General features: G+C 35.5%; 2 protein-coding genes across 7 annotated transcripts; both read left to right on the top strand.

Annotated features, from left to right (window-relative positions):
- The first annotated feature begins 7,488 nt into the window (after positions 1 to 7,488).
- LOC138694399 (uncharacterized) lies at positions 7,489 to 44,358 on the top strand. Of its 4 annotated transcripts, none has more exons than XM_069818091.1 (3): positions 7,489 to 7,608; positions 18,695 to 18,790; positions 30,547 to 44,358. In XM_069818091.1, exon 3 carries the CDS (start codon positions 30,691 to 30,693, stop codon positions 32,170 to 32,172), a length of 1,482 nt encoding a protein of 493 aa, XP_069674192.1. In that variant the 5' UTR covers positions 7,489 to 7,608; positions 18,695 to 18,790; positions 30,547 to 30,690; the 3' UTR covers positions 32,173 to 44,358. The 4 variants fall into 4 exon arrangements, with proteins under 4 accessions (XP_069674192.1, XP_069674194.1, XP_069674191.1 ...); XM_069818090.1 differs by lacking the exon at positions 7,489 to 7,608 and adding an exon at positions 7,987 to 8,099; XM_069818093.1 differs by lacking the exon at positions 18,695 to 18,790 and having other exon boundaries at positions 7,564 to 7,608.
- Positions 44,359 to 82,152: 37,794 nt separating this feature from the next.
- LOC138694397 (radial spoke head 10 homolog B-like) lies at positions 82,153 to 143,861 on the top strand. Of its 3 annotated transcripts, XM_069818086.1 has the most exons (9): positions 82,153 to 82,509; positions 103,180 to 103,276; positions 103,836 to 103,983; positions 105,374 to 105,547; positions 109,369 to 109,713; positions 122,984 to 124,178; positions 128,970 to 129,176; positions 130,698 to 131,134; positions 143,147 to 143,861. In XM_069818086.1, the coding sequence occupies exons 2-9, from the start codon at positions 103,251 to 103,253 to the stop codon at positions 143,360 to 143,362; spliced, it is 2,748 nt and encodes a 915-aa protein (XP_069674187.1). In that variant the 5' UTR covers positions 82,153 to 82,509; positions 103,180 to 103,250; the 3' UTR covers positions 143,363 to 143,861. The 3 variants fall into 3 exon arrangements, with proteins under 3 accessions (XP_069674187.1, XP_069674188.1, XP_069674189.1); XM_069818087.1 differs by lacking the exon at positions 82,153 to 82,509 and having other exon boundaries at positions 103,141 to 103,276; positions 130,935 to 131,134; XM_069818088.1 differs by lacking the exon at positions 82,153 to 82,509 and having other exon boundaries at positions 103,141 to 103,276; positions 122,984 to 123,161; positions 143,147 to 143,860.
- Positions 143,862 to 144,179: the final 318 nt, after the last annotated feature.

The raw sequence follows: 144,179 nt of genomic DNA, 5'->3' as shown, positions 1-144,179 counted from the left end.
ATAACAAAAACTAAACTAAAGAGCTAGTAATATGTTACAGAACGCGAAAGCGAAAGATCACCAGACCAAATGTTTTCAATACGTACAACACACAGGCAGGCAGGGAGGCAAGATTGAGGAACTGACCACCTGACAACCATAAACTGACTGACAGACTCTCGCTACTGAAGAGTGTGGTGGGTGGGGAGCAAGTTTCACCCCTAACTTCTCCAAGTTCTAGGGTCGGATTTACCAATCACTAACAGTACCAGATTTTGCTGCTGGAACTGACTTGACGTCATTCTAGCTAGTAAGAGAAGTCAGCGTTTGTTTGAAGAAAATTTACTGTTTTCTTAAAATATTTCAAGTTAAGAGAAACACATGTACAACATACAGTACAGCAGAAACTCTTTGTTATGTGATAGTAATATATAGGCGATACGATTACTTCTAAAATGCCGAACTTACGAAGAAGGTTATTGACGTTTATGTTTGTATAACCTTAAATGAAAAGCGAAGTGGCGTGTGCGGGCAAAGTGAATAGGGCAAAGTGGATAACTTATCTGCTTTGCCTTGCCACCTTTATTTGACTATATAAGTGTCAGCTGTATTTTTGCATGTATTTGTCTATTGTAATAAAGCGTGTTAGATCATTTTACATAGTGGAGGCTTTAAGTCACACTAATTAAATTATAAATCAGAAACACTGATCTTAATTTTTACTTAAAAAGGTCGTAATGTGTTTTCAGATGGTTTATTTTTCTAGAGGAAGACGGAGCAAGCCAAATGGTCTGAAGAAGCCATGAAGAAAGCACTTTAAGAAATAAAATCTTCCGATCAGTGGTTCTGCTATCTGGCCATACAACCATAATGTGTTTATAACATATATCAAATTATGATTAATTATTATTCAGTCAATATGGCTTAAGCATTGAATTACATATGAAAGAAAAACATATGAGAAAAAATTGATGTGTTACATCCTATTTAATCTTGATACAAACGTTTTCGCCCCTAATGGGGCATCTTCAAGTACAAATATAAGTATCATCTAAAATCAATTACAATACAAGCTTTACATTTGAAACTGCCTTGACTAGAATAACATATGACATAGTGAGAATATTATCTATACCACCATTAAATGTCTTGTCAAAATGTTAAAAACAAATTTAATTTAAAAAATGTGAATGTGCTTAGCTATACGAAGTAGATCCCCTTGTATGGTATCTCAAATGTATTGTGTTGTTGTCAATAAAATCATTACAAATACTAAAACTATACAAATTAAAATCTAATATTATCAAATGTGTCTCAATTCTGATGGTGGCTATGTTGAAAAATAGCTGAAACATTGCTGTAGGCCTATCTGTTGCCAATAAATGTTTTCCTGAAAGTGTGTGTTCTTTTTTTTTTAAATAGAGAAACTTACTTTCTGGATGCGCCTCTTACATACATGCATACATACAAACACATATATACGTAAGTGTTCTGCCCATGGATAGGTCTTCCACTGCAACCCAGCATTCTCTAATCTTTCCTATTTTCTACCTTTCTCTTAGTCTCCGCATATGATCCACATATCTTAATGTCGTCTATCATCTTCTTCTGCCCGAACTCTTCTCCCGTTCACCATTCCTTCCAATTCATCTTTCAGTAGGTAGTTTCTTCTCAGCCAGTGACCCAACCAATCTTTTTCACTTTCGGATCAGTTTCAGCATCATTCTTTCTTCACCCACTCTTTTCAACAGAACTTCATTTCTTATTCTGTCTGTTCACTTCACACCCTCCATTCTTTTCCATATCCATATTTCAAATGCTTCTAGTCGGCTCTATTTATTTCGTCGTAATGTCGATGTTTCTGCCCCATACAAGCCATACTCCACACAAAGCATTTCACTAGGCTCTTCCTTATTTTTTTTTTTTTTTCCAGAGGTTCGCAAAAATGTTCCTTTTTCTATTAAAAGCTTCCCTGGTCATTGCTATCCTCCTTTCGATTTCCTGGCTGCAGCTCATGTTACTGCTTATAGTACATCCCAAGTATTTGAAGCTGTTCACTTGCTCTACCGCTAAATTTAGAATTCGCAAGTTTTCCTTCTTTATTTTTCTTCCGACAACCATGGTCTTCGTCTTGTTTGCATTTATCTTTATCCCATACTGCTCACATCTGTCATTTAGCTCCAGTAGCATATCCCTTAGTATCGTTTCCTCTGCTAACAACACCATATCATCAGAAAATCTTATGCACTTTCTTCTTCTTCCTACTACTTTTACCCCTCCCATGTTCTGAAAACAATTCTTCACCAAATCCTCCAAGTAGATGTTGATCAGGGTAGATGATAAAGGACATCATTGTCATATTCCTCTCCCTATTTCACTTCCTTCAGACATTTCTTCTTCTATCCTGACTTTGACTCCTTGTTTCATATAGAGGTTACCGAACAGCCTCATGTCTTTCCAAGCCACACTTATTTGCTTCAGGATATCCATCAGTTTGTTCAAATCCACTCTGTGGAACGCCTTTTCTAGGTCCACAAAAATACTATATACACTCCTTTATTCTTCTCTAGGTCTCTTTCACCGATTGTTCGTACTAGTCCAGTTGCATTCTTCGTACCTTTTCTTTTTCTGAAGCCAAATTACTTTTCTTCCAACTGTTCTTTCATCTTCCGATATAAACGTCGATTCTGTATTCGCAGGACTATCTTCGCCGAACTAAATATATATAAATGATTATTGTGTAAGTATAATAATGACACAAGCATTTTTTATTGTACAAAATTAAACAGAAGTTAAAATTTGTTAAACATTGGATGACTGTGAAAATATTACTTTTCAAAAATGTTATGAGAATATTCATGAATATAATATTAATAAATATACCGTAATATAATAATAATAATAATAATAATGATAATAATAATAATAATAATAATAATAATAATAATAATACCGGTACATAAAATTTAAAATACCGATAATGTAAATAACTCCCACCTTGACAAAATCCTGCGTACACCACTGCTTACACCTAAAATAATGTTCACAAATTGAGCAAAATGGCAATGAAAATATGTGCAAAATATTAATTTAACTGATTTGCTACTTCGGTGGACTTTGTAAGAGTAGAGCCATTAATTTCAATAGCAAGGTTCAGATGATGTTTTCTTATGTTTACTTATTATTATTTGTCATGATATTCCGATTTCTGATTTGCTGCCTTGCAATAAGACGCCCTCCTCGCTTTGCTGGGCTTAGGCGATACCACTGTCTGTGTATGTTTAGTGCAAATAGCTCATCAGGTCCTTATTCTTGGTAATGAGCTTTGGGCAATCGGTAATGAGTTTTGGTAATGAATTATGTCAGTAAAAGTTCTAATAACCTCCCTAAGGATATAAAAATATCAAACTCAAAACATGAGATTATTTAGTGTCAAATTAAAGAAGTACCTAATTTCTCACGCCTTCTATTCTGTACGTGAATTTATGACATTCAACAACGGTTCATGAATATTTCTGTCGTGTATTAAGTATTGATACTAAGCCTTTGTGTTGTACTAGTGGACTATTATTTCTTCTGTATATATTTCAACTAGACTCTAACTATAATTGAGACTTTAGGTAGACCTAGGTTTCATCCATGTCTAATATCTTCCACAAATTGAATTTGAATCAGACTTGCAGTTTTAAAGGTGTTGACTGCAAACTGTCATGAGCATGCTGTTTGTCATCAAAATCTATTCATACATTCTAAAGTTTAGTTTCCAAGTTATTGAATATTTTGTATTTTTAGTCGCAAATTTAAAGTTTCCAAAAAAATTACAAAATTTTACTCTGCCCATTCAAACGTTTTTAGTAGATGATTAAACCTTATTTTTCATATCTGAATGTAGGTTCTCAGTTCTTGAATTGTAGTTCTTCTGAATTTAAAATTGCTTACAATTTTTTTTTTCAACATTTAAAAAATGTATAGCATATTAGTGGCCTTTAAGAAGGCTGCAATTTATCGCAAAATGGCAACTACGGTACACCTTGTTAATCACATTATTAGCTATTTACGTGCAAAATTTCATACTAATCAGATAAAAGGTACTTATTTATTCTGGAGCAATTTGAAGATTAAAAAATGTCGTTTTGAGAAAACTGCAGTTTTCTACTGCTGAGAGAATTTAAAAGGTCGGAGTTTTAGAAACGGCCGCAGGATCCCTTGAAAATGGCGGTTGATAAAAAAAAAACACTAAATATACCTTAAGAAGTACTTTAATGTAAAAAAAAATAATTTTCAATAATTATTTTTTCAAACGCAACCATAACTTTAAAGCAGGCCTAGGCAACTCAACCTAGTTGTGACGTATGTGCAGCGAGTGCGAGGCTCGTACAGCTAGCGACGTCTTCTGAGTGCACGTGTAGTGGTTGCAGTACGGTGTGGGGAATTCAGTTTAAAGGCTTTGCGAGTGTTCAGTCGTTGTAAGCTTCGAAGATAAACATATCTTTGTGATGGCTTCTAATCAATCGGTGCCTAGTTTCTTATCAGTATGGGAGAACGTTTCCTTTTTGTGTCGTGTGGTGAAAAGGCAAGGAAATACACTGAGTTAAAGTTTAATCTACAATGACACTATTTTTCGTGCCTCGCAAGTGAATATGGCAAATATCAGGGAAATGAACGTGATGAGATGATAACACAGTTAAAGGAGACTGCTGATCACCAAATTATTGAATATTCTGTTCGCTTGAGCTTCAAAATTACGATACTCTATGTATAGCGAAAAATCTAAGGTAATTCACTGATGGAGATTTTGCTAAAGCCGTTATTGTGATGGCTGCAGAGAAAAATGTTCAAATCTTCTAGAAGAATTTGAAAGTGTAACCTTGCTTCAAAGAAAATAATGAGAATTTAAAAAATCCAGAAAATCGTCGTAATAAAGTTCATCTGGTGTAAACTTATTGATGTTTAATGGTCACACTTTCTTGAAACAGGAAAACAATGTTTATTTTAATTTTGCAAAGAAAAATTTGTTTCAATATTGCTGTGAGTAATATCATGTACTCTAATATAGTATATACATGATTAGATTTACCTTAATAAAAGTGTTCTTCAGTTCATTTTTAAAAAGATAATTATTATAATTTAATCCTAATTAATTATTATTTATCCGTTACACAACTCCAAAGAGTTTCTTTACAATTAATGTTTCCAAGAAAAAGTAGAAATCTAAAATCCAATACAGTATTTAGTTTTATTCAGCTTTCAATTAATCCCTAACTTATCAACCAATTGGTTTCATATATGTAAATACTAGTATTAGGGATTCACATTACTTTAAATTTAATTTGATCAATATGAGAAACAATTATTATCACGAAAAAGGAGCGACCATCGCAAGCCTTCGCTGTGCCCCCGGCAAGCGAAACACGAGAGCAGCGGGCTTCAGAGCAGACTGAGATGACGTCACAGGGCATCGAGTTGACGACCACTGCGCCAGCGGAACTTCCCGAGTGCTCTCAGTAGTTTCGCTGCATTGGTTGAAGATGGACGTTCCTATTCCAGCTCCCGCCGAGTATGAAGTGCGGTCAGTGATAAAGTTTTTGAATGCACAGGGCATAGCGTCGATTGAAATTGATCGTCAGCTGCGCCAGGTCTATGGGCCTGACGTCATGAGCAAGCAGATGGTGCGTTGCTCCACAAGGTCGTCTGTGATGATGGTTGGCCTCCCACTGCACTCCTCGTCATGCACATTTTGGCGTCCTGCTGAAAATTGTCTACAGCAGCAACGCACCATCTGCTTGCTCATAGACTCGGCGCAACATATGGTTTGCTAGCTGTGGGACGAGTGGGAAAGTTACTTTATGGACGCGCCTCATATATGGCTCCTAACATGTGTGAAAAGGTATTCATACTTCCGCCTATGATATTCTTTGAGAAAGGATACATAATGATATGATATGATATGATATGATATGATATGATATGATATGATATGATATGTGATATGATATTTCTGCTTTTCGATCCATCATCCCCACCCTTTTCTATTAATATATTCATTTGCCAAGTATTTCCTGATTACTTCCTATTCTTCTGTTTTAAATAAACTGCTATATATTCTTCCCTATCCTATTCTATTCTCTCTCTCATACCTAGACTGTCTTCCTTCCATTTCTCGCTTTCTTATTAAATATTGCATATTCCCTTCCTTGATAATTTTTTTTTTCATTTATTTTATTCTCTATTCTCAAATCTACCTACTCTTAATCATTATTTTCCAGCTATTTTCTCCGAAATTATTTGTTTACATTTCCATTTTCTCTATTCTGCAACACATCACTTACTATTTCCCTACTATTCTAGCCTCTATTTATTTACGTATTTAACGTTCTCCCTTCACTTCACTCCTAAATTTCCTCTTTTATTACCTCTTTCCATAAATTTATTTCTATAATACTCCTACAGTTATAGTACCCCTGATATTACTCCCCACCCACAACACTGAAAAACATTAAATATCACATTTACTTGATTACACTTACAATTTCTCTCTCTTCCGCTTCACATTTCTTCAGGTATTCTTTCATTTTAATTTTCTTTTATTCATTTTTTATGTCTATCTTACTAAACTCTTACACTATCTTCTCCACTTAACACTTTCTTCTCTATTTCTATTCTGTCACTTTTGCCACCCGTGACTTTTTTGGACTCACTTCTTTCACTCTTCTTCCTCGCCAATTCCATCCTCCTCACTAGTCTGTCCTCCATTTCGCCATTTAATAACCTCTCCGAAGCCCTATCTATTCTGTCCTCACAATCACTAATATCTGGTAGTCGCTTCGTTCCTTTGCTCGTTCTTATCATGTCTTAAGAGAAAGGATACATTAAAAACTAATATTTTGAGCTAGCGAAAAAAAAGTAATTTAAAAGAACTTATCAATATAGCTAAACAATTCATCCAATCAGAATGAAATTCATGTGGCATATACAAGAGACACATATACTGTATTTGGAAAATTTTATCATTATTGGTTGAGTAGTTCCCAAGATAAAAATTTAAATTGCATCCTGTCAGTTTTGGTCACTTCAGTCTTGAAATTTCAAGTATTCTTACAAGCATTGAGAAAGAGAGTGAGAGAATGAATTCCTTACTCTGCAAATTTATTGATTTTTTATTATTGAACTTTACGCATTATACTTAATTTGACGTGATGATGATGATGATGATGATGATGATGATGATTATTATTATTATTATTATTATTATTATTATATAAACACCGATATTAGTTCTATGAGTTTTATATAAAATACAATACAATACATACATAAGTACACGATATATACGCTTTTTTAGTCAGAAGTTCTTATTGGTAGCGAATGCCGCCTCCGCACATTTGTCGTTTGCGTTCGCTCTAATAGCAAAGTTTCTCAGTTATTCACACTTTTAAATCGAGTTTTTACATTTTCATAATTAACTACTGTGAAGTATTAAAATAATATTGAAGAAATATTTAATTAACACATCGTAACTATTTATACAGTCAATTTATTACCAAAAATCTGCTCTGTTTTTATTAGTACTATTTCAAATTATGTTGGCATCACTAGCACTGCTAGAAGTCCGGATGTCACAGCTCTGCAGTAAGTGCGAGGGATTTTTTGCTCTCATGATTCTAGAGTTTTCAATGTGTATCGTTTAGAGTTCTTTATAAAACAATGTTATATCCTTCTTTATGTATCTTTGTAATCATTTCTAAAGGCTACGGTAGCAGAAAAGAACGTTGAATACTTTGTAAAAGGGATTTGGCAGTGCATTGTATCAGCATTTTATGTTACATTTATTTTTATAACGAATATTATACTCGTATAATATTTCTTTTAGTAACAGAACGAATTATAGTTGCTGTTAATAATGTTCTCAAACTAATAACGAAATACGAAAACGGAACATTTATTTACGAGGAACTATATGACACAATTGGCGTGAAGCCCAAATCTATAAATATTGTGAACTTGGCACAACTTCACAATTTCACAAGTTGAAAGCTTTTTTGTTACAATGATCAGTTCAGTGATTTTATTCATTTAAAATATAGAGGTGATAAGAGAAAATTCAATTCGTTAACAGACCTGTGAGTATAACTAGACATATGAAGTACATACACAAACTAGCTGAGTGTGAAAAATCTTCAACCAGCTATCACGGTTATTGGCGCAACAAAACAGATGTGAATGGATTCTGTTACAGAGTTCTCTGTTCAAAACTAAAATGTTGTGTTAACATTTTTGTCTATGACGTATTAAAATGTAGCCTAAAATAATTAATCTCAAATACTTAATACAGCCACACGATTAACATGTGTTTCTGAATTCAAGCCCACGCATTAAAACTCTACAGCGGAAATAACGTTGGCGCCTTCAACATCAGCTGAGCGGTTTCCGTTAGCGTCTTTGCTATCGGAAGTATTGAAGACCTCCTCGGAAAAAGACGTAACATCAATTTATTGAAATAGGTGGTTTATGTGGTAAAAATAATTTTGAAGCTTTCTATTTATAAAAATAAATTATTTTCAAGAGCTGAATAAACTTGTATCTTTGATTAGTCAAATGGTTGTGAAAGTAAATACAGGCTTAAAGAAATATTATGTCCCTGAAATTAGTTTCATTTCTCTTTAAACATAAATTACTGACTTGTTGGTTACATCTAATTCCGGGGAGGTCTTCTATTATGCCGTCAGAAAATTTTATGTCATTAAGTTCGGAGAGAATAATTCTGCTGAATCATTTGCGTTGGAGACAAGTTTAGGGCTTATTTTTCTAGTAGGGAACGAAGATCTAAATTATATCAGTGAGATACATTGTTGTTCTTATGCCACTTTTGACACAGAGCCGTATAATTATATAAATTATTTTCCGAGAGGGGGATCTGTGTTAACAAAATTAATTACATCGATCGTTATAAATTAGTGGTTACAATATTCAAGCTATTCAACTTAAACCTAGTTCTAGGACATACTTCATCGGGATTTTAATCGTCGTTTAAAGGCGGGAATTTCAGGGAAGAGATTCTCTTCACATTCTATATACTAAATTAACCGTAAGTAATGCCATTAATTTCAGGGGTTATTCTTTGAGATATTTCAAACAAAAAAATTGTAATACAATTTGCTGGTTTTCTTCCTTTTATATGAAACATTTAATTGCGTGTTTTGGAAAAGCCTTTGACTTAATTCCCAATATGCTCAGTCAATTTAAGAAAACATTTTGATAATAAATAATTAAATAATTTTAATTTTGTCCTTATTTGTTATCTCTTAAATTGACTGAGGATATTGAGAATTAAATCTATGGCTTCCCCAAAACACGCTATGAAACCAAAAACGAGCAAAACTGTATTAAACGTTTTGTTTGAAATATCTCAAAGAATAACCCCTTGAAATAATGATATTACTTACGGTTCACTATCACTCTGTAGGCCTATACGTCCTTGTTGTAACAATATTAAATTCAACATTTTTATAAACACTGTCTTTAAAAAAGTAGGCCTAAGTGTTTAAATATTATTTCTCTAATGTATTGGAATACAGAATGAGTCTATTTTGAAATACAGATACTTTACCACTCCTGCCTACAATTTCACCATTTCAATTTTATCGGTATCTCTATATTTCTTGGAACTCATATCGTACAGTGCAAGATAATTGGAAACATCATAATTAATTAAAGTTTCATAATTTATTTGTGAGGAATTGCTAAATACACGATGTTTTGCAGGCATATTATTTTATCGTCATTCTTTTGTGACCTAAATGAACGATGATCATCGCTGTCAATTTCAAGCCAAGTCAATCCACAGCGATGAGCGCCAACGTAAATTGCTGCAGACCGCGCTGAACGTTGTAAAGAAACCAGTTCCGTATATTTTTTACCTATAAAACTATAGAGCTAATCGAACGTCGTTGATTGCTCGGCGATGATCGCTATAACGGAACCATAGCTTTATGGGCACCAAAAAAGACAAGCGAAGGGTCTGAACAAATATATTAAACAGTGCCATGTATGAAGGAATTATTTTGCAGAAAAAAGTTTCTGTTGTCTACTATCACAGTTACAGAAGGTCTTTGTAGTTGCCGTCTACAGTGTCTTAAAATAAGCTACTTCTGTATTATATTTGTGTTGAAAAATATTTTTTTATTTAATAGTGAGAAAATAATATTACAGTAGTCAACAAATTGTAAGTTTTTTCGACAATTTTGATCAACATTTGTGATCAAAGGGTGATTTGATCCCCTGAATTCGGGAAAAGCATTTAAATTGCCCTATGGAGTCACAGTTCTGAGTTATCAATAGGTTCCTGAAATTTGGCTTAATTTGCGTAATTATGAAACACCGATGTCGATATGCAATTCATGTTGTACCAAAAATAGATTATTATTGAACATTTTGATTAACAGCTATAAAAATAAGTATGATCTTATATTTAATAACGCATGCAAGAAACTGTCAGTAAACAATAAATCTTTCATAATAAGTGTGTTTTTGTTGATTTTCTGTAATAGAACAAAAATGTAACGTTTCCCGGTAGAGAAACTTGCAGTGATCTCTCATCACGATCACATCCTAGCGTCGTTGGTAAAGTTTGTTGCTGTAATAATGACCTGACGAGAGCATTCTCCTTGTTCGTCGCTGAAAGAACCAAAATTTGTGGGAAAAAATTCGAAGTGTAGGCTAAGTGCAGAAAATGAAAGGACGTTTTATAGCACTACAAAAAATCGTTTATTAAATTCACAGAAAAACCTCGTTCTGCTGTGCAGTTAGTGACCGGTAGAGTAGGAAAGTCCTTAACACAATTTTAAAATTATGGAAAGTACTTTAAGGGCTGTTATGTCGAATGAATACAGTTCTGATATCGTTAATGTCTCTAGCTGAACCTACGAGTAGGCTTATATCTTGAAATTAGAGCACTCGTCCCCAAAATCACTGTTAATGTCTTCCGGATAGTACTGTGCTAATTTCAGCGCAGCTTAAATAATATCTTGGTTCGCCACATCAGATGATAGAAGAAGAGACAAAATTTCAAAGCGATTTGTCAGTACCTCATATGCTCTTCTCCATCTTTACAAGTTAACTATAAATGAATCAACTACTTTGAGAAACACATCAGTTCTGAATTTTATTCTTTCATCTAGAATGTCATCATTTCCTCGCTCTTTATCATGAAACATTGTATGTTTCCTGATCTGTGTGTAATTTGGCGTTTCAGATCCACAAATACTCAAAACAGATTTTCCATAGTATTCGAATTAATTCGTTTCTTCATTCAAAAACACTTCTAAAATTAGAAATTGCTTGGTAGTTGCTACGACACTGTCTTTTCTTGTGAACTGTTGTTGCGCTTATTGAGTTCTAAAAAAATCATTTAAGAAAACAGAAAGAAAAGCAATTTTAAAATTATGAAACTTGAGCACAAGATAGCTTGCAATCAAGTACCTGGTCTCTGGGGAAAATCTTCAGTTATGTCCTTTAAAACATTATAAATTTCCTTGGTTTTTCGTACTAAAGCTTTTGTGCTATCAAAAAACGATACAATAGTTTAGAGACTGTTATGACTCACGGAAAAAGGATTGGACCTGCAGTTTCTACAATCGCCGCTACAGACTGGCGGTTGAAAGTATGATTAAGTGTGCCGCTACGAGTAGATCAATTTTGTTTTAACGCCAATTGAAGCCATGACTTTCATAAGTGCACAAGTCCACTTTTTGGCACTATATAAATTACATATATCGTTGCGAGATGTGGTGGCGACCCATTACCAAATAAGAGTTGTAGAAATAAATATATCAAAATATCAAAATATATCGTTGCATTCGTCTCACTGAGCTCTATCGTATGACATTCAAAACAACACAAGTTTCGAGTTTTTTCACACGCTATTGAGTTGGTGAGTTTCATTCTAACACAAGTCCAGGAACTTTTGTTGTTATGGAAGTCAGACAAGCATCGTGCGCTTTGCGTAGCTGCGCATCATAATAGCACATGTTTCCCCGCGCCATGCCAAGTGCGATTGTTAGCAGTCGGCAGCTGATCAGTGTTTTGCGCGCCTTTAAGATTGATTTTGAGTTTAAAAGCTAATAATCCTGCGTCATCTTCAATAAAATTATAATTCAGAAATGAATGAAATGTCAGAGACAATCTGCCTGTGCCCAGGAAGAAATCTCGACCAAATTAGTGGAAGAGAAACGTTCACAAACAAAAAATCACGTGCGGCGAACGTGTGTTAAATTCTGTAGGAAATGAAATGCCCAGGCTGCAAGTAAGTCAATTATTTGTATTATTGTTATATTCGTTAATTAAATTATAGGTGATCGTATAAATCTGTAATGTTTCAAAAGCGTGCAACATACTTTAATGGTTCTTTACAAGTGTAGACGGAAATGCATGGCATCCTTTTCCGACCCATTTAAGAGAGAGGTTCTCAGAAAATTCAACGCTATGTCCACAAAAGACATCCAAGATATATACTTAGCTGGTTTGATATCTGTATCTGTTCCGCATAGACGTAGAAATAGGTTAGAGGTTTTAGTGAAGGAAGGAGGAAGTGAACATGGCCTCTCAGAAGTAATAGCTTTTAATTATATGCAAAACATTCCGTATCCCCATATTCCAATAACAGAAATGTTTTATGGGAGGCAGCTCTGGCTGTATATTTTTGGAATACATACATTCTCAACTGGTGAGTGTAGCATCTATCCCTACACTGAGTTGACCGCGAAAAAGGGTCTAAATAATGTGATATCTTTTCTACATCATTACATTGACAACATGGACATTAATGTGAGAAATCTGGATGTATATTCACTGATGCTTGTACAGCATAGAACAGAAATAACACATTAATCAAATACCTTAGTCATTTGACTGAACAGGGTAGATTTGACTAGGCCTACATTCGTCATGTTTACCGGACTAAAGGTCATTCTTATATTGCATGTCATATACACTGCTGAGGACTGGTTAAGCATAATAAAGAACCCATCCAAAAATACTGAAGTATGTGATGTTCAACAGCCCAGGATCAAGGATTATAAGATTGTGTTCAGCAAGATGAAGGAACCTATTACAGTGGCTAAAAAGCAAGAGAAGTGGAAGGTGACTACTTACAAGATTATTGAATACAGATCGAACTTCATTACTGTGAGCAAGAACTCTAGTGGTTTAATAACAGAGACATTCTTAATGAAAGGAAACACAAAGTTTGCTGAAACCATACTGAAGAAAGCATACGATAAAGAAATTCCTCTGTAATCTGCAAAAGCCAGGGACATTTCTACATATCTTGCTTCCGTTCTTCCTGAAAAACAATCTTATTTTCAAACACTGTGTGATAAATGTGGCAAAGAGCAGATTCCTAATTCTTACGAATCATGAAGTGAGGTATGGTATTCAGATTAAGATATCTACAGTGGCTCCCATTAATATTCGGTTTGACTGGCATGTAAGATTAAAATATATACACTAATTATTTTCAAAAAATTTAATGAAAATAAAAATGTGCACTATAATAAAAGCAAAAGTATACTCTCTGTTAAATCACATAGATTTACAACAAAATGAAAAAAAATCTCCTCTGTTAAATAAATAAAAATTATAAACATTATTACATTATTCTGATAGAACACAGTGCCTCATTAATATTCGGTTTGTTCAATTCAATATTTTGTTGAACACCCCTTTTGCCTCAAAACAGCCCTCAAACGCCTTGGCATGCTCCTGGATAACTTCGTAGTAAATTGGGGACTAATTTTCCTCCATTCTTCCGTTAATCTCCGTTTCAGTTCTGTCTTTGAAGTGATAGGAGTTTGTCTGATCTTGCGATTAAGTTCCTCCCATAAATTCTCAATCGGATTTAAATCCGGTGATTGTGCTGGGGTTCGGATTACCTTTGGACAGTTGTATAGAAGCCATAAACGCACTTTTTCAGCTGTGTGTTTAGGATCATTGTCCTGATAGTACTTGAAACTATCTTTAATCCCTAGACTCTCTGCACTTCGTTTTAAATTGTTTCTCATAATGTCCAAATACACATGCTGATCCATCCTTTTTTCTATAAAAACAAGTTCACCAACCCCACCTGCAGACATACAACCCCATACCATGACGTTGCCCCCACCATGTTTCACTGTTGGCAACAGATTCTTTTTTTCGAGTTCTTCATTTTTCTTACGCCACACGTACTGTTGTCCATCCGGCCCAAAGACGTTAAATTTACTTTCATCACCAAATATCACATCGTCCCACCAGTTTTCCTCTTTATGGACATGTTCCCTTGCGAACTGAAGCCGCCTTCTTTTATTTATTTCATTTATGTAAGGTTTTTTCCTACATACTCTCCCATTAAACCCCTTTTTCCTCAAAACTCTTCGAATTGTTTCGGCACCTACCTGCTTGCCAAACTCCTCACGAACACATGCTGCAAGTTTCGTTGCACTTAGTCGAGGATTTTCTTTTATTTTCTTCAGGATGGAGCGTTCTTCACGTTCAGTTAATTTTTTTGGCTGCCCTTTTTGTGGTATGGACTCGATTCTGCCTTCGTTTTTCTATCTTCTTACTATAACCCCAACCGTACTCTTACTCACACGTAATATTTTGGCTATTTCTGTGTATTTTAGCCCTTTTTCGTGATGATAGATCACAAGTTGTCGCTGGTCAAAAGTTGTGTTGTTTCCTTTGCGACCCATTTTACGACTTGTACTCCACCTCGCCTGAGCTGTGCACAACGTGTAGACAGAATGATTGCACGTTCGTGCTGAACCCTACAATACTGTCAGCAGAAAACGTGCCTTAGATTGGAAGAAAATAAATCAAAACCGAATATTAAAGAGGGTGAACTTTGATGTTATTTAGCGATTATTTGTTATTACATCGTAAATATTAAACTTTCGATGTAATTTTTTAACATTATGTACAAAGTGTTTAAATGTTCTATCTGCAACGAAATGCAGGTTCACTTCAACGCAGAACAAAACATCAATAGCAAAATACTATAAAATTAATCACGAACCGAATATTAAAGGGAGCCACTGTAAATGAGAGTAATATCTGTTTTTCATATTACATTACAAATAAAAAGTAGCTAAATATGAATATTTAAATACTTATATAGTCACAATCATGCCATGGTATGAAAGAAAAATTCTACAACCTCGAGCGGGATTCGAACCTGTGACTTCTTGTACTCCAGTCAGGTGCACTACCAACTGAGCTATCGAGTTCATCTCACGCCACAGCCTTGAAATTCTCCTCTCATACCGGCGACTCTGTTATAGAGTACTGTCCATAGCGTCTGATCTAGTCAGCACTGCTTATGGGTGGAAAGAAACATCGTAAATGTAAACTTCATCTTACGATGTTGGATGACGTATATACGTCCGTTGATGTGACATATTAATGAATATTTAAATACTTATATAGTCACAATCATGCCATGGTATGAAAGAGTGCCTGACCGGAGTACAGGAAGTCGCAGGTTCGAATCCCGCTGGAGGTTGTGGAATTTTTCTTTCATACCATGGCATGATTGTGACTATATAAGTATTTAAATATTCATTAATATGTCACATCAACGGACGTATATACGTCATCCAACATCGTAAGGTGAAGTTTACATTTACAATGTTTCTTTCCACCCATAAGCAGTGCTGACGCTATGGACAGTACTCTATAACAGAGTCGCCTGTATGAGAGGAGAATTTCAAGCGTTTGGCGTGAAACGAACTCGATGGCTCAGTTGGTAGAGCGCCTGACCGGAGTACACGAAGTCGCAGGTTCGAATCCCGTTTGAGGTTGTGGAATTTTTCTTTCATACCACGGCATGATATAAGTATTTAAATATTCATTAATATGTCACATCAACGGACGTATATACGTCATCCAACATCGTAAGATGAAGTTTACAGCTAAATATACACATTAAAAGAGTTGATTCCTCTACCCATTCGATACTGTAATCATTCCAATCTCTTGACATAGACTGAGTTTCATAACAACACAAATCCAACAAATTCATTAATAAAATTATAACAAATTACCAATAGTAAATTCATTTTTGAATAATTATAACAAGTATGATGAGCCAAAGTTTGTGTACTATAAAAATCAACACAATGGCACATCATTTTCAAAAGTTATGAAGTTTTTATTGATTTTCTCAAAACTTACTTGACTGGACTTGTGCACTTATGAAAGTCATGGCTTCAATTATATTATGAAATATTACTTTAAAATACTGCCTCAAAAATTCTTACGCTCCCTAAAATTTTACGCCCTGGACATTTGCCTAGTTATAGAATAGGACCTGAAGAGACCCAATTTTATGTGCAGAGATGGGAAGATTACCTTAGCACGGTCAATAAGTTGAACGATTTTCACATGTGTTTATATAAATAAAATTGTCCGTCCCATAATACTCGTACAAGACACAACAATATCTATAGATCAATCTTGCAAACGAAGAAGTAAGACAACTTCTTCTAAATCGCAGTAACAGTCAACTGATATTTCTTACATTTATGTTTGATATGGCCTTATTGTCAATATGTGCAACAAGAATAGATGGCATGTCGTCACCATTATGTAGATGTACAATTTTCAAACTAAATTTCGATGTATCGATAAAAAGACGCCAATCCTGTGGTTCATGATAGGCAGGGGCATACGCAAGGAGGAATTACCGGGTTTGAATCCCCCCTTGAACTTAAAAAAAAATACATATTGAAATCTGAGTATTTTTTAAATCCATAATCGTTTTCCCTTCTCTAATTTTTCACTGTCAAACCATATCAACAAAATCTACATCGACATAAGGCATAGTCCTCCTACTTCTCCTTCAATATATTCATCATGCCAGTTTCATTCTTTACCCTTGGTGAGTTCCATGTTCCATTATTGTGTTTAATAATTACATTTATTTCGATATATTTTATTGATTCCATGGATTTTCCTGTTATGTAAAATGCCTTACCTATCATATACAAATAACTGCTGACTAAATAATATGACAAGCCACATTTATAAATTGTCTGGTGCAAATCTCTTTCTATTGTCTGTCAACACTGTTTTGTATATTGCAAATGACCTTTCAACGGCACAAGTTGTCATGGGAGCAGGGCCGCCGAGAAGCGGGGGCAAAGGGGGCAAGTGCATATGGGCCCGTGAGCAGTCAGGGCCCGTCAGATTAAGTGAGTCTGATTACTTTTTATTATCACGAATAATTATTCACAGATACATACCAGTACTATAAAATTTTGAAAGAACATTTGTTACATGAATCTGACATATTAACCAACAATAGTAGAATTAATAAAAATTATCACTTCATTATGTAAATGTTTAACTTTTATATAGGCCTAATAGAATATCGGTTTCCCACGTTAACAATCATCGACACGACACTTGCGGGCTCCGGGATTTGCCTGAAATATGTTCCCGTCGCTTGTACCGAACACGTTCAATTGGCTTGTCCTCCAAACTACCAACCCCTGCCGGCTCACCACAATATGCTAGTGGACTCTCCCAAATCCAAGCCGGAGGATTACGTTTCCTTTTCAGCAGGGCCTACATAGTATGTTTCGTGACGAAACTTTCGTCTTTTCGTTATCGTTTTTCTAGTAAATTCTGCTCATTAGTGTTACCAGTGGACAATGGACAAGTAGAAGCATAAGTTGGGAGCTGAGAAGCGCAAGGAGAGACAGAAAAATTGGAAGATATTAAGAAAGGGAGTAGAACTTTGATTGAAGTTGGTGTGAAATTGAGCGACCTTGGAAAACTAAAAAATAGCAGACAATTTGTGTCATTGAATGTGTTGTTGGAAAACAAGAGCCTTTCCAAAAACAGTATTACAATATTTTCAAAACTCAAGAATGGAGAATGTATTCCCAGAGACTGGCTAGTGTGGAGTGAAACAAATCAGGAAAAATAGTGCTGTGACTGATTTGTTTCACTCCACACTAGCCAGTCCCTGGGAACACAATCTCCATTCTTGAGTTTTGAAAATAATACTGGAAAGACTCTTGTTCCGTCATTTAGAAGGTTATTAGGCAGGTTGGGGGTACTTTTTCGAACGCCACATTCAATGACACAATTTGTCTGCCACTTTTTAGTTTTCCAAGGCCGCATGTTACCTGTCATGACTCAGAGTTAGGAACTCGTGTGTGTAAATTTGTTTCACTTGCACATATTAACACATTAATACCAACTTCAAACAAAATGAAGGAAATAAAAATGTATTCAGAGTAACAATGTGCCAAGAAAGACTGAGTAACCTTGGTCTCCTTAGTCTGGAGAGCGATCTTGCTAGGTCTTTAAAGTTTGATGATATAATTGATGATTTTGCATCAATGAAGTCAAGAAGAGTTGTTTGTTGATGTTGGCCTGCAAGTCAGAAATTACAGCTTTAAGAATAGTGTTTTATGAAAACGAAACGAAACAAACGACAACGAAAAGATGAAAGTTTTGTCACGAAACAAACTATGTAGGCCCTACTGAAAAAGAAGCATGATGAATATAATATATTGTGCTAAAGTGAAGTTTTGCTAAAAGTTTTCAATGTAACAAAAGTGTATATTTTTAGATTCGTATCTGTGTATGGGGTTATTTTTTATTTATTTTGCAAATAATTATTATGGTCAGAATAATTGGTAACTTGTCATGTTTAATTTTTTTTCAACAGGACCCGAGCACAATATTGCACAGGGGCCCATAAATTCTGTCGGCGGCCCTGCAAGGGAGCAAAATTTCATTGCTGCCACTGATGCTGGACCCCAAGGTAGTTTGCCCGTTATTTTTTCCCCTTCAAGATCTCCACACACTTCCTTTATTTTGTCAAATTCTGGGTTTCGCTGAAGAATCCGTTTTAGTTTCGAGAAGCAAGCTGTACACATAGGTTCTGGAATTTCCATCGAGGCAGATACTGATGCAATAATGTCTATAGATCGTTTCAACGATATAGACGCACTTTCCAAACGATATACAATTTCAGACACTTTTAACTATTGGACCAATCACAAAATGTTTCAGATAAATGCTATAGAAAATTAAAAAATAAATAACTTTTGTCTCATGTTAATTTTCAATTTAGTTAATATTTTAGTAGATTATCGCAAAAAAAGTAAAAATAAAAAATATGACTCGACTCAAAATTTATTAAAACTGAATCAAATAGGATTATGCATTGCATACTTTCTTTTGACAAGCTTGGCACAAGATTTTTTCGCCGCCCGTTGCGAAATTGAAATTGTCGCCTATTCATTTTCGAAGTAGATATGCATGTGATGCTGCAAATTTAGGCATGTGTACACTACCTGTAAGTGTGCCAACTCAAGAACTAAACATTTATTGTACCACGTCTGTGAAACGTTAGCAAAGAACAAATTAAATAATGCGAAATCCCAAGAATATGTCTGATTCAGCAATTGAATGTAGCTAACAATGTGTTAATCTCGAAATTTAAATGCAATTCGTTTCTTTCGTACATTGTTTACCGTTTCAAGACATTATTATTGTAGCCTAAATATACTTAATTGTATACTGGTACCTATATGCATTATTTTATATTTTTTAGTTTTTTTTCCCTATTTAGTCTTTCTTGGTTTTTATGATTCGTTTGATCCTTTTTAGGTTTATATGTGCCATTTAGGGGGTAGCAATTGCTACCACTGAGATTTTTTATTTTTAAGCTTTTTTTTATTTTTCTCTACGTGCTCGATACATGTTTTCTCCAACCCTCGGTAAAAAATTCAACAAAAGCGAGTGCTTTAAAATATGAATAAGTGCGCAAGGTAATTTAGATTTCAGAACTGGCTATTTTTCATGTTAAATTTTCTCTCCTTGTCCATCCATTTTCTCCAATTTTCTAACCATCTTGCTATCACTGAGATTGGATCCTGCGGGCACCCTTGTCATTTAGCCTTTTTTAGGTTCTATAAGATTAATGTATTTTAGGGAAGGACGCATGAAACATACAACTGTGTTAAAATATTCTAGATTTTTACAAGAAACAGAAAACGCTAAATCCTTAGAATCCCAACACTGATTATAATACTGTATAATCAGTAAAAATAGACTAATACATGCAATTTTATAAAACATTATTATTAATCATAATATGACATACAGCAGTAAGTCTATATCCTACAAATGGACGATGTTTTTCTTTCTTAGTCGGTTTAACCTTCCTCTTTCCCGACTTACACGTCACTGCGGATAGAGAAGGGAGATCACTAGACATCTCACAAGTGCGGACCTTCCTAGTCATGGGGTTAGCATTGCACAGAGCCACCACAGAGACAAGGGACAAACACCCAGTCACTTGGACGGAGGATAATTTTTTTCCATTGCCCATGTCGGGAATCGAATCTTTGATCAGTTGGTCGGTCGGGAAGCGCGCGCGCTATCCACATAACCGCAACGGTGGACATGAATGTTGTTAAATATAAGTAATAGTAAGTAATCTACTTGTCTCATTATACACTTCCACACATAATCACAAGGGTGGACATGAATGTTGTTAAATATAAGTATTGCTTGTCTCATTATAAATTTAAACACATAACCACAACGGTGGATGCGAATGATGTTAAATATAAGTAATATACGTAGTCTACTTGTCTCATTATACATTCAAACACATAACCACAACGGTGGACATGAGTGTTGTTAAATATAAGTATTATTCATCTCATTATAAATTTAAACACATAACCACAACGATGGACATGAATGATGTTAAATATAAGTAATATACCATTGTCTACTTGTCTCATTGGATCAACCGATGAGGTCGATGCAGGTGATGAACATTTGCTCAGAGGTGAAACAACACATAGGAATTTTAATAGAAATAGACATGAACAATCTAATTCGAATAAGGATATAGTTACTGAACGAATTTACTCGCTAAGAGGTAGGCATCAACAACGAATAAACACTCCTGCTATTAGAAAAGTTAATAATTAACTAAGTATGAATAGTAGCCATATTTCGGAAATAAGATTCAATAACGTCGAAGTTTTAACACATAAAATTGAAAATAATACATTTATGAATTTATTAAGAAATAACGACGTAATTATAATAGCTGAATAATAACTCACTAGAAAAGTTTTTGCAAATAGCTTTACTGATTAGAAAATGATCAAAAGATTAAGACGTTATAAATTTTAATGGTAAACACTATACTTCAAATTAGACAGGATTGTACTAAGTTATACATTTATTAGAAACATAATAGCAATGAATGAAAATGAATGTATGCGATTGAATTGATTAAAGTGGAATATTGATGTTCATTATGTAATTAGATTGACAAATGTGTTTAAACAAGTAAGCTGACAGCTGTATTGAGGCTACGTAGACGATTTTGTTGACAAGCGAATGCGCAAGGTTAGACACTGGCCTACATACTGTATACGCATAGAATGTACCGATTCAGCTATTCAGTTTGTTCATTTATTGTCGACTTCTGCTAACCTCGACACGATATTTATTAAATGAAATAGTTAATTATTATGTAAACGAGGACCTAAAATTTAAATATAAATATGTCTGTTGTAAAAGATAATTGAATGAATAAGCAGCAGAGACGATTTACAGTGGCTCCCACTAATATTCGGTTTGACTGATATGTAAGACTAAAATAAAAACACTAATTATTTTCAAAAAATTTAATGAAAATAAAAATGTGCACTATAATGAAAGCAAAAGTATACTCTCTGTTAAATTATATAGATTTACAACAAAATGAAAAAATCTCCTATGTTATATAAAAAAAATTATAAACATTATTTCATTATTTCTGATAGAAAATAGTGCCTCATTGATATTCGGTTTGTTCAATTCAATATTTTGTTGAATACCCCTTCTGCCTCAAAACAGCCCTCAAACGCCTTGGCATGCTCCTGGATAACTTCGTAGTAAATTGGGGACTAATTTTCCTCCGTTCTTCCGTTAATCTCCGTTTCAGTTCTGTCTTGGAAGTGATAGGAGTATGTCTGATCTTGCGATTAAGTTCCTCCCAATCGGATTTAAATCCGGTGATTGTGCTGGGGTTCGGATTACCTTTGGACAGTTGTATAGAAGCCATAAACGCACTTTTTCAGCTGTGTGTTTAGGATCATTGTCCTGATAGTACTGTACTTGAAACTATTTTTAATCCCTAGACTCTCTGCACTTCGTTTTAAATTATTTCTCATAATGCTGATCCATCCTTTTTTCTATAAAAACAAGTTCACCAACCCCACTTGCAGTCATACAACCCCATACCATGACGTTGCCCCCACCATGTTTCACTGTTGGCATCAGATTCTTTTTTTCAAGTTCTTCATTTTTCTTAGGCCACACGTACTGTTGTCCATCCACCCCGAAGACGTTAAATTGGCTTTCATCAGCAAATATCACATCGTCCCACCAGTTTTCCTCTATATAGATATGTTCCCTTGCCAACTGAAGCCGCCTCCTTTTATTTATTTCATTTATGTAAGGTTTTCTCCTACATACTCTCCCATTAAACCCCCTTTTCCTCAAAACTCTTCGAATTGTTTCGGCACCGACCTGCTTGCCGAACTCCTCACGAACACATGCTGCAAGTTTCGTTGCACTTAGTCGAGGATTTTCTTTTATTTTCTTCAGGATGGAGCGTTCTTCACGTTCAGTTAATTTTTTCGGCTGCCCTGTTTGTGTATGGACTCCATTCCGTCTTCGTTTTCGTATCTTCTTACTATATCTCCAACTGTACTCTTACTCACACTAATATGTTGGCTATTTCTGTGTATTTTAGCCCTTTTTCGTGATGATAGATCACAAATTGTCGCTGGTCAAAAGTTGTGTTGTTTTCTTTGCGACCCATTTTACGACTTGTACTCTAACCTGGCTTGAGCTATGCACAGCGTGTAGACAGAATGATTGCACGTTCGCTACTGAACCCTACAATACTGTCAGCAGAAAACGTGCCTTAGATTGGAACCAAATAAATCAAAACCGAATATTAAAGAGGGTGAACTTTGATGTTACTTACCGATTATTAGTTATTACATCGTAAATATTAAACTTTCGATGTAAACTTTTTAACGTCATATACAAAGTGTTTAAATGTTCTATCTGCAACGAAACGCAGATTCACTTGATATAGAACAAAACATCAATAGCAAAATACTGTAAAATAAATCACGAACCAAATATTAAAGGGAGCCACTGTATATACTGTACACAATTGTTTATTATAGAATTGAAAAAGAGAATTTCAAACTTAGCAAGTAAAGACGTTTGAATGTTTAAAGTAAATGCGATCGGGTGAAAACTTGCACTAAAACCAGAAGTAAGTGTAAGTTAAACCAACATAAATTGAATAGTTATATGTAGACTTCGTTGAATTGCCACACGCAGCATGCAATCAGGTTGCTGACGTACGGTAGTATAGAAGAGGTGAGCGACCTCCCGGTCTCGTAGTATAAGCAGTTCGTGTTTAGAGATGTGACTGGTCCAAATAGATAGAGCAGCTACAGCTAATGTGTACCTATGTAAGCACATATTTTTACAGTACTGTGGTTGGAATAGTTAAAGTTTAACATTTTGTTCAGTGCAGACAAGAATTCAATCAAACATGCTACAATGAGAGTGTTGCTGTTCCAAACAATTGCCCCTGGAATACCCTTACCCCCGCAGCCAGTCTTGACCCGTTGGAAAACGTGGTTGGATGCTATTAATTATTATGCAGAATATTACGGCAAAATAATGGAGGTAATTTATGCATTGGATAGCACAGACAATTCCGCTGTTGCAGCTGTAAAATCATTGCCTTCTGAACAGATATTGGAAGATATTCTGTTCATTGATTCTAATTTTAAAATCGTGTCCAAAAGCATCACCGTGTTAGAATCGTCTAAAATACAACTCTCAGAAGCCTTTAATATAGTGTATAAAGTATCACAAACCGTTATCCAAAATAACAATTCACTAATTTCAGAAAAAGTGAAATGTAAGTTCAGAAACATTATTGCTAAAAATTCTGTCTATTCACAACTTCGTATTATAAATGATGTACCATCAGGTCATGACAAGACGTCTGAAGTTGGTGTACTAAGAAGTAGTGACTTTCCGTTCTTCAAATATGCACCTATTACATCGTGTGATGTTGAACCTACATTTTCCCAATATAAAAACTGAGTGACATCGGAGGAGATTACTTTGCAGTCGCTCAAAATGTACGTAACTCTTATCTGCAATGCACATATTCAAGGATGATGTGAGTATATTACATTAAATTTTAAGAGTTAATATATCTCACTACAAAATAATTGTGTATTTATATGTTTAGAAATTTCCTACTTAAATGATCATTCATCATATTTCTTGAATGCAGGATACAGGTTTTATTGTAACCGGAGTATACTGCTCAGTGTTTACATTAGCGGCATACTCTATTCTTTCCACGCCCCCTTCTCATACAGTCTATACTGCGTGCATGGTAAACCTTACGATTCTCGTGGCAATTCCACGAAGTCTATTATGTGATAGAAAATTAGTTATTAAATTGTATATTTATTGTGTATAATCACTATTTGTGTATACATCAGTTTTAATTATTAAGTTTATGTACATTTGAACTATTAATTAATAAATAAATTTATAGGAAATAAATTTACTTGTCTCATTATACACAACAGTGGACATGAATGTTGTTAAATATAAGTACTACTGTCTCATTATAAATTTAAATACATAACCATAACGATGGACATGAATGATGTTAAATATAAGTAATATACCGTACTCTATGGAAAAATTATTTTGGGCACCTACTAATAATGTAATACATATGCCAAAAAGAAATGATCGGGACGAAATTCAAATACAAAGTGCTGAGCCATTTATACCCGAACCCACATTTTCAGAAGTCAAAGTTGAGATAGAAAGTCTGAAAAAGTACAAGTCTCCAAGTATCGATCAAATTCCAGCAGAATTAATACAAGAGGGTGGAAGCGCATTATCTAGTGAAATTTATAAGCCTCTACTTGTTATTTGGGTAGAGGAAATTGTATCAGAACAATGGAAGGAGTCCATAATTGTACCTATTTTAAGAAGGGGGACAATACTAACTGTGGTAACTTTCGAGGAATATCACTTTTGTTGACATCGTACAAAATTTTGTCCAATATTCTTTTGAGAAGATTAACTCCGTACGTAGATGAAATTATTGGGGATCATCAGTGCGGTTTTAGGCGTAATAGATAGATTATTGATCGGATTTTTTTTTTTTTTTTGTATTCGACAGATATTGGAGAAAAAATGGGAGTATAAGGATACAGTACATCAGATATTCATAGATTTCAAAAAGGCATATGAATCGATTAAGAAAGAAGTTTTATATAATATTCTTATTGAATTTGGTATTCCCAAGAAACTAGTTCAATTAATTAAAATGTGTCTCAGTGAAACTTACAGCAGAGTCCGTATAGGCCAATTTCTATCTGATGCTTTTTCAATTCACTGCGGCCTAAAGCAAGGAGATGCACTATCATCTTTACTTTTTAACTTTGCTCTAGAATATGTCATTAGGAAAGTCCAGGATAACAGATAGGGTTTGGAATTGAACGGGTTACGTCAGCTTTTTGTCTATGCGGATGACGTGAATATATTAGGAAAAAATCCACAAACGATTAGGGAAAACACGGAAATTTTACTTGAAGAAAGTAAAGCGATAGGTTTGGAAGTAAATCCCGAAAAGACAAAGGATATGATTATGTCTTGTGACCAGAATATTGTACGAAATGGAAATATAAAAGTTGGAAATTTATCCTTCGAAGAGGTGGAAAAATTAAAATAGCTTGGCGCAATAGCAACAAATATAAATGACACCCGGGAGGAAATTAAACGCAAAATAAATATGGGAAATGCCTGTTATTATTCGGTTGAGAAGCTTTTGTCATTTAGTCTGCTGTCAAAAAATCTGAAAGTTAGAATTTATAAAATAGTTACATTACCGGTTGTTCTGTTTGGTTGTGAAACTTGGATTCTCACTTTGAGAGAGGAACAGAGATTAAGGGTGTTTGAGAATAAGGTTCTTAGGAAGATATTTGGGGCTAAGAGGGATGAAGTTACAGGAGAATGGAGAAAGTTACACAACGCAGAACTGCACGCATTGTATTCTTCACCTGACATAATTAGGAACATGAAATCCAGACGTTTGAGATGGGCAGGGCATGTAGCACATATGGGCGAATCCAGAAATGCATATAGAATGTTAGTTGGGAGACCGGAGGGAAAAAGACTTTTGGGGAGGTCGAGACGTAGATGGGAGGATAATATTAAAATGGATTTGAGGGAAGTGGGATATGATAACAGAGAGTGGATTAAGCTTGCACAGGATAGGAACCGATGGCGGGCTTATGTGAGGGCGGCAATGAACCTCCGGGTTCCTTAAAAATCATTTGTAACTAAGTAAGTAATATTCCGTAGTCTACTTGTCTCATTATACATTTAAACACATAACCACAACGGTAGACATGAATGTTGTTAAATATAAATATTGCTTGTCTCATTATAAATTTAAACATAACCACAACGTTGGACATGAATTATGTGAAATATAAGTAATATACGTAGTCTACTTGTCTCATTGTACATTTAAACACACAACCACAACGATGGACATGAATGATGTTAAATATAAGTAATATACCGTAGTCTACTGGTCTCATTATAGCCTACATTTAAACACACAACCACAACGGTGGACATGAATGATGTTAAATATAAGTAATATACCGTAGTCTACTGGTCTCATTATACATTTAAACACATAACCACAACGGTGGAAATGAATGATGTTAAATGTAAGTAATATACCGTAGTCTACTTGTCTCATTATACATTTAAACACATAACCACAACGGTGGAAATGAATGATGTTAAATGTAAGTAATATACCGTAGTTTACTTGTCTCATACATTTAAATACATAACCACAACGGTGGAAATGAATGATGTTAAATATAAGTAATATACCGTAGTCTACCGATCTCATTATACATTTAAACACATAACCACAACGGTGGAAATGAATGATGTTAAATGTAAGTAATATACCGTAGTCTACTTGTCTCATACATTTAAATACATAACCACAAAGATGGACATGAATGATGTTAAATATAAGTAATATACCGTACGTAGTCTACTTGTCCCATACATGTAAATACATAACCACAACGGTGGACATGAATGATGTTAAATATAAGTAATATACCGTAGTCTATTTTTCTCATACATTTAAATACATAACCACAGCGGTGGACATGAATGATGTTAAATATAAGTAATATACCGTAGTCTACTTTTCTCATACATTTATATACATAACCACAACGGTGGACATGAATGATGTTAAATGTAAGTAATAGGCCTATAGCGTAGTCTACTTGTCTCATACATTTAAATACACAACCACAACGGTGGACATGAATGATGTTAAATATAAGTAATATACCGTAGTCTACTTGTCTCATACATTTAATCACATAACCACAACGGTGGACATGAATGATGTTAAATATAAGTTATATACCGTAGTCTACTTGTCTCATACATTTAAACACATAACCACAACGATAGACATGAATGATGTTAAATATAAGTAATATACCGTAGTCTACTGGTCTCATTATACATTTAAACACATAACCACAACGGTAGGCATGAATCATGTTAAATATAAGTAATATACCGTAGTCTACTTGTCTCATAATTACATTTAAAACATATAACCACAACGGTGGACATGAATGTTGTTAAATATAAGTAATATACCGTAGTCTACTTTCTCATGCATTTAAACACATAACCACAACGGTGGATATGAATGATGTTAAATATAAGTACGACTTGTCTCATTATCAGGCTTCGAGACTTTGGACCCGATACAATAAGTTTACTGTGCATGTACTATAGGTTGTTGACTCGCTGCAGGTAGCGAAAGGTAGAGATGTGTTGAGGTAACGACGTTGCTATTTAGAGTACGGTAGTATGGGGAAACGCACACATATGGACATTCTGAAAGTAAATATACATTACACAATGATAATGTCAAAAGAATGTGAAAAGTATTTATTCTCCTGTCTTTTATAAGCATTTGTGTTTAGTTATACACAGTGTTAATGATGGAAATAAACATGTAGCAATTTTAATTTCTTCATTTATCCTATTGGTCGTCTTTAGGAAGTGCAGTTACAGTACCGAATTGCAATGTACTACAAGATACATTTTCAGTGTCTCAAACGTAAATATTTTTCAGTTGTCTACCAAACACAGTTTTTATTGTGAAAAGATACGCTCTACGTCGCATGACTTTATGGGAGCAAAACGAAAAAACCTAACATCATTGTAGTCTCTAAGAGACAGTCCATTCTCGGGTGACTCTATATCCACTTATTTGCTGTTTATATTACACAATACTCCATATCCGTTATTTTTACATAAAATTGATTTCCACTTCTGTTTTACACGTTCAGTAACCGATGTACTTGGTGTCTCATTAATTCTCTGCGTCATTTCCTCAATTAATTTGAGGGCTTCCGGCATCTCTTACTCTGACTTTTCTAACCGTGTAATAGTTTCAGACACAGTTTGAAAATAGGTTTGTATGAAAACTAAATTATTCATCAGAATCTTCAAATCCAGAGCGTTTTCCTTTGCGTATTTGTTGTCATTCATTCTATAGTAACCCCACCCACTGTACGCTTTACCACTACACTCAGTACGCCGTTATGCAGATTTCCCCCTGAACTGCTCTATCGGGTCCGAAGTCTCGAAGCCTGCTCATTATACATTTAAACAGTACATATCAACAGTCATTTTGATGAAATTTTAGCAAACGAATTGATATATGTTGATGAGAACGACATTTGAAGAGTTCTAATACAGACCTGAGCGTTAATAACTCAATCGAGTCACTGCAGACTACATCGTAACTCCTCACTCCACCTTTCCCGGCAGAGACAGTTATGTTTCTGACCGGTACCAGTAGACACTTAGGTAAACATTGCCCAGTGACGGATTGTATAAGGTAGGCATCATAGCTTTCGGCTCTCGTTGGCCGCCTAAAAATCCACCACTAGTGCATAGTGTCTTACTGTGTGTTTGTTTCTAAAGCGGTATAAGCGAAAGGAACATGGGCGGGGGTATCTCCTTTCCTTTTCCCTTTCGCTTTATGCTCAAGGATGTTCTAATACGAACTATTAAGCCTACCTTTACAAGTATATGCCAATATGTATAGGAGGGTGGCGGTGGTATGTGTAAATTTTCATTAAACGCAACCTGCGAACTTCTATTACATTTTTTTATCTTTTAAAATGGTTTATTTATATTCATTTGCTCAAGTAATTTATATTTTTTCACGCTAAATTGTTGTCCGAAATTTGTTATTTATTTTAATATATATTCCTGTGGTTAATAGGCCTAATTATTGTTTTGGGCTAAACACCTTTTTAAAAAAAAACATGGTCTGAGCTTTTCTATTTGGTAATAGGCATATTGCTCACATAAAAATCAAATAGAAATTTGGTAGTCAGTGTATTTACATCCGGTTTCGAAGAATGTACAGTTATTTTCTTACTAAGAGTTTTCTTATTTCGTATGTTTAATATCCGAGAGAAATAATGTGAAATAACGTATGGGTATGAACAGATATACAGGCATATGACATGATATTAATCATTTTTTAAATACAGGGATTCTATAAACATATAGTTTATTTATGTGAAAATTGCAAAATCATATGTAGGGATGCTATAAACGTGTAATATATTGATATGAAAATTGCTAAATCATTTATGGGGACGCTATAAACGCATAGTTTATTTATGTGAAAATTGCGAAATCGTGTAGGCCTATAGAGATGCTATAGTAGCCTATATTGATGTGAAAATAACGAAATAATTTATAGTAATGCTATAAACGTGTACTTTATTTATGAGAAAATTGCGAAATCATGTATAGGGATGCCACAGAAACGTGTAATAGCCTATATTGACGTCAAAAATGCGAAAATTATTACTAGAAATGCTGTAAATGTGTACTTTACTTATGTAAAATTGTGAAATCTTAGATAGGGAAGCTACAAACGTGTAGTGTATTGATGTGAAAATTGCGAAATCCTGTACAGGGATTCTATAAATGTGCAGTAGCCTATATTGATTTGTAGCTTATTGATTTTAAAATCACGAACTTATTTGTAAGGATGCTGTGAAAATGTAGTTTACTGCTGTGAAAATGGCTGAATCATATTTTACAGGGATTCTATAAACATGTACATTATTGATGTTAAAATCGGGAAAGTATTTATGGGTATGCTATAAACGCGTAGCTTATTGATTTGAAAATCACGAAGTCATTTACAGGGATGGTACAAACGTATAGCTTACTGCTGTGAGAATCGCGAAATCATTTCTACAGTATCAAAATTCTCTATAAAATTATGATATTTGTTATGAGAAAACAATAATTTCATAACCTGTTTTCTATCATTTACAGATCTGCAGCAGAAGGCAGTTCATCGCCAGTGCTTCATTCAGTTTAAAACGCATATAAGCAAGGAAACAGTAATTAGTGGCGAGCCTTAGACAGCATTGGCATTTATTCGATTATTTTGTGTAAAGGAAATAACTCATCAGAGTCATGTCTCCAAGATACCAAGTGCCATCTCTGTATCTATCATCAATACACGCACTGGTGAATATCATTGCTTCTGCAATAGCTCTTATCCATATGGAAGGAAATTTAGACGAATGGGATACGTATGAAGTATACGAGGAAGAACTGGATTCAATCACCAATTACGTTAGTGTGCTGCCACCGGACTTGTCACAAGAACTCATGCAGTCAATTCTCGGCACTGAAGACTTGGATGCAGCAATCCGGTTCTGCGCCCTCAGAATTCTGTTTCGCGAGCACATCAGATCCCTTGTCCTAGGACCTTTCCCGCAAGAATATTACATGAGGATCTTGGATTTAGTTGGCGACCGTGGAACAGATCTTCACATTCTGGATTTGAGAGGAGTTTGGGTAAAGGGTGATGAGGCGCAAAAGTTACAACAAGTACTACAAAAGTTGCCAAATTTGAAAGAATTATATGTTCCCCATGTTGCAAGTGACGGTGTACTGGAAGTTCTTGGAAGATATCACGGATCCCTTCTAGTTTTGGACATATCTGGCGCGTGTGGCATTACACGGGAAGGAATTGAAATGTTGTGTTGTGGACCTTCCTCTCCAGTTCAGCCTTCAAGGCTACAGATTCTGAACATAGGAAGTCCAGGAGAGGAGGACGTTGCAACGGAAAATATTGCTGTGCTTTTGAAGAACCTTCCTAATCTGATATCTTTGGGTGGATATTCATTTGTCGGGAAAGCTTTGTTACATTTGGTAGCTGAGGAGGAGATATCAATAAATGAAACAAAATTGCAACATTTACATGATACAGGAACGGACGCATGCATCCTGGACACAATTGTGAGGTTATGTCCCATGTTGGAATCTATATATTTAGATCGACCAGCGAGCGGTGTAATTGGAAGACTGCACCTGATCCCCAAACTGCAACGCGTGAAGTTAAATAGATTCGACTGCGATGAATTGGATTCATTTTTGACAAACTGTGGGAAGGTACTCGATACTTTGGAGCTCCTGGTAGGCAAAGGGGTCATAGATATGAGCTCCATAGCAAATCATTGTCCAAAACTTAAGACATTAGTGTGTTATAAGATTGAGTTTTTAACGCATTATGAACAAGTGATGTTTCCATGTTTAACAAAATTAGAAATATTGCACTCGACTGTAAGTACACCCTGCGCAAGATATTTAATGTCAAGTTCACCTCAACTTCAGGAGTTGAGTATTGGAGAACAAATCGACTTGACCGACGACGATATTGCCGACATTTTAAGTAAGAACGCACTCTCCGAACTGAGAGAGCTATGGCTTCCTAGTGCGGTGAATCTTTCGAGAATTACGGTTGAAATTCTTATGATCACATGTTCTAATTTGAAGAGTATCGGAGTTCTAAGCGGCTGGGGATTGACTCCTGATGACGTGCAGGAGTTACTTTATGAAATACAAATTTCTAATTTAGATCTCGCTTTGTGGGAATTCTTTGTGGTGTAGCAGAGGGTGAAACATAGTGATCGAGTTAGTGGCGCCATATTTTCTTAATATTGATGGAACTTTAATAATATGAGAAGCATAGTAAGAAGGAAAATCAGACACTAATATTGTTTTTCATTGCAATATATGAGGCGCAGAACTATTTAAATACTTAATCTAAAAGGCCCATACTAATATTATGAATTTAACAGATAGTAATGGGTGTATTTGCTTCCTAACATATCATGCGTCCACTACAGGATTTTCATTTTCAGACGAGAGAGCCACTGTTTGTTGCCATTTTTATCTTGGATAGGCCTATTCTTCAGTACAATATATAGGCCTACTTGAAATAAAGGAGAAGTGCGACACACTACATCAGGCATGCCCAGTCGGGGCAATTCTAGCCTCCAGTCGAGGTGCGACTGTGACGTAGGATATATTTGAGGGGCTCACAACCAGAGTGGACCAAGTCCACCAGTGATCAGTTTGTGGATTAATACAATCTCGGATGAAGCAAACTTAGATTTATTCATTGCCATAAGAAACAAAGTCCATAACTCATTTGTTACTCCACAGAGGGCAGCATTTCCTATGGAAGGTGAAGGCTGCTAAGCGTGAGCCAGGAACTTTTAAGACTCAATATCTCAGAACTATTCCAGATGGACTTGGTCCACTCTGGTTGTGAACCCCTCATTTATGCGTGTGCCTGCATGGCATTAAGAGATTCCATGCCACTGTTGCATCTCGTTTGAAGCTATATTTGCCCCGGCTGGCATGCCTGCACTACATGATGCTGTGCACACCACTGAAAAATTTAATGGCATGTTTAGAACTAGCACTGCTTAAAATAAATATTAAGCATATACTCAAATTATGTGCTTAAAAAGAAACAAATCACAAAGCAAACACGAATATAAAATATCGCCTTTTAGCAACGCAATATTAAATTACCCAATAAATGTTTGCCTAACTAAATTAATGCCTTAAATATGAATCTGTGAACTGAGAAGGTAGTTATATTTCACGCAACTCAGTTATCATAAATTGTCTGAATTATAGAAGATCAAAAGCTATTAATTTGTACTAGTACTTTTAAAAATATATCAAAGAATCCAACCATATCTTATACAGAGTGACAGAGTGACTTCTATGAAGTCCCCCTACTTAAATTTTGGAAATTTGTTACAAATACTGTATACTGTTCCTGTCAATATATCTGTGCATTACATTGAAACATGTTACGACTATGTAGAATAGTATGCAACCATTCACACGTGACGAGACGCAGCAACAATCTAACGCAGCCCTGGGCATAAAGATGAAAGAAAAAAGAAAAGGAGATACACCCGCCCATGTCCTTTCCGCTTCACTGCTTTTTAGAAACGAACACATAGTAAAGCATTGAGCATCAATGGTGAACTTTAGACGACCAGCGAGAGCCGAAAGCTATGATGCATGCCTTATACGAGTACATACAATCCCACTCAGCAATGCTTTGCCTTCAGGTCTACTCGTATCGGTCCGATACATTAGTCTGCAGTACCTCAATTGAGATATTAACGCCCAGGTCTGGCGTAACCTTTCGAGTTTGATTGAAATAATTTCTATACTAAAATGGGCCTTCCGCTTGGTGAGAATAGAGGAATAATTCAGCTGTACCTCTAATTAAGAATGTGTGGAAATATGACATCGTAACTTAAATATCTTGATATTCCAGCACAAAGTAAGCCCACGCTATGTCAGTTATAATGTCCAACAACGACTGTTAAGATCTTCACGGATATTTTTGTGACGTTTGCCATAGAAAGTTGAAGCGTCCCTTGAATTAGCGCATAAAGCTACAAACTTAATGAATTCACGTGCGTATCGGGTTGAAGGTGTTCCAGGAACTAAAGCCGCCAGAAGCCGCTAATTACTGCAAATGAGTTCATAATTTCTTACATAACAGATTGTTTTTTCAGATGAGACATGGTTCCGTTTAACTTGTTTTTCTCAGACGAGACATGGTTCCGTTTAACTAGTTAAGTGTTATTAGTTGAATAGAATTCCAGACCTAAAAAATTTGGGCTACGGGAAATTCGCTGCTTAATTGTGAAATGATCGGCATTTGGCGTGCTGTATTAAGTCAGACAGTAGTCAAACCTCTGCTTTACAATTGTGGTGAATGATGTTTATGGCATTATTAGACTCCGATGGACTACTTTTGGTTTGAGAAGGTAGTGCAACGTTCCACACTTCTAATTAAACTACAAATATGCTGAGGGATTTATTTGAGAATCAGCTCAAAAAAAAAAAAAAGGTTTGACTAAACATTCCCCTCCATTAACTCCGCCAGATTTCTTTCTATTGGATTAATTTAAGAAAACAACGCAAATACCCTTCCCCCAAGTTGGACGACATGAAACGGGAAATTGCGCGAACAATAAATTGAAACACTCCAGTAATGTTGAGACGTGTGTCGAAGAACATGTACTGTACATGTACTTCCCCTTGCAGGAGAACGAAAAGGATTTCTGTCACATTTCGTTAAACTGTATCAGCATCCCAACATGTGTACACAGCTGTCTGAAACATATTTAAATAAAGTAGACCTACTACACGCAATGTATTTTCAGACTGATTACGAAGGATTTATGCTGGAAACATGCTTCTTTTATCCTCCGGGCAGATACTTGCTCTTTATTCCGATCACTGAAGAACAGTGGCCGACGACTGAGGAGTACAGACGAAGACTTTTGGACACAGAACATTCTTTATGTGGTTCTGATAACAGAATACCGATTAAATACATACATACACACATTGTACAGTGAATGCGCAGGTACTGATGAATAGTTAATCGTATTTATGCATTATATGGTATGTCTATGTGTCTATTCGTTTTAAATGTTATTGACTTGTCTTAATAGCAAACATTCTTATGGGGATAGATAAAACAGTTAATTTTTTTCTTCCACTATATTAATAATGTCAAAACAAGTGCTTACATAAATTTTGGCCACTCGAGCGCAATTACGAGGCCGTCCGGAAAGTAAATAACTCTGGAGCCATTTACAGAAAGAAAGCACAATTTCACTGAAAGATTTATTGGAACAGAGAGGTGCAGACGGCTGTCACATACTGGTTCCGATGCCAGGCGGGAGACTTTTACGACAAAGGGATACAAACGTTGATCCCATGGTATGACAGATATCTAAATTTGTGTGGGGAATATGTTGAAAAATAGCTCAACAATTGCTGTATCTGTTCCATAAAATCTTTACATGAAATTGTGTTTTCTTTCTGTAAATGACCCCAAAGTTACTTACTTTCTAAACTGCCTTCGTAATTGCGCTCGAGTGGCCAAAATTTGTATAAGCACTTGTTTTGACATTATTAACATGGTCGAAGAAAAAAGATTAACTTTTTTATCTGTCCCCATACGCATGTTTGCGTGTTAGCTTTTCGAGGGCCAGACCCGGGACGGCTCCTTGCACTTAGGCTTGGATTGACTCATTGTGTGTTTTATATAGCCTATGTATGCAATGGTTGTTCGAATCAGACATACGATGTGGGTGGAATTATTGAATCCGATGCTGATAGGTGGGCCAGGCTACCTCAGCCCTGACAGACACAGACCCCATCCTAAGTCGAGTATCTGGTAAGTCCTATGGCCAGAAGCCCAAAGATCTCCCTACTGTTTAACAATATCGAAAACCCGTACTGCATCCAGGACTTCATCCCAGGCTATTTTAACTGTTGGAGATGATATATGAAATGAGTGGAAGTTTGAGGGAAACGGAAATACCTCGAGGAAAACCTCTACAACGTTTGCTTTGTCCACCTCAAATTTCATCGCGATCTGGCCGGGAATCGAACCCAGACCGTCTGGATAGGAGACCAGAGCACTAGCGTCTAAAATATATTATTTGCTACACAGATCAGTCTTGCTTTGTTGCTCTGCTCATGACGCATTTCACAATATCAGTCGGTGCACAGCGAGCTTTGGCTATAAGATAACGGGTAAGGTAAACAGGGCTAAGCGGAACCCATACATTTAATAGTTCAACTTTGACATTTAATAACTTGCTGAACCGAAATTAAAATTTATCTAAAATTTTACCATCAATATACCTTACGGAACAGTTACCTACTATGATGAAAAGGAAGAAAAATTACGTTATTAAGTTGAAATCCACGAACGCAAAACATATTTGTCTGCTCATAGGTTACACTTGCCCCCAGTGTTGGGGCCAGTGTAACCTAGTACTTTTCTGCAGCAAAGATCAGAATATGTCTTGGGACAAGTTAGATATGAAAGAACATTACATTCTGTATTGAATGAGAATTTTATATTTTGGGCATTAATACACTGCAAATATTTAAATGACAAAATGACACACAAAGTAAATAAAAAAAACATTCTTTGTGTTCCTAAGAAATTTTGCTTAAGACAAATTGAAAGAATCAAAAGACACATACAACGAGAATTTTACATTTTGGGCATTTAATACACTGTAAATATTTAAATGACAAAATGACACACAGACTAAATAAAAAAACATTCTTTATGTTCCTAAGAACTTTTGCTTAAGACAAATTGAAAGAATCAAAAGACACATACAACGAGAATTTTACATTTTGGGCATTTAATACAATCAGAATTTTATATTTTGAATAATAATACTCGTATGTGAAGTAGCTTCTAGTAGCATGAACATTCGATAGTTGGCGTCACCTTACAAACTCGCCTTTTTGCGTTTAATGGCATGGGTTACACTTGTCCCAAATTTATACTTACCCTTAATATTTTTTTTATATAATACCGGAAATTAGTATTACTGAATGAGGAAGTTCATAACAATCATAGCTGGTCGCGTTATATTTCTTACCATTATATTGAATACAAAACTGCTTTGTAAGTAAGTTATTTAGAGTTTGTTATATTTTAAATAAATGAAAGTGTTTATTTTGTTACAGGCCTAAATGAGATTTTTTATTGACCATATTTACATCTCCGTTAAAAGATAGTGTTAATCAAAACCGCGCATTACGCTCTTTTTTAAATTAACAGCGCACAAAATTGAATAGCCCAAAGCGAAATTGGCCTATATCTACTAGTTCCGTACCGCTATTCCTTTTAAAAATAGGAATCACATTGGAAATCTTTAAGGCATCAGGAAATACAGCAGAACAAAGACAGTCATTAATACAAGCAATCAACGGAACTACAATAAATGAAATAATTTGTTTCATAAATGTATTAGATATATCATAATAATCTGTCTCTTTCATGTATTTTATTTTATTTCATTGGGTTATTTTACGACGCTGTATCAACATCTCAGGTTATTTAGCGTCTGAATGATATGAAGGTGATAATGCCGGTGAAATGAGTCCGGGATCCAGCACCGATAGTTACCCAGCATTTGCTCATATTGGGTTGAGGAAAAACCCCGGAAAAAACATCAACCAGGTACCGTAAACTGGGGTAAAGAGGATCACATGTGGTAAAGTGGATCATATGTGTATTGTTAGATAAGTCAGCGCCACATGGATCACACATGCAAAGAAAACTATTTTTAGTGGCATTTATAGAAGAAAGGTTTTCTTTGCATGCGTGATCCATGTGGCGCTGACTTATCTAAGCAATACACATATGATCCACTTTACCACATGTGATCCTCTTTACCCCAGTTTACGGTAACTTGCCCCGACCGGGATTCGAACCCGAGCCACCTGGTTTCGCGGCCAGACGCGCTGACGGTTACTCCACAGGTGTGGACCTTTTTCATGTAAGAAACAATTTTTAGAACATAAACTGTAGAAATAAATTTCCATTTGAAAACCAAATTGGGCTTATTAAAGTTCGATGATAATACACTCGCTGTAGTGTCAGATATTTCCAACTGGGCGTTTATATTCTCGGGATGATTAGACTGATATTCACGAAATTCGTCATACGGAACAGCAAACTTATAACTTTTACGTTGAGTGGCTTTCGATTTAATTAAGGATCATGCCGTTTATCAGTAGTTCAATATAAACCTAACGTGAGCATTCAACTTAACATTCTAACTAAGGCATAATAAAATTATTCTTTATTACACTTTTTATAGGTCTGAAATATTAAGAGACCTTTAGTGTTATTAGCAAGTGTATGGAGATACATAATAACTTTATGCAATCCTACCATTATAAACAGTCTTCATCGTTAGTGAAAATCATAATATGCCACATTATTGTACCAGAGCCATAAGATATTACCATGCCAACTAAAACGTCATGACTTCTATTATGACGGGATAACTTGTGCTATAAAGTTAACATTATAAAACGATTTGCCATAGTATAATATTCAATACATCATTGTTGTCATAGCAACATCTTTCTTCATTGACCATGATATCAAACTACCCATCATGTATGTATGTATGTATGTATGTATGTATGTATGTATGTATGTATGTATGTATGTATGTATGTATGTATGTATGTATGTATGTATGTATGTATGTATGTATGTATGTATGTATGTATGTATGTATGTATGTATGTATGTATGTATTATGTATGTATGTATGTATGTATGTAAGTTCTCTATTAATTGTTTTATAATAGTTTTTTTTACATATTTTAATGCTAGAATTGCATAAAACGTTGTGTGTAACACGTGCATATTCTTCATTATAAACACTCGAGAAAATTAGTGAGCTTGCGTACCAAGATTATACACTAGTTACGTACATAAAATACTATTTCATATTCTGTAATTCATTATTGTAGGCTACTAATAAACTTTATGCCCATGGTTACCTGTACTTTAGTCAATTTCAATAGAAATAAATTATTAAAAGAGGTCTATAAACCACACAAAAAAGATGCCAAACAAATTAACTTGTGGTTGATTACGATTGTCAATAATATTATACCAAGGATAATTAATTTATAAAGGCATTCAAATTAATATTGCTTATTTTCTAACAGATACTGTTGTCGCATTCTGATCCGAGTTTAAAAATCCCATTGTGAGCATTTACTTCGCTTTATGATCGGAGAATCTAGGTTCGATGACCTTGACAGTATAGGGATGAGATTGAAGTCTAGTAAACTGAGTAAACATGTTATCTAAACATGACTCATCTCTAGTTGGTTTAAAAACAGGTCTATAGCCACCATACATTCTACATAAATTACACAGGCATTTATTTTAATTAGAATTTATCATTCATTAAATTTATATTAAAATCACTAAAAATAAAAAAAATACCATTAAAGTTAGTTAAATAATTTAAAAGAATGTCTAACTTCTCATAAAATATATAAACTGATCCATTAGGTGATCTATAGACACTTATAATAATTAAACCAGATTTTTCAATATAAACACCAGAGACTTCAAAGTGTAAATCCTCACAGCAAACAGATAAATTAACAATGATAATTCATTTTTTACAAATAAACAATGCCTCTATTTTTGTTGTTTAGTTCTTAAAAATGAGTTTGCAACTGTGAATCCCTCTAAAACAGTCAACTCAATTTCATTCTGAAGGAGCAAATGTTTGCAAAGAGAAACTATAGGCCTCCTGAAATTTAAGAGATATAAATAAGCATTAAAAGCTCCATTTTATAACGCAAAAACTGATGACAGAAGCGTCTTCAACGATCTACAGTGAGTAACAAAATATTCGGACATCCGTCAATTAACAATTCAATGACATATAAATATATAAAACTAAGCTTTTCTTATTTTTCCCTAAAAGTATACCATTTCATATAAAGATTTTCAACACAACAATTCCAATTAACTTAATTTTCTTCTAATTATTAAAACATAAAGGAAAACATTTGATTTCTAATACTAACAAAAATATTCGGACACTTTTTGATAACAAAGAATACTATTCCAGCTCGTTATTATTAGTACCTTGTAGGACCACTTTAATAACCTCTTTCAGACGGCATGGCATGCTATGTATTAATTTTTTTGTTATGTCTATAGGAATTTTCTCCCATTCTTCTTGAAGTCTTGATTTTAGCTCTTCTTTAGAAGAAATAGGCCTTGATCCAACTGTCCTGTCAAGTTCTTCCCATAAATGTTCAATAGGGTTCAAATCCAGCGATTGTGGAGGAGAATGAAGACTTTAGGGCATTTGTAGAGCAGATATTCTTGTACAATATAGGAGTTATGCTGGGATCGTTGTTCTGGTAAAACATAAATTCCTTTTTAATTCCAAGCTTTTCTGCACCTTTTACTAAATTGTGTTGCAGGAGGTGTAGATAGTCTTCCTTCTTCATGAGATCCTCGATGAACACCAATTCACCAACCCCAGAAGCTGACATGCACCCCGACATCATCACATTTCCTCTACCGTGTTCAACAGTAGCTCGCAAATTCTTGGTTTTCATTTCCTCCTTAGGCTTTCTCCAGACCATTTGTCTACCATCACTGCCAAAAACATTGAATTTGCTCTCATCAGAAAAAAGAGCCTTTTCCCACCAATCTTCGCCTTTATTTTCATATTCCTTAGCAAACTGAAGTCGTTTACGTCTGTTCCTTTCACAAACATAAGGCTTTTTTTCGTGCTACTCTTCCATTGTAGCCCCGTTTATGTATTGCCCTCTTAATTATTTGGACATGCACTTTTTTACCCGTAGCTGATTCAATTTCAGAAGCTAACTTCGGGGCACTTATACGAGGGTTCTTTTTAATATGTCTGGTAATAAGAGATACTTCTCTGTCTGTGAGGGCTTTTCGGCGACCTGTTTGCTTTCTCAGCTCTATTCTGTCCTCGTTTTTATATCTGAGAATTATGTCAAACACTGTACTTCTCTTCATCTGAAGTAAATCTGCAATGTTTCGAATGGTTTTCCCTTTTTCGTGATGGATAGATGGATTTATTGAGTAATATTATACATACAAATTTTATAATATCATAATTTTGTCTAAAATCCAATGCACGGGTCTTCTGACCGTACGTGCTTTGTACCCGAAACAAGTCCTCCTTTGTTTGCCCCCCCCCCCACCTATGATTACATCCAACTGCTCTCTGCAAGAACACACATATTAAAATGGAAATGGCACAATAAAACACATTATATAATATAGCCTAACCTAAAATACCTAAAAGTGTACAGTTGGGTGGATGCTATTATCCCTTCCTCAGATCGCGTCGCAGACTTCAACAGCTGCAGTTCTAATCTTTCTCGCCTTCAAAAGGAACAATCCAGTCTTTTGTTCCCATTCTCTATTCCCCATGAGGTCAAGACATGCAAGCGAACTCCTACTCTGACTCAGCATCGAGGGTGGTAAATATTTTCTCCGTACAAGTTCCAATTCGACACACAGTAATAAAATATGCTTATAGGAATCCTTTTCTTTGCAAAGCGGACAAAGACGCTCCCCTTCTTCGTTGACAATTTTATTACCCTTCCATGCCCCCAATCTTAGCCACGCTAAACCTGCTCTGCTGTCCTTGTTACAAGAATTTATGTAGTCACATCTTCCCCAGTTAAGCATGAGATCTGATTGTAAATGTAGTGAGGACTTTTCCGAACATTGGAGCTCAATCTCTTGCCTCTCGATATCAATTAAACGCCTCTTCACATTACGCCATACATTCCTCCTATTGTTTTCTCCTTTCTCCCACACCCATCCCATTCCTATATGATGCAGCCCTCTCTGCAGTTTATAAACCCACCCCTTTTCCCAGCCCTCTCTTTGTTGAACTTTGCAGCAAATCGACCGTTGAAGCGACTGATCCCCAAATATAATTTTTAACCAGTATTTTATCACCCTAACTTTCATATGAATTACTTCCTTTTGAAGCCCAAACTTCTTTAGCACCCCGCAGTTAGCTGTGCTTGTGCCAATTCCAAGTATTCGTTTCAGGAAGTCCGTTTGTACCTTATTTAGTTTTCCTGCATTTTCCCAACCCCAAATTTCCGCCCCATACAACATAGATGACCTAATCACAGGTCCATATACTAGCTCCAATGTTGCTGCAGGAATATCTGACACTTTAGTGATCAATTGCAATACCTCCGCACTCTTTACCCCGCACTTGCGTTTCGTTATGTCAACATGCTTAGTCCATCTCCCGTTCATTGATAAAGTAAACCCTAAATATACGAAATGTTTCACATTTTCCAGTATGTGCCCGTCGTATGTCCATGTCTCATCCCTACTATATACAGATCCGTTTTTAAAAGTAATTGTCTTGGTCTTGTCTGTGTTAACAGTCATGCCCCATTGGCTACAATAATTCTCCAAGCAGTGAAGTTCCTGTTGCAGTCCATTTATTGATCGAGATATCAAAATCAGATCATCTGCGTATAAGAGTGCAGGTATGGAGATCCTATCTAAATTTGGAGCTTCAGATTCGATTTTATCAACCATCTCTGGTATGTCATCTACGAATATATTAAAAAGAAGGGGTGAGAGTATGCACCCTAGTGTAACCCCTCTACAGGTAGCCACATTTTCCGAAACTTTGTCACATTCACACTTTACACAGAACTTCACCTTCTCATATATTGCTGATATAGCTTTAATCATTCTCGACGACATTCCTTTTTTCCATAGCTTGTACAACAATGCTTCACGTTCTACCGAATCAAATGCTGTTTTAAAATCTACAAATGCGCAATGCAGTTTTCCCCTCCAAATATACAATTTACTGCGTAACAAAAATATTCGGACAGTCCTGTTGGTCCTATTCTGTACACCCCTGTTGATCACTTACATTACAAAGTAGGTGGAGGTACCGAGTTTCAATAATATGCGAGAGTACTTAGTCTTACTTGTGCTGTCGTTTCAGCAAGACGGAACACAAAATGGGGCGTAAAGGTAAGCAAACAACATTTAATCAGAGGCAGTTAGTGATATTCCATCACGAAAAGGCGAAAGATATCGCATAAATCTTTCTTTGTATATTTGTTTATTTTTATATAAATATATTAACATACTATTTCATTAGCAAGCTCTTTTTATGTCCATATTATGCAAATTGGTTTATTTGGCGTAACCGCAAGCGTAATTTCTGCGTTTTTGCAAACGTGTTTAATAACATACACATAAACATTTGGAATATTAAGTGTCCGAATAATTCTGTTATTCACTGTATTTTTTTATATCCTGTAGTTTTACGAGGGTATTTTCTGTAATGTATTTCTTTCTTTCTCGAAGCATTAAATATATTTCTGTTGCAAAATAGGGGCCTCTGTTTAGAACTGTCTTTCGCGAGATTTTTTATACATTCACGTCTTGTTCGAATCTCATATTATTGGAACTGTTTACAGGGGTTTCCAACATCCGAAGATGAAAGAATGGAGCTCTCAAATGATGTATTAGCTCGTGAAAATTTACAGACCTTACCCGTAAACTTACGATTTCTATAGGACCGATAGAAATTGGAACACTTTACAGAGATCTGTCTCTTATTATAATGCACTTCTCCTACCGGATCTGAAAATCACAACTAAGAACATATTGAAGTCATTTAATGAACCTTAGAATATGTTATGGATAGTACTCTATCATTAATTGATTCAGGACACAATACGGTTATTCTCCCGCTTGTATTCTGCCATGACTTCACACAACTCCCCTACGTGTAAATAATGAGAGCCCGATTATGCTCTGGTGGAAGAAAATCCATGTCTCATGAAAAGGCATAAATACGAGGAAAATGTTTTATTTGTATATTCACACTCTTTCGGAATTTTTAAGACACAGTCTCGCTTATATATTTTGGAAAAGTATGCAACTGAGCATCAAAGTTTAAACTTATACAAAAATTAACGCTTTTTTCACTGCTTATTTCAACTAATTAAATAGGTTTGTGAACTACGCAATTGAAACAATTAATGCACATTTAAATAAAAGGGTGTGTCTATAGTTTTCTTTTACATATTAAATGTAGGCTTACTGGAGTAGAAAGACTAATGTTTACCGTGGAAATTGAATGGGAGACGACAGAGATATTGTTTATAATGTAAGTAAAACAGTGGCAAAGTTGGAAGTTTTAGTGTTATGTGTTTTATTTATTTTATTAATTGAATGGTTGGCTAGAACAAGTTGTAACCAACAAATGTATTTTTTTTATAAATCAAGATTATTGGTTAAGGAAGCACTTGTTCTATTATTTACTGTATTACTTATTCGAATGTAAACACCAGGGTAAAGTGAAGTGTAATAAAATTCCCTTAGTGATGAAACACTAATGCCGAATGTAGAGGGTTTCACACACTGCCTTGTTTCATGCTTAACATCATCATCATCATCATCATCATCATCATCATCATCATCATCATCAATAACTGCTCGACAGCCCAGTGTGGGCCCGGCCTTTCCCAGAAGCTTCTTCCATTCCTGCCTGTTAAGAGCCTTGCCGTTCCAGTTCCTTTCTCCAAACAGTTTAACTCATGCTTAACTTAACACGCCAAAAAATTATGGTTACAACCTTATTTTGGCCAACTTTCAATTCTTATGCCCTAGACCAGACCTGGGCGATATTAGTTCGATTGAGTCATTACAGACCACCCCTTAAGTCCCCGCTCCACATTCCCAGGCTGAGACAGTTATGTTTTAGTGCGGTACTAGCGGACAGGAAGGTTGGTGACAGATTGTATCAGGCTTTTACGAACTTTCGGCTCTCGCTGGTCGACTATAACAGGCATGTCAAAAATCAGACACTGAAAGTGCAGTGTATGTGCGCGGAACGCCGGGCTGTGCATATTGCGTCATTCACGTGTTTCTCTTACCAGTTCTTAGCAGGAGGGATGTACAAGAATCTATTCTGCGCTTCTAGTGTTCAATTAAATTGACATTTGGACATTATAAACATACTTAGCAGAAGGAAAAAACACAATTATTGTCAGTGTCTATATTTGACAATAATTGTAACATAAGAAACAATAGACTTACTCAGTTACAATTCACAATGCAGTCGTTTGTAAAGAATCATTTATTTACATGATTTGTATTCAGTATTTGAAGAAAATATAAATATTGCAGTAATTTCGAAACAACAAAAAACGAACACAATATTTCATTTTACGTAGTAGGTACTGATTATTTCAAAGTAATACTCTTTCATTGTTCCTCAAGCATTATTGGGACCATTTGTGCACAAATGCTAAGAAAGAAAATATTTTACTCCCAATTACATGCAATAGGACATTGTGAGGCTTTTACACTGGAATCATTTCCTTGCTATATATTAATATAAATTCACATTATTATTAATAAATTGGATAAATTAAGCTTGAATTTAAATTTATATATAGTTTATTTGGAAAACGTTGAGAGCAAGTATTAGCAAGTTGGGAACGTTACTGAATTGAGTTAAAAGAGTACTTCACAAGCTGTGAAGCGAGGACATTTTCTTTGTCAGGTTTAAATATTTATTAACGTAAGTATATTAAGATAATATAGTAACTTGAGGTGGAAAATTCGCCATTATGTATTATTTTTCCAGAAATTTTTTCCACCTTACAAATAGTTGCTTTCTTCCTTCCCTTACAACCTCAAGAGCCTCACATGTATTACTCACTATATTCTCATCACTTATCAGCTTATCTAATAAAAGTTGTAAGTCGTCTAGTCATTGATGGCTGTGTTAGTACAGACTCCGAAATAACATCATTTTCATGTTTTTCTTACTGTGAGAGTACTAATTAAGAAATAAGAGCAGGCGAATTTCATGTTTTGAGAACTTTACTAATATGATTTAAATTATCATATCACTATTAGGTCCACATGATATGATGAAAGCCTTTTATTTTAAAATAATTACTATTGGCTGAGGAAAACATCATAACAGTTATGTTGTATGATACGTGATTTCTCTTCTTCGTTATATATGTGGACTCCTCACTTTATTTTCCATAACGCATTCACAATCACAGCTCAATGAGCACCCGTACTGATCTGTGTTACTGAAACAAAAGCTGATATGCTACTATAGGTGCTGTACAGCCCTGTCGCGTTCCCCTCCAAGCCGATTCACTCCCTCCAGGTAGGGGAATAGGAACTGCACGTTGCACGCAGACCAGTGCACAACGTGCGCGACTGCACAATGTGCAGGGTTTTGACATGTCTGGCCTATAAGTTCACCACTGATGCACAGAGCCTTACTCTGCGTTTGTTTATAAGGCGGTGTAAGCGAAAAGGACTTGGAAGGGGCTTTCTGCGTCCCTTACATTTTCCTCCGGCTGCTCAGTGCTGGGCTAGACATTTTAGTAAAATCTGTATGAAGGAAACGACAGCCTAAAAGTGGTATTTTTTTAATTTCCTTCTAGAATTAAAGAGTGTGATCCCAAGACGCGTTAAGTCCATTTTTACGAAAGGACTGGGTTAGATTTTGTATTTACTGGTCTACGGACTAAGCGAGTTTTCAAGTGACATTCACAATAACCCAAAGGTTTAGACAAGGATTGACATTATTTTAGAAGAAAACAAGCTTAAAATATTACAGAGGTCTCAAACATAATCATACATATGCATTCTTTCTTTCTTTCTTTCTTTCTTTCTTTCTTTCTTTCTTTCTTTCTTTCTCTCAGTTTAACCTCTCCCTTCTAGGTGCATTTACACGACCCACGTCACCCGGGCCTTACAGGGCCGCGACCTGTCGGGAGAGGAATTAAGCTATGGATCACATACATACTTTTCTGACCACACAAGGACATGGAGGGCCTCCCCGGATGAGGGATCAGCTCAATGCCAGGGCCACCTCCGATACAACACAAACATTTAAGACATTACACATCATTCACTCACACATATGAAAGGATTGAGGGAAGGATCGCCGTCCATGGCCGGACTTTCAAGAGATACAATCCCGGTATTTGCCTGGAAATAACTGAGGAAACCATGGAAAACCTCAGGTAGAATTCCCGGCCCCTGGGATCGAACCCCGGACCTCCCGAATGCGAGGCCAGCCCTCTACCACTCCACTAGCCCGCTCGGTTCATACATATGCATAAATCATAAAAATGGCCAGATGGGCTGAGCGAGTTTTGGAATCAGATTCTTCAATTGAAAATTTTTTTGGAAAAACAACCATAGTCCAAAAACATAAATTTTCAGGAGAAATAAAAAACTATCTGGCATGGATACTGTTGACACTTCAAATATGAAATTCACCATGCCATTTCTTAAGGTGCTCTAGAAACTTGGGAAAACTGAAGTACGTTTATAACTTAAATTGTCTCATAGAAATACACGTGCAAATGTAGGTAACTGTGGATAATGGTTGTTTTAAAAAAATTCTCTATTGTGACTGAAATGTGCCTCTCCTTTAAACTTCTTTTTCTTTATTATATCCTATTTCTTCTTCTTTCGTTGCTTACGTTACTCCAATGGGGTTACTTCTGCACCTAAAGATGACTCCATAACTAATACAATAATTCACGTGCTAAAGTATTTTTCTCTGAGGCGGCTTTTGCCGCATATATAAGAAGCAATACTGCCAGTCTACTACAGTTTAAAAATTGTATGGCTAAATGTTTCAAGATGATATGAATGAAATACTATCATCGTCCTGGACAATGACTGTGTTCACAAAAAAAAGTCTTTTGACTATGGTTTTTTATGAAAACCACTGAAAATTTCCACTTCTATAACATAGGACAATGATGTTTTTTCCACTATCAACTAATTCAGTAGATGGCCGCTAAAATACGTTCACCGCATGCTTAATATCTCAAATTTGCATATTTTGGACTATGGTTCTTTTTTTTAAAAAACCCTTCAATTGTCCTAGCATAAAACTGACTTGATGAAAAAAGAAGGTAAAGTCTGAAAATGAAAGATGCTGTAGGTAAATGTTAATTACTTTGAGGCATCTTCGCGTTTCATAGTTATTCACATGATCTCTTATTTTTTTTAAAGAAACTTACTAGTTCCTGTCGCTTTTTTACTTTTTAGGTGAGAAGACTAATATGTTGCAGTGATATGTTTAAAGTTTAGTTTACTAAAAAAGTTATGTACTATACAGGACTCATCTCACCGGCCCTGTGAACAATGTAAAAGGAATGCATCAACTGTTGTTCACTCCAAAGCTACTTGAAACCACGGCCCTATTCGCCAGTATCCGAACTGATAACGTCTACAGTACAAGCTTCATAAAATATTAACGAATCACTATACCTGCAGTAACCTGTCAACATTTATCTGTTCCACTACATCCCCACGCTCAGCTTCCCCTGTGTTGTTCTCCGACCAGAGCTGCTGAGGTGAGTCTCACAATGTAGGCACAGTCAATTGAGATTTCGGGAAAGCTTTGTATGCTCTCCTGCTCTGTGTGTAGACGAGAAAAAGAGGAGGAAAGAATAAAATATATTAAACGGCCAGTGGCGGAAACAAAGGCTATTTCAGACAAGAAAAAATATATTTATAATAATATGTTGGTACATATACAATTTGATCAACATTATTCAGCATACCTATTTGATTTTGTTTGTTTACAATATAGTAATATAGCATTATAATTTATAATTCATTTTCTCATGCTATTTTTGACTACGCATTACTTACATACAAGCTAATAAAGAATTGTGTAATTATTATAGTAGGACCTATGCATTTTACGAAGATAATTTTATATAATTAGAAATTACTTATGAAAATTTGTTGTAACAGACTAACAGAACAAGCTATAATAGTGAATGTAGGCCTACTGGTAATAGTTAAACCTGAAAATGTGATATTACCCTAAAGATAGCTAAACTTAAAATATGTCATTCAAAATATTTAAATAAATACCTACGTAAAATTTCACGCACATTTCCCAATATTAAATCCAAATCACACAGTGAAAAAGTATTTCTAATTTCATTTGGTGTACAAAAAGTGTGCATTTTCTTAAACCATGAAATTTATCCGAAGATTCTTAATTCGCTGCAATTCCTTAAACTATGAAATGTATCCTATTTTCAGCAGCACATACGTAGGTCTATTGTAGGCGAACCATATGTTATTATTAGGGGCCTCTTTATTGGTATTATTATTATTATTATTATTATTATTATTACTACTACTACTACTACTACTACTGACGACATTAAAATAGATGGATCATATGCCGAGACTAAGTGGAGGGCAGAAAATAGGAAAGATTGGAGAATGCTGAGTTTGCTGTGAAAGACCTGTCATTTGGCAGAGCACTATTCATGTATGTAGCTTATATATGTATGCATTATTATTATTATTATTATTATTATTATTATTATTATTATTATTATTATTATTATTATTATTATTATTCAATAGTCTGGCTGATTGTCAAATTTTGCAAAATGACATAAATGCTATTGCGCTTTGGTCACCTGATAATGGAATGAAAATTAATTAATCTAAAACTTTTGTCATTTCCTTCTCAGGAAATCTACTTTTTCAAAATTTATTTACTCTCTTTAAAATGTAAACATAATTAGGAAAGACTGTATTGGAGACCTTGGAGTTCTACTTGATTCCAAATTACATTTTCATAATCATGTTCAACATACGGCGTTTTAAAAAAAATAACGTTTACAACGTTTCAGGGGTAATAGAGGAGGTAAAAAGAAATATCTTTTTTATAAGTGACAAAACTGTGGCAGATACGCCGTTTATTGTGTACGTAAGTGTTAGTATAATCCATAAAGAACAAGACCAATTGTCGTTTTACGAGTAGATGTGGTGTTTAAACTGCCGTTCATTGAAGCCATTGCACAATTGGTACCTTCGTACTATGGAGTGTCTGCAACGCTCAAAAAGGCCAACATTGTCTCTAATAACATGTGCAGCTTCAACAACGCCAGCAACTAAGTCTTCTGCCGTATCGATCGGTGTCTCATACACAAAACATTTCACGTCTCCCCACAAAAAGAAATCAGTGAGGTTAGGTCCGGTGATCGAGGTGCCACCCCTGCCAATCCAGCGATCGGGGAATGTAGCATTTAGGTGGTTCCTGACATGACGATCAAAGTGTGGAGGGGCATCGTCATGCTGAAACCATATTCGTTCTCAGATGTTCAATGGGATATTTTCTAAAAGTTTTGGTATGACGTCGCGCAGAAAAACAAAATAATTATCACCATGGAGATTATTAGGCAACAGACAAGGCCCTACAAGGTGGTCGTGTACAAACAGAAGTAACCAGTGCGTGTTGTGACGGAAGTCAAGTCATCTATTCCTTCAGGCCATCTAGGGGCAAAACGGCGTATCTGTTAAAGTTTTGTCACTTAAAACAGATGTTTGTTTTTACCTCCTCTATCATCCCTGAAACGTTATAAACGTTATTTTTAACACCCTGTATATATAATCATTCCATAAGGATGCTTGGATTTATAAGGCCTATAACTTATTCTTTTTCTATTCCTACTACTCTACTAGTTTTATACAATACATCAGTCAGATCCAAACTTGAATATGCATCTGTTTGGAATTCCATTACTTCTACCGATGCGGTTAAATTGGAAAATATTCAAAGAAAATGTATTTCCTTAAGTTCTTTTAGATTTCTACCAACTTTCTCTGTTTTCAATTATGAACTAACCTGTAATTATTTTAACTGTTCTAGTCTTTATGCCAGACGTCTTGATCTTGATTACTTATTCTTTTCTAAGTCTATAAAGAATGACTTTTTTGTGAATCCATCATAAGTAATTTGTACCTTCGGATTCTTTCTAAAGGATTAAGATTTTAAAAACTTTTTATACCAGTAAGTCTAAATCTCTTTCACCGGTTGCCAGATGCATAAAACTTGCCAGTTTGTATGGAATGAAATTGGATCCTTTTAGTGTATAGTTTGAATATTTTATTGTTGTTTTAATACTGGATTCTAATTCAACTCTAACACATGTTTTATTATTATTGTTTCAATTGAGTTATTCTTCATTTTCACATCTATCCATGAACGTCTATTCATGCACATTTATTGCAGTTATTGTCATTATTTGCAGTTATTGTCATTATTTTTAATTATTAAAATTATTTGTAATTTTTGTCATTATTTGTAATTTTTGTCATTATTTGTAATTTTTGTCATTTTGTGCTCAACTATTATTGGTCTCTGGCTGTTGTACAGCACACAAAATATTAGTAAATAAATAAAGTAAATAGTAAATAAAAATTATTAACCTAACAAAGCCAAAATTAAGATCCAAGCTATTCTATTATGATAAGCGTACTATGCTTAGATATTGTTCTTAAAATAACATTTTACGAGGCGTAGACCTAATAAGGCTGGTGTGAGGCAGAAATCAAAGAAAAGATTATGGCGTAATTGCACTTTAAAAGATTTATTTTCGCATAACAGTATCGCTATTATAATAGCAATGATGTTATCACAGTCTAGTATATACAGTCGCGAAGCTCAATACGTAGTAAATATGCAAACATTAGATAGTTGCTCACCACTAGGATCGCTAATATCGCCTCATTACAGGCAATGCAAAATAGTACCGTCACAGTCTATTGTTTCTAGCACCCTCAAAACTCAAGCTTCGTGACTGTATATAGTTGACTGTGATGTTATACTTCAGCAGTTTGAGAAGTTTTGTACGTGGGCGCAGTTATGTTTAAGTTATTCATTCGGTATTGTAATATACAAGTAACTTTTGGTTGGTTATTCAAAATCACATTTATAACATCCTCTGTTATGAATTAATTTTATTGTATTTATTAGTTAGGTATAAAGAAAAGTGTAAAGAATTATTGTGACTCGACTTAATTTGATGTTCATTTTGTTCACCCTTCTCTTTCGGTTACTGCTATCTGTAGGCCTACAGCAATATACTGCAGCCAGGTAGCACGCGAAAGAATCGAAGGTGGTTCAAGCGCTGTTTCTTATACATCCCTGCCATACATTAATAGCGCCTATCTTCATAACTTCATGTTTATGCAATACAGACGTTCAAAGAACCAACCTAAACGAACGAATATTTCTGGTAAGTTCCATAGTGGTCCAGATCCAAACAACACGTTCTGTCTCGGACACGTGAAAATTCGAGGAAAGGAACAAGAAAAATGAACATTAAGTGAACGAAGAACGAAGAAAAACAGTGTAAAATATAGCCTACACTAGTGTAAGAGGCAAGGTTATATAATAGAGATAATAAGTAGCGCAGTGTTGATCGTCCGTTCACGATGGAGACATAAAATAACGCCGAGGAATATTGGTGATGAGGGGAGTCACAGACAACATTAAAAAATTTGTCAAATGACGTTGAATATATGATGTATTTAGATTTGAAGGTTAAGAAGGTATTAATAAACTGTCATCAGAATATATCACGTGCTTCATTTTACAATAAGTTACCTGGAATTGCCATAAAATATATTAATTTATTAGCACGTTTATGTTACTTGTTATAGTAAAAATTACTACTAAGGTGTGAAAGAAAGTGTTCCTAAATGTGCACGACTCATACACTTAGGCTTACATTGGTCCATTGTGAGCCATATATGCGGTGATTGAGTCCGAAAGGTGGCCTAGGTTGCGTCGTTCGTGAATTTGATGCTAACAGGCGATACATCCTGCCAAGTCTCAACCTTCAAACAAACACCTAACAAGCTCAAGTATCCGAAGCCCAATCCTTTTCTATATCAGTATAGAATACCTGTACTACCTCCAAGATTTCACCCCAGTCTACTTTTAACTATTACAGATTATAGATGAAATAAAAGGGAAGTGAAGAGTGTTTGTGACATGAAATAAGGGAAAACGGGTTATCCAAAGAAAACTCGCCTGCAACGTCTGCTTTGTCCATCACAAATTTCATTATACCCGGACCAGGGATCGAACTCAGGCCATCTGGATGGAAAACCAGCTCCAGAGATGTGGCAAATTGTAGCATGCACTGTGTATGAAAAAAAATTCTGTAGGCGAATGTTCTCAATATGCGTTTCAGCCTCTCTTTTCAGGCAGGCAAAGCTCATACTTGTCTATAATGAGAAAATGAAAATACACGTATACTTACATAATCAAAGTAATGGTACAGAGAAAAAGGAAGGCATTCAATATCGAGTGCGAACTACATAAATGAATACAGGAAATAGTAATTTGAAGTTGGAAAAAGACATTCAATTATCGAAAGAAAGAGAGTTTCATAACATGACACTGTTTGCAAATCAAGATTTCAGGTATAACTCCCTGTAAAGTTGATTTGAATAATTTCGAGGGAAAAATTGTTCCGGAGCCGGGTATCGAACCCGGGACCTTTGGTTTAACGTACCAACGCTCTACCACTGAGCTACCCGGGAACTCTAACCGACACCGATCCAATTTTTCCCTCTATATCCACAGATCTCAAAGTGGGCTGACAACCGTCAATGTCTACATCGCAATTAATAAAATAACATTTCTGAAGATGTGTGTGAAGCATCATTGCAGTGAGTATTCTGCCAAACCAATTTTGTTGGATGAGAAATCATGTGGTTTTTTGTGGAAAATACACAAGGAGGAAAATTACTACGGAATAAATACTGCGGAAGTATGAAATACAATATAAGAGAAATTAATAATAAATTAAAAGATAATAAAATATTGATACCGTATCAATTACTGATGAAACTACGGTCTCAGTCGGACGTCACATTGGTAATGTAGGTCTAGTTATAAGATCCATTAAATAGAGGAGGTGCCGGTATACTCTACCTTAACTACTGAAATTTTGCACCAGGTTATTATATAAGTGAGCTTTTAAAAAGTGTTATAAGTTTACTTTAGCCATCATGTGTACTGTATGGAAATGTCTTGCTATTTTTCACAGACACTGCAATCTACATGAACAGACCGATTAAGTTTCTTCAATAGCATTAACGTTAAAAAGATGTTTGTTAAGGTACCATAACGTGTTTCTGATTTAAAAAAAAGTGTGCCGGAGTGCCTATTCCTCCATCTCCAATCATTACCCGATGGGGAATGTGGTTGAAAGCTTGCAATAATATTCCTGTGACAATTTCCAGTCAGTAAAGAAAGTGATTCGATCATTTGATTCAAATGACGCCGTAGCAATCAAAATATCCCAAGAATTATTAAATGATACAACCATTGAACATAATATAAATTATGTTTCGTAGAAATCTGGGTTTTTGCCAGATACTCTTGAAGCCTTACAAAGATTAGATGCAATGCCTACTCGCTACTCAAATAACACTGATTAGAAATATTTTTCATAATCTGAATCGTGCTAAAGAATTTTTTAACTTGATTAGTTAACGACGCTGTATCAACTACGAGGTTATTTGGCGTCGATGGAATTGGTGATAGTGAGATGGTATTTGGCGAGGTAAGGCTAAGGATTCGCCTGACATTTGCCTTACGGTTGGGGAAAACCTCGTAAAAAACCCAACCAGGAGATCAGTCCAAGGGGAAATCGAACCCGCGCCCGAGCGCAACTTCGGATCGGCAGGCAAGCGCCTTAGCCGACCGAGCTACGCCGGTGACTTTGTGCTAAAGATGAAATTGAGAAATGTATATGTGCAAAGACAGAAAATATGTTATTATTACATAAATAAATAATAGGTAAATTGACAATGATTATTAATTCGTCACTAGTTTAGAAATATTATTTAAATTTGTAAAATCAACACAAAATAGAAAGTACTTAATATTTTGGTTTATTTCTCTTAAATCAACTGTACTGTTGCTAGTATCAGACTGTCTATAGTCGTTTTAAATAACAGCAGTATACTATACTGTATATAACAGTATAGGGAGCTGATAATAACGTAATACTTTTCCCTATGGAATGGAATGGAATTTACGGGAAGGGGACACTATGGGCCAGCACTGCAACCTGTTACGATCTATTGCGCTAATCCTCACGCTAGACGCATTTCCAAACCCATACCGGCTGACTACACTAAGGTTCGCTGCGTACCCAGGTTTCGAGCAGACAATTCCTCTCTTACCTAGGCCAGCCCCCTCCGTGCGTCGACAGCCAGCAATCGGGGAATGCTATGGAATTACGGCGAAATGGAGAAATGGTAACGGAATTATGTAGATGCCTAATATGGGGAAAAACGGGAGAACCCCGAGAAAAACCCCAATTGCGACCTTGCTCGCCACAAGTATCACTATGGATTTTCAATGAAAAATCCCTGACCTGAACGGGACTCAAACGCGGGCCGCCTGCGCGACGCCGGAGGTCTGACTACTCAGCCACTGAAGGGAGACTACTTTTTCCTAACTCTATTGATGACATGCCCATTACCCTCGGTCCAAAGCCTTATTTCTTTACCAGTTATATGGGCAAAAAAATTTGCTTCTCCGAATATGTGTGAAAGTTTTCATGCAACATTCAGTTCATATTTATATGCTTCTCCGAATGTGTGTGGAAGTTTCCATGCAATATTCAGTATATATTTATATGCTTCTCCGAATATGTGTGTGAAAGCTTTCATGCAACATTCAGTTCATATTTATATGTTCTCCGAATATGTGTGAAAGTTTTCATGCAACATCCAGTTCATATTTATATGCTTCTCCGAATGTGTGTGAAAGTTTCCATGCAACATTCAATTCATGTTTATTTATATTTTACAGAAGTATTAAGAAAGACTAAGGTAGACACAGAAATAGGAACATGTTCTGCTATGGAATAATCCGCAGTTGGGTTTCTTCTCGAGGTTCTACCGTTTTCCCATATTTTGCATCAACATCTTTCCGTCCGATCTTTATTCCGTCATCGTTTCATAGCTTCCCCGAACGCCGGCTGGCGATGCACGGAGGGGGCTGGTATGGAGTTGCTTACTCGTAATCTGGATATACAGCGAACCTTAGTTAATCCAGTGATGTGGGTTGGGAATGCGCCTAATTTGAGGGTGAACGCAATATAGGGGAGAGTCGGGTAGTATCGGACATCGGGTAATATCGGACAGTGAGTTCCTTTCATCTACCACACGATGATAGTACCTGATTGACATGGTTACGTTTCTGTGATGTCGCATAGAGAAACGTAACCATGTCATTCAGGTACTACCATATGGTGGTAGATGAAAGAAACGCACTGTCCGATACTACCTGACTCTCCCCTACAGTATCTTCTAGGTCGCTATGCTGACTCGTAATGTCTCCCTCCCGAAATTCAATTCAATTCAAAGCTCTATCTCTAACGGAGGTCCTGACTGATATGTGCATCGATTATCAGGCAGAACATCTCACTTGACGATATGTCAGAGTAGGAGCAATTGTTTCTTACATCTTAGAGCAAGCCTGGGCGTTAAAATCTCAATTGAGGTACTACAAACTACCCCTTAACTCTCCACTCCACATTCCCCGGCAGAGACAGTTATGTGTACCGGACCGATACGAGTAGACCTGTACCTAGGCAATCAATGAGTGACGAATTGTACAAAGCATGCATTATAGTTTTCTGTTCTCACTCGTCGCTTAAAATCCACCACTGATGCACAGTGCCTTACTAGGTATTCGTTTCTAAAGGGCTGAAGCGGAAAGGACATGAGCGGGGTATCTCCTTTCCTTTTTCCTTCCCCTCTATGCCCAGGGCTGTCTTTAAGTCTGATTAGTGAAATATGTTACTGGCCAGCGATATATACAAAGGAAATAATCGTTATTGGTTATAATCAGACTTAAGATGTACCTATATAAAACAATAATTCGTTGTTCTTCCTCTGACACATATCGTCAAGTGAAATGTACTGCCTGATAATAGATGCACATATCAGCTAAAACAGTGGTAGTCAGCACTCGCTGAAATGGGTAAAGAGTAAGGGGTGTATCGGAATATGCACCGTCGTGCAGAAGGGAGAGGAAGAAAACATACCCGTCAGCAGCCACGAGTGCACGCTAGTGCATCTCTTATCCGCAGGTAAGAGACGCTAGCCTGAGGGTGCATTGTGCTGATGACCGCTGAGCTAGAACCTCAGTCGTATACAATTGTTAGGCCGCTTCTGTGCTCAAGTGCTAGCGCACTGGTCTTCCATCTAGACAGCCTGGGTTCGATCTCCTGCCACATCATGATGGACAAAGCAGACGTTGCAGAGGGTTTTGTCGGTGAACTCCCGTTTCCCTCTATAATTCCACCAACACTCTCCACCTCCCTCTCATTTCATCTATCATCTACAACAGTAAAAAAATCTGGAGTGGCGTTTTGGGGGTAGTACGGGTTTCCGATGCTGATGTAGGAAGGACTTGGGACTCCGGGCCCTGGATCTTAACAGGCTACTCATGTGCGGTTGATATCTGGCTCTATCAGGAACTGAGGAAGGACGGCCCATCTCTCAGCGTCAGCTAATTAAGGACTTGGGGCACCGGGTCCCTGGAGCTTATCAGGCTACTCGTCCGCAAAATGGGATCTTGCTCTATCAGGGGCCGAGGCAAGATGGCCCATCTGTCAGTGTCGGATCAAAGAATGTCACCCAGATCACGTGCCGGACTTGGACAACTATCGCATATATACGGCGCAAATGGGCTAAAGCGTCCCGAGTCCAGCCAAGCCAAACCAAGACAAAGCAAAGTCCCATTGTTAGAAGACTGCTCCTGCTGTGAACTCGCTTGTTACATGTGAGTGAACGGTTCAAGCCAGATCTAATATCTTTTATACAACATTTACAGTATATAACTTTGAAATAGCTATTTTCGTAAATAGGAAAATATCAGAAATAACTAAACTTCTTTATTTGGATTTTAACGTTTTCAAATTGGAGCAGATATATAAATATACATTATTAATTTTCTTTTATAAGAATAAAAACAATTTCAACACATATTGGCATAATTATAATACGAGAAGAAACATATTATTATTTTTTTTTTTACAGAATCCGAAAGTTCAACGGCTGCTGGTATGAAACATGGCTTCAACTATGGCTTAAAACTATACAACAAATTAATTTCTCAGTACCCTGTTTTAGGTGATTAAATTTAAACTGAAAATTAAAGAAATAAAATTATTAAGGGAACTTAACATAGGGTTAGATAACACTGGTCAACAGTCATTTTGCGCCAGACATAAAACTAACAAATCTTACTAATTTCGACCTCCTGAATTCAAAAATAACAAGCAAAATGTTAAATCGGTTCAGGTTTTCGAGATGTACAATATAATTCATTTTGTAAGCATTTTATTTAAAAAAAAAAAGCACCGTATTTCATGTATAACTATTTTTTTTACAAAATGTGGCGAACCCATTATATGAAAACAATATTAGTATAAGTAGGCCACCCTGGTAAAAGCACTTGTAGAAAAGGAAATTGTTTTATTGCCCTTTTACGAGTCTATTTGATGGAAGTGAAACAGGTTCGCGATATGAATTTGCTCGAGTTTACCTGATTTTACTTGAGATGTCTATTTCTTTCAATGCGAGTTTTAATGACATTACTGTAGTTTATATTTTGCAAAAAACCACTTCTAGAAACGTAAATTGTTTTATTGCCCTTTTCTGTTACATTTGGAAAGGGAGAAACAGGTTCGCCGTATGAAATCGCTTCAGTTTACCAGGAGATTTCCGTGGTGTTAGAATTCTGCGTAAGACGTGTATTTCTTTAAAGTGTGCTTTAATGATAATATTCAAAGTATGAATGGTTTATATATGCGGATTTGAAGGTTGTAGTATTGGTTCTTGAAATGCAGTTAAGCTAAACAAAATTTTGCTGCTTTCTGTGCAAATAGGAGCGTCGCGCTCGAGATAAGCATTATAAGTATGGCCAACACGTCAATCAGTAGAGCCAGAGAAGAAAAATATTATACATCAACCCCTTGTACCTCAAAGTAAAGTAATTTTACCCCCCTTTGCACATTAAGTTAGTGTTAGTAAAGAATTTTGTTAAAAGGATGAATCATGAAACTGTGCCATTTAAACATATCCAGGAAAAATGCTCTGCTATTACTTACTTACTTACTTACAAATGGTTTTTAAACAAACCCGAAGGTTTATTGCCGCCCTCACATAAGCCCGCCAGCGGTCCCTATCCTGTGAAAGATTAATACAGTCTCAATCATCATATCCCACCTCCCTCAAATCCATTTTAATATTATCCTCCCATCTACGTCTCGGCCTCCCCAAAGGTCTTTTTCCCTCCGGTCTCGCAACTAACACTCTATATGCATTTCTGGATTCGCCCATACGTGCTACATGCCCTGCCCATCTCAAACGTCTGGATTTAATGTTACTAATTATGTCAGGTGAAGAATACAATGCGTGCAGCTCTGCGTTGTGTAACTTTCTCCATTCTCCTGTAACTTCATCCCTCTTAGCCCCAAATATTTTCCTAAGCACCTTATTCTCAAACATCCTTAACCTATGTTCCTCTCTCAGAGTGAGAGTCCAAGTTTCACAACCATACAGAACAACCGGTAATATAACTGTTTTATAAATTCTAACTTTCAGATTTTTCGACAGCAGACTAGATGATAAAAGCTTCTCAACCGAATAATAACACGCATTTCCCATATTTATTCTGCGTTTAATTTCCTCCCAAGTGTCATTTATATTTGTTACTGTTGCTCCAAGATATTTGAATTTTTCCACCCCTTCGAAGGATAAATCTCCAATTTTTATATTTCCATTTCGTACAATATTCTGGTCACAAGACATAATCATATAGGCCTACTTTGTCTTTTCGGGATTTACTTCCAAACCGATCGCTTTACTTGCTTCAAGTAAAATTTCCGTGTTTTCCCTAATCGTTTGTGGATTTTCTCCTAACATATTCACGTCATCCGCATAGACGAGCAGCTGGTGTAACCCGTTCAATTCCAAACCCTCTCTGTTATCCTGAACTTTCCTAATGGCATATTCTAAAGCGAAGTTAAAAAGTAAAGGTGATAGTGCATCTCCCTGCTTTAGCCCGCAGTGAATTGGAAAAGCATCAGATAGAAACTGACCTATACCGACTTTGCTCTATGTTTCACTGAGACACATTTTAATTAATCGAACTAGTTTCTTGGGAATACCAAATTCAGTACGAATATCATATAATACTTCCCTCTTAACCGAGTCATATGCCTTTTTGAAATCTATGAATAACTGATGTACTGTACCCTTATACTCCCATTTTTTCCCCATTATCTGTCGAATACAAAAAATCTGATCAATAGTCGATCTATTACGCCTAAAACCGCACTGATGATCCCCAATAATTTCATCTACGTACGGAGTGAATCTTCTCAAAGGAATATTGGACAAAATTTTGTACGACGTCAACAAAAGTAATATTCCTCGAAAGTCACCACAGTTGGTTTTGTTCCCCTTCTTAAAAATAGGTACAATTATGGACTCCTTCCATTGTTCTGGTACAATTTCCTTTTCCCAAATAGCAAGTACAAGTTTATAAATTTCGCTATATAATGCACTTCCACCCCCTTGTATTAATTCTGCTGGAATTTGATCGATACCTGGAGACTTGTACTTTTTCAGATTTTCTATCGCAATTTCCACTTCTGAAAGCGTGGGTTCGAGTATAAATGGCTCAGCAGTTTGTATTTCAATTTCGTCCTGATCATTTCTGTTTGGCCTATGTACATTTAGTAGTTGCGCAAAATAGTTTTTCCATCTGTTTAGGATTGATGGAGAGTCTGCAAGCAAGTCACCCTTCTCATCCTTGATCACGTTTACCCTTGGCTGATATCCGTTCTTAAATTCCTTTATAACCTTATATAAATCTCTAATGTTTTATTCTTACTATTTGTTTCTACCTCATTCAGTTTTTCCTTCAAGTAACCTCTCTTTTTATTCCTAAGTGTACCACTTGCTTCCCGTCTTTCATTGAAATAATTATCTCTCTTCTCCTCAACTGGATCCTGTAAGAATTTCAATTTTGCCTGTTTCCTTCTTTCTTCTACCATACAACAATCTTCATCAAACCACGGTTTCTTTTTCTTAGTTTCATAATAACCTATGCTCTGCTCAGCTACAATTTTGATACTATCTCTGATATTTTCCCACACGCTATTAACATCTAATTCTTTCTCAACTTCGTCGGAACTTTCTAAAGTGGCAAACCTATTCGAAATTTCGACCTGATAATTTTGCTTAGTTTCCTTGTCCTTTAATTTCAAAATATTGAATTTAGTAGTATTAACTTGTTGCTCTACTCGCTTGGCTACTGATAGTCTTTCTCTTAATTTTCCAATTACCAAATAATGGTCAGAATTATAGTCTGCACCCCTGTAAGTTCGAATGTCTACTATACTAGTATGTCTCCGTTAATCTATCAAGATGTGATCTATTTGGTTGTGTGTCAATCCATCTGGAGAAGTCAATGTTCTGGTATTAATGACTCAAAAATAAAAGAGAGAGTTTTCAATGGACCACAAATGAGAGAAATAATGAAGGACAATTACTTCGAATCTATGTTGGAAGGAAAAGAGAGAGCCTCCTGGATTGCATTCAAGAAGGTTGTATTAAATCTTCTGGGTAACCGTAGAAGTGAGAACTATGAAGAACTAGTGCAAAATTTACTGTTGGCATATGAAACTATGGTTTGTAACATGTTCCTGAAAATTCACTTTCTTCACTCCCATCTTGACTTTTTCTCCGAGAATTGTGGCGATTTCAGTGATGAGCATGATGAGCGCTTTCATCAAGAAATTTCAGCTATGGAAGAAAGATGCCAAGGACAGTGGAGTATCAATATGCTAGCAGACTATTGTTGAACTTTAGCTCGTGATGTACCAGATGCCCAGTATAAAAGAAAATGCAAAAAAATAAAGCTGTATTCTTCTGAACTGTGACATTTATTTAACCTTATTGTCATTATATAAAGCAGTATTTTGAATAGGTACAAATTCGAAAATTTCTCAAAAACCATAACCAGGAACTGTTTTTTATTATCATATTCGTATTCAGGAGGCTCAAATTATATGGAAAACATGTATCATATGCCCAGCGCAAAAAAAAAAAAGTTTAAATTTGTTACGCAGTGTAATTAATTGCTAAATATTAGTCTTATATGTATACTTGTGAATATTGGTTATAAACGTTTTCAATTGTGATTGTTCTTTATCATAATACTCTTGTTTTTGCAATATGTGCTATTTTATTGCTTATATTAATTTGTTTATTTTATCTTCTTCTTTCTGCTTATCTACAGTGCGGTTTACTCCCGACCACGAGCGTTTGCTCATTGGGGGGTAAATTCTTTAATTTAATTTTTGTTTTATTTAAATATTTGGCATGTTCGTTCCTGTTTTATGTATATAATAGTTTTTAATGTATCTTTGTTTCTGTTACATTTAATATGTATTTTTGTGGTTTTCTGATTGTAATAATTGTAACAAATTATTATTTGATAACTGCAACACATTTACAACTTTACGTTAATTGTGCAAAATTTATTATTTACCGTACATTGCGTAAATGGAGTCAAATGTCTTAATTCCTGAATTATAGGCTAAGGAGTGCAACTGAGAGAATGAAAGCCCATTTTCTCATTTCGATTAATAATAATAATAATAATAATAATAATAATAATAATAATAATAATAATAATAATAATAATAATAAATGATTTGTTTTATGTACAGTATGTTGTTTAAATAATGATTCAAGAAAATAACTAAACATTATAAGCTGTTAAACGAGCATATAACAGGAAATGTGTCAACTTCGTAAAACGTTTATTTTTTATTTAACAAAATCACACGCATTAGTAAAAATATTCCTATTTTGACTGTTCTCTCAATTTTGATACACTGAAAGAACAATGTATTAAAAATTAAATCATAAACATTTCCACAAAATAAACAAAGAAGGGATCTGCATTTGTTTGGATCAGAACCACGCGTAAATAGCCGAAGGTGAAAGGCTACACCTAAAATTCGATGGAGTTTGCTATACATTCGAAAATTATTTGAATTGAAAGCGTCACAAAATGAGGTTTTAAGTAAAAGCGACAGGACAGTTGAGGCACATTATAAAACGGAACAGTCTCGTTCAAAATGGTAGGTCTCCGTATGATGATTCTATTTAAAACTATTGTTTTAGACAATATATACAGTAGCAACATACTAGGACAAAGGAACCTTGTAGTTTCTATGGGCGGCAGAGAAATATATTCCTCATCGGCAAATAAAATCGTGGCCAATCGGTTGGTGATCGTAAGGACTATCACTGAACCACAGAAGAAGACTGTTTATGTGGTTAATTATTATCCACTGCTCTTAATAATTATTTAGAACTTCTAATAGCCATCGACCTTACTAATAATTTAACTAATACTTATTTTGTCTGATTACTTAATTATTATCCACTGTTCTTGATCATTATTTTGAAATTCTGATAGTCATTGACCTTGCTACTCTTAAACTCTGAACGTAAACTTTACTGCCTGACGTCGTTTTAAGTGCGTACTCAGAAAAAAATGATATCACGCCACCATTGTGGCGTCATTCCTATAATCTAATCTCCTGCCCTAAGTCACACAAATGCACAACATAATCCTTATCAAATGAAATAAGGAAATAATGATATAATTATTCAATTAACGTTCCTTTTCAACTCTATTTGTAGACTACTCAGGCACGATGAGATGATAGCACAGTGATTGAGAACAATTTTGGAATACCGAAACATGGCATTAGACATCAAAGTACTGTATTCAAATCTTCGCAGCCTAAGTCTCTCTACCACAGACTCCACAGATTGTGCTAGAACTCGAACCTGTGTCCGTTTGATGACACTTTGAAAAAAACAGCGGAGTTGGTGCCTTGCACAGAAAAAAAAGCTTCGAACTATTACTAAAGAAACCGCTTTCATCAGCTGTATGACTATACATTTGTACGTTACACTAGAAGCAAAACTGCAAAATTAAATCCGAATACTGAAGGATCATCATCTTTATTTTTCACTTCTAAATCTCTTTCGAAGTTTCTCCGTGTGTATTGTCTTGGCCAATAAACTCTATTGTGGTTATATAGAGTGTTTCACGACTAATGACCCGCTCTTTAGGAATCAGTTCTGTAGGCCATTTTGAGCATAAAATGTCATATGAACATGGGACCGATTCAGTTCTGTAGGCCATTTTGAGCATAAAATGTCATATGAACATGGGACCGATTATTATCATCAATCTTAGAGTTATTCATAAAAATTCAAACGCCATACTGTAACTCAGACTTTGGAGCTGCTTGCATCGTAATACAAACATTGAAACGTAAACTAAACGGAGAGTTGTGCTGTGACGTGAAGTAGGGGGATGAAGAGGAAGATAGGTTGCGCTTATCAGGGACAGACGTGATAATGATCAGTATAATTTACAGATTATCAAACGAAAAGTTAAAAAATGATAGTGTAGATATAGAACGCCAATATAAAAATTTACCATTAAACAATGCACGTCCTATTATGCATCGTTTGGATGTGAGATAGGCCTCTTCGGTTTACTGCAACGTCATACTTCCCAAGGAAAATAGAATAGAAGATAGTGGCCACCAGAAACACACCCCACTGCTCGTCACGTCATCTGCCGTCAAATCTGGAACTTGTAACATGCCTCGTACTATGAAAAGCAATGCACCGAAGATATTTATGCCACTCATAAAAATACCATTTTGATCCCAAACAAATTTTCAATTATTGTGGGCTTTTTAGAGATTATGGAGCATTGTTAAAATATTTATTTCTTTACAATGGGGAATGGAAATAATACTGAATGATTGTCTAAGAAGACTATTATGTTATTGTGCTCACATTTTATAGTTAGCGATTTTCTTAATTTTCTTCGCTGTTTTACGGCTAGTTGTAGACGATTTACTTTTCTGCCCTTGTCGGCGTTTGTTGAGAGCTTTCATGATCGAGTTGTGGAGTATCATTCCATAACGAATGGATCTATAGGCCTACTAGAGATCTTTTCGTTTAGTATATTAGCAAATGTTTGTGCTACGTTTCTGAACTTGTTTAATGTAGTCCCATACTACTCCTCAAAACACTTTTCAAATTTGTAAACCACACAACAGAAGGGCGAAAATTTCTCCGTGAAACACTTTAACAAAGTGGATTTCTTACTTTCACAGTTTTTTCTTCACTATAGAAGAGTTTGTTTGCAGTGTATACACACACAGATATTTCTTCTTCGATCGGTACGTAAGATAACCGGCTAACATTTCAATTAATTCACTTTTTTCATAATTACTTACTTTGAGACTGTTATTGTTACCGTCCGAGTATTATTTTGTTTTGAGTTCTGACCCAACAAGCGACAGTTTCTATGGGCCATACAATAAAATTATGGTCAGGTCATACTTGTTCGTACTTTGACGGGTAAATAGAAGCAGCCAACTAATATTGCACCAACATGCCTGCATTATTAGAAAAATAATAATAATCTTTGTACAAGCCTTCGGTTTTAAAGTACGTGCATTCGTCAGTGACATGAGCCCTCAAAATCAGAAACTACAGAAAGACTTAGAATAAATGTAAGTCAAACACATATTTCAAATGCTGTGACATCTGGGCGTAGAATCTGAGGTTTGTGTGATAGTCTATATCGCATGTGCTAAACTAATGTGGAATCATTGTTTCGGAAACTGAAGAAAGTGTTAGGTCAGCAGTATCAGGAGATTTAAAACATACGAGAGGGTTTAACAAAGTAAATAATTATGAAAAAAGTGAATTAATTGAAATGTTAGCCGGTTATCTTTTTATTGTTGTTATTTATACTCGCTTTAACATCTCTGGTCATATCGCGAGTTAATCTTTTGTGTGAAATCCGAAGGCCTGTGTACTATTATTGAGACTGGTTCTAGTGTTGTGAACTAGATGGCGTCTGTAGATGTATTACTGATTTATTATGAATAATTATGATTTTGGTGGTGAATGAAGACGGTGACATTCAGGGATGTTGTGGCCCGAATTTCTTGCCATTTTCCTTACGGTTGAAGGAAAATCCTGAAAAACCTCAACCAGGGAATCCAACCCGACCGAGAATAGAACCCGGGTCTCTGCGTAAGAGACAAGCATGCTGACCCTACACCACAGAGGTGGTCCCGGTTATCCTTCGTACCGATCGAAGTAGAAATTTCTGTGTGTGTGTGCACTGCAAACAAACTCTTCTATAGGAGGAAAAAAACTGTGAAAATAAGAAATGTATAGAGACTCATGAAGCAAGTAGTACTGTAAATAACTTTGTTTTTATTGCGATTTATTGTATTATTGTAATTTCCATCATTTGTTTATAGATGTTTACATATATAGGTGTGTCCAGTTACAACGTTGACGTGTAAAACAAGTAGGTCTATTCATAATTAATTTATGTAATTTGGCATTAGAGGCGGTCAGGTGCGAATTAACGGGGGGATAGGGGGGATTTCCCCCCTGTTGGAAAGTTACCCCCTCTCATAAATTCATATTAACACCCCTGCCAGGGATAAATTCTATCCCCCCCTCACAAAATATAATTGTTTTAATACGAGTATACTTTATACAGTAGAAGTAAGCAAAGAAAATAATATTGATATATTATCACCGACAAGCTGATAACAATCAATAACTTAGGAATTATACATCTTATCTTAAGCCTGCTCATGGTTATAATAATTATTATTAGGGCCTATTATTATCAAAATGCAAGACAAGGAACTCAGTGGAACAAGTGTTGAGCTATAATAATAATAATAATAATAATAATAATAATAATAATAATAATAATAATTTTATGCATGATATTTTCTATCTAGGATTCTATTCCTCCTCATCAGAAATCTTAATTCGCACCCTGGAGACGGTAATATATGAAGACAAAAAACAACTTACAAACATTTCTAGAACAGAAGTTGAAATATGAGCGCCGAAATATGCTATATATTTCAATATTAACTCATTTTAATTGTGAATATTCAAACTTCGATCCTTTCAATAAATTATTATAGTATTTACTTTTAAACTCATTTCGCTTTGATAAAATATACCTGTTTATTTAAAAAATGCAATTTAGATATTCAAAACTCTGTAAATAGGCTAAAAATAATGAGCATTTTATCTGATCTGATTTTATTTGATCTATCTAGAATCTAGATGTGTTTTATTTATTGTGAGAATAATCTTCTGTTGCTCATAAGGTGGCTTTAAATAAATATTTTGTTTGTTATTAAATTCATATGACAGTAAGATATTTTGTACATGAGTAGCTTTCTCATTGCTCAGTGCCTATACTGCCCTATACGAATAAGCAGCTGTAAATACACGAAACGGAGCGGGCAGACAAGTCAGAGCCCTCCTTTGCAAGCGAAGCATCTAACTATACTTTTTTATTGTGTTATTTTACGACGCTGTATCAATAACTCAGGTTACTTAGCGTCTGAATGAAATGAAGATGATAATGCTGGTGAAATGAGCTGGGGGTCCAGCACCGAAAGTTACCCAGCATTTTCTAGTATTGGGTTGAGGAAAAACCCCCAGGTAGCTTGCTACGACCGGGATTCGAACCCGGGCCACCTGGTTTCGCGGCCAGACGCGCTGACCGTTACTCCACAGGTACCTATACTCAAAGTAACCAAACACAGGATCTACTCAAAACTACAGCCAAGCATTTGGTCACCGACCAACTGGAATCAGATTAGCAGTGTTGCCAACACATAAATGTGTCCTCGTCAGTCTAACACCTGGAAATCCGTCAGAATCCGTCAAAAATAAAAAAGACGCAGTCAATATAGCTCTATACAAATAAAAAGCAAATTTTAACACAGCTTACATACCAACCTTGATTAAAATAATAATTCGTCTGACTTGATTACGAGGAAATCTGAAACAGGGGTTTCTTTAACATGGTATGGCACTTGCAGGATTGTTCAAAGAAAAAGTAAAATCCCCCCAAAAATTAAACAATTAAAATTACAGCAGCTAAAAAGGTCCAAAGACAGTGTAAATCGTAATTTCCGCCAGAAAATCCGTCACTCGACAAAGCCATTCCTTTCCCGTTCCCTACGTTGAAATTCCGTTAGTTTTGATGGCATTTCCGTCCAGTTGGCAATACTGCAGATTAGCTGTATACAGAGTATAGCTCAACCAACGAGTTAGACTTTCTCTTTCTAACTCGTTGAGCTCAACCAAAGAGTTTGTAATATACTGTATAACTAGAGACACCAACGGCGCTAGTTTCGCGTACAAAATTGAACCGATGTTCGGCCGCCATTAAAGGGAGTTGATGCTTCGCCGGGAGTGCGAGCAGTTCATGCTTATTGAGGAATACGAATAAATATAAGTACACTTGAAGGGAAATAATAAGAAAATGGTGAAATACTGCGTTGCAAATAATTGTTCGAACATAGCTACTATTGTAGGATGCTCAGGAAAGCATGCATATCTTAATATTTGGAAGAATGTTCCAAATGCAGTTCCTCCTTTGAATGTGTTTACAGATTGTCGGAATATTTCTTGGATAAAGTTTTTCCAGAAACACATTAATCAGGTTTATAAGGTTGGTTTCAACAATGTATGTAAGGGTTAGGTGCCATCACATTACAGTGGATTATAATAGAGTGCATAAGAAAATCCGCAGACTATATCTGTCTAAAACTGTTTTGTTTCACAATAAATGAATTAATCATGTAATTTCCGTTTTGTACAGTATGTACTTCTAGTTTTTGGTTATATTATATGCAAAGAAATTAGTGAAAATATAGCTGATGGCCTACTTAGGCCTATTATTACCACTACTACTAGGTCTATTATTACCACTACTACTAACTAGGTCTCACTACTACTAGGCCTACTAATTCCACCAAAACTAGGCCTACTATTACCACTACTACTAGGCCTGTTATTACCACTAATACTAGGCCTACTATTACCACTACTACTAGGCCTACTATTACTACAAAAACTAGGACTACTGCTACCACTACTACTACTACTAATACTAGGCCTACTATTACCACTACTACTAGGCCTATTATTACCACTACTACTAGGCCTACTATTGCCACAAAAACTAGACCTACTACTACCACTACTACTACACCTACTATTACCACTACTACTACTCCTACTATTACCACTACTAAGTTACTAGGCCTATTATTACCACTACTACTAGGTCTATTATTACCACCATTACTAGGCCTATTATTACCACTATTACTAGGCCTATTATTACCACTACTACTAGGCCTACTATTACCACTACTACTACGCCTAGTAATATTACCAAAACTAGGCCGCCTCTTACCATTACTACTAGGCCTATTACCATTACTACTAGGCCTATTACCATTACTACTAGGCCTATTATTACCACTACTACTAGGCCTATTATTACCACTACTACTAGGCCTATTATTATCACTACTACTAGGCCTACTATTACCACTACTACTACGCCTAGTAATATTACCAAAACTAGACCGCCTCTTACCATTACTACTAGGCCTATTACCATTACCACTAGGCCTATTACCATTACTACTAGGCCTATTATTACCACTACTACTAGGTCTATTATTACCACTACTACTAGGCCTATTATTACCACTACTACTAGGCCTACTATTACCACTACTACTACGCCTAGTAATATTACCAAAACTAGGCCGCCTCTTACCATTACTACTAGGCCTATTACCATTACTACTAGGCCTATTACCATTACTACTAGGCCTATTATTACCACTACTACTAGGCCTATTATTACCACTACTACTAGGCCTATTACCACTACTACTAGGTCTATTATTACCACTACTACTAGGCCTACTATTACCACTACTACTAGGCCTACTATTACCGCTACTAATTGTATTAAAAAGTCTGAACTGACCTCAAACCTGGTGGTCATTAACTACACAATGAATAGATTGTTTTATGATAAAATTTATTCTCATTATATTTTAAATCAGTTTCCAGAATTTTTATGATCTCATATTTCACCACTAAATATTTTCAAAGCACCATATACCTTCCTCTTTCTTTGCATGAAAGGACTGAAATATAGATCATTTTAAATATTACAGTAAATATCCATTATTGTGCCCTTAAAACAATACTAGTAATACTGAAAATTAATGTTGACATTGCCATTATTCAATATTTCACATACTTATCCCGAGTGTATATGGGTGATTTAATTTATTTTTTAGAATATCGCCAAAGATGAATCATTATAATACTTTAATAAATATAGCGCTCCTCTGCATTCATGTTTATTTCATCACGACTCATTCTTTGTAAAAGATGTTTAAAACAGTGTCTATCACCAGGCTGCCACTCACGGGTATGTGTCTCTAGTAGGCCTAAGTATTACAAACTCTTTGAGCTCAACACCTGTAATCAGCTTCTGATTAATATAGTGAAGTATGGGCGTATCTTGATAGCCGAGTTGCGCTTCCGCTTTCAGTGCATTTCCTTCATGCTAAAGCTATCCGAAGCTGTCGACCTCTACGACAAATTTAATGATACTATTATTTCATAAACAACTCTTCACCCATTCCACCTCACTTAAAGTCAATTCAGGATTTCATATCAGCAAATAAGTTAGTGACTATTCAGAAAGAAAGAAATCCTTAGCGTTTGGGAATTAACTTGCTGATAGAGTTTGGAGTGAATATGTACCTCAGTTCGAATGGGGTAAATATCAGTTATGTCATTGTAGTAGGCTCTAGTAGGCTCTATTTCTAAAGGAGACTCAAAACAGACCATTTTTCTCTTCAAATTTATTTCCTACTACACGATCACTGTTCTAAAAGATGTCGTGTAGCATGATGAAAAAGTCCAAAATCGTCATTTTAAGATATTTATAGAAAAGTACACTAAAAAAAAACTTCTTTGGACAATAACATTGCGCAAAATGCGCCCTGCTATGAAAATGTTCAAACTCTCGTAAGGGACATTATACCAGATGAGAAAATAGGCCTATGGGTTTCGTCATATGAAACAACAGATGTAATTGGGAGATTCTTAGGTCATGTAATGGTATGACAATGTAGACATCTCTGATATTCCAGATTTTCAGTTTGTACCAATTACCTTTTTAGGCTTAATGGGGTTTTCTATATAGGGTAAAGGTTGGTAATATTGTGATATGAGTGATATTGTGTTAGCTATTTTTGAGAATTTATTACAATTTTACTGAGCGAAAAAAGGACCGGTTTTGTGCAGAAACTTGTCCACGAACATTCCCTTAATACGTTGACGCAAAAAAACCGATCTTCCTCTCACTCAGCAAAATTGTAATAAATTCTCAAAAAGAACTATCACAATATTACTCATATCGCAATATTAGCAACCAGGGGCGGACGCAGGATTTTTTTTCGGAGAGGGATTTGAGGAGATAGTAAAAATGGGGTAATGAGAAATAAGTTTATATACTTACAATTTGTTTCCGAGTCACAAACATTTACAAGTTGGCCTGAGTAGCGTAGTCGGTATAGCCTTCTGTGCTCGAAATTGCGGGTTCTACCCCAACCCAGCTCGATGGCATTTAAGTGTGTTAAAATGCGACAGGCCTCATATCAGTCGATTTACTGGCATGTAAAAGAAGTCCTGAGGGAAAAAATTTCGGCACACCGGAGACACTGATATAACCTCGGAAATTGCGAGCATTGTTAAATACACCATAATTTTTTAAATTTTAACATTTACAATGACTGCAATACAAAAACAATGACAGAATGACATTTGCAGAAGAAGGCGACGAAGCTTCTTAGACATTTAATCCAGTACTTCATGAGCTTTTACTTCTACATTTTTATGTATACACATCAAAGCCAGTCCATTTAATCTCTCTGCTCCCATCGTGCCCCTCAAGTAAGTCTTCAAATACCGCAATGTTGAGAACGACCGTTCTGGTGTTGCTGTAATTACAGGCAATGTGCAGAAAAGTTTCAGCGCCTTGCGAGTGCAGAGAAAAATAATTTCATTGCACCTGTTCAAAGATGATATAAAGTCAGTAGGTATTAGGTGAAGATTTTTCTGATCAAGAAATTTCTTCTCCATATCTTCAATTCATTGAAGAAAGACTCTGGTGTTGCATCTGATGGGCCACTAATTTACTATAGCCTCAACAGCAGTTTCTAAATCTTCATCTGATGTTCGTACTATGTTTTTAGGCAGAAAAGTTTCTATGGACTTTAGGATTCCCTTATGATTTAAAAACCTGTCCTGGAGCTGACCAATGAAATAGTCTAAGAAGAGAAGGGAAATTAAAAAGCCTAAAATACTCTCCATGACTCTCTGTCTTGAAGTAAGAATACTGTGTTTGTCTTCCTGCAGTTCTTGGAATTTAACACTTTAGCAAAGAGAATTTACGTGGAAAACTCTCTAATTCCTATGTACATTCACGAATTAAAATTAATATTATTTTTGTTTCTTGTTTCGTATTTTTCTCAAAATTTCGGGAGGGGATAAATCCCTTAATCCCCCCCTTGCATCCGCCCCTGTTAGCAACCTTTACCCTACAATCGTTGTCTAATAAAGGGGAGAAATGTTTAATTGGAAACGTTTTACAACATGATCATCAAATGTAAATGACATAAAAAAGAAATGAAAGAAAATATTTCATCAAGTGTGTGTATGTGTGTGTCCAGGATGAAAGTGAAATAATCCTGCAGATTGAAAGGAATGATAGGGTAAACGCAAATGAATAGAAAACCTATATTACGTTTTGTGATTTAATGCACGGTTAATTAGAAAATTAAGTTGGAAGTTTCAGCAGTCCGACAACATTGCCGCTAACACAGTGATCTTTCTTCTCGTAATGCAGATGTAAGAGGTCAACGAACTCAGGTCTGTCTCTTTAGATGAATCTTCCTCTCTGACTACAACGTTGCAATCTGTTCGCATCGTTCAGCGGCTTAAAATTGATGGTTTTTAAATTAAATTTCCACGAAAACCGTTCACGCTATTGAAATACGCGAAAGGGGCAAATGGTTATTTATTAGACTTTCTATCGCTATGGACAAAAATTATGATCGGACTCGCAATAGTTACCGAATAAGAGAGTGTTACCCATTTGGGAAAAAAAAAAAACATTTTTTTCTGAAAAAACTATGAACTTTCCACCAATATGGTAATACACTTTTTTGATACATACAACATGAGCTATTTGCTCTGAAAATCTGCAGGGTTATTTCACTTCCACTCTGTTTATTATTATTATTATTATTATTATTATTATTATTATTATTATTATTATTATTATTATTATATGTGAGCGAAAACTATTTTTATGCTCGACCATGCCGAAGTGTAGTAATTATACACCTGGTAGCAGCCCTTTAATGGACCTCATTAAAGTACACCTATTCATTAAAGTTCAGGTGTTCCACCAATCAGAAAACACCATTGTAGCAATAAAAAGGGCGAGTATCGATTATTATTCTCGGATATGCAATCGAAAAACAACTAGCGAAACGTCACGGAGGCTGGAAATCCAATACTGTCGCAGAAGGTTATGTTCTGTTACTATAATAATTAGCGTTAATTGTAAATAATATTCAAATAAATTCAATTTGTCATCTCGTTTTTCAATGTCTAAATCAATTTCAAGGTTATATCAAGATTAATGTTTCTTTTACTCTTTAGATTATATCAAGGTCAATGACATTTGTTTCTCGGAAAAAATCAATACTTTCGCGTCTGCGCACATCTCACAATTTACGAGATATTGCACAAGGTCACTTTCGCTCCCCAGTCAGATAAGAATAACATGAATACTTATGAATAATTTCAAGTTAGAAACATGGTCGAGCATAAAAAGTCGTACGAAACTTGCCTATAATGGTAATTAAGACGCTCGTATGAAAATTATTAAACTCTCTTGCGCTCGTTTCATAAACATACTCGCGTCTTAATTACTACCATTATAGGCTCGTTGCATAATGTACTATAATTGGGAAATCACATATAAAATAATAATATAGACATGAAACATGTGTTAAGCATGGCTCAGAATAGAGGTCGCCATGTAATATTTAAACTTGTATAGGCTAAATAGCAAGATATACGATACCATTCACATAGCACTTAAAACAAGTGCTAACGTCGAAACTTAATTTTACATTGAATTAGTTAGTGGCAACCTGCTTAAAATTATATTAATTATAGAGTACTGAATTTTGTTCAATTTTCTTTCAATGCCCATTTGGAATTTCGGTTCAGAGGTGGCCATGATCAGTTTGCAACACTATGGAATAATAAGAAATCCGTGACAACAGAATACATAGCTGAAATATTTTCCATAAATAATAGTTACGATACGCATGAAATATCGTTCTTCAATATTTGGAATAGCGATTGTGAATAAAATGAATATAATGGAGCGAAATAGTATAGTACGAACTTCAGTTGGTGTCGAAGAGAAAGTGGAAAATAGTGAGGAGCAAGTGAGCAAGACGGAAGCTTTACCGCAAAGAGAAAAATCTGGAGGAGACGTAAAGAATGACATACTTCAGGAAGATACTGACATATTAGCAGATCGCCGTCGCTCACCGTCAATTGTTGATGATGTTGTGCTTATAATGCTTAATTCCATGATGGGAATTATTATGGAAAGGTATAATCTTCAACAGACTGGCCATATTTTATTCAATAACTGCATTAAACATAACTAATGCTTCAGACATAATTTCATTTATAGTGTTCTATGTAAGGGCAGGTCTTTCGTTTCAAACCCAGAATTCTCCAATCCTTCCTATTTTCTGCCTTCCTCTTAGTCTCCGCATATGATCCATGAATCTTAATGTCGTCTATCATCTGATAACTTCTTCTGTCCCGAACTTTTTCCGTTCACCATTCTTTCCAGTGCATATGTCAGTAGGCAGTTTCTTCTCAGGCAGTGATCCAGACAGCTGTTCCTTTTTCTCTTCCTCATCAGTTTCAGCATTACTCTTTCTTCAGCCATTATTTCTAGCATAGCTTCATTTCTTATTCCGTCAGTCTATTTCACACGCTTCATTCTTCTCTATATCCACATTTCAAATGCTTCTAGTCACTTCTCTTCACTTTGTCGTAATGTCCATGTTTATGCCCCCATTCAATGCCAGACTCCACATAAAGCACTTCACTAGTCTCTTCCTTAGTTATTTTTCCAGAAGTCCGCAGAAGACGATCCTTTTTCTATTAAAAGCTTCCTTTGCCATTGCTATTCTCCTTTTGACTTCCTGGCAGCAGCTCATGTTACTATTTATAGCTTACACCCCAAGTATTTGAAGCTGTCGAAGCTAATAAAAAAGTTGTTTGAATACATCGGTAGGCCCATACCGCTTTGTAAACGCTTGGCATGAAATCACTTATAACAGGTACCGGTATTATAAAAAAAACATTCCTTCTTCATTCACTATGTCACCTATCTTCACCATTAGGCTTACTGCACACAAAATCAGTAGAATGATTATAGAATACATAACCGAGTATGTGACTTGCATTCGGGAAGTCCGCGGTTCAAATCCTCGGACCAACCAACCTGACTGGTTTTTCCGTGGTTTTCCACAGTTATTTAGTCAAATGCCGGGTTGGAATTTTCATTGCCACGGTCCATTTCCTTCCTCTTCCCTGTAGGGAAAGAATTTAGATTTTATATCATATCATATCATATCATATCATATCATATCATATCATATCATATCATATCACATCATATCATATCATATCTCATATCATATCATATCATATCATATCATATCATATCATATCATATCATATCATATCATATCATATCATATCATATATCATATGAAGAGTTCGCGGGAAAAACGATGAATGTCACAGTTTTCTTAAGGTTGATATCATTATCTAATTAAATGGATCACTGCGAAATTTAATGTTGTTCTTATGAAAAATGATAAAAATGAGAATTATCACCACGAATATAGTAATCCTTTCCTTTATTTTCTATAGAAAGAGCACTACATCTTGCAGTTATAGACTCAATTAGATCATTATTCTAATCCTTAACAGAAATGTGATATTTATCGTTTTTCCCGCGAACTCTTCATATCATATCATATCATATCATATCATATCATATCATATCATATCATATCATATCATATCATATCATATCATATCATATCATATCATATCATATCATATCCTTTGTCTTCGCTTGCAGGAGGGGCGTCCTTTCCGAAACCGTCTCTGGGTTCCAAGTCTTTCGCAAAATCTCTGCCAGGATTCATTCCTTAAGTGCACTTCCGAAGGCACTTCAACACCTTATAAGGGTGTATTCAACATCTACTTGGAGGATTAGTCAAAAACTATTTTTAGAATGTGAAAGGAATGATAGTAGGAGGAAGAAGAATAAAGCGCATAAGATTTGCTGATCATGTGACGTTGTTAGCAGAAGAGGAGCTGCTGCCAAGAAATCAAAAAGAGAACAGCAATGGCAAAGAAAGCTTTTAATAAAAAAAAATAATATCTTCTGCGGACCTCTGGAAAAAGAACTAAGGAAGATACTAGTAAAGTGCTTTGTGTGGAGTGTAGTATTGTGTGGGTCAGAAATATGGACATTACGACGAAGTGAAGGGAAGCGACTGGGAGTATTTGAATTGTGGATATGGAGAAGGATGAAATGTGTGAAATGAATAGGCAGAATAAGAAACGAAACTGTGCTCGAAAGAGTGGGTGAAGAAAGAATAATGTTGAAACTGATCAGGAAAAGGAAAAGCAATTGGCTGGATCACTGGATGAGAAGAAACTGGCTACTGGAGGATGCATTGAAAGGAATGATGAACGGGGGAAGAGTTCGTGGCAGGAGTTATCAAATAATAGACGACATTAAGACACATGGATCATATGCGGAGACTAAGAGAAAGGCAGAAAATAGGAAAAATTTGAGAATCCTGAATTTGCAGTGAAATACCTGCCCTTGGACAGAACACTATGAATGAATGAATTAGTGTGATGTTCGGACCCTGACTTTTCATTTTGTTGCACTCTTTCAAGAGTGCTCCTTTGTTTTCTGTGTTTACCTGTTGTGTAGCACTGTATGTTCGTTTGGATGAAATTGAAGTTCTGTAAAGCTTACAAATAACAGTATCCTGACTAATAAACTCAAGATGCTCACCATACCTTGTTATAACATTAACCACGTTTCTGGAGAGACTGCCTGTTTGTTTCGGCATTTTGAAACACACTTTATACCCTTTGCACCGTAACTGAATCTTACTCGAACCTTATTTATTTTGTCCTGAAGACTTTTGTCATACTTGTACTAATAGCGATGGTTTGTTTTCTCCGTCTTTAAACACTGATAAGTGATAGGTAGCATTCACAGTGCACAGTGAACTGAATGGAATAGAACGGAATTTAGGGAGAGGGCACTATAGCCCAAGCTGCGACCTGTTATCTCGGGAACTGAACTAGGGTGAGCAGGAATCGCACGCGGCTGAACTGGCATGTTTGTCATGGCTAGCCACGAAACTTTATGCACTAAAAACCTGAAAATATGGATGCAACTATGCTGTAAAAAGTGTTGAAATATGCGCTAAAAATTGAAATGTATGCAGTGAAAAATATATTTTAGAGCTTTTATAACACGATATAAATGAAAATAATTTAAAGTAATAAAAGTGTTATGAAGCCATATTGCATAGAAGATATTTTTCCCATTAGTAGAAAAACATTTGTCTCCAGAAACCTATTTCTTCCATGAATATTTTCTGCTACTTTTTTCTTTCGGCATGTTGGCGGTTAAACTTGTAAGGAGATCGATCATGTACTGGTTCTTCGCTTCATTGTGCAGTAAAACTTGTTGAAATTAAAATTTACACTCCGTGAGACTTCATTGTCGCAGGTGTTTAAATACAGTGAGTTGTTTCTATAAATTCCTAGAGCACTCTTCTCCGCGCCAAAGCTCCTGCATAGGCCTATAACCTTCAACGGCTTAAGGCTCCCGCGAATCAGAGGAGTGCAACGTTGCCTAATAAAGGAGTATCGCTATCAAAGGCGACATTGGCGGTCGGGTATTTATTTAATTTTGAAATTCAATAGCTTGTCAGGTATAAAAATAATGAATTTCTAAATATTCTCGAAAAAAAAAAAAAAAAGGTAATTTTAGGTCAAACCGTTCCCTCTGTACAATTATTATAAAAATTTGGGTTATAACGTAGTGTTCGACCTCAAACGTATTCTGGAACAGGAGCACTATTGTTTAGAACAGAGCTGGGCACCAATAGTGGATTCTACTCTATCGCGGGGAGCCATATGACTTCTCTTCAACCCCTTTCTTCTCCACCGAACACCGTGCAGCGTTGATGTCGTGACGAATAAATATTAAGCGTCCCCGTTTAGAGTCTGGATTCGCTCCCGGTGCCCAGCCCTAGTTTAGAACGTCTGCATCACTCAAGACACGTACATAGATATAAGAAAACAGAAAACAAAAACACACTCGACATACTTATGATTGTCCCTTCGTTTTTTATATATTGCACAAGAAGCAAGTCATTTCTCGTTCGTGTGAAGGAATATTTCTGTTACACCATGCCGTTGAGTAAAGCGAGTATTATTGATAAACGAGAGACAAAATGTTGTTTCACGCATGACAATATTGATATTTAGAATTTACGAACTTTTTTTTTAAATATTCCAGCGTTCTTTCTCTTTTAACAGACAAAAGGTTGTGTGTTGAATCTTTCGCCAAGCGAAAACACTCCTTTAACTCGTCGTAACTCGGAAATCAGTAAAGATTTTAATAACGCCAACTTGTAAAAGCAATTTCTATTCTTTCTCAACATTACTCTCGCTTTGACCCCCAACTAGAGTGAGAAATAAAAAAGTTTACCGCTTACCAAATTTTGAAGGTGTAAATGTTTATTTTCAACAGATCACTTCGAAGTTAAGGTACTATTTTTTTTCTCTCCTTTCAAAAAATATTTCGATTTCGATTTTTTCTATGCTTTCCTTAGACATTGATCTATCTATCATAAAAATTACAGCGCAGTTGGTTGACTGTCATAGGAGCTACGACATGATAATTGTTAACGAAGCCGGAAAATGGTTATCTCCTCCCTCTCGCGACTCGCTCAGGTATCGCCGTCTTTCTGTCGCACGAGATGTCACTCTCCCGCACAGGCCACCGATATTACAGCGCGCGCCGCCACGATCTTTTATTGGTTCTTGCCATATGCAGAAGATTTGTCGTTGAGATTATCAATATTGTCTTCGCAGCAGTTCCATGACCTCAACATCACGTGCCTTTATTGAAACAGGTATCTAAATACATTCATTTTTGATTCTACGAAATCAGAATAGAAGGTGTAAAAAGGTGGTAAAAATCTGAGTGACATCTAGACGACGCGTATTTTCGCTCTCGCTCCTGCAACATTACTACACGACTAATATGTACACAGTACAGCAGCTAATCTCATGTGAAAGTGGAAAACGACCCATTAGAGACAATAGTATCCATTGTCGCAGCAATTTCATGTCCTCAACAGTAATTAAATAATTTTATTTCTGATATAATTTTTTTATATTTTCTTGGAAATTATTCTTATCTTTATCTGAGAGAAATTTTAATATAGGATAATAAATCAGGCAACACAGGGAATATATTATGTATTTAAATATGCAAAATAAAGATATATTTGCATTTAAAAGAGAAAACCCTCGGAATATGCATTTATGCAAAATAAAGTTGACTTGATTCGAATGTAAGAACCATGACAGGTGAAGATCCACTTCTACTTTTTCATATGTCAAATCAATAAAAGCATGCAATTGCATGAAGTTACGCGGTCTAATCATGGCCTTAGTTATATCGCATTAAACCAAACGATCGTGTGCTTTAGAAGATGGTTTTGCGATGAAATGTTATTGTATATTATACATTACTGTATTTGAAAATTTAATATATTAGACATGTAACACAATTATCACTTTTAACAGTAAGATTCGCAGTGTGTTGATACTGTTCTTTATTATGTGGAACAATGGGATTTGAATTACACTGATATTGTTGCACTTCGCAGTACTCATTATTATGCAATACAAGATACATACATGAGAGAACAATAAGAACCAGTTACAAGTGTTCATCCAATCAATAATCGTTTTGTCTGGTCGTCGGTTGAGAAATATACATGTCTTATAAACATGTTACAATCAGATTTGCGTCAGGAAATAAAGAGGGAAGAGATGACTTGTTATGGACAGACTATTTTCATACGAAGGTCACTTTGAGACTTGCGGATTCAAATTCAAAGCTCGATTCGCATATATTAAAAATTTCGCGACAAAAATGAAGTCAAATAAACTTCAATGGTGCAGAGATAATTTGCACACCGGATAATCTGCGTACGAATAGTCGAGAGTTTGCTATACAGAGTGCGTAAGTAATGTCATTAAATTCAAGGGGTTATGAGATATTTCAAACAATAAAAAGTTTAATACAGTAGGTAGGTCTACAATTTTGCTCGTTTTTGCTTCCTTTTCGAGAAAAAAATTATTTTATACGAAATATTCGATAGCGTATTTTGGGAAAGTTGCTAAATTAATTCCCAATGTGCTCAGTCAGTTTAATAGAGCAGTGTATTATGATAATAAATTATTCAAATAATTTTAATTTTGTCCTTGAAATGTGCAGGAATTTGATCTAAACAAATGTAACTTTTCATTCTGGAAAGAATTTTAAAATGTTATGTTTGTTCGGATCAAATTTCTGCACATATAAAGGACAAAACTAAAATTATTTCAATCTTAAAAAAATAATAATAAATATTGTCACAATACGCTGCTCTCTTAAATTGACTGAGCTTATTGGCAATTAAATCAATGACTTTTCCAAAACATGCTATGAAATGTTTAGTATAAAACAATTTTTATCTGAAAGGAAGCAAAAACGAGCAAAATTATTGTATTGAACATTTTTGTTTGAAATATCTCAAAGAATAATCTCCTGACATTACTTACGGCTCATTCTATATATTATTATGGAATTCTAACAGTGAGCGTTTTACGGGAGATTTCGAGATAAGCTCTTTAACTACTGTTCGCATATAAGTCCTGACTACTACTTTTTGCTGTGATGCTGTGATTTAGAATTGATTGTACAATATCACAACACTAGCTACTCACACGAGGACCAACTGCAAGCTGAATGCGCGACACAAATTGAAATTACTGTATTTGATTAGCTGCCACCAAGAGCTATGGACACTTCGCTGTTGACTTCTCCAAGGGTTTCGTTAAACACTCTCTACAAATCCCACAATTTAGAAGAACTGAAATACATTAATAAAAACAATTTCCTTTCATAACCCTCAAGTAACGAGGTGCCAGTTATGTCTAGCTGTAGACTGAACATTTCCAGCAACTACCATGAAGTGGGAAGGCACTCTCATCAGGGCGTTAATGATGATAATGATGATGATAATAATAATAATAATACCGGTAGTAATAATAATAATAATAATAATAAAAGGAACTGGCCACCCTACCCCATTATCTCCCGGTCTAGTAGCCTCATAAGTGGTGCCTTCTTGGTATCACTCGTGAGGTTCAGACCTGTCTTCGGACAGTTGACTAAATAATAATAATAATAATAATAATAATAATAATAATAATAATAATAATAATAATAATACTGTAATAATAGAATGAGGAAAATAAATAAGTTAAAAGACATGTGAAATACATTTTAAAATGTATATGTGTATATAATGTAAGGTCTACCTATGTATAATAAAAATTGTATGTTGATAAGTGAGTGATAGCTATGTCACCGGAGGTCAATGCTGTCATTCAACATTGTAACGCACTGCAACCAAATAAATAATAATGGTTTATTTAGAGTTAAGGCCATACGATCTTCTCGATCACTCATCCAGGAGTCCATCTTTCTACCGAAAGTTATGCTACCTATTTCGCGAGAGAAGCGACGGTCGTTATCGGCACGCAACTTGCTTGCAACCTGTTGGATGGCTTAAAAATGATGTTGCAGTTTCTTGCTGCTTCGAAGTTGCAGGGACGGAAAATAAACAAAATATGTTTTACATACACATATTATGTTTATGTTTAATCTACGTAAAAATCAATAGTCTAGAGTCAGTAAAAGTTATTTCCTCTTTCTTACGCGAATGGTGAATATTACTCAGGGATATATCATAATACAATTTATTCTTGATTTTCAGATGGGAAGGAAAGCCTTTTATGAAACCAGTTTTCAAGGCTCAACAGGAGACAGAAATCCAAAAGAAAGTAAAGAGAACAGATTCAACAGTCGGAATGAAAATGGAAGTAGGGGATATTGAAACCGAAACAGGCTCAAGTACTGTTGCAATGAGTAGCAAAAGATCGCGGAAATCATCTCGAGATGACAACATACGCTCCAGTCAGAGTTCCAAGACAAAGAAGAAGAGCAAAAGAAACTCGACTAACTCTGTCCAAGATTCAGTTCCTTCTCAAAGTCTCACTGAAGGCACAGATGGCAAGAGAAAAGGGAAGAGGACATCCTCAAAGAAATTATCCATGCAAGCATTGTCACCCACAGAGCAGTAAGCCTATTTTCATTTTCTACTTATAGCTACACGCTTTTGTTTGTTTCTTTCTTTCTTTCTCTCTCTCTCTCTCTCTCTCTCTCTCTCTTTTTCTTCCATTACTGCTTTCTTATACAGGCCTACGAAGTATAAAGAGAAAGTATTTTGATGCTGATTCTCGTATAAATTGTTTTCAGTACGGTATCTCTGATACTGTAAAATCGATTTTGGTTATGCTGTCCGTTTCTGTCTACGTACAGCAATTTCTTAGATTGTGTTCATACTCAGTGTCTACAAGTCAATTTATCCTGAAATGATGCATATAAATAAGTGTAGACCTAATTGGTGTATATTAAATAAGAAACACACAAGAATCAACAGACGTTTTTTTTTTCATAATTTTATTTTGAATTGGGGCCTACAGTAGTACGTTGATTATTCAAACTAATTGGGATCAGCTATAATATGTTTCGGATATTCGATTGTAGGATAACCGAACATAGAAACCACAGAGAGCACAAACTTTAAAGGTTTCTGTATTTTGTTTCCTTTGGCTGACACGAGAGGGCTATTTCTTGAGCTGGCAGATGCACCGTCACTATAGATAAGGATTCACCTTCTTTTGTAATTCCCTTATGTCATGTCGTGATTTGAAATTTCTTAACCGACCAGTACTGGCTTCGAAATCTGAAGAGCCACCCAGTTTAGTATTATGCTGTTTAGGCCTCCCCACACCGACGCGAATTATTCGCAACAGTGGCGAATGTTTCGCTTCGCTAAGTTGTCACCGCCTCAGTGTACATTGCGGTATATGAGTGTGCCCACACCGGCGCGAAATTTTCGTCGGACGTCTGCGAAAATGCAGCGTTGAAATTTAGATTCACCGCCTGCGCGATTTTTTTCGCTGCCGCCGCGAATTTTATGATGGCGTTCTGTGAGAAATTGTAAGAAAAGATCCAGTTTTATACGATTTATTCTAGAGGATTACAAGTACGTAAAAGAAAAGTACAATATGAGATGCAATCAAATTGAAATTAAAAGAAATTGGTAAGTTATTCACATCTTTAACATCTTAAGAAAAAAATTCGAGCCCTTCAGAATGTCATAGCATTGTTTGGTACAGAAATGTTAATAGAGAATTACATTTATATGACATTTGTGTCCTTTAAGATCTTATTAAGGTTTAATAAGTAGTTCAAAGTTAATAATTTTTTCCTTTTACGAAAGGTTTTATTCTTAAAAGCAAATATAAATCTACATTTGATAGCAATTTTATCAAAACTAATCTCATTTATATTTATTTTTACTCCTATGAAATATTCTAGGAACTTTTATATTAGCTAGTATAGAAGAGTGGTTTCAATAAACAAAAATATTTCTATTAATTGTTTTCATTAACCTTTACGAATTCGTGCAGTACTTCCAAACATTACCCTACTACTAGCGTGTGGTGTCACAACAGCTCAATTAATAATTAATAAATTTGGACTTAAATTTTTATTTTATTATGCAATATTTGTCTAGATAATGTTAAAATAAGCGATTTGCAATTAATGTTCAAATGTTAAATATAATATTATAGGATTAGCCGCCACGGTAGTCTAGTGGCTAGAGTGCTGGACTTATAATCCTTGCATCCGGGTTCTATTGCCGGCGTATCCGCTATTTATAACTTGTGTTGGGCAAGCCGTGGTCCAGGTAACATAGGGGTTTTCTCCGGGAGCTCCGGTTCCCCTGTGGCATCCCAACAAATCTCTATCGTTATCTCATATCATCGCGGGTGTAACGTAGACCAGTCTCCTATGGCGCACCCTGGGCACGACTCAGTCGGTAAATTGGTCAACACAACTGGCTTCATATGGGTGAATGATGAAAAGTTACGCACCCGCCATTAGTAATAAAAAAAGTATTATAGAAATAATTAGCAAAAATTTAGGCCTACATCTAGCTCCATAAAGTCGTCTTTATTGCCCATGCACACTTACAGAATACACTTACACATAAACAGAATAGGCCTAATTTTATTAATTACATACAAATATCACTACTACTATCCCTCCCAGACTTCAGACTCGGCATCATCTCTTGTCTTCCTTCTCTTGAAGGACGCATTATAATAAAATTGAAAAATAAGGCCTATGAAATTGAGGGGGGGGTAGAAGCATTACATTACATTACATCTACACTTCTTTCTTTTTTCTATGTGTTCTGTCCTCCAGAGCTATCAGTTCTTTGAAAACGTTTGCAACCGCAAGCACAACATCAAAGGCTCTCTAAATACTTAGGTATCATCGTCCGCCATTTTGATTCTTTTCTTTTAATATTTTAATTTACTTCAATATTTTAGTTACATTTATTTTAATATTTAATTGCAATTTTTAAACGTTTTAATTACATTAATATTTTAATTAAATATATTTCAATATTTATTATTACTTTTCACAACACACGATTAACTGAAAAAATTTAAGCGATGGAAATATGTTGTAAGCAGATTTTAAATCAGTGCGAAAATTTCGGTATTGAGCTTGCTGTTGGATGGAAAATTAAATTATTACTGCGGCCATAAGTGAATAGGTATTTTCTTTGGATGTATAGTCCTTGTAGGCGTTTCAGCAAAGAATCTTGGTATTACAGAGACAGTGGTGAGCGGTCCGTGTTCAAAATGAGTTCGCTATTGTTATTTTGTTATTCGAAGTGGTGAAATAACCACTATATTATGCTGTGTTTGATAAAATGTAACTTCCAACAATGTAATCTGATGTAAATAAAAACTCTAAGATCAGCATTTAATTAGCGTGATCGCAGACGGCACACGTTTAGGCTATAGGAGCTCGTTTAACTTGCAACTGTCATTCACTGCTTGCTTCCCGCCGGTAGCACTGCATGGCCAAGCAAAATAGAAACTATTGAGAGTAGGTCTACATGCGCACTCATAATCGTTGGTTCACACACGTTACATCTGCAAAGTGTAGGACTAGGTTTTACTACAAGAATTAACTATGTCAGACTGCGAGTGAACAAAGTCACTGTACTCAGATTATTAATTATTGTAAAAGAAAATAATAAATAAACTTTTTTTTATTATTGGAAAGTGTAAAAGGTGCTTACAGCAGTTACTCTCTCTCTCTCTCTCTGTACCTTAGTTTAACCTCTCCCTTTTAGGTTCATTTACACGACCCACGCCACACGGGCCTTACAGCAGTTACTCACTGAGAAAAAACATAGGGAGTTCAATAAGGAGCTTAATGTCCTTTTCGTAGACTATCAAAATGCATTTGATAAGGCCAGAAGAGAAAATCTTTGGAAAATAATGGAAACGAGAGGCATTCCCAAGCATATGATTGAATTAATAAAAAATATGTAAAAATGAGTAACAAGCGAGCAAGTTATTCTATGTTATTTAAATTGAATGTGATTGACTGAGACGAAGACCATAGTTATCGGAAGAAAAATAAAGACGGTAAACGTGCGAATTCGAAATGAGGCAGTGGAACAAGTGGATATCTTCAAATACTTGGGGCAGGGGCGGCTCGTCCATAAGAGCTGCGGAGGAGCTGCAGCACTCCCTGCTTGGACAAGAAAATAAAAATATTTATTTTAATTTGTAGAAGAATTGTTACAGCTTTTATTGGTAAATTGCTTTATATTTCATCTGAGGGGGGGGGGGGAATATGTACTATTATCTTATGCATAATATTTTTGCGCTTCGATTGTGCTGGATTTGATGCTGCATTCAAAGCCCTCTTGGGATCTGCAGGGTGAGACAGCTCATAGTGAGTGTGTCTTGCATGGTCAGGGGATAGGGAGGTGAAGGGAGGCAGAGGTAAACTGCCGCTGTTTAAAACCCATATTTCGCTGCAGTGGCTTGCAGACCCAAGCCACAAAGAAAGATCTTTCCTTTCTCCCACACCGCTATTGTAATGCTACATCAAATGGATTCTATATTCCCTTGAAAAAAAAAATGGCAAAATTTTTATTTTCTCTTCACATACAGTACTTATTGTTGTAGAATCTTATTGAGTTAATATAACGAAATTAATATACTCTTTTGCCTTATTATTGCGTATATATCCAACTTCCAGCAGAACCTAATATTTGCTTCAACTCAAAATGATTGCACGAGTAGAATCCTTTTGATATAGCATGTAAAATACGAAAGAGACTTCTTGTTCGGTTTCAGAAAATTGTTGACCATCAGTATATCCGAGTGTAGCTTTGGTATGACATCTTAGTACCGTGACCATAACTTAACCAGTGCAAATGTGCAAGCATGAGTGTGTGTGAATTACAGAATATTAATTTTATTTTTCTCAACTTTCCCTTGCGAATAAGATTAATGTGAAATCAAAGGGTCGTCCGTTACCCGACTTAAAATCGTACTCAAGCTTCATCCAGCCGAAATAGTGCATATCCTATATGTAAGAAAGTGTAACAATGAAATTTACGCTAAGCATTTGTGGGGGGGGGGGGGAACTGTATTTTGTTTTCCTTGCCTCCTCTTCGGTGGTGATACTTCATGGACTAGGAGTGGTGTGACAGATTTAGGACATTTACCCCTAAACATTAAAAAGTACGAATCTTCGCAATCTCACCTGAAAAATGTTGTTTCATTGGCTATGTTAGGGAAAACTAGTATTGCTGTGCGCAATTAAGTGAAACGTACAGAACAAAATTTCTCAAACATAACGAAGAATTGAAAAAAAATCGTGAAATTGTTAAAAAAATTGAATATTATCGGTATTTAAAAAAAAAATATTATCAAATTTTGTGGCCAATATGAACTCCCCTTAGGGGACATGATGAAAAAAATGATTCGAAGAACCCTGGTGTATTTCGTGGGTTGCTATAGTTCGTGAGTAATCCAAAACGAGCCTCTCAAAAATCATTTGAAACATGCCACTGTGTTTAAAGGTAATTCTAAAACAATTCAGAATGAACTGGTAGATTGCATGTTGAGTATCTGCCGATCCGAAATTCAGACTGAAATCGATGGTAGGCCTATTAGTTTTTTTATAGCAATCATGGCAAATGATGCCACAAACGTCTCCCAACTAAGTCAGGAAGTTTTGGTTTTTCGATATGTACTGCATTTATTTTTGTTCTATACTTATTAGTAATGATATCAAGAAGTAAAATTTGTATGTAGGCCTACCAAAATCTACTGCATCTCCCCCAGTCCACAAGTTCACGAGCCACCACTGACTTGGTGTGTACTATAAACAGTAACATGAGCTGCTGCCAGGAAGTCAAAAGGAAGATAGCAATGGCAAAGGAATATTTTAGTAGGAAAAGGAGCATCTTCTGTGGATCTCTGGAAAAAGAACTAAGCAAGAGACTAGTGAAGTGCTTGGTGTGGGTTGTGGCAATATATGGGCCCGAGATATGAGCATTATGACGAAATGAATAGAAACGACTAGTAGCATTTAAAGTGTGGATATGGAGAAGAATGGAGCTTGTGAAATGGACAGACAGAATAAAAAATGAATTTGTGCTGAAAAGAGTAGTTGAAGGAAGAATAATCAGTGGCGTAGCCAGACTTATTATTTTGGGTGGGCCAGATATGCAGGGTTTAGAGAATATCTGACTCATCTCCTGACAGTGCCTCTGCCGTCAACTCTCTTGAAACTCATTCTCGGAAGTCTTATTTAACAACGTGCAAAATTATGATAAACAATCATGCAAGACATACCATATCTATACAAACACTTCATAAGGTGAACTGGAGCTGTCGAGATTTCTTAGCAATGAATCTGTCGATCGCTGATGATGGGTCCTTCAACAAATCCCAACTTTTCTTCCTCTCAATGGATAGAATTGCTAGAGTACAGAGCTTGACATGATTGTCGAATTTTTCTTCTTTTCAGATCTTTGAAAAGTTTTATATCATTGCTTTAACGAAGGACGTACATTTACTAATATCCATTTTTGGAGACAGGTGCTTCCGATAATGAATTTGCAAGAGCAAGAATATCGTCTAAACATACCAAATAAAATAAGGTGTCAAATTTTTCTAGCTGATGTAACAATTCAGTAGCCTCCACGGCTTCCAGACAATTTTTTTAGGCCCAACCCAACACAGTTAAATTGACTCTTGAAGAAATGAACGCATTTTTGACTTCTTACCTTAATGCTATCGACTGTAACTGTTGCTCTGGATCCATGGTTTAGTTTTAATGTTGAGGATTTTCCATAAAAAACGCAAAAATTCGCATATTTTTTGGGGCCCACCTCGCCCACCTGCTGGCTACGCCACTGAGAATAATGTTGAAACTGATCAGGAAAAGAAAAATAAATTGGCTGCGGTATTGGCTAAGAAGAAACTACCTACTGAAAGACGCACTGGAAAGAATGGTGAATTGGAAAAAAGTTCGGGGCAGAAGAAATCAGATGATAGATAGCACTGAGATATATGGATCATAGGTATGCAGAGTCTAAGGGGAAGATGGAAAGTAGGGAAGATTGGAGAATGGTGAGTTTGCAGTGAAAGACCTGCCTTGGGCAGAAAACTATGAATTAATTAATTAATGTGACTGACTTCACAGAGAAAATGTATTGGCATTTTGAAACTAATTTCTATATTTAGGCCCACTGTTACCTAACTTTAAAAACTTTATTTCCTTACTACTTTCTTGCGCATAAGCCTGTACTGTAACAACCCCTCCCCCATACTTTTTTGCATTAAAAAAAGGGGAGAAATGAGATCTAGTGTGCTAGTAAATACAGTACTGGCATATTGGAAATAAATATGCTTCTGATAGGCAATGAGTTGTATGCAACAGAATAGTGTTGGGAAAGATGTCTGCTCATATAATCTAGAGAACTTAAACAGTACAATTTATATATGAAGTTAAATATTTTACTTTTGAGGATTCTGAAGAATGCCTTCTTTTTATGTGCAATACAAAAAAAGTAAAGTGCATATTATTATTTTAGTGCACAGCAAAATTACTTAACATAAATTCCATTAATTATATTTTAAAGAAATTAACTGTTCTATTTCCATCATAATAAATTACCTACATTCAGGCCGCCGAGAAGGGGGGGGCAAAGGGGGCAAGTGCATATGCGCCCGTCAGATTAAGTGAGTCTGATTACTTTTTATTATCACGAATAATTATTCACAGATACATACCGGTACTATAAAATTTTGTAAGAACATTTGTTACATGAATCTGACATATTAACCAACAATAGTATAATTAATACAAATTACCACTTCATTATGTAAAAGTTTAACTTTTATAATATGATAGAATTCGGTTTCCCAAGTTAACAATCATCGAGTAACCTGTGGAGTAACGGTTAGCGCATCTGGCCGCAAAACCAGGTGTCCTGGGTTCGATTCCCAGTCGGGGCAAGTTACCTGGTTGATGTTTTTTCCGGGGTTTTCCCTCAATCCAATATGAGCAAATGCTGGGTAACTTTCGGTGTTGAACCCCAGATTCATCCAGCATTATCACCTTCATTTCATTCAGACAGTAAATAACCAGAGATGTTGATAAAGCGTCGCAAAATAACCAACTCAAATAAAAAAATAAACAATCATCTACACGACACTTGAGGGCTCCGGAATTTGCCTGAAATATGCTCCCATCGCTTGTATCGAAAACGTTCAATTGGCTTGTCCTCTTAACTAACACCCCTGCCGGCCCACCGCAATATGCTAGTGGACTCTCCCAAATCCAAGCCAGAGGATTACGTTTCCTTTTCAGTAGGGCCTACATAGTATGTTTCGTGACGAAACTTTCGTCTTTTCGTTGTCGTTTTTCTAGTAAATTCTGCTCATTAGTGTTACCAGTGGACAATGGACAAGTAGAAGCATAAGTCGGGAGCTGAGAAGCATAAGGAGAGACAGAAAAATTGGAAGATAGTAAGAAAGGGAGTAGAACTTTGTTTGACGTTGAAATTGAGCGACCTTGGAAAACTAAAAAGTAGCAGACAAATTGTATCATTGAATATGTTGTTCGAAAACAAGAGCCTTTTCAAAAACAGTATTACAGTATTATCAAAATTCAAGAATGGAGAATGCGTTCCCAGAGACTGGGTAGTGTGGAATGAAACAAATCAGAGAAAATAGTACAGTGACTGATTTGTTTCTCTCCACACTAGCCAGTCTCTGGGAACACATTCTCCATTCTTGAGTTTTGAAAATAATATTGGAAAGGCTCTTGTTCCGTCACTTAGAAGGTTATTAGGCAGGTTGGGGGTATTTTTTCGAACAACACATTCAGTGACACTTACAATTTGTCTACCACATTTTAGTTTTCCAAGGTCGCATATTACTTGCCATGACTTAAGAGTTAGTAACTGGTGTATGTAAATTTGTTTCACTTGCACATATTAACACATCATTTTTACTATTGTTTGCTTGTTCTGATTTAATACTATTGTTATCAGAAATTTTTTATAGACGGCCGCAAACCATCAGTATTCACTTCTAAGTATGAACTGTCTTCATTTTTGACAACCTGAACAGATGGGCTTGAGATTGGTTTATTTTCTGCATCTTCACTAGCAACGCTCAATTTCACACCAACTTCAAAATGAAGGAAATAAAAATATATTCAGAGTAACAATGCGTCAAGAAAGACTGAGTAACCTTGGCCTCCTTATACTGGAGAGCGATCTTGCTAGCTAGGTCTTTAAATTTTGATGATATAATTGATGATTTTGCATCAGTGAAGTCAAGGAGAGTTGTTTGTTGATGTTGGTCTGCAAGTCAGAAATTACAGATGTTTAAGGATAGTGTTTTATGAAAACAAAACGAAACAAACGACAACGAAAAGACGAAAGTTTCGTCACGAAACAAACTATGTAGGCCCTACTGAAAAAGAAGCGTGATGAATATAATATATTGTGGTAATGCTAATGTGAAGTTTTGCTAAAAGTTTTCAATGTAACAAAAGTGTATATTTTTAGATTCGTATCTGTGTATGGGGTTATCTTTTATTTCTTTTGCAAATAATTGTTATGGTCAGAATAATTGGTAACTTCTAATTTTTAACTTTTTTTTTTTTTTCAACGGGGCCCGAGCACAATATTGCATAGGGGGCCATAAATCCTGTCAGCGGCCCTGGCTACATTGTTGCGAAACGCGTAAAATGTATAATGAAGGAGTTCGTGTCACCTTCGTGACAGTCATTCTTTTTAATAAAATGATCATGAGTAGCCTATGGTACTAAATAATATACCAATTTTGTTGAACTTTACATTAAATGAAATCCATAGATAAATATGACGACATATTTCAAAGGCCATTTGATCAGCAAGGCCAAAGTTATAGACGTCAATCAAAATCATACACCGACAAAAAGCAATGCCCTTCACTTGAAACTGCAATGTCATTGGTTGAAAGCAGTGGATCATGTGCAGCGTTCTTATTACAGTTCTTACTTAAATTAATTTTGCTACATAACTGCTCAATACGGTAATATATTAAAAGAATTCTTAATAAATAGTCGTTGGCCTGTAATAATCTATTGTCAGTAAATAGAAATGTTAAGTACCAGTATTAATTTCTCTTCCATTGCATGTTTAGGTTTCCAAGATGTCAGATGTTAAAAATATATGCACATAATATCAACAAATTGTGAAAATATTATATGATGCAATTGAAGTTTCTGCGTTTCACTATCGTAATTAGTTTTTCTCTACCTACCGTACTTTTCTCCCTCTTCACTCCCTCTCTCTCTCTCTCTCTCTCTCTCTCTCTCTCTCTCTCTCTCTTCCATACATATGTACATAAGTGAGAAGGCAGCAGAGAAGCAAATAACATCTATGGGGTATTATTTAATTATTTTTATTACAGTCAAATGATTTATCATACAAATGTAATTAACATATAAATACAGTTATTACATCAACATCACATTAACGTTTTTGCTATTTCGGCATCATCAGACAGCAAATTACAAATGATTACGATATCAAATTTGAGTATAGCCTTACATAGTTATCTACACAAATAAAACATATAATTAACTTACATTAGTATTAAATTATATAACTTCTATGTGCATCTTGATTACACAACTTTTAACACTGTATTACTTCGGAATATATATGATAAGAACTTTCTTGTGTTAAATTTTAACGTACCTTGTTAACATGTTTCGACCTATTTTCGGTCATCTTCGGAACTGGTCGTTGTTGGTCTTGGCGCCTCTTGTTTCCTGTGTGGGTGCGTTCGTAGTGTAGAGTCAAAGAGTGTATGTGTTTTGAAATTGAGTTGTGTGTTGAGAATATTGTTGGGGTGTGTTTTCGTGTGTCTATATATTTCATATTGTTCTAGTGTATTGAGTTTCTGGCTTTTTGGTTGAATGTGCAGTATTTCCATGTCTGTGTTGATGCCAACCAGACCTACAGAGACATCAACAGAGCATGGACATACTGCACATCCAACCAAAAAGCCAGAAACTCAACACACTAGAACAATATGAACAGACACACGAAAACACACCCCAACGATATTCTCAACATACAACTCAATTTCAAAACACATACAATCTTTGACTCTACACTACGAACGCACTCACACAGGAAACAAGAGGCGCCAAGACCAACAACGACCAGTTCCGAAGATGACCGAAAATAGGTCGAAACATGTTAACAAGGTACGTTAAAATTTAACACAAGAAAGTTTTTATCACACATATTCCGAATATAACTTCTGTTGAATTTATGTTAAAATATTGTGACAGCGACGTGAGATTCGAACTCACGACCAGCAGAAGGAAGTGCAAAGTCGGCCGTGTTTTGGGCGGATTGCGCGCGCATCTGCTTCCTGTGGCATGTGCTAAGCGCGGTGAAGGAAGGGAGCAGCAGCATGCGAGATTATTCGAGAATGCCATCCTGACATCCGTGGAAATCTTCTAGGCATCTATCGATTATTCGAGATCGCGAACTATCCAGAACTCGTACTTTCTCGCAACTATGGTTTGGTTATATAAAAGAGAAGACGCAAGTGAACATTCAGTCAGTCAGCCAGTAAGCCAGTCTTGTGTAGCAGTGAAGCCAGCTTCGAGACCAGAGCGCGACTTGAGTTGTGTCCGTAACTGTGGAGCCTGAAGACCGGAGTTCGAGTGCAGTGGACCGCAGTTGGGGGACCTGAGTTCGAAGTTCAGCGGATCGTCTCCGAAGGTCTGGGGTTCGAGATTCTGTGAACGCGAGTGACTGAGCTAGAAGAACTAGCCAAGACAAACGAGCTGTGAACTGAGAACTGACAGTTCTGTGTTGTAAATAGTGCTTTGTGAATATTAGTTAAGACTAACAGTTCATTGTTGTTCGTAATAGTCCAAGTAAATTGTCATTGTCGTCAGTGGAGTGCAATAACGAACGCTGTGTTGCTGTGTGGAGAGCAAATCCCATTGTTGACGGGAGTGAAATTAAATTGTAGAGAGTGATAATTATTGTTGCTTTGAATAAAAGTTACATTGTTGAGTTGGAATAAATTTACAATATGTAGATTAATCATGTTGTATTTGTGTAACTATGTAAAACTTTACTCAAATTTAATATCGTAATAATTTGTAATTTGTTGTCTGATGATGCCGAAATGACTAAAATGTTAACAACTAAATGAATGTGATGTAACAACAATATTATTTTATATGTTAATTACATTTTTATGATGTCATCTGACTAACAAAAATAAGATATTGGTAACGACTTATCTGAAATTTTCGTAATGAACTCTAAATTCATCTATGGGGTATCTAGTGATGTCCTTTCCAAGAAGAAAAATAATTTCCTTAAAATAATTTTTAAAAGTCATAAAAATAGAAAACTCAAAAACTTGGTTGCCATATTCCCACACATACACACTCCACACAGATACAGAGAGAGAGGTATAATACAGTTGATGAAATGATGAAGGGAAAAAGGAAAACTCAGAGAAAAACCCTCGCAACCTGGCTTCGTCCATCATGACCGGGAACCGGGAACAAAACTCGGCTCACTTGCATGACATTCTTACACGCTAGTTATGAGTCGATTAAGGCTGATGTTAAGTTCATTTTACAAAGTAATTCCTGTACGTAGTTATATTCAAGTCCTAAAGTATGTTTCTCTGAAAGTTATGATTTCGAAATGTTAATTACCGGTACGTAAATTATAATTTCTCTGAAGCAAACATTTAATTCTGAAGACATACCATTGCATCATATTTAACAAATATCATCTTATCTTAATGTAAGAAGAACTATCATAAACAGAATCGTTGGAACACTTTTTTGAGTGAATCGCATTTTTGTCTTGTTTCTTTTATGAATTGGTAGTAGATAATGGATATGAAGAAAATCCAGCCAATAGTATAAGAGAAATCTCTATAGACAGACAGATAGACTGACGGCATGCCAAACTTCTTTTTTTTTTTTTTGTATTAGGGATGCTGAAAATGGCTATTCCCTTGAAAATGTCGAAATTACTTTTTTTTGCGCCATTACTGGTATATTACTTTCTCTTTACAATACTAAGTGGAACCTTTAAAACGCAGTTTTAGATTAGTCTAAGACCAAGATTATGTAACTCCATAATCAGAATGTACCCTGAATTTTCTACATGTCCTGTTATTAAATTCAATAAAAAAATTAAACATCTGCTTACGAGGTGGGTTTGAAAAGTTCATGGCCTGACACATTTGTAGATGGCATTGAAAACGTGTCAACAATGCCAACAATTAATTGTTAGCGGCCATTTTATATTTGTTCAAGCACGAAAAATTATTATTTTCTGTTGACTACATTTTGTGTAGTTTAATTTTGAAGTTAAATTAAAGCAGACATAATGCTGCACTGGAGAAATCTGCTCCAGCTTTTTTGACTGTGGAAAAATGGGTAACAATATTTAAACATGGTCGAGAGAATGTGGAAGATGACTCCAGACATTGGACGTCCAGTAATAACAACAAGTGAAGAAATCGTAGAAAAAATCCACGATATGGTGTTGATTGACCATCAACTGAAAGTGCGAGGTTATGCATATCTCAACTGAATGAGTACACCACATCTCAATCAATGTATTGGTATGTACACTGGATGAAACCTGGATCCACTACTACATACCAGAGACAAAAGAGCTGTCGAAACAATGAAAGCACAGCGATTCTCCACTAGACCTCTACATTCTCACAGAAACTACCGACCGGAGCTCACTGATCAGTCTTCGGTTGTGAAGAAGGCAGCCAGAAAATGATTCGCTCAAGCACATGCACTCGAGAATATATAAATGATCGGTTGAAACATTTGCTCTGTTGGTTACAAGCACTCAAGGTTGTTGCACTACAATTACATCACCTTTTAATGCCTGATACCCAAAACATCCTACCTAAGAAGGTTACCATTTGTTTTTATTTCAGGTAGCACGAAAAGCAGTAAGTAAGTATTTGAACATTTAAATAAGGAAACATCATTTCTAAATCCACAATTCTTTAAATGAAATAATGCTTTATATTATCAATAATGTTATTCAGCACCCTTCTTATCAAATTCATTATATCAGTAATGAAAATGTTTAATGTAGCTTAATAAATACGCGATTGTATAATAAAAAACAGAGATTTTGTAATGCATCTCAAATTTCTTAAAAAGAGACATAATCTATTTCAGTTACTGAATTTCAATACTATTATAGTCACAATGATGCCATGATATGAAAGAAAAATTTCACAACCTCGAGCGGAATTCGAACCTGTGACTTCCTATACTCCAGTCAAGCGCTCTACCACTGAGCTGTCGAGTTCGTCTCACTCCAAAGGCTCGGAATTATCCTTTCATACTGGCGACTCTGTTATAGAGTATTGTCCATAGCGTCTGATCTAGTCAGCACTGCTTATGGGTGGGAAGAAACTTTACAAATGTAATCTTCATCTTACGATGTTGGATGACGTATATACGTCCGTTGATGTGACATATTAATGAATTTAAATACTATTATAGTCACAATCATGCCATGGTATGAAAGAAAAATTTCACAACCTCGAGCAGGATTCGAAGCTGCAACTTCCTGTCAGGCGCTCTACCACTGAGCTATCGAGTTCGTCTCATGCCAAAGGCTCGGAATTATCCTTTCATACTGGCGACTCTGTTATAGAGTACTGTCCATAGCGTCTGATCTAGTCAGCACTGCTTATGGGTGGGAAGAAACTTTACAAATGTAATCTTCATCTTACGATGTTGGATGACGTATATGACTTTCATACCATGGCATGATTGTGACTATAATAGTATTTAAATTCATTAATATGTCACATCAACGGACGTATATTCGTCATCCCGTCCACACCTGTGGAGTAACGGTTAGAGAGTCTAGCCACGAAACCAGGTGGCCCAAGTTCGATTCCCGGTTGGGGCAAGTTATCTGGTTGAGGTTTTTTCCGGGGTTTTCCCTCAACCCAATACGAGGAAATGCTGGGTAACTTTCGGTGTTGGACCCTGGACACATTTCACCAGCATTATCACCTTCATCTCATTCAGACGCTAAATAACCTAAGCTGTTGATAAAGCATCGTAAAATAATCTAATAAAAAATATATACATCATCCAACATCGTAAGATGAAGATTATATTTCAGTTGCAGTATTTAATAAAAATAAACCAAATCTACATGTTCATTTTGCTTAAAATTTTTACAATGGTGCATGTTAACACATAACTAATGCAAACCACACATACAATAACATAAATACAGACATGGAAATCCTACACATACAACCCAAAAATCAGAAACTCAACACACTATAACAATATGAAATATACAGACACACTAAAACACACCCTGAGCAAATTCTCAACACACATATCAATTTCAGAACACACACACTATTTGACACCACATTTCAACATTTTTCAACAATCGAACGCACCCACACAACAGGCAGCGAAGTTCGAGATGACGTCGAGATCTAGTAGGCTCTGAGGATGGTGTGAAGAAACACCGAAACATCTGTAAGCCGCACATGCTTACATAATTAACACGAGTGATCGCCATTTAATCAATGATTTACAATGAATATTATTCAAATCTTCTGCAGCAAGTGAAAGGGAAAATTCGCGAGAAGCAGAAAGTGTTGTTTCATCACAATGCACTTGCTTACACGTCTGCAATCGTAGCTGCTAAACTACACGAACTACTGTTCGAACTGTTGTGGCACTCCCCCACTACTCACCAAATTTCATACCCTCAAACTTCTTTCTTTTCTCAAAACTCAAAATTCATATGACTGGGAAGAAATTTTCGTCAACTGTAGAGGGTAAAGCAGCAACAGAAGGCTTTTTTGCAGACCTTGAGAAATCTATGTCCAAGGAGAATATAGCAGCATTGCAGCTCCGATGGAACAAATGTGTGAATCTCAGGAGAGATTATGTTGAGAAATAAAGATTGTTTCAGAATAATAGTTATTTTATTATTTTATTTTAATTCCTTTCTGTACAGGTTGCCATAGACAGTGGATACCATAATACAATAAATACAGAGTAAATGCCTTGAGGCTTACTTAAACATATTTATGTTGATACAGTGAAAAATAAATTGAAATACATTGAAACATATAAAAATAAACGAACAAACGTCAAGGAGATGTGAATATAATATGGTCAGGCTATGAACTTTTCAAACAACCCTCATATAAATTATATTTAAATTGATTCTGCGTATAAAGTATTTTTGTTTTTATTTATTTTTTTCTTGTTTCTATATACCAGTATTAACTTTTATACTTCTTGTATATAGATGGAACTACACCCGAACACAAGCTTTGCTCATATGGGTGTTCTGATTATTTATTTTCTATGTAATTTAGTATAAATAAATATAAAATATTTTTATATTTCATACAATGAGGAATTCCTGTGTGGAGTTGCTGGTCTCCCATCAGGCGCCTCCCCAGGTGGCGGATTGGGGAATGCTCATCAGATATGGCGGGTACCGGGGAAATAAAATACCCGGGGTGGACCAAAACCAGCTGTTGCTGCCTTGTAACATATGGAGTTGGTTCTCCAAAGGCTAGGGGAAGATAACCCTGATCAAAAATTACCCGGTCCTCCGGGCAGAGGGTTTGGCGATGGGCCGACTACCCATCACAGTAAAAAGCCTACAGTTACGAAACCATCACGAATAGAAGCCGGACTGTCTAATGGAAATGAAAATGGCAAGAACAATGGACAAGCAAATGGAATACAAAGAAATAAAAGAAGGAATCCAATTATATGTATAGGAACATGGAACGTAAGGTCTCTGTACCATCCTGGAGCATTGAAAATGCTAATAGAGCAGATAGTGAAATTAAAGCCTAGTATTATAGCCCTACAAGAAATACGATGGACAGGAAATGGAATTATAGAGAAACAAGAAGCCAATGTATTCTATAGCTGCAGCCAAGAAAGACATGAACTTGGTACTGGATTTGTGATACACCGTCGATTTAAACATCTGGTGATAGGGTTTACACCTATCAGCCCAAGATTATCAGTGCTTAGAATAAAAGGAAAATTTTTTAATTATAGTTTAATTAACGCTCATGCCCCGACAGAAGAATCTGAGGAGGAAGAGAAGGAACAGTTCTATGAAACCCTAGAACAAGCATATGATAACTGCCCTGGTCACGACATCAAAATAATAGTTGGTGATTTCAATGCGAAAGTGGGAAAGGAGCAAATATTTAGACCTACGATTGGAGACTACAGTAAACATATTGTGAGTAACGATAATGGAACAAGACTCATCTTATTTGCTACATCCAGAAATATGATTGTGGGATCTACACTATTCCCACATAAAGGAATTCACAAAGGAACATGGAAATCACCAGACAGTAATACTGTAAATCAAATTGATCATGTACTCATTGATGCCAGACATAGATCAGACTTATTAGATGTAAGAACACTCAGGGGACCCAATATAGACTCAGACCACTACTTGGTATGGGCCCAAATCAGAGCAAAGATTTCCAATGCATATAGAGGGGTTAGACAAAAACATTATAAATATAATTTAAATAAGCTGATATTACAGGAAAGTAGAGAAAACTATCAAACCAAGGTAACACAGATGCTTGAAGAGGCGATGGACCATAACACTATTGACGAAAAATGGGAGACAACTAAGAAAGCAATTGAAAGTGCAGCAAATGAAGTAATGGGAATGGAAGAGAGCAGTAAAAGATCTTCGTGGTTAGATACTGAATGTGAGATTGCTACAGAGGAAAAGAATAAGGCATATAGAAAAACACTACAGGGACATTGTACTAGAAGTATTTGGGAAAATTATAAGGATAAAAGAAGAATTGAAAAAGGGATTCATCGAGGTAAGAAGAGAGAATGGATGAAATTAAAAGTTGAAAGTATGGAAGCATTAAGGAATCAGAATGAGGCAAGAAAGTTCTATAGGGAAGTCAACAATATACGGAGGCCTTTTAATTGTAAAAAATACTTTAGTCAAGGATGAACAAGGACAGATTATAAGTGAAGAGAAAGAGATATGTGAAAGATGGCGTAGGTATTTTGATGGCATCCTTAATGTTTCAAATCCACAGGAAAATGTCTCATCTGAAGAGCATCAAGAATGCGAATTACATGAGAACCAAAATCCCCCAACTATTGAGGAAATAAGAATTGCCTTAAATAAATTGAAGAACAACAAAGCTCCTGGAACAGATAATATACCAGCGGAATTATTTAAGCAAGGTGGTGTAAAGTTGGAACAACAATTGTTGGATATTGTTGATTCAGTATGGATACAGGAGAAAATGCCACAACAATGGGCGGAAGGGATTTTGTGTCCCATTCATAAGAAAGGAGATCCAGTGGAGTGTGAAAATTACAGAGGAATAACTCTTCTTAACCTGGGGTATAAAGTATTCTCAAATATACTTTTCGATCGTCTTCTCCCAATGGTTCAGAAGCAAATAGGTATATATCAATGTGGGTTTCTTCCAGGCAAGTCAACCATAGACCAGATTTTTACATTAAGGCAAATTCTAGAAAAAACTATTGAATTTGGAGTTGGTACACATCATCTATTTATTGACTTTAGAGCTGCTTATGATAGCATTAATAGAGAACATTTGTATAATGCTCTAAGAGAACTAGATACTGCTGAAAAGTTGGTGAGACTGGTAAGAATGACAATGACAGATGTCCGAAGCAGTATAAGGGTCAGAGGAATGTTATCAGATCCATTAGATATTAAGAATGGTGTGCGACAAGGAGATACGCTGGCGTGTCTCCTTTTTAATGTTGCATTGGAGAAGGTAGTAAGAGATGCAAACCTACTTAGCAGAGGGACCATATTTTATAAATCAGTACAGATACTCGCATACGCCGATGATATAGATATAGTGGCAAGATCTAGAAGGGCAATGGAAGATGCATTCTTGAATATAGAAAAGGCAGGAAGGAATATGGGATTGACTATTAATCAATCGAAAACTAAATACATGGCTTGTGGAAAGGCAAACCTCAAGAATATGCCATCCTCAATAACAATAGGCAGATATGACTTCGAGAGAGTGGATGAATTTAAATACCTGGGATCAACAGTTACTCATTCTAATGATATTTCATATGAAATAAAGCAGAGGTTAATGGCTGCCAATAGAGCTTACTTCGCCTTAAGAAAATTACTTTGTTCAAGAATTTTATCTCGTACCACAAAGATAACTATCTATAAGACACTTTTAAGACCTGTACTAGCATATGCTGCTGAGACGTGGTCCCTAACAAAAAAGGATGCTGGAAATTTTGATGCCTTTGAGAGGAAGATACTCCGCAAAATAATTGGCCCAGTATTCGAGAGAGGAAATGGAGGAGGCGATATAATAATGAGTTGTATTCCATCTATAAAGATCCGCCTATTAGAAGAATGGTAAAAGCAGCAAGATTAAGGTGGGCTGGGCATGTGGCACGGATGAATGACGTAGAAATTCCTAAAAGGATATTAAATGGAAATCCTGGGGGCCAAAGAAGCCGTGGACGACCAAGAATAAGATGGCTGGATGGAGTTGAGGAAGACATATGTAAGATGGGATATTAGGAATTGGAAAGCAATTTCGCAGGATCGAGACAACTGGCGGAAAATCGTGGAAAAGGCCAAGGTTCACAATGAGCTGTAGTGCCAAGAAAGAAGAAGAAGAAGACAATGAGGAATTGAAGTGCTAGCAACATGGGGTTATTATAAAACTTGTGAATATGGAGGACATAAATGGAAGTATCTGTGACCATTTCATTTTATCATATTAGAATTTACAACACAAAAGAAGTTGTAGAAAATCAGATTCTAGAAAGGAATGTTATTCCAGCACACTGAGACCCATATTAATCACTTCGGTATTGATGCTGTATATTAGTTTTGTTTTCGATCTTGTTTCGTTTATTACATGCGAAAATAGTTTCTGTATTGGATCTTGAAACAGATGCTTTGCATAATATATTGCAATGTTTAGGTCAATTTTAGAAAGTCTCCATCTCACTGTGATACCGCATTCCTGATGGTACCAGTACTCAAACAAGGGCAAATGACTTCATTGTAGGTTGACCATATTTCCTTGAAACAAAAACGGGACATTTGGATCACAAAACGGGACGAGGTTTATAATATAATTTTCTGCATACAAAAAAAAATGTGATAAAAAGTTTTGTTACATTAATACCTAACTTATGTACAAAATGCAATACAGAACCAGCCTCACCAAACCATATCCTGACGCATATAGGCCTAGGCCTCACTCCAGATCATATAGCCTACTCAGAACCAAAACGTGATACACCAGTTGCAACAACACAACCTCATGGACGTGGTCCAAGGACCACGGGATAAGAAAGAAGAAGAACAAAATTGGTTTGCGAACATTGTAATGTTCATTTTATGTTGCTCATAGAAGCAGATAACGTATAATTATGAGGCAATTAGCCACATGCAATAAAGAAAACATTCCTGTATCTGATAGATAGGTACAGATTTTTTCTGAAATGAGCGAAAAACGCCTAGGCCTATACCTACTTTCAACACTTTTGTAATATACATATTGATTACACAACTTCGGAATATGTATTATATGTCTTTCTCGTGTTAACCAAGTACGATAGAATTTAACACGAGAAAGACATATAATACACTTTTGTAATATTGTAGAATTTATTCTTTGTCCTCCAGGAAGTACAGTACCTGTTGAGAGAGAATATTTTCTGTTATGAGTAGTATGTGTCAAAAGATAAACCTAGGTTACGTGTTGAGACAAAGAGGGCTATGTTAGTTGTGAGTTATGAAGCAAAATTTTGCCATGGAATGTGAGAAGTTTTATGATATAGTATTGAAAGACCGAAATTTGCTGTGTAAGATTACTTCATCAGAGAAATATTTATGGTATGATCGTGGTGGAATACAGTCCTCTTCCATTTCTACCTAAATTTTTGTATGGGTTCTGTGACTGGAGAATAGCGGTAAGCTGCAATGGAAATATCTTCTGATATGCTATTATCTTCATATGCTTTGTGTGCCCAATTTTTAACCTTGACATTGCAGTTTGTGATTGTCGGCTAAATTGACAGTTGAATGGTTGCTCCTGGTTGTTGCTCTTTATACTATTCATGTCGTGGTGGCTGTTTTCAGATTTCATTTACCCCTTTTTTGTGTTTGGAAAATACTTCAGAGTAGGTAAATGTGCCCTTGGTTGTTTTTCTTGGTTCACAGCCTTCAGCTATGACATCTGCCCGTTCATTTCTTGGTATACCGGTATCGACATGTGATGGGATCCACTGAATATGTACTTCTATTCTACACAGATCTTGTAAGTGTTTAACTATATTTACAGATAAGTGTCGCATGGTAGTTCTGTAGATGTTGAATACAGCTTTTGCTGTCAGTTAGGATCCATATTTCTTTGGGTGTAGGGTAGGCCTACTTTGATTGTTTTTGAAATGCTACTTAGGCCATCAGAATTGAATAACAAAACTACCGTTACAATTTAAATAAAACTGAAACCCCTGATTGACTAAGATGTTATGTTTTATTTAACGACGCTCGCAACTGCAGAGGTTATATCAGCGTCGCCGGATGTGCCGGAATTTTGTCCCGCAGGAGTTCTTTTACATGTCAGTAAATCTACTGACATGAGCCTGTCGCATTTAAGATTGACTAAGATAAAACTGTTTTGATACCGGTAGTGTTTTTTTTTAATGGGACAAATATGAAAAAAAGATACTGTCTCATTCAAAATGGGATGTGTGGTCAGTTTACTTCATTATCAACTGTCTGGCATTAGACAACAATAAAAAAATCTTATGGTAACAAAAAGAATGTCAGTATATACTTAAGAATATCAAAAGTTCTATCTTCATTTTTTTCAGAAAAAAAAGAAATTCAAAAGAGGGGCACAGTATTACCAAAGAGCAACGTAATAACAATCATAATCAATCACATGTAAGCATTCAAGAGACAATGGAGAAGGAAACAAGTAATTTAAGTAAGGATTCTGTGGTAGCTTCTGAAAAACAGGTAAGATCTTATTGTTAAAGTCACATTTGTTTTAAAAAGTCATGCTGTTAATAATATTTTAAACAGGTGTATAGCATGCTTTTGTGGAGAAGATCGTCGGTTTGGTGACTGTGTACCGGTATTTGTTAAAATGACTGACATTTCATATAAAGGTGTGGTCCATTGATACTGTGATTTTTAATAAAATGATAGTCACTGGATTATTCATCATAAAGGTCTAACGTGCAGCGAATGGCTTTCAAGGTGGCTGGTAACGTAGCAGCAGTTCGTGTCATTCTGCGAAGGACCATGGACAATAATCACTGTTGTCGTTGCGACAGCGAAACAAAAACTCTGTCACATGTTCTCGGTTCTCACCCACATGGCGAGATTTTATACAATACCAGACACCATAAAATAAAAAGCGCCAGTGCTCAAGCATTACCGGTATGTAATACTGGGTTTACTGTTTTCAAAGAGGTTCATTGTCTACCAACCACAGGCAGCACTCATAGGATAAATATGATCACATTCCAAGAAGACCATGGGAAAAGTTTTATAATTGACCCTACAATAATTTATTTCGAGACTTGCAAGAGCCAATCGCAAGACGTTTATAAGAAAAAAACAATTAATTTATGAGTCAACAATCCCATATTGTCTACAGAAATATCAGATAGAACAGATAGACGTCATAGGTTGACGATTGGAGCATAAGAGTCCATTCTGAAAAAAAATGTTGCTTTTTTGTAAGGCTTTTCATTTGCCATCATCTTTAATTGCCAATATTTATTCACTTGCATTAAAAGGTTAAATTGTATTGTTAAGAAATCACCTGAGATAAGATATTGTATTGTATCTATACTGTATCTATGTATTGTTCACACTTGCAATTTTATTTTTTCTCTTTCCTTTTTTTACTATTCATAACAAAACTGTTCATACAATATGTAGACCTACTATCCTGTTAAAGGAAAGTATATAATAATAATGATAATGATAATGATAATAATAATAATAATAATAATAATAATAATAATAATAATAATAATAATAATAATAATAATAATAATAATTTTTATGCACATAAGGGAATCACAAAAATGGTGCTACTCACTTTTGCAGTTAGTAGCCTACATTGAATTTTCAGCCAACTTCTCCTACGTTCACAGTTGAGTTTCAGTAACTCAATTTTGTGACCCTACAATCAAATCATTAAGTTTTGTCAAAATTTGTCCAGATATAACAAATACTGGGATTATTGCAGGAACTTATACAAAGTCCATGGATATGTGCGTGTGCGTGCACAGAGACACATACAGGCGCACGCACGCACACACATACACACACAAAACCAATAAAATATGGTCTCAGAAACTAACCTAATGAAAATTCTAATTCTGCACTACAGGAATCCGGAGACAAAACTGCAAGCAAAGGTAGTGTAGTTGACTGGAGAGTATCTTTCCCAGATGAAGATGTGTCCATAGTGTTCAAACAAGGTAACTGCTATGAAGGACGTATTTCACGCAAGATGTTGGAAGGTTATGGTTGCTTCAAATGGACTGACGGTTCTTGTTATAAGGTAAATTATTTTAACTTAACTGTCCTGAGTTTTAATTTCATGTGAATTAATTAAGCTGGTCGTCATTTCTATTATAATAAGATATAATCAATTAAGATCATTATGTTATTAACAGAGAAAAATTCGCTCCGGCATCAAGGATCGAATCTAGGTTTCCAGTTCTACGTGCTTGGTGCTCTAACCACTGAGCTACACCGAAGTTCAACCCATTGTACCGGATCGAATCTTTCTCCTTTGGTTCTTTTCCCTTAGTGGCCTTACTCCTGGTGCCCTACAACTGCAACACATAAAGAACTATGGTAAATTGAGAGTGGGTTACACATAATAACATGTGTTTTGATCAGAAATTAAAGAGATATGAACTTCTATAAATTGTCAGATTGGCTAAAAAGAAACCCTCTTATAGGACAGATAAAATTTTTAAGGTAATCGGATTACCATGTCGTGTCTTCCTCTGTATACCTGTGACTTAAACTCAATAGAATGTGTTTGCAATCTATTACAACAGAAAATTATCATCTATGTCTCTGACTATCCTGAAAAAGTTAATACACACTCGTTAAATTAAATAACATAGGCAGACTGGAAAAAGGCGTGCTGATGCAAAAAAAAAAATGAATAAGAGTATTGGTACAGAGCTGGGCTAATGGAAAAAGCTACCGAAATCCTCATAATTATGTCGAACACTTTGGAATAACAGCATGTCTGACTGTGAAATGAGCGGGACTGAGTTCAAATCCTTCTTGAGACAAGCTACCTGACTGGAAGTTTTTCCGAGGTTTTCGCTCAACTAACCGAAGCAGAACTATTGGGTAATTTTCGGCGTTTGATCTCGGACTCGTTTTCTCATAATTTCTTCACGTCATTATCATCATTACCATAGCCCGAGTTAAGTTCATAGTGCAGCGTGCTGTATGGTCAAGAGTGCGACCATTTGGCAAAATGCATCATTCACAGAACAGGAGTCGTAAGCACAATAAGCTCCAGACTGTGGTGCGAATCTTCGGACACCTCTTCTGTAAAAGAAAATAAAACCATTATCATTATAAATATTGGTTTTGAGAGCAGTGATGATGAGAGTGATAGAATAGCAATGACAAACGTGACGATAATATCGACTAGGGAGATGAAAAGTGAAGTGATATAGTTACAGCAGATGAAAAATCTACAATTAACTGGTGCTATAACCCATAATGCTCACTCAGTGCACAGGAGAAGTAAACACAAAAACTAGTGGCTTTATGTGATAAGAATGTGGTCAATTTATATATGTACAGAGTGGTTAGTAACATTTGAGGTTGTCAGACCCCATTTCATGCCTGCGCTATACCTCATGTCGCAACCAGGAAAGCCTAAATTGATATTTAAAACTGATAATAATGAGCGCTAACCTGTGTTACAGTAATTGTTGAAAATTATGTCTGTCAGCAGTGTATGCACATATAAGTTATTCAGATGTGATTAAAGCAATTTCTCGACTGATATTTTCTTTTAGTTCCTCTATTGTTTGAGGGTTATTCTTAGAAACTTTGTCTTCTAAGTTCCCCCACAATAATAGAAATCACAAAAATATAATGTTGAGGTTACGAAGGGGTCACAACCCAGAACTGATAAATGATAACTCTATCCTCAATATCTTTTAAATAAGATCTAGTGATTCGTAAGCAATTTGTGCAATAGCAGAATCCTGCTAAGAGAATTATTGCTGGTATTCAGAAAAAGATCTTAATATTTCTGCTCAATATCTTGCAGCACTGATAGTGCCTTCATAAAAAAATATGCCCTATTATTCTGTGTGCATTCAAACCACACCACACACAAATCTTTTCATCATCTAGTGGAACTTCATGCACAGGCCAAGCATTTCCTGTGCTCCAGTACTGGAATTTTTTGTTTTGCGAAAAGTCGCAGCCATGTACTTCGAACCATTTTTCATTAAAAAATATGATTAATTCGGGATCCATCTTCTTATCAGCAACACTCTCCAGCATCCAGTTACACAATCGGACTTTACTCTCGTGATTGCGTCGTAGCAATTTGTGGCCCACTGTAATTTTATGCTGTAAAACCATAACAAATTACACAAATTGAAGCAGTTTAGTGGCAATTCTTGGTGAAGCTCTTGAAATGCCTGTTTCCTGAAAGCAGGCAGAGATATTTTTACGGGGTATGTACCAGTGCATCTATTTCAAATAATTTTTCTTCTGTAAGAACACTGCATCTGGTAACAGATTTCTGTCATAACTTTTAATAAGTTGACGAAAAGTTTCCCTACTGGAACAGGATTCTCAGTATGTTTTGTGGATTGCCTTATCACTGTTCCACACAAGTTCGTTTTTACTCGTACATACGTATTCATTCATTCATAGTGTTCTGCCCAAGGGCAGATATTTCACTGCAAATTCAGCATTCTCCAGTCTTTTCTATTTTCTGCCTTCCTCCTTGTCTCCTCATATGATCCATATATCTTAATGTCGTCTATCATTTGATATCTTCTTCTACCTCGAACTCTTCTCCCGTTCACCATTCCTTCCAGTGCATCCTTCAGAAGGCAGTTTCTTCTCAACCAGTGACCCAACCAATTCCTTTTCCTCTTTCTGATCAGTTTCAGCATCATTCTTTTTTCACCCACTCTTTCCAACACAGCCATGTTTCTCATTCTGTCTGTCCACTTCACATACTCCATCTTTCTCCATATCCACATTTCAAATGCTTCTAGTCGCTTCTCTTCACTTCGTCGTAATGTCCATGTTTCTGGCCCATAGAATGCTACATTCCACACAAAGCACTTCACTAGTCTCTTCCTTAGTTCTTTCTCCAGAGGTCCGCAGAAGATGTTCCTTTTTCTATTAAAAGCTTCCTTTGCCATTCCTATTCTCCTTTTGACTTCTTGGCAGCAGCTCAAGTTACTGCTTATAGTAAGTACACCGCAAGTATTTGAAGCTGTCCACTTGCTCTACTGCCTCATTTAGAATTCGCAAGTTTACCTTCTTTACTTTTCTTCCCATGACCATGGTCTTCGTCTTGTTGGCATTTATCTTCATTCCATACTGTTCACAGCTGTCATTTAGCTCCAGTAGCATGTTCTCCTTTTGATTTCCTGGCAGCAGCTCAAGTTACTGCTTATAGTAACTTACACCCCAAATATTTGAAACTGTTCACTTGCTCTACTGCCTCATTTAGAATTCGCAAGTTTACCTTCTTTTCTTTTCTTCCTATGACCATGATCTTCGTCTTGTTGGCATTTATCTTTATTCCATACTGTTCACAGCTGCCATTTAGCTCCAGTAGCATATTCCTTAGTATCAACTCTTCTTCTGCTAACAAAGCCATATCATCAGCAAATCTTACACACTTCCTTCTTCCTTCAAGTTTTCCAACTTACCTGCTTGCAGAAGAGTCCTTACATTTCACGTTCCAATCCTTAATCTTCTTTTCATCGTACATAAAAACTCTTTGTTGTAAACTATAACTTAGGCCAACTTTTGCTGTGGCGTAACTAATACTGAACAATATGATACCATATATCTTACGCACAATGATAACAATTTTAATATACGACAACTTACAAGCAAATTCTAAACCAAACCGCACAGTGATCATTTTAACACGTCAGCTCGCAAACTGTAAACCAAACTGGTGAGACTCAGTGCCTTTTGGTGTCTATTTCACTCTGCAATTACGCCTGAACTCTCACAGTAAGGAGTCACGACCTAATGATTCCAAACACTACTATGTATTTTACTTTTAATGTAATTTATAACTTGAAACTTTCAGTGATAATGACATTTTAATATAGTATTGTTATTCTGTACTTGTAGGGTGAGTTTGTAAATGGTGAAATGATCGGACACGGAATATTAGAATGGCCAGACCAAAGCTGGTATGAAGGAGAAGTTTATCGTGGTCATCGTCATGGGCATGGCATATATGTGACTAATGAAAAAAATGTCACATACTATGGTGGATGGTATATGGGAGTGAAACACGGTGAAGGAATTATATATTATGGAAACAAAGGAGACAACTACTATGAGGGTGAATTTTTGAATGGACTATATAATGGAATTGGGTACAGACAATATCCAACTGGAGCCCGCTACATTGGAGAATGGAAAAGCGGCCTCTGTCATGGTACTGGAACAATGGTCTGGCCTAACAATGATGTAAGTCTAATCAATGAGAGAAAGGCAAGTTTCGAAATCTGGAAACATCTACATGTGATTCTTACACATACAGGGAGTATTTACACGTGGATCAACCCAGATCAAGGCCAGGGCGGAAGCTTTATTATTTACTTATTTATTTACTTACTTATTAACTTACTTACATATTAATTAATTACTTACTTACTTACAAATGACTTTTAAGGAACCCGGAGGTTCATTGCCACCCTCACATAAGCCCGCCATCGATCCCTATCCTGTGCAAGTTTAATCCAGTCTCTATCATTATAGCCCATCTCCCTCAAATCCATTTTAATATTATCTTCCCATCTACATCTCGGCCTCCCCAAAGGCATTGTTCCCTCCGGCCTCCCAACTAACATTCTATATGCATTTCTAGATTCGCCCTTACGTGCTACATGACCTGCCCATCTCAAACATCTGGATTTAGGGCCGTATTCATAAACGAGACTTTGGATGAAGACTTCCCAAAGTCGACTTTCGTAGTAAAGTTTAACTTCGTTAAAAGTCCTATTCATAGACAATACTTTTGAGACTTTGACTTTGACAAGTCGAGATTTAACGATCTTGTTCTAATGTTAGCAATCACAACCACTAGTAGATAGTAGAAATAGAGTAGGCATTACCACAATCAAAGCCATCTTTTGAGTCACAAATCAATGAAACAATTGAACATCGGTACATGTTAAGCGATTGTTAACCGTTCTTGCAGCTTTACATAAGAATTATATTATTCGAGGGCTTAGTGTGAAATGAACGGAAGTACAAAAATTGACATTTTTAGATCTTTATACCAATCGATAATAATTTGTTCTTCTACTTGGTCACAAAAATCATAACTCAGTCCGAACAGTAGACTATTATAGTCTATATAACACAATTCGTAACTACAAAACATGATGATATAGTTCATTTGAAATAATATTGCCTGATGAGAATTTTCTTGTGAATAAAATATCGATTGTAGTTACGTTATACATTAAGCTCTCATATTGTTTCATTATAAAATAATTTTATTCTGAAGATATGGAAGATAAGAAGATGCCATCAATGACAGATTATAAAAGAGACATATTATCCTGCTGACATTTGGCAGAGTTACTCCCTGTATGTCTGCAGAAACTACTTAAAATCATCTGAAATCAATATGAAGAAAACATTATATGACGACTGCAAGGATTATACTCGTAAATTAACTGCATAGCCAACTGTATAACCTATTATTTGTAGAATTAAATAGTCAAAATTAATATTAAGCTATCAATTCTTACCTACAGCGTAAGATCGCGATGAAATAAGTTGTATTATTGCTGGAACAGATAATCGTCTTTGATTATTATTACCGGTATGAAAGTTGAAACATGACGAGGATACTGTCTGTTTATCAAATCTGTAGCTTCATTTGAATTTATAATCTGTAATAATACGCTAAGGAACATGAGCAGCTTTAATAATCTCCTGGATGTCCTCAGTATTCTCGGCAAATTTAACAATTTTCCAAATATCAGCCATTTTCCTTATATCTACGAACGAAATTCAAAGTCAAAGTCTAGATTTTCGGCGACTTCGAAGTAAAGTCACGATTGAAGTTTACTTTCGTCAAAGTTTCGACTGTGAATAGGAAAATGGTGACTTTGTACTTTCCAAAGTCAACTTTGGCCCAAAGTCTCGTCTAAGAATACAACCCTTAATGTTCCTAATTGTCAGGTGAAGAATACGATGCATATATTAATTAATTTAATTAATTGAAGATCCTCCCGGAATAAGGTTGTAACCAACAAAACTGTAATTCATGTTTAAAGAAAAAGGAAAATAAATTCAGGGGCATATGTACTTAGGCCTATGTTTGCTCCAATATTTTTGTATATACCGATAACATTTTAATGTGAAACTAAAAATCATGAAATGCGTTTTTGGCCTTTCATGGTAAATGTGTTTAAAAGTAGTCTTTTTGGACATGATGCAATACCTACCCAAAAGTACGGTATATATTCTAAAAATTGTAAAGTTACGAGTAATATTTTATTGCTTTTTTTACATCTGTCTATCTCTATATCATAATACCTATCTCAGGCCTGGGCACTAATAACTCCATTGAGTTACTGCAGACCACCCTTTAACTCCCCACTCCATCTTCCCCAGTTGAGACAGTAATGATTTGGTGCGGTACGAGCAGGTAGGAAGGTCAGTGATGGATTGTATCAGGCGGGCATCATAGCTTTTATGAACTTTCGGCAAATGCATGTTGCCTAAAATCCACTGCTGATGCATAGAGCCTTACTGTACGTTTGCTTATAAGGCAGTGTAAGCGAAAAGGACATGGACGGGCATTTCTCCGTCCCTTTCACTTCTCCTCTTATGCCCAAGGCTGGCCTATTTTACAAAAAAAAAAACTACCAAAAGTTACTCAGAGAGAATGAGATGATAAGTATGGCTATTATGGAGGAATAGTGCAAAGAGCATGGCAGCAGAAACCGAAACGTTTGGAGAAAACATATCACAGCTTTCTTATCTGCCATAAATTTCGCAGTATCTTGTGTGTACTTATGTAGAATGTAGTTATAATTAAACTGTGCCAATTTATCCAACTCTAAACGGAGAACTATTAACACTAACATAAGAGTACCAAATTCAATATAAAGAAAGCCCAGACTATGTCCTTCATAATTCTTATGGTTGTTGTCACTGGTTGCACAGTTCACCTCCAGCTACTATAGTCTCAGAGGTGAGATAGCTGTTATGTAACAGTTGTCATTGGTATTGGTATCACTACAGTCCATAAGAGTTTAGTCAAGAAGAGCAGGTTTTATTGGTGAAGCAACGCTTTCAGCGAAAATTGCTGCATGCCACAGCTAGCTTGAGGAACATGGTGAGTAATACAGTTGTCTATTCATCATTTCTTTTTCTGTGTATCCTTCAAAAGTTCACATTAATTTTTTTCATCTCCCTGATCAATAGCTTTTCGTCCACAGCTGTTAAGTATGCACAATTCAATAATTGGGCTATAATAACCACTGTATACATACATAGCGATATACTGATCAGAGGCGCAGCGAAGGGAGAGGACGAACAACGGGACTGGTCCCCTCCCCCCAAGAACATGGTTACCAGTAGCACTTAAATTTTTCTTCAATATTATGAACTGTAAAATGCAACAATGAATGATTTTTAACACACCCAAACATCAGACTGTGTTGAATGAATTCAATGGCAATAATTAAAAAAACTGAAGCAGTCTTCCTCAACTCGATGGATACGACATGATTCAGTAAACGTTTCCACTGAAATGTATGGTTTAGCTGTGAAGACCCTTCAAAAAATTAGCTCTTTATGGACAGATGAAGATTCTGCTAGCAGTGCAAGCATTTTTTACAGTGCAATAAGCAACTGTGAATTTGTCATTGCTTTCCACATAGTTAAAAAGCTGTTTTCATACAGTTTACCACTTTCATAATATCTGTAACTTAATATGAAAAAATTGACCTCTCCATAGCCATATGTTATGCTGAAGATACAAGAAAAGTAATAAAGAGTTTGAGAGACAAAGCAGAAGAGGAGTTCTCAACATTTTACTATCACAGCAACGTTTTTCCACAAATAATAACTCTAAGCGCTCAGTATTTATACTAAAATTAAAAGTAAAACTAGATGAACATACAACTACAATTTAAATTGTAAATAAATTTTATTTCCTACAATTAAATGTTGACGAATAACGCGAAAAGTCACATCTGTTGACTGTCACAACCCTCAAAGAGAGTAATACAAAATTAATTGATGAACTAGTGGACTTACTCGTGTTAATTCATCAATTAATTATATTCAAGTGTTAAAAGTGGTGTACACAAGATTCAAAATGTAATACAAAATGTTGTAAATCAAAACGGGAACTAAATTATAAACCAAAACTACATTATTTGAGATATAAATATATCAAGGTAAGGTTGAAAACTTGAAGTAAGTAGGTGATACCGAAATAATGAGTTTTACAACAGACGAAATACTTGCCAGAAGAATTTCAGTCATGTCAGTGGAAAATCTGTTACTTTATAGAAAAACTGGTAAAATGCAGACGAGTGACTATTCCACGTCCTGCTTATTAGGAGCCAGCCATACTGTATTGAAAGCATTTTGCTTTAGTTATTGTTTAACGTAGGCCTACTTAACATAATCTCTATTGAAGTACTTACTAGATTTTTATTTTGCAAAGATCATCCTGTCACGTCCGTGTACATGTGAATTTTATAAAATATTAAATAAATAGTTAATTTTACATATTTAATAAGTAGGGTAAGTGGATTTAGACATTACTTGAAGAGAAAAAACTTTGACCTCAAAATTGTTGGATTCACAGAATGTTTTAAGTAAATTCATCACGTCCGTGGACATAATGTCCTTTGACATATCATGTCCATGGATGTGACAGTTAATCAACGAATGTGACTAAATGCTAATCTTTAGTAAATTTGAAATTTATTTGAAATTATGGACTATTATAGAGGTAGATTTTTTTTCCACAATTAGACCCCTCATTACTCCAGAAGCACCGCAGCCGTAGGCTTATTGCACTACCTATGTTTATGATTTAATACCGATTTATCAACTCTGTTGGTTAAGATGTACAAATTTGGAGTTAATTACTTGCAGTGGTGTTCCTTCTCCAGTAGTGGCTTCCACCATCGCAATTAGTTTAGTCTGAACCAGGTCAGCTTGCTCCTGATTCAGCTTGATATCAAGATGACATTGACAGCCAACTGCCATCTTAGTACTCATAACATCCTTGTAAGACAGTCTGCTCCGCAGTGACGCTTCTGTGTTTTTTTGGATTTGTTTTACAGAAGTAGGGTGTTAGAGTCCGAGTGGGGCCTTTTGAATCCTCCACTGGGTCTCGCTACTTCTTTTCCTTTTAGAGAGGTCTTCTTGTACGGTCTTTCAGCCATCCAGGTACCCTCTCTCATATTTTTCTCCTTTGAGAGTTTTTTTCCTGAGAACTTCTTGGACTGCAGTCTCGTTTTCTCGACGACTGCAGCCAAGGACTCAACAGTTAACTCCGAAGAAGTTTGTACTGCCAGGTCTGCCGAAGTGGCTCCTTGGTCAATTTCAGTTGGTTCGGTTTCGATATTTGTACTTGTGTCCATTTTTGGTCCCACGAGTGCGAGGGAATAAATTAGTCCACACTGGCAGAGTCCCCTTTGTTAGTGCAAGGCTATATACTCCGAGAGGTCGCCCAGTTTCTTGGAGGCTCCATTAGCGACACATCTTCCATGTGCCATGCACCTCAATGGCATGGAAACGCATTACATCTTGGGGTTGGGGAACTGGTTTGCAGTCTCTTATTTGATATTCAGAGACAGGCCTGACTGGGTCTAGCATTTTCGCACTATTCCCAATACAGGTCCTCGGCTATCCACCACCTGCTGATATGTCCGGTATCCACTCAAGTAGAGGTAGATTTACAAGCAAACAAACATCATCATCATCATCAGCCATGCAGCTTATAGTCCCAGAAGGACCGTTACGGTCCACAAAAGTTTTCAGCCTATCTCTTCATTGAACATCCAGTTGATCTCCTGCCTCTAGGTTGGTAATGCAGGATTGCATGAGGGATTCTAGTCCTAGAAATACGCTTCACATGCTGACACCAGTTATCTTGATGGTGACAAATGTCTGCTAGTATAGAGTTCATTTCAAGTTCCTTTAACATGTCTTCATTTCTTCTATGGTCCCATTTAGTATAGCCAGCTGTTCGGTGCATGAATCTCATTTCACTAGCAGTGATTCTACTTGCGTCACATTTCCTTAGAGTCCATGCTGTACTTCCACAGCGCAGGACTGGTTGTGCTAAGGTTTTATACATATGAGTGCAGGTATGTCGCTGAACTAGAGTTGGTTTCATGATTCTGTTTATGATGCCCATTGATTTATTATACAATAAAATTTTGTCATGAATGTTTAAATCTGCTAAGAAAGATAATTTGTAGCCAAAATGTTTAAATTCTTGAACTCTTTCCAAAATACTTCCATTAATATAAATCTTGCTAGGAACAGGCTTTTTGCCACAAAAAGCCATAATTTTAGTTTTTTTTTTTTGGTAGAAATTTTCGTAGAGTATTTGTCTGCTATGAGTTTCAAATTGTATATGGACCTTTGTAAATCGTCCTCTGAACAGGCTACCAAAGCTAAATCATCTGCAAATAACAATACGTCCAAATTTAAATTGCGGTTTATTGGTATGTGACCATATCTTGTTTTCCTAAATTCATGTATCATGACATGATATATGTTAAATAGAAGAGGGGACAGTGGGAATCCTTGTCGGACACCAGAAGAAACCATCTTCTAGGCTGACAATTTATCTGCAATTTTAATTGAGATTGAAGTATCTTTATAAATTATATTATATATATTCTGAAAGTTTGTTATGGAATGCAATCTTCTACTAATATATTCAATAAGATGTTACGATTTACATGATCAAAAGCTTTTTTGAAGTCCAGAAATGCAATGTGTGTTTCTATATTGAATTCTCGATTTTTCTCAATCAAATGTTTCATTGTGAAGTGGCCATCACAGCATTATCTGCCTTTCCTAAATCTGTTTTGTTCTTCGCCCAAAATGTTCTCATAATATTGATATAATTTGTTTTGTATTAAATTTGCAAATATTTTATAACCAGTATTTAATAAACTAATTCCCCTGTAATTTTCACAATCTTTTCTATCCCCTCTCTTTTAGATTTGTATCACAAGTGATTTTGACCAGCATTGAGGAGACTCCTTTCCATTCCAAATCATGTTGAGGAAGTTGTGAAATTTGTGCAAAAGTGGTTCACTCAAGTTTTTAAACAATTCCATGTTTATGTGGTCTTGGAAGTGCTGACAAGGGATGTGCATGACCTCGAACGCTCAGAACAGCACGAAAATGTGCTTAGAATACAAATCGTTCATCCCAAAAAGCAGTGGTATGAGTCATTCTCATGCAAAACTGCACGTCTTACCACGAGAGACATTTGAATGATCACCTATTCAAGGTCTAAGAGAGGAACTTTGGTAACACGAAGAAACAAAATATTGAAATAATAGGACCAAAAACACACATATTTCAATGTCTTGACTATATTGCTAAATTTCCCTCTGCTTGAAATAATTACGCTATCTGAACAACAAACTTTTTCTACTGACCTAATAGTGTTGCACAGCTATATTCAGTCTTTAAAATGCAGGTGTGGGATTTCAATGAAGTGGTCAAAGCAAAGTGCAACATCTGACTAAATCCACTTTTTCACATTCAACATCACTTCCGCATTCAAGCAATCCAATATCAATAGCCACACTAATTACATTTTCAAACGATGATATTGGTATGTCAATGTCATAACCTGCCTTTTGCCAAGCATATCGTAACATACACTTGTACTTCAGTGCAGAAAGTTGATTGTATAACACACAGTGAAGTCTAATGATGAAAAGACGATCATGTAACTTTACTTGTGGTTTTTCACATTGTAGTCTTACAAAATCAACTATCCTTCTCATGTAGAGCTTATATTGCCTAAAGAAGTACACATCAAAAGGTTGGCAATATTTTGTTGTCTTCGGTGGCAATATTTTGAGAGTATCATTCTTCTTCGGAAAACTTTCATCTAACAGAGTACAATCTTTATGGCCTGACCAGGAATCACACAGCAATAGGCTCTTCTCATCGTCACATACATGTTCACCGAGGACTGTAGTTAGAAAATTTTCATATGCTTTTTCGTCATTTTTCCACTTTTGCTTGCCTCCACATGAATGTTTCGTGGACATGTTGCTTCAAGTTTCTTTGAAACATTTGGGCCAAAAGTACCTTGTATCTCATGAAAACAGATATAGAGCTTGTTAGCTATTCTGTCACTCACTGATAAAGCCACATCAGTTGTTCAGCTGTGTGTAGAGCTATGCACAGATGCAACACACCAGCTGAAGTTTCCTCTCCTCTGTGAGAGAGTACTGATAATGAAGACATTAAGACATTTCATAATAAATTGACATTTTATTTGTCCACACTCTCCTCTGTTACATATTTGTTCACTTCCTCCACAAACATTTGTGCCTTCTGACGAATACTATGATCTTCTTGTATGTCCTTACGTGTGACAAACGTAGTAATATCACAGTCTAGTATATACAGTCACGAAGCTCAATATGTAGTAAATATGCATCCATAGATAGTTGCTAACCACTAGAATCGCTAATATCGCCTCATTACAGACAATGCGAAATAGTACTGGCACAGTCTATTGTTCTTAGCACCCTCATAACTCAAGCTTCGTGACTGTATATACTAGACTGTGGTAATATGCAGTGGCGTAGCATGAAATTTTGAGTAGGGGAAGCTAACTCAAGTTGTCTTTCATGCAATATGAGAAAACGTATTACAAAAATACATTCTTAAAATAAATAGTACCCGGTAGTCAATTTCAAGTCAGCAGTCGAAGATTGGTTGGAACATCGTAAATAACACCAATAAGGCATGACCTCAAATGATACGTAATAAAATATGATTTCACGGTTTACACATATCTCTTAACAAATAGACACGTATACGTATAACATTAGCTCACTCCCTGTGATACTTAGAGAAATCACAATATATTAGTATCATTACGTAAGTATGCGTCTGTCTTTTGGTTGTGTCCTTCATTCACAGCAAGGGAGTCGGTCATTTGTTTTTTAAATCACACTTTTGTTCGTAAGTCAGTTTTGATAATACAATTGTCCTAAAAAAATTCAAGTAAATTAGTGTCAGGAACTGTTATTTCGCTCATTATTTATTATATTAGCCACAATGCACACTAAGACTTCAACTGAACACAACTGACGAAAAGGGAAAACGCGGAAACTACTTATTTTAAATGTTAAAGCTAGCTTCTCTGTGAGCCTTGCGACTAGGGTAGCTTAGGAAGGGATGGAAAATCTGCGGGGTGGATTACACAGAAGAAACCGGTCTGCTTGGAAGCTGGTGTGTGCAGGCTTCTTGTTTACTGCTGCATCACAAATCATCCTGAGCTGCCGCATCACAATATTTAATGCGTAAATATAAATTCTATTAAAATTAATAAATAATTTTCTTCATCAACTGCAGGTTTATTATGAAATTATTATTAACTGGGGAAGCTAAGCTTTTTAGCTTACATTGACGCTACACCACTGGTAATATGCATGGAAGAAATGCCATATTCAGCCTTGTTGATAAAAGTAATCGAAGCTGTGAAATTGTCCAGGCCAACCACTTTAGACGCTTCTAGTGTACACAATTTGCAGATGCCAATAGTGAACTGCAGATCCATATGCTCTTGGCCTATCAAATTGTGACATTACATACTCTTTTAAAGTTTTTAATTGTGACAGCCTGTTTTCCTTGAAGTGAGCTCGACCTCGCCTTTTGCTAGTCACATTATCTAATATTAACTTGCAATTTGATTTAGGGTACTTTGAATGCACTTATAGCGCCTCATAAGTTTGCTATAGGAGTTGAAGCCACGATTGTAACTTACTTACTTACTTACTGGCTTTTAAGGAACCCGGAGGTTCATTGCCGCCCTCACATAAGCCCACCATTGGTCCCTATCCTGAGCAAGATTAATCCATTCTCTATCATCATATCCCACCTCCCTCAAATCCATTTTAATATTATCCTCCCATCTACGTCTCGGCCTTCCCAAAGGTCTTTTTCCCTCCGGCCTTCCAACTAACACTCTATATACATTTCTGGATTCGCCCATACGTGCTACATGCTCTGCCCATCTCAAACGTCTGGATTTAATGTTCCTAATTATGTCAGGTGAAGAATACAATGTGTGCAGTTCTCTGTTGTGTAACTTTCTCCATTCTCCTGTAACTTCATCCCTCTTAGCCCCAAATATTTTCCTTATTCTCAAACACCCTTAACCTATATTCCTCTCTCAAAGTGAGAGTCTAAGTTTCACAACCATAAAGAACAACCGGTAATATAACTGTTTTATAAATCCTAACTTTCAGATTTTTTGACAGCAGACTGGATGATAAAAGCTTCTCAACCGAATAATAACAGGCATTTCCCATATTTATTCTGTGTTTAATTTCCTCCCGAATATCATTAATATTTGTTAAGTCTTCATAAATGTTCACCAGTGTGCTGTCATCACTATCTTGCAATACACTGGACCTCGACATTTTGGGTGGAGATGGTTCGTACTCACTTTGACTTGAAGGTTCCTGTTGCTCTGGAGATGAAAATCTTGTACTGCTGGAAGAGCTAACTTCAGATACGGGCTTTTCCTGTCCTCTTAATCACTATACCAATCCAGCGTATCTTCATGCATTTCTGTGTCATCCCCATTGTATTTGTCATTATTATGCTATGTAACATATTCGCGAACTCCATATCCTCGATTCTGATTAGGTTTCCATATTCAGCATGTCGCAACTTTGCCTCTAAAATTTTGACAACATTCATGGGATTAATTCGCCTCATGATACCGCTGTACACTGTTTACACTATAACCCACCACCGAACACTCCAGAAGACGGCCTTCTATTGCAACTATACTATTCACACAACTAGAGTATAAGTACTTGTTAGTGCAGGTACAACATGCCACCATTGAATGGCATTAGCAGACAACAGTTGAATTTTGCATGGGAATGACTCTTACCACTGTTTTTGGGATGAGCGATTTATATTCTAAGTACATTTTCGTGCGGTTCTGAGCTTTCGAGGTCACGCACATCCCTTGTGAATACTGATATAACTTCTTCTAGTTCTATGTCAGAATTTTCTGAATGTTGCATAGTCAAGGGAGATGTGTCTTGACTCAATAAGTCTTGATAATATTGTAGCTACTTATCTTGAGATATTAGATTAAGGGGGATGAACTCTTTTTTGTCATTATTAAAAAATTTGAGAATTTTATATGTCTGGGGTTGAGGACGTGTTACTTCATTTTCTAGAAAAGATACAAATTCGTTCCAAGATGGCAAGATTGTCTGTGATATTTACAAACCTCAGTTTAGCAATTGCTCTTTTGAAGTGATAGAAAGCTTTGTCGTTTTCCTTCCCTGTGGTCAAATATTTTTTATATGCCTCTCGCTTTTCCTCAATGATTTTTTGTATGTTTTCATCCCAGTTCCTTAAACTTCGTTTTCTTTGCCATTTCTTTTTAATGCCAATGCTCTTGAATGCTCTTTGTTTAACAATATCTGTAATGTTCTTAATTTTTCTTCAGCCTCTTCACTTACTGGTATGTTGTTATTTAACCTATTCAACCTGTTGTGATATAACCATTTAGTAGAGGGATCATGTAGCAAATGGACTTTATATGATGATTTGCAAGTTATATTTGTGTTTGTTTCTTTTATATCATCTTGGTCTTAAATGAACTGGGCATACAAGTAAATAATGGTCAGTTCTAATTCTGGGCTACGGAAAACTCGAATACCGGTATCTAATACTAATTCTAATGGTTTATTGTTGCATATAATAAAGTTAATTATGGATGTTTGTCTCTTGCCTCTTAGGTATATTTATGACTATCTTTATGAGCAAAAAATGTGTTCATAACTTTCAGTTGATTATATAATATAAAATCAATCAAATAAGAGCCATTGTGATTATGTGTTTGTTCGCCGAAGGTGCCAATATTGCGATCTATTTTAGAATTTCCAATCGATGCATTAAAATCTTCTATTAATATGACAAAATCATTTTTGTTAACTTTGGGCAAAACTTGTTCCAGCTTATTATAGAACTTTTTAGTCTCTGCAGTACCGGTATTACCTTATATTGGCGCATAGACTTCTGTTATAGTCAAGTAACCTCTGGATATTTTAATACGTAGTTGTATAATCCTTCCATCCCAAAAACTATAGTCATTTATTACATTTTGAAATTTTTTATGTATCATAAACATTACTCCTGCTTTAGCATGAATTTCATGCCTCATACCTGAATAAAACTGCATATAATTCTAGATCATCTTTGTGCATTGTAGATTTTTCTTTGTTTCAGATAATACAGCTATGGAAATTTCCTTCTTTGCCAAAATGTCATTTAATTACAAACATAAGCTTAAAATATATAAACACCTGTATTCTAGCGCTACCTGAATTAGTAAAACTCGTGTTTGGGAGTAGTTCAATATTACTATTATTAAAACTAATTATTTATGATTACTATTATTATAACTAATTATTTAGTACTAGTATTATTATAACTATGGCTAAAAACATTAAATTTTTTCTTAGGTTTTATTTAACCACGCTCGCAACTGCTGAGGTTATATCAGCGTCGCCAGTGTGCCGAAATTTTGTTCTGCAGGAGTTCTTTTACATACCAGTAAATCTACTGACATGAACCTGTCACTTAAATGCCATCGACCTGGGCCGGGATCGAACCCGCAACCTCAGGCACAGAAGGCCAGCACTCTACCGATTGCATCACCCAGGCTGACTAAACAATGAAATGTAATTATATTAATGGGTACATAATAAAAACATTATTTACAGGAAGGAATATTTTAAAAGAATCATGTAAAATAGATGATATAATATACTTAACTTAATTCTTTTTTCAATTTGTCATTGATGAATTTTATTAGTTCAGTTTTTTAAATAAAAAAATTGAATAACTTAGGAAAAAACTTGAGCTGTGCTATAAACCAGCAGCTTCAATTAATGGATTTTTGTGCGGTTTCGTCTTGCATAAATTTTTCTCTTATTCATAGATTAACAATAGAAAATGGGGAAGATGGATAAAAGGAGAGAGCAAGAGAAGAGCTACTGTCACGTATGTAGACACGCGAAATATTTAATGTGGATTTAATGCTAAGATACCAAAATTTGATCTAGGCGAATAATGTAGTTTAATAAAGTTAGTAAAGACTACGGCAAAAAAATACAAAAAATAATTTTTATCCTAATTGTAAATTTCGGAAAACATTACTTTCAAAATGCACCTTTTCTGGAGAATGACCTTTATTTAGATAAATCAAGAAAGTGTTCCTATTTAAGCTCCCGGTCAAGTAATATGTTTGACTAATTTATGCAAAGGAGTTAGATCCCCCCCCCCCTTCCCCAGAACGAATTTCTGGTTACACTACTGATACTGATATGTATCAGTATGTATAAAGTTTTTATTTAAATTAAAATCTATTTAGTTTGAGATATCATACTGGCAAATATTCTATATCTTTCTGATTAACTTTATACATAGATATGTTATTTGTTTTTAGGTATACTACGGAAATTGGGAATGTGGTACCAAAACTGGATATGGTACGTACATGTGGGATGTAATCACCAGCAGTGAGCTGGTGATGACTTCCATTGACGTGTATCAAGGATACTGGCAGAATGATTTACGACATGGAAAAGGATCACTAATAAAACAATGTGGAAATCGAATTTTGGGTGAGTGGTCAATGGGAAAGAAAAATGGCTTTGGAGTGATAGTGTGTGGCGATGGTACAGTTAAAACAGGGGATCCTTTATTCAAAGATGATCGTCTTACTGGAGAGGATGACGGAGAACAGATCGTCAGTGCTGCAACAATTGTCAAATGCAAAAAGAATCTTTACTCAAAGTCCGAAACAATTTACGATGAAGTGCAACATAAAGATGATAAAGGGAATAAAAATAACTCATTAACAAAGAAAATATCTTGCAATGAAGAGAAGTGTTTAATTAAGCCAAAAATTTCAGTACTGCGAGATGATGATAGGAAGTCATTAGTTGCAAAGAAAGACTACCGGTATTCATTAAAGTCATCATTTTTGTTGCACAGGAAGAAAAGCGAGAAAAACAAATATGTTAATGAAGTAACTGAATCTCACGTGTATCATGAAGCAAGAGGAGCTCCAGTAAAGATTCTTCTACATGCTACAAATTATGATTTGTCATATCATCTAGCTCGTCTTCAGAAATCCATGCAAAAGAATGTAGTGAAAATTAATCTGCCATTACCTAGCACAACTACTGTAAATGAGGAAGAATCAAGTCACGATTCACAACTAATGGAAAAAATTAATTTAGCATTATTTGGAAGTTCTATTGCAAAGGCAGAGAAAAGAAACCAAGGAGAACAAACTCAGACAAACAAAGACATGGGTCCACACAGAATGGATACTGGACATGTGAATGAGGAAGTAGGGCTGTCTTCTAAAAACGTTTCTACTGAAGATATCACTGAAATAGTCATAGATGAGGGAACGCTTCAAATATTGGAATTCGAGAAGAAGTGGTTACACAAAGCCATATTATTACATTTACATGATCTTCGACGTGTGTATGACATGTATGCGACACTTGCATGCTCAAGAAAACCCAACTTCATGTATTCTCTAATGCGAATGATGTTCTGGCAGTTGGAACGTGATTGTGGACTACACAAAAGGAATATTTCTCTGTCAGAAATTGATGATATGTTTGGTAAGAAAATAATCTTGCTTTTGAGCTTTCTTAATTATATTGCATTAATATATAGGCCTAATAATTATTACTAAAAATTTACATTCAAAGTAGGTGTATGGTATGATTGCGATTATGATGATGATAATGATGATGATGATGATGATGATTATTATTATTATTATTATTATTATTATTATTATTATTATTATTATTATTATTATTATTATTATTATTGATGTTTCATGTTATAATTGAGTCATATTTTCGTAACTTTTATATATTTTTATATAGTATCCACTAATTATAGAATAAAATTGAAAACCATACAACACTCACCGAACCCCAGCAACATACTTTGAGAAATGCTGCTCTACTGTAATTCAGTAGTTGTCCAGACTGGACGAAGAGTGACCAAGTGTGTACATACATTTTCGAAAATCGCCATCAGAGATAATAATGATAGTGGTAATCACGATTAGAGTGTCCAATATTGTTAACAGTAAAGACCCCTGGAATGGCATAGGATAATTTTTTCAGCACATGTAATATGCTACTATGCCGCATGCTGCCGCTACCATGATGGTCTGAGCAGATCTAAGAAGAGTAGCTATAAGCACTAGGTAGTTCTCGGCTCAGGAAGTGAGGCATACACAGTACTAGAGTGTTATTAGGCCTATACCGTATTTCAAATAGTGCTAGATAATAAGAACTAATTACAATGAAAATATTTGTGAACATGTTATCAGAATGTATGTCTAAAAAATAAGATTACCATTTAGTCAGTGACTGTTAACGTCAGGATAATTAGATTGAATTGGTAAGAAAGCTATTCTTTAATTTATTCTTGAAAGTGTTTACTACTATTTTGCAGCCCCTAATAGCTATTATCTACAGTTTAAGAGCGTTACTTCTAGAATAGGCATTTCAGGTCACAGAAATATTTAAATTTATGGTTACTGGATAAATAAAAAATCTTCTATCTGGTAGATGTTCCAAAGAGTCTTTTGAGGAGATACAGTATGGTATGTCACTTCCAACTGCTGCATATGCAGAGATGTTGTTTAGTCAACTGTCCGAAGACAGGTTTGAACCTCACAAATGACACCAATAAGGCATCACTCATGAGGCAACTAACCCAGGAGATAAGGTAGGGTGCCAGTTCCTTTCCCCCTCCATTGCATACATCGCAGACTAGTTACATATTACAATAATCAGACTTCAGATGCATACAAACAATTGTTCTTTCTTTAACACATATCGTCAAGTGAAATGTACTGCCTGATAATAGACGTAGGCTACATATCAGCCAGAACCTCAATCAGAGGTAATATGCAGAGTAAAAGTATAATAATTATTGTACCGGTAGAGAGTATGATGGATTTGAGTTTGAAGAATACATGTTGCCATTTCACTATTATTATTATTACCATTATTATTATTATTATTATTATTATTATTATTATTATTATTATTATTATTATTATTATTATTATTTCTCTCATTTTTGCACGCATACAGCAATTGCAACAACTTAAACCAAGTGCATTTATAATTTATCATACTTGCAAACATGTACTGTAGCTTACTTATAGACACAGTGATGACCACATTTGATTCACGACCTTGAAACCGTATCTGTAGACCTACTGTCACACAGGGCGTGGAGTACCTATCTCTGTGTTTACTTTATAGTAGCGTTTCTTTGTTTCAGTGGCGGGATGTGCTATGAAATGTGTTCACTCATTCTGCATCTGAGATGCAAAAGGGTGTATGTCTAATTTTGTCGATTTTGAGTTAGTGGTACTGTTATTGCAAGTTATCTTGAACCTCCTGAGCGGGGACAGAGGGGCAGAGGGAAGGAAGCGCGTAACGTGGGTGGAGCCAACCGAGTTGTTTGCGCATGCTCCACAGCATAATCTCTTGTCAAGAAACATAGTACAGTACTATTTCCTTCACTGCGTACCAGTAGTGTTACCATGGAGCAGCAACCACAGGGTAGTGATTATGGTGAAATCACACCACCGCAGAGAAAAAGTAACGCTGTTATCCATAGCCGAGAAAGAGAAATTATCGCAAATATAATAAAATTAAGCGTTGCGAGGAGGAAAAATTAAACAAATATTTGCTGGAACCTCTTGATAAGGAATATGAGAGAGCGGCTAAATATCTGGCAAAAGTATTAGTTCCGTGAAGAGAATTAAAAATAATATTGAATTACAACTGAATGAACCTCACACTACTCCGGGAAAGAATAGGTATGTAATCTCAATCTGTGCAGCCAACTTTTATATAGTAGGCCTATGTACTACCTGTTTGTTGGACTGAATAATACATTTGGAAGCTTCAGAGACTTTATATAGCCCAGAAAATTAAATAGAAAATTGGAAACACTTCGAAAATAAATTTGTGGAAAAGAGGCGTATATCTACTTTATTCTTCTAAAATAATTAATTTTGGATAAAATGTTTGATAATTATACCTACACAAGGATACTAAGTGTTTAAATAACATAATATCTAAAAGTCACAGTCCTAAGTTATATATAATGAGCAATGTAGGCTACCTACAGTTATACATCATTAGAAACAGTTTTTTTATTCTCCTGAACAGTTATGAAAATGGACATTCGCTCTTTTGCTTCTCAGGTACGACATTATGTAATCAGTTTCATTTCTAAATTTCTAAAATTTGATTGAACTCTGACTCAATGTTTGTGACAACAGTCCTTAGTTCCGGTAACGCTTCTAACTTTTAAATAATAAGTGTTACAGTATTATTTATATTCAAGTGTTAAAAGTAGTGTACGGTACGAAAGATTCAACATGGATTCTAACTTTTGTCAGATAAGGCCTTCTTTTCCACTGAAGATGTTGAATTTTTTAAAAGAGTTGTTTGAAGAAACCGATAGAACAAAACATTGTCATTATTTTTTCAGAAAATGTCCAAATATTGTGATGATCTCCGCGAAAATCTCTACTTTTCAAAATTTTATCCTTCTACATTTGTATTAGCTCTTGCCGTAAATTTAAATCAGCACTCCAAACATCAATTGACATGGGATTTTTAAATAATAACAAAATTAATCTAAAATGCCTGAAAGTCTTGAAATCTGTGGTTAGTAAATTCTGATTTAAACTTTTCCAAAAACTACAATTTTGTTCTCTCTTTTGATCAGAAATAGTGTTTCGCTACTTTAAACATTCAAAACAGAGATTTTTTTTTTGTAAAAGACGGGATTTCTATAAATTCAAACAGTAGGGCTACCTTCACAGTTACATGAACATCAATCATGTTTTTACTTTTCCTTTGATGTCTGCAATTGAGATGATTAAGATGCTCACAGACATCAATAACCTAAGGAATTTGAGGTCGCTTATTCAATCTTTATTTTCTAGTTACAGAATAGGAGTTTCTTAAAATAAATTAATAGATATACAAAAAATGAAAATAATGATAAGAAATATATTAATTCTATTATTTTATTTTTTTAATTAATATTACATCTCGTAATATTTCATTACAAAAAATCACTTAGGTATTCCTCTTTGAACGTATGTTTACGCGAAAAGCTTGAAGGTTTGGACAATGCCATGGTATAATATTAATTATACTACCTGTAATACGTTCAGACACTAAGACAGTATTGCCGACATTAGAACACATAACCAAATACTAATAGGTACTCTTCCTGCTGCATAAGGATAGGTTCACGTCATAATCCCGAATTCGTGAATCCAACGTTGTCATCACTGAGAGTATTATACCTCATGGTAAAAATAATACAATGATAAAGGAGTTTAAACTGTATATTTTAAGATAGGAAAATGCCTATTTCAGACGCCTCGAGATCTTGCATGAGAAATGCCTTTGTGGATCATTTTTGTAAGCTGCTTTGTTTTCCATAACAAACAACTGTCTACCGCATTGATGTTTGGTGGTGCTAGCTTACAAAACAATAACAAAATCGCCGCAGGTAATGTGAATCATTAAAATGGGTGGCAGGAGATAAGGTTCTATTAAGTGATCCTTTTACAATTCCAGCCACAAGTTGATAGAGAATCTTTGCTAATGGCCAGAAACGAGGGAAAGAAATGAATTTTCGTCACTCCAGATATGGTTATTGTGGCTGTTGAAACACTATTACATATGAAATACACCTCATCTGTGAACATTATAAGTTATAGGCTGTTCGGTGTAGTAGTACAATGCTGGACAAATTCATTAAAATACACAAAAATATATTCATTCATCAAATTCACTACATATATCACTGGTCTGTTCTTCAAACAATGATACTTAATTTGAAACGTGGTGAATTTATAAGACAAATAGAAGATAATAATTCAACAACAAACTCATGATCATTTAACCCCTTATTTAATCATTTTAGTCGGTCATTTAATGACGCTGTATCAACTACTAAATTATTTAGCATCGATGGGATTGATGATTGCGAGACGGTATTTGGCGAGATGATGGTGAGGATTCGCCATGGATTTCCTGACATTCGCCTTACAATTGGGGAAAACCTTGGAAGAAACCCAACCAGGTAATAAGCCCAAGTGGGAATCGAACCCACACCTGACTGCATTTCCGAATCAGCAGGCAAATGCACTATCGCCTGAGCTATGCCGCTGACTTATTTAATTATCTTATGGCAAATACAGTATTGTACGACATTATGAAACTTTTATTAGAAATAACGAAATTTTAATAGAAAAAATACTCGTAACTCAACATGACGAATAAATTTGCTATGAAAATAAATTAGATTAACAAATATTTACACATATGGTGTGTATATTTCAGCTGAAAACACTACCAGCTATGTGGATAGTGTTCACGAACCATTCGAGCGTATTCTATTTTGGCAGTTCCTTCAGTATCTCTTAGAAGTCTCTTGGTTACTATATGCAAGCAAAGGCATTGGATATAAGGGGGCACCTGGCATTTTGGGCTCTGCCTTCATCAAACTGGTGAGAGAAGATATTCTTCCAAATGCTGGAAATCATGAGGGTAAGTAGATTTGGAAGTGACTTCATTTCACTACGGTAGAGTGACCAGACATCCCTTTTAATGGGATTGTCCCTTTTTTCAGCCTCTTGTCCCCTTTCCCGAAAAAAGTATGCTCGAGATGCAAATGTCCAGTTTTTTGAAAATGGTGTCATATTTCCCTAAATTCTGAAGTTCAAAAAGTCTTCAAGTTATTGCCAAAATTGACATCAATATTTTAAAAGTGATAAATGAAGATAACCTATTCAGTGAAGTGAATTTATTTTATTTTAGTAGGTTATTTTACGGTGCTTTATCAACATCTTGGTTATTTAGTGTCTGAATGAGATGAAGGTGATAATGCCAGTGAAATGAGTCCGGAGTCCAACACCGAAAGTTACCCAGCATTTGCTCATATTGGGTTGAGGGAAAACCTCGGAAAAAACCTCAACCAGATAAATTGCCCCGACCAGGAATCGAACCCAGGCCACCTGGTTTCGCGGCTAGACGCGCTAACCGTTAGTCCACAGGTGTGGACTAGTGAAGTGAATCATGTAAAGAATATACAGTATATATGGAGAAAAAATTGAACATTGGAAGGAGTGTGATGTTAAAATTGCATAGAGGTGAACTGAAACATCACAAATTATGAAATACAAAGACATTAGTTTTACAAACATAATTCAGATTGTAAGGAATACCTGGCACCAATGCATCATCAGAAAGAGTGTTTTCATTGATTAATTCAATTTGCTATGACGAAAGGAATCAGTTTTCAGTTAAAACCATAAAGGTCATGTTAATCACAAAATGTCATTTCAAAAATGTGTCTTGCATGGACTTCCTGAAGGAAAGAAAGCAGATTCACTCATCAAAGAAATATGACGCAGATTGTACAGTTGATCTTCATGGAGAATGTTAAAATAATTTAAAAGTACCAGTAATATGAGGTAAAAAATTTTATTATTAAACAAGTTCAGAATATAGTGACATGAATATGACGTAAGGCCCAATTAACCTGGAGTATTTTTATACAGATAAGGTAACCTAATCAATCCAGACTAGTTGCAATATAAAAATTTGTCAACAATGATTTAAGCCAAGTATTCATGCTCCTCTGTTATGTACCGGTACTTGCATAATTATTATAGTCTAGTTATTGTAAACAGTGTAGTATTTATTACTTTAAAATAAATAAAACTCAACCTTATTGCTCACTGACATTATGTAAACACAAGTAATAATGAGTGTTCATATGTAATGTTGATTCATGTCAACTTTAATAAGTGTCCCTTTTTTATTTTGGATATCTGGTCACTCTACATAACGATGATTCTAATACGAACTGTTCCTTTTTAACCAGGAAAAGCACTGTTCAAATACAGAGATATCCTGCCATTCTACATAACGATGATTCTAAACAATTAATACGAACTGTTCCTTTTTTTAACCAGGAAAAGCACTGTTCAAATACAGAGATATCCTGCCATTCTACATAACGATGATTCTAAACAATTAATACGAACTGTTCCTTTTTTTAACCAGGAAAAGCACTGTTCAAATACAGAGATATCCTGCCATTGGAGGCAGTACTAATGCTGTATAAGAATATTGGACAGTCACATTCTGCTCGCGATTTCTTGATTAAAACATGCATAAGGAAAGGTGAATCTATTCCATGGCCCCTATCAGAAGAAAATTTTGCTCCTTGCTGGTATCCTGATCACATTCGTAATGGCAAAAATGCCATGTACATAGGAGGATATGTAATTTATTTACCAGGGCCTGAACCTATCACATACAGTAAAACAATTCCAGAAGATCGAAATCCTCCACAAGATTCTCAGTTGCCAATGGATGATCCACTTGCTACTCAACTTATAAGTTTTTGTAAGCTGGGGCCTACGAAAGTAACCGACTATCTCACAGAAGTTTGTCCTGCTATTATATCAGAAGATCTGATTTGTAATATGGATTACAAGGTATGGAATATTCAGAAATGGTATACCAGTAATATTGTCCTAAAAACATATTCAGAGTGAATAAAAAATACTGAGACAAACTTTGGGGATGAGTTCCTCACACCAAAACAAGAAAATAATGTCATATAAACATATGTCCGGAAATGCCCGGTTTATGAGTTATTTACTAAGTACAACAATGTTTCAGATGGACTACATTTACATACAATGAAACGTTGTCAACTCAGGAAATTTTCAAAATGTGCTCCGATACCTCGTTATTCAGTAACACCCTGTAGAATGCCTTCTTCCAGGTCAGGCTGACGCAAATTCTCACAGTACAATATTCAGGTTTGACACCAGCAGCTTATTCAAGATCAATGTGTGGGCTGGTATTGTAGGTGACTGTCTGGTAGGTCCCAATGTTCTGCCACAACATCTTAGAGGTGATGTCTATAGGGACTTAATTATGAACATGCTTTCAGATCTTCTGCAGGATGTGCCCGTGGCAACACAAACAAACATGTGGTTTACACATGATGGGGCTCCAGCACATTTTAGTCGCATTGTTCTAACTGCACTCGCTAATATCTACCATGACAGATGGATCGTAGGGAAGGACCAGTTCCATGGCCTGCACATTCGTCCGACCTGAATCCTTTGAATTTTTATCTGTGGAGACACCTGAAAGCCCTCGTGTATGCAATGGACATTCCTAATGAAGAGATGCTTCATCAAGCCTGATGTTGAACAAGCCTGCAACACCATTTGACACTGCAATGGGGTCTTAGAAAAGGAGTGACAGTCCATGGTCCGATGTGTCCATGCGTGTGTAGAAACAGGCGGAGCACATTTTGAACATTTTCTATGAGTTGACAATGTTTCATTGTTTGTAAATGTAATCCATCCGAAACAAAGTACTTTGTACTTTGAATAACTCATAAACAGGGCTTTTCTGGACGTACGTTTATATGACATTATTTTCTTGTTTTGGTGTGAGGAACCCTCCCACAAAGCCTGTCCCAATATTTCTTATTCACCCTGTATACATACGGTATGTTTTTGAAGTATTGGTACATTTACTAAAATTGTAATAATTTATTTAATGATGTACTTTTTAAAAACAAAGACAATTCAGAGATTATAAAATGATAGGACGATAATGGAACAACAAGAATAGAATGAGGATGTAAGAGAAAGCCAGGTGCATACTTAAGACCTTGAGCATATTAATATCAAGATTAAAGAAAAAGTTCAGAGATACATGGAAATTATAAGAAAATGTCTTAAACTAATATACTTTTCCATTGTATCATAATTCTGATAAATGAGCTTTACCACTTAAAAAAAAAAATGTCCTTCCAGTAAAACTACACTCCAGTATCTCACAGTCAATAAAGCACATTATGCTGAACGTCTTTGTTAGTTTAGAAGTAGTGGCTTGCTGTGTGACCCTTTATGGTTTAAAACAGATCATATTCCGAGAATACAGAACTAGAATTCTAATCCATACTGGTACTTCTTGATTTCCTCCATGTAAAGACATACAATATAGGACCATACATTATCATGTCGGAGACGTTTCTGTGCAGTAGGCATATAGAACGAAATTATTTTTAAAATATCAATAGAATAGTGTCAATTTCTGACATAATATGTCCAAGTAAAGTGAACATTGTTCAACATTACAATGCTCAGCCTTATACTTTACATCTCTGTGTCAAACGAACTGAGAATACAACCTCTGGAATTAAATTTTCCTGATCTGAATCCCAAATAATTTTAATGTGCCTGCTACATTTTAATACCGGTAATAAAATAAATTGATGGTTAGTCATATAAGAGTTTTAATGGCATAAGACAAAGTTATTTCTTCCATCATAATGAGCTTTAACGTGCTAGTATATGCTCTCAGAAGGTGCTCATAGATTTGATTCTCTCTATTAGAAGATTCTCATATTTTTCTCGAGTTAAATGTTGCAATTGTCCCTTCTTTTCATTCTGGCAGTGTTATTAAAATGAGAGAAGAAATGTTGAAATCAGTGGGAATTTTGGTGCTTCTGACTGTAACAACATGAATATTGATGGATGAATATGTTACGACCAGTGGCGACTCCTGCATATTTCTTAAGAGGAGGAAAGAAGTTAACACCACAAAATGACACCTTCTTGAATGAAACATGCTATAAATTACCCTATATGCATAGGCCTACATGTAAGACCAGGTAGTGTTGGGGTTGGCCTTCCCTTTTGTATAGCAATAATCTGCTCTTGTAAACTGAGTTTCCTAAATTTTCCAAAATATAATATGTTTTCACTTCCATTCATTGTTGGATAATTGCACAAATTAACAATTATAAGGAAATTCACAACCTCGCAGAATTTTTCGCGCACACTACAGCATCACACATGTTGGAAGAGACTAGCTACTAACACGTAACCAGAACCGTTTTACGGAAGTGGGAATGGGAAATAATCTGTTTCGAAAGCGAGAACACTGCCTCCACCCACGTGGTCTGTGTTGTCACATACACATCTTACAAGTTCAGTATCTCATGCTTTTGAAAAATGTCAGTTCTTGTAAGGTCATACTACCATTATGGTTAAATTATAGCTTGAGCATTTAAGGTTTAAGTGAGCTGCCAGTGGCGGCTTCATTTTTTTATGTTAAAAATAATGTAGTTTGGAGTTACTTTCAATTTCAAATATATTTGGCTGTCGTTCTGTCTAGTAGACAATGAATGGAAGTGAATTTTATTTCAGGGGCCAAAAGATCTGCGATACTGACGTAGAATTACTTCCACTTTGTTTTATATAAACCTGACTTTAACTTTCAAATATCCTCGAAAGTTTCAAACCATGAGTAATAGTCTATATAAAGTGCAATGAATAATATTTGGTTTATAATTTTAAAAAAGTTTATATGGTGTCTTTCATAGCTCTGCGTTAAAATTGTGTATATTGTGGCTCCTGTGTGTTATAGTCTGGTTGAATGTAACATCGCTAGATGGCAGCAGTAGCGAGCTTGCTGCATGACCAGTCGGTTTCTGTCTGCTACACTGTTTCCTGCTCATGCACACAATCAGAGGAGGATCTCCTCCCTACCTGTTTATTTACCTGCTTTAAAACTTTGCTTCTTTCTCTGGCCGCTAGTGCGGTGTTGTCTACGTGTGTTAACTGCAGTAGAGGAGGAGAGGATTGACTTTCCTTCTTACAAACAATCTCGCATCAACCGAAGTTTTCTTACAGCTGTGAACTTAAAAATTGTCGAATCTTCCTCGAATTTCAAGGCACATATTTTACTTGGTATTTACTTTCAAAAGAAGAAAAATGTGAGGACGTTCCTCCCTTCCCTCCCCTGAGGAACCGCCATTGGTTACGACTCTACAGACGATATTACAGTAGAACTATAGGACCTATAGTAATGTTCAGGTCACTATGATTCATGAGTTGTTCAGTACCGCTACTTTAATTGGAAACAACCAATAATATAATCATAATAAGTTATTATTATTATTATTATTATTATTATTATTATTATTATTATTATTATTATTATTATTATTATTACTTCTACTATTATTATTGAGAAAAACTCTTACTGAGAAAATCGAAGCAAACGGCATTCATAAGACACAGAGGGGGAAATTTACGCATAGGTAGAATAGGCAGCTGTCTACAGTGGCAAATGTTTAAGGATGACAAATTTTAAATACATATCTCCTTTTAAGATGAAGACCACTATTGTCTGTTACTTAATATTTTGAATTAACGCGATATTTTGTACTACAGGAAGTGTTTCAACACTCGATTACAGAAACATCTCTATTTTTTCGACAATTTTAAAGTTGGTAATTTTGAAACTGACTGCTCAGATACCGCGTTTTTTACAATTGATGGGTAAGGGGGAATATAATGCGAATACATATTGAGTAGAAATAGAGATATTCAAGTAGAAATGTTGAACACTCCATTTGATTGTATGGGCAGGCTCGGACACAGACACCTAGGGCCCCCAGGCAGTTAACAGAGTCGGACTCCCTTTTTGGTAATTTAGCAAAAAATAAATTTAAACAAACTTTATTTTTTATTTATTTATTTAACGTACGGTACTTTGACGTTAGAAAAGAGACAAGTAGACTTACGACTGAAATAGAAAAGTAGGCCCCTACCAACTATACTTTTTTTACATATTATAATTTTTACATTCATAATTGAAGAGTGTGATCCCAAAACGCGTTAAGTCCATTTTTTTAAGACTGGGATAGTTTTTTTTTTATCCACCGGTCTATGGACTTAACAGGAGAGGACGGTATTTTTTAAAACTTTTTTCCTATTTAGTGTAAAATATTAATTTTTTGTATGTAGAGAGCTCATACCTATAGAAATTCAACCAAAAATAAATATTTTGAAAAAAAAAAAATTGGGGGCCCAGATTTGAAAAAAATATACTCAATGCAGGATTTTACTGAAATCGATATATCTAAACCATTTTTATAGGTAGATTCATCCCGTTTTTTGCAATGTGCTTGCAAAAGCATGCTCTACAAACTGTGTGTAACAGAATTTTGATATTACTCCCTACGTTTGTAAAATAAACAATTAAAATTTAATAACACTTTTCTGAATTCCTTTCTTGCAAACGAACGGACGTAGTTTTAAAATGGAATCAATTAACAACATTCTGTTACAGAGAAATGTTTCCTAATAGTCTAGAATGTGTGTTCTAAATTTCATGCATGTATCTTTAATAATTCAGAAATTATGTCCATTTTTGTTTGGAAATGTAGCAAAAAAATGAAGTTACCGTAAACCTGTAAAAGGGGGTGAGTGATTTAAAAATCCAGAGCGCAGGAAGTTTAAAAATGGCATCTCAACACCCGATAAGGGCACATATATCCACGAAATGTTATGCAATGCATTCCACACATATCAAAGAGTATTTTAAAGAAAAGACATTTTTTTTTTTGAAAATTCAATTTACTGGAAACAGCAATAAAAGGGCTCGAGTGATTTAAAAATCCATAACGCAGGAAGTTCAAAAATGGCGTCTCAACATCTGATAAGGGCACAAATACCCACAAAATATTATGCTATGCATTCCACACATATCACAGAGTATTTTAAAGAATTTTTTTTTTTAAATTAACTCATTTTTCACCAAAAATACCATCCTCTCCCCTTAACGAATTTTCAAGTGACATGCACAATACACAAACTTTTAGACAAGGATTGGCATTGTTTTGGAAGAAAACAAGCTTAAAATATAATGACAGAGGTCTCAAACATAATCATATATATGCATAAATCATAAAAATGGCCAAAGATTACATTGCCATGTGGCGAACTTTTTTCTCTGCAAAGGAATGGATGTTCACAGACTGCTTTATTTCTGACTCTATGTACAGCACGAGAGTGAATTAAGCCTGTTCTGTTCCGTGGTAGATCTTAAACGAAATTCTTTATTCTCTTTAGTGTTGAAAATGACCACTCTGCCAAACAGTTTGACACTGGTGTACACAACAGCATCTGGAGCGCTATTCTCACATTTGGATAAAATGTCCAAAAAGCCTTTCTCAAAGATGTATTTGTATAGCTCAATGACGATAACCTCTTTCCACCTACAACCTCAGCGAACAACAAATGAACTCACAGGTGTAGACACTATTTTCCCTGGCTGGGGTCCCCTCTGACTTTGGGGCCCTAGGAAGCTGCCTAGTTTGCATAGGTAGAAGTTCGCTGCTGAATATGGGATCTCAGAAACAACTCAACATTTTTTTTCCAACTGTTATGCATTGTGAATTATTTGTAGCATTACGTTTAGTGCATGTTTTTCATTGTATTTATTCACCTTTGTACAAATATATAAAAATGAGGGTTACCATTGTATCCCTCCTACCCTTTAATTTTATTTTGGGTTATGGGTATGAACTTTGATTGAGATTTTATAGTGGTTCGTGATATGTTGTTTTAAGGGGGAAGGTACACCATTGGCCTACAAAAATTTAGTGAATTTTTTTTTATATATCTCAACTACGGTATTATAAAGCTGAATGAACAAAACTTTTCATGCTTCATACATTACACTTTATAAAACACTATACAGAATATTAAAATAGCTAATAATTACGTGTAAAAATATCAAATTTGCATAATTTTTGTACAACCGTAAAGTATTTACATAATAAAATATACAATTAATTAAATATCTACAAAAATCTACATTGTTACCGGTACCTTCAATATTAAATTTTCTCAAATTTTTCATTAAGAAAAAAATATTTCCTGAAGGAATAGGTAAAAGATCCTAGACTATGTTGTTGATGTAGGTCTTTAGAATATTTCTGTAAAAGAATCATGCAGATATTTAATTAATTATTTATTTTATTATGTACATGCTTTACAGTTATAAAAAATTATGTAAATTTGATTTTATTTTTACAGGTAATTAGTATTCTATTTTAATATTCTAAATAGTGTTTTAAAAAGTGTAATGTATGTATATTAAGCATGAAAAGTTTTGTTGATTTAGCTTTTATAATAGCTGAGATATAAAGAAAATGAATTTCATCAAACTTTTACAGGCCAATGGAGTGCTTCCCCACGTGAAGATAACATCTATTATTCATTTCTAGTACTACAAAGCATGTAGCTATCCAGTCAACATTTACAAAAATTAAATGGTAAGGTAGGGATTTTCAGATAATTTCAAGATAACTGTAACTTGCGGACAATTTTATTTGTAAACAATATTGACAACATTGATTATAGCAGATGTACCGGTACCCAAACATTGATATTGCTCTCGGGATATTCTTGTATACTGGTACTCCAGCGTCCATCTGATCAGTGGAATGTGCTTCTTCATGATTGAGAAGAGTAAAATGTTATCTGCGCACAAACATGACTGAGGATCATCTCACTACGAGTATCTATCATCTCCATAGAGGGAAACATTTTGGAGAAAACGTGTCCAAAATCATCTATCAGTTTTCTCAACAGGAGGCAAGGCAAAAGATGTTAGAAAGCTAATACTATGTATTGTAATTTTCAACTTCGAATTCTCTCCTTAAAATCAACACAATTGAATGGCTGAATGGAATAAGGGCCAATCTCAATCTCTGTTCCAAATGATAGACTTCAGTAAAACATATAACATTTTGGCAATTAATTAACCTTGGATCCTGTACATTTTGAGGTAGATTGATATGTATTATTATAATGCCGTGCCAAGAAGGAATATATGATTTATAAAAAATTATAAATTATGGTTTATTTAATGACACTCGCAACTGCAGAAGTTATATCAGCGTCGCTGGTGTGCCGGAATTTTGTCCTGCAGGAGTTCTTTTACATGCCAGTAAATCTACTGACATGAGCCTGTCGCATTTAAACACATTTAAATGCCATCGATCTGGGCTGGGATCGAACCCGCAACCTCGAGAATTGAAGGCCAGCGCTATACAGACTACACTACCGAGGCCGACTGTATGAGATATATATATATATATATATACACCAGTATAATAAATAGAACTAGGCAATACATGGCCTATGCAGACGATGTTGTTATAATACTAAGGTCAGCATCATCAATAAATGAAGTATATCAGGAAATGAAGGAGATAACAAAAGAGATTGGACTCGAAATTAATAGTGATAAAACAGTACCGGTATTTATGAACACGTCAAAAAAGAAAATAAGATGGTTTCTATTGGCTCAGAGCAATTTAAGGAATGTAATGAGTTTAAATACTTGGGTTCAGTGGTTACATGGGACAATGATTGCAGTAAAGATATAAAGCTAGAATTTCAGCAGGGAAAAGATGTTACTATGCCTTAGGCAAAGTCATGAGAACAAGGTATATTTCTAAGCAGACAAAATTATTAATATACAAAACAATAATTAAACCCATAGTGGTTTATGAGTCTGAAACATGGACCATGACGAAACAGCAACAACAACTTAGAAGATGGGAAAGGAAAATTCTGAGAAAGATTTATGGTCCTGTTAAAGAACAAAATAATTGGAGAATCCGTAGTAACTTGGAATTAGAACAAGTATATAAGGAACCTAATACTCGTATAGTAACTTCGATAAAAATTAGAAGACTTGAATGGGTAAGTCACTTAATTAGAATGGAGGACGAAAGAATGGCGAAGATGATCTTCACTGGAACACTGTGGGGAAAGAGAGATAAGGGTCGTCCCAGATTGAGATGATTATACTGTATTGAGGAAGATTTGAGGAAAGTGGGAATAAGGAGATGGAAGAAGAGGGCAGAGGACAGAAGTGGTTGGGCTATTGTTTTAAAGGAGGCTTTCGCTATACGTACTATAAGAGTTGTATGCCAAAAGAAGAAGAGGATTACATTTACTATCACTGCAAAATGTAGTATGAAAATGTGGAGGAAAAAAATATTATGGTACTCACAAGATACTCGTGTAGCCATATTTTGAACAGACAGATAATAGTGAGAGAAATCTAGCCTGTACCAAAATTAAGTTTCGACAAAAGCAGTTGCTTTACAATGGATACCTTCTCATTGTGTATTGAAAATACAGGCTTTTTGGCAAAGAAAGGAGCCACAATCCAACAAAGATTTCATTCTAAGATTTTGTATTATTCAGCAAAATTATTAATAAAGAAAAATTATAAACAGACAACATTAAATAATAATAAAATGCCACTGAAAAAAGTCTTGGTGCGAAATTTTAAATACAGTAATAAAAATTGTATTCTTAATTTTCAAAAGAGAAAAAAAAAAAAAAAAAACAGCAGTGGCTATCTTCAGATTAGAAACTGGACATGATAGTTTGGCAGCTAATCTCTTCAGAATGGAATTACAAATCACCAAAATTGATTCTCTGCAAGAAAGATTATTACTAAACTGCAAAGCAATACATTTCCTCTCGCATTACAACATCAAAACCATCATCAGAAGTTTGAGAAGGAATTCTAACCTCCTGTCTTTTGTTCTGAATCACAATAATGTTCGAAGAAGACGGAATTCTTCCATATATTTGTAACTCAATGGGTGACATGAATAAAAGTGAGATTGAAGATGCATCTCAGAATTTCAAGATCAATCTCACCATCAGGTGAGTAAAAAACATGTGTTTCAATTGCTGTTTGCTGTCACTGAAATGGAAGTCCAATAGAATTCTGCTAACGAGATGCATCTCAGTCGAGAGGTGGATAAAGTTTAAATGGATCTCGTATAAGTAAGATTGATCTTAAAAGTTTCTGAGTTACCTCAGTAGGTGTCCCAATAGTTGTCAGTGAGTTGCTAAGTAGGATGGCAGAGTTCATGATGTTGATTGAGAGGAAAAGGAAAATGTACAAGATTCGGAGGGAATCTCATGTTCAAAATTATAAAGATTTAGATTGATTTGAAAGACGAAATGTGCAGTGGCTCTCGAAACATTTTTCAGGTGCAATTCATGAGAGGAGAGGTGGGGCTCTCAGTACAGAACAAGAAAATGAAGATTTTCTTATGATATGGGGGGACCCAGGGTTACCACAAGGCGTGGCAGAGGATATTGGTGTGGATTGGAGCACAGTGTCTGATACATTTTGGGAAGTTGCCCAATGTATTGCAAGGGGGTCAGAAAACTGGATTAAGTTTCCACCCACAACAGAGGCACTAGAATATGCAAAGTTACAGTGGCAACAGCAATACAGATTCCCCCATACAACTGGGGCAGTAGATTGCACCCATGTGCTAATTAAAAAATCGTAAATACATAATGACGAATATGTTAACCGAAAAGGAGTTGCAAGTGTAAATGTTCAAGCTACATGTAATAGTAGAGAAGAATTAACATGTGTGAATGTGTTCTGGCCTGGTTCTGTACATGACACAAGAATATGGAAAACTCAGATGCATGCAGGGTAATAATAACATATAATAATGCCGATGCTCTTCTACTTGGTGATGCAAAGTATGGAATAGCAGCTTGACTGGTGACACCACATCCCAGGAATGCATAAGAAACAGCACATGAATGATCTTCGATTACTCTGCGTGCTCCTGGCTGCAGTGTATATTTGCTGCACAGGTAGCAGTGACTGAAGGACAAAGGTGAACAAAATGAACTTTAAATAAAATCGAGTTACATTAATTTTTACACTTTTCTTTACCTTTGTAATAAATGCAAAAATTATTTTACATTTATGTTATATATACCGGTATGCGATTTTGAATAACCTACTAAAATTTACTTGTAATTTTCAGTATCAAATACATAATTTGAAAATAACTGCGTCCACGTATAAAACTTTTCCAACTGCTGAAGCATAACATCATTGTCATTATAATAGCGATACTGTTATGCCAAAATAAACCTTTTAAGATGAAATTTCGCCGAATTGCTTCTTCGATTTGTGTCTCACACTAGCCTTTATGTCTCGTAAAATATTATTTGAAGAAGAAAACTAAGCATAGCACGCATACCATCATTGAACAGCTTTACCCTTATTCTTGGCATGTTAGACTCATCAATTATGTAGTATATAGTTTAACCTACCTGTACGCCTACGTATGTGCTGCTGAAAATCGTAATACCATAATTTTCACTACAAATTTAAGAATCTCGGGATACATTTCATAATTTGAGGAACTGTAAAGCTAAGAAAGTTGTCATTATATGTCCATTTCAATAATGTAGTATGTGAAAGACCAATTATTTTCAACTCTAACTCTGCAGACAAATTTCCTGCTCTACCTGACTTGTGCATGGACAACTCTTGCACCGCTTCCGCTGTTACAGTGCGTCCCTGTAGGGGAAGAGAAGTGACCCGAGGGCAGAGCAATCTGCCCCATGGTGTGCTTGCCCATACAGGCTTGAATATGCACCACTGCCATATCCAATTGTAACTACTGCTGAACAGAGGACCTATTGTTTCACAAAAGAAAGGGTTAAAATTGAAAGGTGTTTGGGTCAACAAACGATTCTCTATTCTTCAGCATAAGATACGATTAGTTATAGAGAGGATACCAGCAGTTATAAATCAACTGTTTTGTATTTCATAATGTAGAGAAACAACTACATGATGAAGATTACCATAACACACCTGCTAAAGTGAAGAACATTCTGTGCTGTTTTCGGCCATGATGGTAGTCATATAAGTGCAAGGAAATTAATCTTTAAACTAGAATGAACAACTTACACAGCAATGGAGTTGAAGTTACTTTTATTTCAGATCAGGTGGTGACGCGACGCAACAATGAAGTTGTATTAGAAACACGTGCTGTTTTAACTGAGTTGGATTTAGTTCCATCTCTAGCTATAAAGATGCAGCTCATTCGCGAAATCGCTGTTTTATTCACGTACATTACGAGATGCATTTCAAAGTCGACTTGAATCTCCGCTAGCTCAAACCTTCAATCTCGCTCACTGCATCTCACTTTTATTCACTTCACTCAATATCTCACTGTATTGCTAAATGAACTTGTCTAAGTTTATGTGCCGACCTAATTAGGCTTCAGTATTGATGAGGGGATTTGTCCTTAATCTAAATAATAATAATAATAATAATAATAATAATAATAATAATAATAATAATAATAATAATAACACCGGTAATGGTAAATATGTTGAGTACCGGTACTCCTTGTTGTGGTTAGTAATGGACTAGGGATTTAGCTCTTGTAAGAGAAGTACTATAGATTATTTTCTAGCATAAGGAGTGATTTGTGTGTTATATGATGTGTTCATTCTATTTATCCTGAAAGCAGCCTTATGTAAAGTCAAGCAGAAAATTACTCTATTAATATCTAGTGTTTATGTATAAATTACAAGGAAGATTGGCTCGGGAGACTAAAAATTTGAAATACCGGTACCAGTATGTAAGTTAAATGAAAAGATTTACGAAGAAAATAAAAGAGAAAAGGAACAGAATATAGAAGTGTTTAGTAATGTTATACTTCATGAATTCATTATATGAAACCTTCAAGTTATCAATTCCATGTTAATATTAATATCAAATTAAGTTCAATAACATTTACCTATTGTTTTTTTTCTTTACAGTTAACATTTCTTGAATTTTATGAAGTTCTGCTATTATGTGCAGAAGGTTTGTTACGAATGCAAGCCACTGAAGCAACAAAACTAGCAAAACTTGAAGTTAAAAATCAATATGATTCAAATGTAACAGCAGAAGACACAAAAACCACAAAGATTATCAGTAATTCTAATAACACGCTAAATCGAGCAACCAATAAAAAGAAAAAGTATAAGTCTTAAATATCTGATCTGGAATAAAATTTTAGTGGAATTTTACAAAATAACATAGGTAATAGGTCTGAATCTGAAATGGTAGAATTGTTACCACTACCGGTACTGATGCAAGAGGACACCACCTAAAGCATACTGATAACAGACTGAAGCTCAAAAATACAATAAATTAACTTTATTCAAGGGTGAAACTATTATTTCAGTACCTAACAGCTTTTAATAACCAGCAATACTTGTCTTCAGATATGTTTATTTTATGGTGTGGGCCCTAATGTTAAAATATTTACTGTTTTGTTAGATTTTTAATGAAAATGTGTAATTCACAGAGTTATAATTGAGATTAGAATGCATTTAGACTATATTAAATTATTAATATTTATGATTCACAATTTCATTACCAAAGTATTTGTGCTTGCTGTTCATATTAATAAAACAATTGATGTACATGTCTTATTCTTATTATAGGTACAGTATTAATAAAAACCTAAACTTGTAAATCTGTATATTTAAGACCTGACAATTACAGTGAAGTTATAAGGTGACTTCATATCTTATCAATAAATATTTTTTTTTTGTACATCAGGATTATAAACAGTCTATATTGTTAGTCAAAATCGTGCATAATATGCCATATTATTGTACTAGTGTCGTAAAAATATTACCATGCTAACTAAAACGTCGAAGTTAGCATTAGGTTTGTTCGTTACAGCAGTTTCCGACAGTTTCCAACTGTCATGAGCATGTGCACTTGGAATTTGCGAGCAGAAAAGTTGATGTGTACATGCTCATGACAGTTGCAAACTGTCCGAAACTGCTGTACAAACAA

The sequence above is a fragment of the Periplaneta americana genome, chromosome 2, assembly GCF_040183065.1.
Source record: "Periplaneta americana isolate PAMFEO1 chromosome 2, P.americana_PAMFEO1_priV1, whole genome shotgun sequence".
In the NCBI taxonomy this organism is placed as follows: Eukaryota; Metazoa; Arthropoda; class Insecta; order Blattodea; family Blattidae; genus Periplaneta; species Periplaneta americana.
The sequence above is the reverse complement of the archived record's forward strand: the minus strand, read 5'-3'. Positions and strand labels throughout refer to the sequence as shown.

Bases quoted from the DNA above. Each gene is read 5' to 3' on its own strand.
- LOC138694399 (XM_069818091.1), top strand. From the start codon at position 30,691: ATGTCTCCAAGATACCAAGTGCCATCTCTGTATCTATCATCAATACAC.
- LOC138694397 (XM_069818086.1), top strand. From the start codon at position 103,251: ATGTACTTCTATTCTACACAGATCTT. The intron at 103,277-103,835 runs GTAAGTGTTTAA...CATTTTTTTCAG, and splicing joins TTCTATTCTACACAGATCTT to AAAAAAAAGAAATTCAAAAG. The intron at 129,177-130,697 runs GTAAGTAGATTT...TTTTTTAACCAG, and splicing joins AAATGCTGGAAATCATGAGG to GAAAAGCACTGTTCAAATAC.